Raw genomic sequence first — 143,241 nt, 5'->3', positions numbered from 1 at the left:
CTGAGCAAATGAAATTAAGAGGTAAATTTATTTTGGGGCAAAAACATTTTAAATCCATGCATAGATTTTTTTCGTAATGAACATGTCCCATTGAAATTTTTAAAGAACCCTCTCTGCATGGATTTCAAAATCACCTGGCACCAAAATATTCATCTCCCTTAATTCCCTTTTCCAAGAGTTTTTTAGGGTACCCTTGCTCTCAGCCTCATCTCACAGGAAGGAAAGCTGGGGTGCTTACAGAGAAAGAAACCCTGCTCAGAGTTCCAAAGGCAGGAAGTGACGACTCTGGCGAGGGTGATCTGGGCTGGCTGATTGGAGCCTGTGTCTGCACTGACCACTGCCCCCACTCTGCTCCTGCACGTGGAGTGTTGTTAAGCCAACTTTGGGACTGTCGCCCTACAGGCCCACGTGGAGCAGGCGTGAGCACACCAGCTGCTGGCACTTCAGGGAAGGTGGGAGGGTGCACACGCACCGGTAGGAAGTTGGAGCCCACAGTCATGCAGGGACTCACCCTTGGGCGCTACAGCCTGGGACATGAGAGTCCTTAGCAGTGGCTCACCCATGAGGCCTCCGCTGGTCCTGGGGGGCTCTGAGTTCTGCTGAGGCTGATCTCCTGGCTCTTAGGTATCCATCTTCTCCCTGTGTGTGCAGGGAGAAGTGTCCTCTTCTTGTCAGATGCTCATCCAATCTGATCAAAGCTTGTCTCAGTGACATCATTTAACCTTGCTCATCTCTGTAAAGATCCTGTCTCCAAATCCCAGACTCCAGAGCTTGACACTTCCACAATCTGGCCCATCGTGGTGAAAGTGACATCACGGCGTGTGCAAGGTGTGAGAGGATATGACAGTCTGCAGCTTCTCTGACAGGTGTAGCTGTGGATCAGCACACTGCTGGCATCTGCAGTGCGGGGAACAAACCATGCCAGAGCTCATAGCTTAAAGCACAATTTTTTCACTCTTGTACAGTGACCTGACAGCTCTGCCTTGGTTAGGGGCCAGGGTGGCAGGGAGAGTTATCACACAGCTGGCAATAAGAGGAGTCTCTCTGGCTGCCTGTCAGGGACTTTGGTTCTCAGCTCCATGCTGGGCGAGAAGCTGTTTGAGCTTCCTGGCAGCATGGTGGCTGGGCACCAAGACTCAGCACTCTCAGAGGACAGGCAGCACAAGTGTGTGTGAGCCTCTGAATCACACTGGCCGATGTCCCAGGGGGTATGGCTACTCCCCCACAGGGGGCCAGCACAGCCACTGTGCCACAGTGTCAAGCCCCTGTGACTGGTGGCAGTGCTTCCAAGGTGGCAGCAGAATCTGATTTGCAGTTGGCAGTGACTTGCATTTTGAAGTGCCAAGCAATGAGTAGAGTGAGAGGAGGGCAGAGGAGGGCAGGGGAGGTTGGAGAGAACAGAGTGACGATGTAAAACTCAGAATGACAGAGTGCTGTGTTTTACCGGGCACTTGCTGTGTGCCGTGCTCCATTCTGATAGCTGGCCATGCTCCATTCTTAAACCTGGCCAGAGCTCAGCCATGCACTTCTGACTTGTACCCCCATTTAGGGCTCAGTGCATGGCAGACCCAAGAGGACTGTGCTGTCTGACCTTAAAGCCATCACCGCTAACCATTGCCCTCACCACCTCCCACAGCCATGTGATGGGCTGATTCACATGCCAGCACCCTAACTCCCAGACCTCAGGACGTGACCCTATTAGGAAACAGGGTTGGTGCAGACATATTCAGTTAGCATGAGGTCAGGCTGATGGAGGTTTTACTCCGGGGAAGCCCTGGAAGCTGCAGGTGAGCCTGGCAGCTTCCTGCTCACTGCTGGCACCTCGCTCCCAGCCTTCTAGCCTCCAGACACTAACCTTCTGCAGTTCCAGGTGCCCAGGACTTGGTCCCATGGGAGCATGATGAAGGAGACTGGCCAGAGTGAATGGTTGTGGTTGCATTGGGAAGCAACCCAGCATGGTGCTTAGTGCCTGGGCAGCTTCCTGCTGTTACAGTCAGAGGGACCAGTGTGGGAAAGTGTCAGCCCAGGAGCCAGCACTGTGGTGCAGATGGTAAGCCACAGCCTCCAAAGCCAGTATCCCATGTGAGCACTGGATCGTGTCCCAACTTCTCCATTTTCATTCCAGCTCCTTGCTAATGCACCTGGGACAGCAGCAGAAGATGACCCGAGTGCTAGGGCTCAGCCATTTGGGGAGTGAACCAGCAGAGGGAAGAGCTCTTTCTGTATGTCTCTCTATATAATTTTTGCTCCCAATAAGTAAATATTTTCCTTTAAAAAAAATCCCAGAGTTAGAAACAACGCATGCATCCTGTGACAGGCGAAAAGGCAAACTGGCACATCCAGGTAGTAAATCAGTGCTAAGAACAGATGAACTATCGAGCCATGAAAAGGCTTGGAGAAACCTTGACTACTAAATGAATGGAGCCAGATTCCAACTTTATGACATTATGGAAAATGCAAAACAGTGGACACAGGAGAAAGATCACCGGAAGCCAGGGCCTGAGGGGGATGTGCTTAGATGGAGCACAGCAGTTAGGGCCATGAGACCAGTCTGTGTGGCCACACGTGTCCTCACACACCCGTGCAGTCAGGCACGCCCGATACCATGAACGAGCCCCAACCACAGACCCGGCAGCACTGACTCCGGGAAGTGCTGGCAGAAAGCATACAGAGACTCATTGCAACTCCTTCAATGTCACTTCCACCCTAAAGCCACTCTAAAAAAATAAGACCTGTGTAGGTTTTCTCTTAGATAGATATTAAAAAAAATCATGAAAAGGAAAATTAGGGTGATTATTTTAAAAAGCAACAGAAGGTGCCAGCATCGTGGCGTGGTGGGTTATGCTGCTGCCTACAGTGCCAGCATCCCTTATGACTCCAGCTAGAGTCCTGGCTGTTCTACTTCTGAACCAGCTCCTTTCTAACTGGGAAGGCAGCCGAGGATGGCCCAAGCGCTTGGGCCCCTGCCACCCACATGGGAGTTCTAGATGGAGTTCCAGGCTCCTGGCTTTGGCCTGGGCCAGCTCCAGCCATTGCAGTCATTGTAGCCATTTGGGGAGTGAATCAGCAGATAAAAGATCTGTGTGTGTGTGTGTGTGTGTGTGTGTGTGTGTGCCTCCCTCCCTATCTCTGTCACTCAGCCCTTCAAATAGATAAATAAATCTTCAAAAAGTAAAATAAATGGAGATATATATATATATATATAAATCAGTAACTCACCACAGGGAACAATTCAAAGAATAGCATGTGGCTACTCCTAAGGAAAGCACCCCACAGTTGGCCAACTGGTAGCAGGAAGCACAAAGTGTATGAGTCTCTCCTCTGGAGTCCTTTCTGAAGGAGATAAAGCACATCCCCCAGACAGCTCCCAGGAGCCCGGTGTGCGGCACGCAGTGAGTACTTAACCGCATGCTGGGCCCAGTGTGCCTAATACACAGAAAGGCACAGGCACTGCTCACCCAGGCTCCCAGCCTCCGCCAAGCCAGGAGGGCTTCCTGGAGGAGGTAATCGCTAAACTAACTTTGGAAGGCAAGCAGGAATTCATCAGGGAACAGGCAGGTGGCATCAAGGGCCTGGCTGGCCAGATGGGGTGGGCTGCAGTGAAACAAGCATGTTTCCTTGAGGCTCTGCAGTGCGGCCATACCCTGTACAGGGTCACCTTCCAAGACAGAACTCTGATCCCAAAGGCATCCTTAGGAAACGCTGCACCTGTGACCCCATGACAAACTAGGCTGGCTCAGCTCATCCTTGGAATCAGACCCCGACCCCCACTCCTACCCCCCCCCCCCTTAACCAAGGTGGCGATGTTCAGAAGTGAGGTCCAAGCCCTAGGAATCAAACTGCATGCCCTGTGGCTACAGACAGATAGGCGGGAAACATGCAGGGTACAAACTCAAATCCCAGTGAGCTCGTACCCCATGCCCATCAGAAAAGGTGGGGGAGACCACCCCCTCCACACCTCTGACGAGGTTGCAGAGCCACTGGACGACCCTCAGGGAACAGTCATACTGCCGCGGGTGCTGGGGTCGGGGTATTTCCAGGGAGGTGAACCACACACACCTATCCTGTGACCCAGAAATGCCACCCCTGGGGCCATTCTCAACAGAAATAGATAGCACAGGTTTATCAAGAGATGCTCCATGAGGATTCCTCCTTATGCTCGCGGTGTGCCCAAACTGTCTTAGAGGGAGAAAGAGACGTGCAATGATGATTTCATCCTGGAGAGAGACATGCGAACAAGGAGGAAAACCAGAAAAGAGGAGCCCATGGTGGGAAGGCGAGAGAGGGGTCAGACTGGGGCTGTTTCTGAGCTTAGTGCGGTGGGGGCACAGAGAGAAGACAGTGCCTCAGCATCTGGGTAGGCTGTGAGAGTTGGCTGTGGGCAGGTCTGCAGGAGGAGGGCCCAGCAGAGGAAATCCACACAAAGGGCCTGAAGCAGGTGTTGGCAGCCCAGCCAGGAAGCCCGGGCGGGGCTGGGAGTCAACAACATAAGGAAAGGTGGGAACACCTTGAGAAAAGCAGGAGGGAAGAGTGCCTGCTCACAGGTCCACCTCCTCAAGACAGGAGGTGGCTGAAGCAGGGCTGGCTCCTGTCCCCGCAGCTGCATCAGCACACACCACCTCTTCATGTGTCACGAGGCGCCGCTGCTCTGGGTCTCAGACGGGCAGTTAGGTGGGGGAACAATGCCCCGCCCACATGGTTCCCTATAAGTTCTGTGGCCTTAGGACCAGCTTCAACCTACAGAGAGTCCCTGTGGGTAGCAAAAGGAGCCCTCAGCCAGCCTCCCCCAAGCCCTGAGAGCCCCTTCCCTCCCCAGGGGTTCCACAGGCAGCAAGTACCTGGAAGGTCAGAATTTGGCTCTGTGATGGCAATGTGCACATGCTCCAGGTACACAGCGGACATGCTGGGTGCAGAGGGGGAAATGCTAGCTGCGGAGGGCAGGACAGAGTATGGTCAGAGGCTGGGTGGCTGGGAAAGACACTGCAGGAACAGCAGAGGGGGTGTCCCATCACTCGCCATTTACTCTCTGCTTGCCAGGCAACCGGCTAGCCACCTGATGGTTCCCTTCTCTGCCCACAGTGTGCAGCGCTGGGGACCGCTTATATGTGGCTCTTTCCCCTTTCATCATCTTCCTGTTCCCACCTTCTACCTTGGCCTGAACCCTTCACCCCGACACCCTCGCTTCGCTGCCTCTGGCAAGCAGGCGCACGCGCGCGCGCACACACACACACCCACACACACAGCCCTCTCTGACCCTCTCTGACCGGCTCTCTACTTAAAACTTCTCGGTCTCTCAGTGTCCCGCGCCCCGCCCCCGCCTGGCTCCCCAGGGCCTGCTCCGCCTCCACCTGCCCCTCGCTGTATGCGCTGTATGTAGCGCCGCCGCGCAAGCCCAGCTAATGCGTTTCGCATGGCGCGTCAGTCAAACGCGCTTCTAATGTCCTTAAAGCACGCAGAAAATTGCATCCTTATGAAAAAGAAAGGGGGGAAAAAGCAAATTGCTTGGTGGAGGCGGAGCTGCAGAGGTGCTGGGGCAGCACTGCTCGGATGTGAGTTCGGAGGGGCTGAGCGGCCGCGGCCGGGAGGCATCTCCATGGCTTCCCGGGCCGCTGGGCTACAGCCTGGACGGCTCCTCCGAGCTCCTCCGGGCAGACCGGGGCCGGGCGGCGCGGTCGACCTCTCAGCACTAAACCCACCTCCTTCGCAGCTGCCTCGGGCACTGGGCACTTGGCAGTACCGCTGCCACTTCCTCCTGGGCACTCAAGTCTTAGTTTAGGGTCGTTTCCCAACGACCCTAGCTAAAGTCTGCACCACAGTTTGTCACCTACTGCTTGTTCTATGTGACGTATGCCATCCCTGAAATTGTACCGTGGGGGGCCCTGTGCAGTGGTCTAGCAGCTAAAATCTTCGCTTTGAACGCATGAGAGAGCCCATATGGGCACCCGTTCTAATCCCAGACGCCCCGCTTCCCATCCAGCTCCCTGCTTGTGGCCTGGGAACGGAGTAGAGGACAGTCCAAAGCCTTGGGACCCTGCATCCGCGTGGGAGACCCGGTGGAGGAAGCTCCTGGCTTCAGATCAGCTCAGCTCCGACCGTTGCAGTCCCTTGGGGAGTGAATCAACGGATGGAAGATCTTCCTCTCTGTCTCTCCTCCTGTCTGTACATCTGCCTTTCCAATAAAAATAAATAAATCTTTTTTTTAAATTGTACAGTGGGGTTAGCAGTGGCTTCTTCACCGCTGCACATCACTTAGCCCCACTCCCCATCCACAGCTGCTGGCTGGGAGTCTGAACAACCAGACTGGGCCCTAGCAGGTACTTAATAAGTACTCAGTGCTTAGTAAGTACTCAGTGAGTAACAATCATTCCTGGAGAGCCAGGCTTTGGACGCCCCACCCCGGATGTTGAAGCTGCCAAGTGAGGGTTAGCATAGATCACTGACAGTGGAGTGCTGCCACCTGCGTGTTCCTCAAGAAGTTGGCTGCCTTCTCTGAACTCTACATTCACCTGCAAAATGGGAGTAGGGGGCATGGAGCACTGAGCTGTCCCTGGGTTCACAATGCTTGCTAAATGAATGGAGGGCTCCTGGGAAAGTGTGATAAACATCGTAGTGGCCGCAGGACACAGAGCACAGGTACAAAGTTCCTGCCTGAGACAGTGAGACAGAAAAAAGTTCCGTGTTGCCAGTGAAGCGCTGCTTCTACATCACTGGGAGTTTCTGTTTAATAGGTACTCAATTCTTGCTGAAGCTCATTAGGACATGGCTTTTTGTAATCACTCCTCGTTATTTTGACAAAAACAAAGAACACCAATCAGTTGGAGTTTCTCTACCATTTCCTTGCAGTTTCCCTTCCTCAAGCTCTGAGCTACCTCTCAGCCTACTACGATTTCCCACTACGCAGCTGCAGTCTCAGCAGTGAGCAGATAAGCTGTTCACCCCTCACGAATTCCCGAAACGTGTGGGAGATTCCTCCAGGGCCTTCCCCCTGGGCTCCAGCCAGCAGGGATTGCCGGAGAGGCAGGGGCCACTGCTGTGCATTCCTGCCTCGGACGACCTCTTCCACAGGCACCTGCCCCCCAGCACTTGGAACCCCTCACTCCACATTCAATTGCCATAAACATCCAGACTTAAGGCCTCGGTGAGTGTTTGGTACAGCAGTTGAGGCACCACTCAGGACACCCCTGCATCCCATACTCAAGTGTCAAGTTCGACTCTTTGTTCTGTGTGCCTGGAGCTGTTACCTAGCAGATAAAGCCAGCACCTGCAATGCCACTGTTCCAGTCCTGGCAGCTGCACCTCTGATCCAGCTCCCTGCTACTGTGTCTGGAAAAAGCAGCAGAGGATGGTCCAGGTGTTTGAGTCCCTGCATTGCGTGGGAGACTGTGAAGAAGCTCCTGGCTCCTGGCTTCTGCCTGGCGCAGCCCTGGCTGCTGAACCTGAGGATAGAAGAGCTCTGTCGGTTTCTCCTCCTCTCTCTACAGCTCTGTCTTGCAAATAAATAAAGCATGAATCTGTTTTTTAAAAAAGAAATGAAAAATCTCACACATACATTTTTAAAATTTCACCCCATTTCCCACTCGAGCTTCCTGCTAATGTACACCCGGAAGGCGTATCTAATGGCTCAAGTGCTCAGGGGTCTGCAATCCCACCTAGGATTGTGTTTTTGCTTCCTGGTCAAGTCCTGCAGATGGCAAAGCGCTACCTCTCAAACAGATAGAATAAATCACAAAAATTATTAAAAACAAGTTTAAAAGAATAAAGTGGAAGGGATAGAGTAACATTATGTGAGAACCAGGATAATTTCAGCTTTCCAAATCACCTAGGTGAGCCCCTCAACCCCCTCTTAAGGAGTTGGGGAGGCCAGGAGAGAAGGCTCTGCCCTTGCAGGGGCTCCAGGGACAGAGCAGAGACTGGCCAGCCTGGGACAGGAAGCCTCGAGTAGCGAGACTGCTCCCAGCACGAGAGATGGCCCTGAGAACGGCCCACTGGAGCGGGAGACCGCTTTGCCCAAGCTCCGGGCAGCTGGAGCCAGAGCAGCGATGTTTGAGAACTTCGCTCCCAGTGCGGAGCTAGCTGGGTATGGCGAGGGGGCTGCTTTCCCAGGAAACCGGGACCCGGACAGGTCTTGAGGAGACAGAAGCACCAGCACCGACATCCGTGGGACCGCTCCTCTGTGGACGTGGCAGCTACGGTGAGAACAAGATCCGCGTTGGCCTGAACTCCATCTCTTCTGCGCTATCCCTTCTTGGGTTATGAACGACCCTGGAGTGTGGGAACGAAATGAGGCAGCTGGCGTCGGGAAAAGCCAGGAGGCACCCACTTTTTGTTCCGATCTTGGCGTTCCCAGCGTGGCCGCTCGGCAGTGGCGCTCACAGCCAGCCGGCCGGGTTCCGGACCCGGGAAGGAAGACTCGGCTACAGGAGCAGAGCAGGGGAATACAGTCCGCATTTCTCCTCTCCCGACTGACATGTTTCCGTTAGTCACTTTCCAGGACAGGGAAAAAGAATAAACCCGAGTAACCTTTATTTTAAAAGAAAGTGGGGCTCCTCTACAGGGGCGCCTCCATTCCGGTCAATGCCTGGGCGGTGCGGGAGGACTGCGTGGATCCAGTGGTCAGCCAGAGGCTGGCGCCCTCCGCGGACCCCTACCCAACTTCGTAGGGCCCCCTCCGAGTCCCGAGACTTCTAGCTGGAGGCCCGCCGGAAACCCTGGCGCTACCCTTTGGAATTCTGCGAGTCCAGCCGGATCGACCACGACAAGGTCAGGGTCAGGGTCCCACAAACCAGGGCCGCGACCCCTCCATTCCCCGCCGGCTCTCCCAAAGCTTTCTTTCCTCTCCCAGCCACCTAGAAGGCAGCCCACGGAGCGCAAGCTTCACGCTTGGTGGGAGGGCGGCCTCGGGGCTAATCCCCATCCCTCCGTGCCCCACCCTTCCCTTCCGGAGGGTCCCGCCGGGGCCGAGAGCGCCCCCTCCCCCAGGACCACCGATCTCGCGAGACGCCCGAGCCCGTCCCTTCCCGGAGCCGCGGGTCCCCGGGCTCCGCTGCGCGCAGCTTCGGCCGAGCGCGCCGCCTCCGACTTTCGTTTCCCGGGACCTTCGGGGAGGAGATGGAACTTGTGCGGCTTGGAGGGAAAGGGGACGCTGGAACCTGAGCGAGGGCATTTTCCCTTCCCCAAGCCCCAGGCCTGGAGCTCGGGGTGCGGTCAGTGCTGGCAGTCAGAAGGGGCCCCAGCGCTGGGCCGGGTGGCACGCTGGCCTCTCCTGGGAGCCCACGACCAGGCGCACGGCTGGGCAGACCGCGTCTCTTTGGCGGGATAGGAGGAGGTCCTTTACCTGGAGTTGTGGCTTTGAGGGCTTCGGTCCTCCTGCGAGGTCGGCCGGCCATCCGGTGGTCGTCACCTCTGCGCCTTCGCTCCTCCCGGGAGCGGCCCGGAGCTCCTGTCGGGTCCCCGGGAGGCCGCGCCGCAGCCACCGCGCAGCCGGCTCCTCCCTCGCCTCGGGCCAGTCTGCTGTTGCAGTGGTCGCGTCCCCGGTTCCGACGGAGCACAGCCGCAGTGGCTGTGACAAAAAGCCCCACCCCTCCCCTCCCATAGAATCCAGTTCCCTAGGTTGGAGGCCCTGCTTCCCCACTCACACCCCCTGCTGACCTCTGTGTGGGAGTTTCAGCGCCTGATTCCCCACTGTGGCTGCAATGCAGGGACCTGACTTGGTGTTCTCCCATGCTCCCTCCTCTCACCCTTTAGGACTTTAGGTCTTCCTAGGAAGACCCCTGAGTCGCTCCAGTAAGGGCGGCATCAGCATAACCCACATACACACGGTAAACAATTGGCTAAGGTCGCATTGTTCCACTGTAGTCAAAGCCGTGGACCTGGCAGGGTCTACTGCCAGCCAGATCAAAACCCTTTCCGGGCTCCTCTTCCGGCTACACTCCCCTCCCAGGAGCACGGACTCATCCCCCAGGCCTCCCAAAGGACAGAACCAAGAAGTAAGGGGCTTTTCTGCTTTTTGGAAAGGACAGGAGGGAAGGCAGCCCTGCTAGTGACCTGATGCAGAAAACTTACTGGGTTGAACCAACCTAGAGGTAACTCCGGTTCTGGAAGGAGTTAGCGGATGCAGTCACAAACTCACAATTCCATCCTTCTTGCAGGTGGCCAGGATTGGGAAGGGAGAGCCCTCCCGGGTGTAAGGAACTGGCCTGGGCGCTGTTTGCAGGGCTGAATTAAGAGCCCTGAACTAGCAAACGTTAGTTTCCCAGGAATGGGGCAAGACTGAGGCTCTGCATAAAGTTCATGCTTTCTCTCTCTCTCTCTCTCTCTCTCTCTCTCTCTCTCTCTCTCTCTCTCTCTCTCGTCCCTCACTCCCTCCCTCCCTTCTTTCTCTTCCTTCCCCAGGCCAGAAATGCAGGGGGATGGAGATAGGGGGAAAGGAAGCTGTGTCACCCTAATTGGGGACCATATGAAGTTGCTTTTAGAAACACCAGCCAGCCACTGAGAGAGGAGGTGCCTGACCCTCCCCTGGGTTTGGAGCCTAGAAGCACCCAGCTTCCTGTCCTGGGCCACTGGGAACTCTGCCTAGCCAGGTTGCATTATTCTGAGCTCTAACCAGCAAAGCTTCCACCTCTCTCTTCCCCATCCCACCCTTCCCGCAGGAAAGGCCAGGACGGCACCCCACGTGGGAGCTCCAAGCCCAGTCTAGCAGAGCCAAAAGTCATCTTGTTGGTGAGCAGGGGCGCCTCTGGTAACAAGCTGCCCAAGCAACAGCTCACCTGGGCCAGGTGTCTCTTACTCCAGGACAACAAAAATGGGCAACCTCTGGGAAGCTGCAGCACGTGGACTGGCAGCCCTGTGTCCTTGGCTTCCTGGCTGGCCTCCTCCTACAGGGAGGATCCGGCCATCTCACAGACCTCACAGTGGGCACACCAGGCCTCAGGAGGCTGACCACGCTGCACAACTGAGGCCGCTTCGACCCCGTCACCAACTGCTTTCCTAGAGTACCACTGGCTCCTGCTGTTTGGGACGCCCCGGATGCAGCCAGACTGTTGCCTTCCGCGTACCCCCCCCCCCGCTGGGATGAAAGTTTTAGCCCTTCAGGCACAAAATGTAAATGCCTCCCGCGGTGCCTTAAGCACCCAAGTCCTTTGCCCGCCCAGCCTAGCAAGGGTGCAGCCCGCGACGCCTTACTCGAGGTAGCCAGTGAAAAGGGAGTTTTAGAAACGGTCGTAGGCTCACTTCTTAACCTCTCCGCTTCCCCCAACCCCCCACGCGGATTTAGTAGCCGCTTTACCAAGCCCCACTGTGTCATAAAATATTTTATTGGAAAAAAAAAAAGTCACTGTCTTCGCCAGAGGTGGGTAGGGGCCCCAGCGATTGCGGGGACCCGGCCTCGAGGCCGAGTAGTCCTGGTGCCGTGTCCGGCGAGGGGGCCTGCGCCCGGCCGCCGAGTCCCCGACGCGAGGAAGCGGGTGTGTGCCTGGCAGCGCCCAGACCCGGAGCGCCGGTCCGAGGCGGGGTGGGGGTGTGGGCGAGGAGCTGGGCGTGAGTGCGCGTGTAACGCCCGGCGCCGCGGGACTGCAGAGCCGACGGGCAGCTGCCACCGCGCTGGAGGCCAGTTTCCCAGGCCTCCAGGAGAACACTGGGGCCTGGGGTTACTTTGCAGGGTCTGAGTCCTTGCTGGTTCGGCCCCTAATTGTCTTCTTTCAAAGAAATAAGGAAACGTTTAGAAAGCAAACGGCATGGACGGAGAAGGACCAGCTCGTGGTTTCCCACGGGCTGCCCGGCCGGGAGCGGTGCGTGAGTCCCAGGCCCCGCAGCCGTTGCCACGCTCAGGCCTCACGGTTCCGGTCGCTGGCCTCTCCCGGAGCGTCTGCCGGCTTCTCTGCTTCCTTGGCGCGCTCCTGCTCCGTGAGCTGTTCGCTCGTAGGAATCGAGTTCTTCTTGGGTCGTCCCTTGGGTTTGGTGGGGGACTCCAGGCCGCCACCCTGTAGCACCTGCCAGAGAGAGGGTCAGCCATTCTGGTGAGGCACGACGCGCAACGGAGACCAGGTGTCCTGAGGCCGGTTTGGAGCCACAGGGTCCAGCAAAGCCACACACGGCGGGGAAAGTGCACCCCCCAAGGTCCCACCGGGGGAGGAAGGAGATGGGGTGGAGGAAGGGAGTGGCTCACGGCTGCCAGGAGGCCAGGGAATGCAGAGAGACAAGAAAGAATGCTGGCTCTGCTAGAATGCCAACAGGGATCTAGGGGCCGGCTTGGCCTCCGTGGGCGCTAAGCACGGAGGGAGTCGGAAGGCTAACGCGGAGCAGGGAAGAGTGATGGAGGAGCTGCGTGGCCTGGAACACTAGGAGAGCCGCCATCAGGGACACTCACTATCTTCTTCCATTTCATCCTTCGATTCTGGTACCACGTTTTCACCTGCAACTGGCTCAGGCCCAGCGACTCGGCCAGATCTATTCTGAAAAGAGCAGGGCACACCCTCAGCAGTGCAGGGTCTCCATCTGCCATCCCCACCCGCGTAGCTAGGCCCCTCACTACCTGTCCGGTGTGGAGAGGTACTTCTGCTTCTCGAAGCGCTTCTCCAGGCCCATCAGCTGCAGCTCGGTGAACACAGTGCGGCTGCGGCGCCCTTTCTTGGCTTTGGTGCCCGGCTCCCCTGGCCCGGCCGCCTCTAGCTTTCCGCGGAGCTGCAGTTCCAGCGGCAGGTGCGGCGCACCCCCGGCGCCGGGCAAACCAGGCCCGGCGGCCAGCAGCGCCGAGCCCAGCCCGGAGCAGCCCAGCGGCGCCAGCGGGAACTTGAACACTGCCGCTTGTTCCGCCTTCAGCACCGCTGCAGGGAGACAGAGTAGGGCATCCGGTGAGTTCGGGCCGCGCTTCTCCAAGTCCGGGGCGCGCCTCCAAGCACCTCTAGGGTGCTCCTACTTGGCCAACGACACCCGGAGCAAAACCTCCGGGGGTCTGGGGAGTGAAAAGCTGCGCCCCAGGTGGAGCGACTCTCCTCTACGCCGCCTGCCCCACCCGGGGCTCTGCCCAGGTGAGCCCAAGCTCTGGCCGCCTCAGATTTCAGAGTTCCCCAAGGACAAATTCGAAGCTGCGAGGCGAGCAGACGCCAGCGCGTCCTCAGTGGAAACGGGAAAGCAAGCAAAAACCGCAGCGAGTTAGAACGGAGACGCGTGCTGCGACCCGCTCGACAGGGTTGCGCTCGGGGAAAGAACACGAAGAAGCGCGCACGCTGGCCCTGCTGCCCCTGGCGCGACAGCCACGCGGCGGCGGGGCGTCGTCTGGGGCGCGGCTGGCAGCTTCCCGGAAATTCCAAGGCACCCCGCGAGCCCGGAAATTGTTGTTCTTCTTTTGTCTGTTCAGACTTTTCCCTGTGAAGACGTTTCCACGTTCCGTTAGTCCTAAAAACTATTTCATTTTTGCCCGCTTCAAACGAATTACTAGTAGCACAGCTCAGGGGTGCAACTGTGCTGAGGCGCTGCGTCCCAGACGGGCTCACAACACACTAACCGGCCCTCGGGCCCGGAGCGGGCGAGCTCTGACCGGGTTGGATATGCTTAAAAAGGCGGCTCCGGGCTGGGAGTCCCTTCCTCCCAGGAAGGCATCCACTGCGGAGAGTACCCCAGCCCTGCCTCAGCAGGAGCCAGAGGCAGAAGCCTGTGAACTTGGAGAGGGGTGACGGGGGTAAAGCGGTCCTTAGGGTATGGTGAGCCAAATTTCTCCGCAGAGAGAAACCCACTGCCGATCAGATGGACAGCGAGCCCGGGCAATGTAAGCAGAGGTTGGGGCGCTGCTGGAGAGGCCCTTCTACTGAAGGCCAATCGGACAGAGGCAGGAGAGGTCTGCAAAAGAGTTTCTGCGGAGGCCGGGCCGACCTGGAAGCGGAAGGGCCAACAGGGCGGTCGCTCATGGCCAGGCCTCTTGCCCCCTGGAAAGGCCCGGGCAGGTCGCGCTGAAGCTGGAGCTGTGTCGGTCGCCCGTAGCGGCGCACCGGGTTCTGGGAGGCTCTGGCTGGCCTAGGCCAGTGTCAGCACCCAGCGTTCGGAGACCTGGGCCTCTTCTTCCCCAGAGGTCACTCCTGGCCAGCTGTCTATGGCGAAGCCCGGGAGCCTGCGGCCTGAGGTCACTGTGGTCAACAGGGTGGTCGTGCAGCAGGATCGAGGATACCCGCCCGTTCCCCAGGGCGGCCCTCCCCCACACTGGAAGCCCGAGGTCGGTCTGGAAGAAGAGACTCCCCCGTCCCCCCTAAGCCGGCCAGGGCTGCGGGCGGCACGAGGCCTGGTCACGCCGCTGTCGCCTGCACCCTCTTTCCCGGCTGGAGCGCGCAGAAGCGGGTCCCGGGGGAGGGGGCACTGCGCGCCCAGAGAGACATCCCCGGGCGGCGCCAGGCGGGAGGGCAGAGGGGGGGGATCCTAAGGCTCCTGGCGGCGCGGCACGTCCCTCCCGCCCAGCCACCCGCGCCCCGCGGCCGCTGCACGTACCCAGGTGACTGTGGAAGGGCCGTGCCGCCAGCAGCGCCTGCACGCCGAACTTGAGCAGCTCGCCGGCGGCGGCAGCGGCGGCGGGCGCGGCGCCCTTGGGCCCCGGCGGCTCTGTCAGTATCTCTTCGATCATAAAGCTGCGATAGCGGTGCGGCCGGTGGTCTGCGCAGCCCTCGGGCGGGCCGAAGCGCGCGGCGCCGGACTCCCCCGGCCGCTGCATCCCGGCGCCCGGGGCTCGGCGGCGGCTCGGCTCGGGCGCGGGGCCCGCGCGGGGCTCTAGGCCGGCCCGCAGCTCCCGGCGGCGCGCGGGCGCCGGCTCATGCCCCCTCCCCCGCCGGCCGGCCGGGCGGAGACGCAGGGCGCGGGAGGGGCGCGCGCGGGGCTCGGCCGCTCCGACCCGGGACTGCGTCCCCGCCCCGCTCCGCCGAGCCTCTAGCCCGGCCGGCCCCGCGTCACCGCCCCGCCCCGCCTGGCCCGCCCCGCCCCGCGCCGCCGCCCCCCACCCCTAGGCCGAGCCGGAGGGAGGAACCCGCGAGAGAGAGAGGGAGGAGGGATGGAGGGAGGGAGGGGGCTGCGAGAGAGTGGCCGGCCGACCGAGAACCGGAGAGGCTGCGGCGCGCGAGCCCAGGAAAAGACAGCCAGACAGGTCGGGAGAGAGCCCGGGAGACGTGACACCGAGGGATCGCGAGCGAGGTGAGAGAGGGGTCACAGCGTGTTCGAGGCAGCTGTACGGACGCCGCAAGCCGCGTGCAGACGGGTGCTGAGAGAGGTGCGAGAGGCAGCAGGCCGTGACGTGCCCGAGGGCACAGAGGCGGGCAGGCCGAGGGAGGGGACAGCAAAGAGAGGGGACAGCCTGAAAGGCGAGCGGCCCGAGGCGAAGGCGGCGCAGCTCAGCTGGGAAAGAGGTGGCGGCGCACAAATCTCCCGCCTGGGCGAAGGGAATGCCCGCCCAGCAGGGGGTACAGAGGCGGGTGGGGGTGCAGCCCCCAGGTGTCCACGTGTGCAGCCCGCTCCACCCCTGCCTCAGTTTACCGGGCTCACCTAATTTCTGCACTGGGAGGAAAACATTCTCTAGCAGGAATTTGCTTAAATTGCAAACGCAAATGATACAGGAACCCAAACTCGTTGGCAGTCCCCAAGGTGCTGTGGTCTAGCTAAAGTCAGCTTGCTTAGAGGAAGGGATGGGGTGAGGAGAGAGTGCAGCTCTGTCCCCCCCTAGCTTTGGAGGCTTGGGGGAGGGCAGGGTGGCTTGACGGGTAGGCAGTGGGCAGAGCTGGGGTTCTGAGCCCGGGGACCTGGCTCCCACCTTCCTTAGGTCCTCTGGTCTTGGTTAGGAGGGTCTGGACAGTGGGGTGGACCCTGCACTAGGCTTCTGTCTTCAGTCCTTAGCAAGCTGGGGCTCTGGACTAGTACTGAAGCTTCTGCAAACTCCAGGAGTGTGTGAAGAGAGTTTGTGGGAGAGAAAAAGAGATCTCACAAGGATAGAAGTGTGTGTGTGTGTGTGTGTGTGTGTGTGTGTGTGTGTGTGTGTGTGTGTTGGGAAGGCATAAAACCCAGCTCCTCCGAGCAAACAGGATGAGATGTCCTCGGAGGCTGGGAAGGGACACCTGCCTACCCCTCCCAGTCCCATCCACAGGCCAAACTGCAGTACCATGACCACCACTCTTTCCTACAAAGATTTCCGGATGGGGCCCTATGTCCCTGCCCCTCCCTAACATTGAGCACTTTGCCCAGCTCCAGGGACTGGCTCCTGCCCCCAGACCCTGTAGGAACTTTGGGGCTTTAGGAGGCAGCCCAAGCTGTTTTGCCACTGATGGTTGGGACGGCGGAGCACACACTGGAGGCACAGATCGGCTGCCTCTCCAGTGCGGTGCCACCAAACTTTCTCAGTGTCCTCTTCGGGAGCCAAGGAAGGCGATCTTGGTGGCTTGTTTGCTTCTGGCCTCTGGGGCCGAATTCTGGGAGTTGAGGCTCTTGAGAAAGCTTCACTGAAGCAGCAGCTCAGCTTAGCGCAGGATGGGGGTGGGAGGGACCTAGGACTGAGCCCACCTCTGCTGGTCCCCAGGGACTGTACCTTCCACCCAGCCAGTGTTTGCCTCTGGCCAGAGTAGACCTCACTCCCAGATGAGAGAACCATCCACTTCCTTCCTCAGGGGAAAATTGGGGCCACCAGAGGAAGGGTCTAGCTCAGAGCAGGAATGGCTTCCTGCAGCTCCCTGGATACAACAGCATCAAACCCTTTCTCAGGGCCTCTTCTCTTCCCCACTTCGCTTCCTCTGCCATCCCCACTTCTAGCTTTGCCTAGCAAGCACCGCGCCCCCACACACACACACTCCCTCTTTCCTCCCAGCTGTCACCACTTCCCAGGGGCATAGCCTGGGGGAGGGTTCTCCAAAGGTGGACCCAACCACCTCTCCATCCCCTCCTCTCTCCTTATTTGGGCTTAGACAGACTCCCCCATACTTGAGCTAGCTCTAGTGGGTCCAGTGGGAGACAAGTGAGCTAGGATCACTAGGAAGGCCCTGCTCCAGGGGCCTTGCTGTCCCCTCCCATCTCCCATGCACCACCTGGTGTCACTGTCCTGAACCTAATTTTGACACCAGCTGGCCTTCCGGAGTTAGGCCCTCCATCAGGGGAGGATGGAAGGGCATTTTTGGGAAGAAGACCCCAATTCTACATTTGGGGGAGCAAGAAGATGAGCACCACCAGCCCCCACCCTCTCCCACAGGTGCACCCCCAACTCCCTGGACACCGGCCAAGGCATCTATTTCCTGCGGGCCCCTAGCCAGGCCTGCGGCGGGGCGCCCGGTGGGGTGAAGGCGGCAAGCGCTGAGGCAGGGGCGCCCTGCGGGAAAGAGCTGCGAGAGGCAGATCCGGGTTCCGACTCTCCCCTAAGTGACCCCTTGTTCTCTAGAGCGCTAACTGTGCCGCGGAACCCCCATAGCAAACCCGCAGATTAAACCCCTTTTAGGCGAAAAACACACAAAACGCAAAGCGAGGCCTCCTCCGCGTCGCCAGCTGGAGAAGGGATCACAGGGCACCTGAGAGTCCCGCTTCCACGGGAGCACACAGAAGCCCAGAAGAGAGAAGCCCCCACCCCGGGGTGCAGCCCCAGAGCCGGACGCCCGAACCCACGGGGGGCCTCCCGCCACCACTGCGAAAATCCCGGAAACCGTCCTCCAGCCGGGCAGTGGAAAAGGTGACCTCAGCGCCCAGGGCCCGCCGCGCTCGGGGCAGTCGGGGACCAGGGGCTCCGCCAGCGAGGGGTCCTCAGCACCCCCACCCCTGTGACGCAGGAGAGGGGCCCTCAAAGCACTAAACCAGTGGATTTCCTCGGACCCACAGCTAAGGGAAAGGCGGGGAGGAAGGGATCGCCCCCAAACCGAGCCCCCACCAGGGAACGAGTGTGTGGCTTCAGCATCCACCGAGCCCAGAGTCTCCTGAACGGGCTTCTAGATCCTCCCGGCGCGCACACGGGTCCCCGAAGCTTTGCAGAGATGGAGCAGCTGAGCCCAGAAAGGGCCGCCCTGGGGCAACGTCAGCCGCCAGCACCGGGGGACAGGGAGGCGAGATCGGGCGAGAGCCCAGGACCGCAGACATCTTTGCTTTCTCGGCGTCTCCCCCTCCCTCTTGGCTGGATCTTCCTCGACTGAACGAAGTTGGAGCTGGGGATGGAGGGAGGATCGCTTCTACAAGGGCCAGCTCATCCCAGGTGCAGTCACCCCCTAGTTCCCGGAGGGGCCTTGGCGCGCCTAGGGGACCTGGCGGCCTCCAACAGCCCTCTTCTCGCCTCTCGGCTCCCAGTTGCTCCTTCGTCCCCTCGGTCCCGCGGCTCAGAGCCGAGCCTCTCCCCGGAGACGCCGAGACTAGAGCTCATTCCTCATCTTTTGCCTCCCTAAGCCCGCCATTCTGATTGCGCCCCAGCTCCGGATCCGCTGGCTAGGCAGGGTGGCCGTAGAGGCGACGTTAGACTGGGGGGTGGGAGAGTCAGCCCGTGGCAGGTGGAAGCCACCAGGCCCGGGTCAGGAACGCAGGTTCACGCTGCTGGGTGCGCTCTGCGCCAGATCGGGAGGGAGGCTGGCGGCAATGGATGCTCCAGCCGTCAACACTTAGTATCTTAGGCGCATCAGCTGAATCAGTCCTCAGGGTCACGGGCCACCGTCTCTTGGGGCCCATCGAGTGACTTTTTCGTTGGAGAAGCCGGTCGTAGAAGCTCGTGGTGGAAATATCGAAGCCACGCGTTAACTTTCGTTTTGTCTCAAACCCTCAGGATCGCGGAGTCCCGCCGGGGTGGGTGACGGCGCCTTTAGGCACAGGTTCCTCCTCCGGGAGCAATTCACAGGTTTGCTTCTGTAGAATTGGTTGTTTTTGTTTTCTGGCTATTGTTGATGTTGATGCGCGCTTTCCCCTGGTAATGTGAATTCTTAAAGATGAACCGGTGCTCCATGCAGCCGAGGTCCTTGGTGGCAGTAGGACCCCAAGCGATTGTTTCGGACACGCGGCCACGGCGCTCTCCAGCTTCCACGGAGGGTCCCGCTTCGGTTTCAACTACCGCGAGCCTGCCCCGGCGACCCTCTGAGCGGCGACTTTGGATCTCAAAAGGTTCCCACGAATTTGCACCTCACTCCCCGAGGCCGCCGATGGGTCCTGTGGCACGGAGGGTTGCAAGGCCCGGTGCCGGGTAGTCAGGGCAGCCCCGCGAGGGCTCCGTCCGATGGCTGCAGCACAACTCCTTCCACGAGCCGCCCTGCGCCCGGGGCTGCAGGAGAGTGGCCGCAGTCGGGGCTCGAAGCCCACCAGGGCCTGTGTTGACGGCCACAGCGTTGCCCCCGGCCCCGGTGAAGGCAGGTGTCAGAGCGCCCGGCGCCAACGTCCAGGAGCCCCTGCCTGGGCTCCGCTGTAAAGGAGAGGTCGCCAGAAACTCGCACCAACAGGGCACAAAGGATCCCGCCTGTGCTGCTTGCTTTTTTCGTTTGCTTTCTTCGCTGCTTCATCCGTCCCCTCCCTCTTTATTCCCGGCTTCCTTCCTTGGCGGGTTGCCTCTCCTTCTTTCTGTTTCTTCCCCTCAGAGGGGGAGCTAAATCGCACCCCCTAGCCTCATAATGAGGGTGGGGTTTCCCTCATCAGCCTCCCCCACCCCATCTCACCTTCAAGTGTCAGAAACTCTGATTTCACATTAAAAGATAGATCGATTTGTTTATTTGAAGGGCAGAGTTAGAGCGAGAGCGAGAGAGAGAAAGAGAGAGCTGCTATTTGCTGTTTTACTCTTCTAAATGGCCCCAAGGGACAGGGTTGGGACAGACTTGGAACTCCATCCAGGTCTCCCACTGGGTGCAGGGACCCAAGTAAGCACCTGGACTATCTTGTGCTGGGTTCCCAAGCGCCCATCATGGAGTTGGATCAGGAGTGCAGCCAGGACTCAAATTGGCACCCATGTGGAGTGCTGGTATTGCAAGTGGCACTTTAACTCGCTATGCCACAGCACTGGCCCCAATTTACAATTTAAAAATATTTGTTTTACTTATATTTGAAGGGCAGACTGACACAGAGAGAGAGAGGAGCTACAGAGCTGGGAAATCTGTCAGCTGGTTCACTCTCCAAAGTGACCATAACAGGCAGATTTGGACCAGCTAGAAGCCAGGAACCTGGACCGCCACCCTGGTTTCCCACATGGGTGCAGGGACCCCAGCATTTAGGCTGTCTTCTGCTGCTTTCCTAGGTGTATCAGCAAAAATCTGGGTGGGAATGGGTAGAGTGGGGAACTCCATCCGGCCCTGGATATGGGGTGCCTGGCTCAATGCCTGTAAACACACAGCTCCTGTGGTTAGAATGAGTGGGGAGGGGGCTGGCTCTGCAGTCCGTGTACAGGGAGCCAGCTTGGAGGGGCCAGAATGGCCTTGTTGTAGGACGACTTGTACCCTGGCACCTCCAGGGGGTTCACAATGAACAGGACTCACCCGTACAGCAGTCCTGGATATTGGACAGGACTGGGGGCAGGGGGACGGTGGCCATTGGCTCCTCCCACAGCGGCACTCCCATTAGGTGCCTCCGAATGAATGCAAACAGTTGGCTTCTTTTAAGGGTGTTGGTTTTGTGGCCCAGAAATGCCAGGCCAGGACCAGCATCTTGCCTGCTGCCAGCCCCAGCTGATTGGGTAGCGAACAGCACAGGACAGGACCTCCATGGATTCTGAGCCTCCAGGGAACCCTCTTCCGCCAAGAATCCTCTCCAGAGCCAGCTTGCCAGTGTCGAAATGCTGGGAACAGATCACAGGGATCTCCCGGGGAGCCCGTGGCCTTCCCCACTCCTCGTGCTGAGTAAGCCTCAGTTTCCTTGAGGGACAAAACAGGAGGGAGTGTTTGGATGCCTCCTTTGCCTGTATCAGGGACTAGGACCTGGTCAAGGGCCAGAGGAGCGGGTGCTTCAGGATCTGTAGGGAATACGCTGCTGCAGCGTGCAAGTAACCCTGGTAACAGGGAACTGAGTTCCAATCCTACTTCAGTTCTGGGTACAAAACTTTGAATTTGATAGACTTATCATGTGTTACAAAATATTATTATTTTGACTTTTTATCGCCTGCCGCTCTGATTTTTGTTTTACTCCATCCTCTACGTCGCAATGATTAAAATGTCTTCTGCCACTAATACTGCATGCAGGCCAGTCATCATCACACTTAATCATGCCCCGACTGTCTTTGAAGTGTTTCTCCCAGCCTTGCTTCCCAGCTGCGTGCGCACACCCCATCATGGCAGCCCTAACAGACTGCTGGGACTTGGACCGGCAGCCACAGGCAAGGGCAAAGGCCACTGTTGGTGATATTTTCTGCTTTCCCAGTCATATCTTTTCCCATCTTTCCATTCCATCTAAACTCTCTCCAACTGTTGAAATATGGACAGACAAGGGGCGGTGGCCCTGACTTTCTGGTAGTTTCCCAAGCCCTGAGTCTTTGCAGCTGCCAAGTGACAGATCTTGCAATGTATTTGTGAAGGAAGCGAATACGACAGGGGAAAAAAAAAAAGTCTTATAAATGCAATGCTTGCCTAAAGTGTTTCCAGGAAATCTAACTCATTGCAGAGCGCGTCGCCCCACCAGGCGTCTTCTGAGGCTCTTCCGCCCTCTGCTGGTCGCCTTCAATGCTAGGTTGGTTGGGAACAGTTCTCTGGCAAAGGAAAGGATCCTAAGATTGCACTGCCAGTGGGAACCTGCAAAAGCCAACCTGGTTGAGGCAAAGTGATGGTTCCTAAGGGTTGGGGAGTGGGATATTCTGGCCAAAGGATGCAAACTTGTAGCCATATTAGGAGCAAATTCTGGGATCTGCACACAGCATGACCAACCTGGTTGCTGGCACAGAGAGGTAGCTGTCTGCTAAAGCTACCACCTGTGAGCAGAGGTTTGAGTCCTGGTTGCTCTGCTTCTCATCCAGCTTTCTTCTGATGTGCCTGGGAGCAGCAGAGGGTTGTATAAGTCCTTGGATCCCTGCACCCTTGCGGGAGACCTGGATATAGCTTCTGGCTTCTGGTTTCTGCCTGATTTAGCACTGACCATGGCAGAAATTTGAAGAGTGAACTAGTGGATGGAAAACCTCCCCCACCACACATCTCTTCTTTTCTCTATATATAAATTAAAACTTTCAAATAAATAAATAAATCTTTAAAATATTGTGTACTTGAAATCTAATAAAGGAGATCTGATATATTTTCATTACAAAAAAGCAATAACTGTGATAAATATGCTGATTAACTTCACAGTATGTACAAAGCCAACACATCACCCAGGGCACCTTGAACACACGTCACTTTTGTCAGTTATAACTCAACGCAACAGAGGGTGGGATAGGTGGGCAGGAAGGAAACCAAGCCAGCATCGTCTCTCCCTCTTGGTGTGCAAGACACCTACTGGATGCTGAGCATGCAAAGACAAAGGCGTGCTGAGTGCCTGATGAGCACACTGTGCAGAGGGCCAGGCCAGCACACAGGAGGCCGTGGGCATGGCAGGATGTCGGCTGCCTTCCACGGCACATGACTGCCCAGGCCCCGGTGGGTCACAAGCTCCCACATGCACCTGCAGGCAGCTCTGAGCTCTCAACTCAGGGGTTGCCATCAGGTTGGTATGAAGTGTCTGGAAACTTTGCAGTCAGCCACATTGGTCCTGCAGAAACAGCAATGGCCCGAGCTCCAGGCCCATATGCTTTTTTTTCCCTAAGGCTCATTGGATGCTTGCTGGGCATGGTGCCAAGAAGGGGCATTTCCCGGTACAGTCTCAGGTTCTAGTGTGTATGCTCCAGGTGAGCAGAACTTTAGCCACTGACTGAGGAGCAGGTGTGGGGTGCTGAGTCCCCTTACAAGATCCCATTCAGTCTCGTGTGTATCAGCCAGTCTTGGAAGCTGACATTCTTACACTTTTTTACTCTCTTGCATTTACAAGCAGGAGAACCGATACATGGAGGGCGATCTCCTTTGCCCAGGTGGCAGAGCTGGCGTTTGAGCCAGAGCCCGCTCTACAAGTGCGCATGTGGCCTTTTCAAGGGTCCTCATCTCCCTCCAGCTCTGTTGGCTGTGAGGTTGAGACCCATAGCTCTACGTGCCCAAAGCTGCTGGTCACATGCCCACAGACGTGCCACCCATGCTGTCTCCAGCTCTGGATTCATCATTCTCTGCCTTAGCTAACCCCGCAGATGGACCTTGCTGACAGCCGAGCAAGGAGGGCCCTGTGGGCAGCCCCGTTCCTAACACAGCACACAGCAGGCAGCACCTCTCCACATTAGGACAGGACCTGAGGGGTGGGGCCCCTCCCTCAGTGACACCCGTGATCTGTGCTGGGAAGGGCGCTCCCTGACTGTGCAGTGCCCAGCCCACACAGCTGCAGCTGAATGTCTGCCAGTTTTATTTCCTCCTGTCCTCAGAGGGTGACAGGTGGAAAAGGCTGTTATTCCCTTAGATACAATCAGACAGCTCCGAGGGGGGAGTGAAAGTCACGACCTAGAAGTCACACCCCCAGTCTTTTTAAAGATTGATTTATTTATTGGAAAGTCAGAGATACAGAGAGGAGGAGAAATAGAGAGGAAGATCTGTTGTCCGAAGATCTTCTGGCCGATGCTATGCCGATCTGAAGCCAGGATCCAGGAACTTCTTCCGGGTATCCCATGCGGGTGCAGGGTCCCAAAGCTTTGGGCCGTCCTCGACTGCTTTCCCAGGCCACAAGCAGGGAGCTGGATGGGAAGTGGAATCGCTGGGATTAGAACCGGGCTGCCCTTATGGGATCCCGGTGCGTTCAAGGCGAGGACTTTAGCCTCTAGGCCATGCCGCTGGGCCCGGTCAGAAACTTTATAATAAGTTTTCTGAATTCTGTGCCCCCACCTTTTAAATAAACTGGAAAAAAGGAAAGAAGGAAGGAAGGAAGGAAGGGAGGGAGGGAGGGAGGGAGGGTGGGTGGAAGGAAAGAAAGAAAGAAAAGAAAAGAAAAGGAAGAAAAGAAAGAAAGAAAAAGTTAGGGCATGGCTCAGTAGCCTGGTAGCCAAAGTCCTCATCTTGGATGTACTGGGATCCCATATGGGTCCAGTTCTAATCCTGGCTGTTTCATTTACCATCCAGCTCCCTGCTTGTGGCCTGGGAAAACAGTAGAGGACCAAAACCTTGGGACCCTGTACCTGCATGGGAGACCCTGAAGAGGCTCTTGGCTTCAGATCAGCTCTGGCTGTTGCAGCAGAATATCTTCCTCTCTGTATCTTCTTCTCTCTGTATATTTGGCTTTCCAATAAAAATAAATAAATTTTTTGAAAAGGAAAAGGTTAAACCAACTGTGATAATCATATAATGTAACATTGCTTAGCAATTAGAACGAATGAAGTGAATGCATAGATCACGGCTTAAAAAATGAAGGCAGAAAGTGAAATAGTTCAATTCTATGACTCAAAATATGTTAAAGAATGTGTAACTAGTCTGTTGCCATAGAAATTAAAAATTCATTTTTCTGCAGATTAAGAGACAGAGATTGATTAGAAAGAGGCAGCTTAAAAGGAATACTCCAGGGTGCCGAAAATGCTTTCCACCTTGTTTTCAATGATAATCACGGTTTTACAATTACCAGAAAAACTCAATAAGCTGAATTTTCACACACACACACAAAATCTGCTGTTTGTCTCAAACTCCTTCAAGTTCTACGTGAGCCTTTCCAAGAGGATAAACGGTATATTGCAACAGTGGAGGAGAATATATCTCACCTTTCCACTTCCTGGTAAAAATCCACCTTAATTAGAACCCCCTGGCTTGCTCTTCTACATATGTGTTATGGATGGGAGTAAAATTTGTCCTTCAAAGTTGTGGCTAGGTCAAGCATGGTGAGCGGAATTCTGAGGGCGCCCCCTGGTGTCCAATCCTGGAATAACACCTGTTTGAAAGGGGTGGGAGCAGATTGGTGTTTTAAGGGACAGCGGACTGTTACCTTATGTAGCTAAAGGGATTTGGTAAATATAACCAAGTCCACAATTGACTGACTCCAAGTTTACCAAAAAGGAGATTATCCTGCACCTGACCAACTGAACAAGTCCTTTAAGAGGGATCAGGGTAACAGATGTTCTCAAGTCCCAGACACATTGTGTGTGGCTGGTGATGGGATCCCAAGAGCAAGGAAGGGAGCTTGGGAGAGGATCTGTTCTCAACCCTGCCAGCACCTTGGCTGCTGTCCTGTGGCCCTGAGCAGAGTCCTACTAAGCCATGCCAGGCTCTGACCCAAGAAGCCAGGAGATAATAGCAGTGTGTTTTGGGAGGTGGCTATTTTAGTGCATCAGGTTAAGCCGCCACTTACCATGCATGCTTCCTATATTAATGCCCTGTTTCCCATCCAGCTTTGTTGCCAATGCATCCATCCTGGGAGGCCACCCTTCTCCCCCAGTATAAGCATGAGGGGTGTGCCCCAGCTTGGCTGGCAGGTCCCAAGGAGGCTCTCAGAGGGCCCTTGACATTAAGATCCTGGTTGCTTGCCAGGAAGATGTCACCTGGTGGCCAGGACCATTCTATCAGCCAGGAGAGGCCTTGGTCACTGCTCTAACCTTCCCTGCCCTCTCATTCCTCCCAAGTTCAAGGAAAGATGGGGTGCTAAGGGTGAACCCGCCTGGCCAGTCCCTACACTGGCAGTTGGGCTTCCGTGGACATACTGCTTATTAATGCTGGACACAGTGGGAGAATCACCCTCTTTCTGATTATGGGAAGTTCCATGTCTTGAGTTGGTGGTGTGATATTGTGCTCGCCGTCTAGCTGTTCTGTCTCAGTAGTCAGGTCAGGCCTCAACTTTGGAGCAGGCTGGATGGTCATGTCTGGAGGCTAAAGGCACCACACAGGACGTAGGCAGCTGCAGCTTTACAGTGAGTCACTTTTGCTAAGGGATCTTCTTCTTATTAGTTTAGCAACCAGATCGCTTAAATACATTTATAAGGACAACATTGTCATTTAAAGAAAAAGTGCAGCAATGTATGAGGAAGTGGCAGCAACAAAGAGGAGGTTGTGAATCAAATGTACCTGCTTAACGACCGTGGGTACTTTTCTCTGTGTGCCTCAGTCTCTTCCGTTGAGAAATGAGGTTACTATTAGCACTTATGCCAGAGAGTGCTGGTGAAGTGAGGCCTGTCTGGTGCATATTTACACAGATAGGCAGCTCCCTCACCCCTTCCTCCATCCCAGTCATCCCAGCCAGGACCTGGAGTCTCCCTGATGCTGGCTGAAGGCCTTCTTCCAGGATGCTCCGATCAGCGCTGAGCCCCAGGTCTTGCTCTGTCTGTTCCTGCCAGTGGGAAGTTGTGGTTGCCCTGGTAACAACCTTTCTCAGTTGGTGGAGTGAGAATGAATGAATAAAGTGTCTGCAACATCCAGGAGGGCTTTACCCCCTTGTGGTTCCCTGATGAGCTTGGGTACAGGCCTGCAGTATGTTCTGCAAGTCAGAGAGTGGACCTTCAGTCTCCACCATAGTTCACCGACTTCGTCAGCCTCTGAAGGTGGCTGGAGCCAGAGGCCAGCAGACGTTGCTGCCACCAAGGCGCAGGTGCCAAGAACACAGTCAGTCCTGGAGTGTGGTTCATGTCAGCCAGCACCAAAGTGAACCAGGGCCCCTGGCTGTGCCCGCACAGCCAGACTGGGCACAGCCTGACCTCCCAGGGGGATATGGGATGGCTTCCAAGACCTCCCTGAGTCTGCAGGAGCTGCACGTGACACTTGGGAACTATGTAGGATGGAATGCAGCAAGGGAATAAGACTGGCAATACCCAGAAGAGGCTGGTGGTGACAGAAGCTTCTTGGCTGATGCAGGGTCGGTCCTAATAAACCCAGCAGTGGAAAATACATGGAATCCCTGGGGCTTTCCACCCTTTCAGGCTCCACAGCAAGCCTCGGTGGTACTTCAAGGGCTCCCCTTGTAACTGTGAGGTGACCTGAAGCCAGGCTCATTGCTGTGGCCCAGTGTAGCCAGGATTGGACCCCACAATGCAAGCTGGCAAAGAGCAGATTCACAGCTCAAACTGGAGGGATTGCTGAGGCTTCATGAAGGAGACGTGTCCAGCACAGGTAAGCCTGGCCTTGCCCACCAAGGCTCTTGGGACTCTTGGGCTTGGGAAAGTAGGGGAGCCCTGCTTTGCTCCCCACTTCCTGCACAACCAGTGCCCATGGACACCACTCTCCTCCCAGTCCTGTCTCAGATGCGGTGAGAGCTGTCACTGATGGGAGAGGTGTGGTGGGACCATGAAGTCTCCAGGTACCTTATTTCTGGGTTTAGTTTGTGTCTCTGTCACTAGTTCTTTCGCTTTCTTGAAAATAAGGCCTGCCTATGCTCAACTCCACTGCAGCGTGAAGAAGTTTCTGGGGAGCAAGGAAGAAGTCCCGATAGATGAAAAGCCAGCAAAGAGGCTTGGAGAACAGACCTGGCCCCACTTGCTGCTGGAGAGGACCACAGACAAGCAGCCCAGATCAACAGCATGCATCTTGTCCAGCTCTGGATGCCCAAGGCTGGAGATCCAGATCCTGCCTCATCCCTTCTGGCTGTTGGTGCTGCCGACAGCCCTTGGGTCTCGGTGGCTTGCAGCCCCATCATCTCACTGTCCCAAGACTGGCCTCCCTTGGCTCTGTGCACATTTGCCAGTCTTTACAAGGATGCCGTCATCTCGCTGATTATGCCTGACCTCATCTCACCCCCTGCACATCCACAAGGATCTTATTTCCAAATGAAGCCACAGTCACAAGTTTGGGGTAGGACTCCCACTTATCTTTTTTGGGGGGGAGGAGGGCAGAATTCACCCACAGCTTTGTGCAAGTTAGATAAAGGCATCGCCTGCTGCAACAGCCACAGTTGCAGTGACTCTGAGCTACCCACTGTCCCTTCTACCTCCCGAGCTGGGTATCCTTGTGCAGTGAGCAACCCATACCATCACAAGCTCTGGCTCTGTTCTGGAGTCTCTCCATGTAATTCTTCCTGGTGTAAAAAAAAGTCTAGGCTGGGATTGCAACTTGAGCTTGAGTTGGCAAGTGTTGCAAAACCCAGAGCAAAGTTTCTCCCTGTGGTGGCCCAAGGTCAGGGCAGAGGCAGGTTCTGGGGTGGCAAAGTCCATTAGGGGTATGTTTTCTGCTCCAAATGTAAAAACATTCACTGAACTGACTCAGCGCTGGCTTGCTTTTTATTCTCACCATGCATCTATTATTCTAAACAACGTCAATCCTAAAGCACTCCCTTCCAATCTGTTGCTGGTGTGGATGCTAAACAATGGCCATGAGTTACCACCACGTTCTGCAGTGTGTATGGAACCCTCCAGTTGGCACGCAGTCATGATCTGCTCATTGGCACCAGTTTCTTCACCAAGACATTCAGAGAACCTGGAAGGATTCAGTACCCTAAGCACTGTCTGTCGTACGCCAGCTGCCCAGGGTCAGTCTGCCCTGGATTCTGGGTGACCTCTGAGGGCACAGAGGCTGCAGCAGCACCTGCAGTCCTGGCAGCTTCTTGAGAGATTGCTGAGAGCCCTCCTCTGTGTGTGAATGTTCCAACGGTGTCCAACATGAGCATCTTGAATGAGGTGGTGCTGAGCAGATCCAGATGGCCTTTAGCAACACACAAGTGTCAGTGTTAACCTCCTAACTTAACTACTTAGCCTGCGATGCCTCAGTGAGGAACTGGGGTAAAGGGTGCCGAGCACCCCATTCTGCTATCTCTGCAGCTTCCTGTACATCTACCACTCCTTTAAAATAGGAAGATCGCCCAAATACTCACTGGAAAAGAATAATCCCCCCAAAACAAACAGGGAGACTGTACAAGATGTGAATGCAAATTTACTTTGTATATGAAATATTTTACTGCATCTGAATCTTTTTTTTTCTTAAAAGGGTTTATTTTTTTTTATTGGAAAGGCAGATATACAGAGAAAAGGAGGGACAGGAAGATCTTCCATCCACTGGTTCATTCCTCAAGTGGCTGCAAGGGCCAGAGCTGAGTTAATCTGAAGCCAGGAGCCTCCTCTGGGTCTCCTACGCAGGTGCAGGGTCCCAAAGTTTTGGGCCATGCTCTACTGCTTTCTGAGGCCACAATTAGGGTGCTGGATGGAAAGTGGAGCAGCCAGGACACGAACTGGCATCCATATGAGATCCTGACGCATGCAAAGCAAGGTCTTCAACCACTAGGTTATTGCGCTGAGTCCTTGAATATCTTTGGGGTTGGCACTTGTTACTAAACCAAAACAGATATGAAAGTTGAATGCTTTCTCTCTTGAAAAAGTACATGAAAGCAATGTAACCCATTAGGCCTTTTTTTCTTTGTTCCTTATAATCTAATAATTCTACTTATTTGCTAGTAAAATTGCTAGTAAAACTGGTATGGAGTTTGGTAAAGGGTCACTCTCTGAGTGCCTTTCTTGTCATTATCTTGATAACATGTGTCATAAAATGGTTGTTATTATTGAAAATAATTTTGCTGTGCCGTGGAGAGGGTGGAACATTTATCCACTCTGGCTATTCCAGGCCTCCCACGTGGGTGCAGGGGCCCAAGCACTTGAGCCATTCTCTGCTATCTTCCCAGGCTCATTAGCAAAGACCTGGGTCAGAAGTGGAGTAGCCAGGGCTCAAACTGGTATGCATATAGGATACTGTCTTCATGGATAATGGCTTACCCTACTGTACCACAAAACCAGTACCTATTTTTAGCCGTTTTGGGTTACCTCCACACTGTCAGGAGACTGTCAGAATGAGACTGAATGCTTTGTGTGCCCCTGCCTCGGGAGGGGAGTGCTGCCATACTGTGCAAAGTGAGCCGGAGGACTGGCTGAAGCCTGCCAGTCTCAGGGACAGCATTTCATCTGCATGAGGAAGTGAGAAAGCTTGCTAAGTATTGAACTAAAACATTCATTTTGGCAAACGTTTTTGAAATCCATGTATAGTCTTTTTCACAATATGCTTTTCACGAACTTTTAGAAGGTCCCTCACATATTGTTTCTGCTTTTGAGAGGTGTCCTAGATAATGGTTTCTCTTTTGAGGGCAGAGTTACAGAGAGTGAGAGAGAGAGAGAGAGAGAAGGAAAAGGGGAGCGAGGGAGAGAGGAAGAGGTGCTATATTTACTGGCTCATTCCCAAAGGCCAGGAGTTAGGAGCATGTTTTTCACAACAAAGCAAATAACTCGCCATGTTTCAACTACTGAGTTACTATTTACTGAATTCAACTAATTATTGAGTTGAATTCCTTTTTATAAAATTACTTTTTTTTTTTTGAGAGGCAGAGATACGGAGATAGAATAAGCTCTCCCCTAAATACATACAATAGTGGTGGAGGTTGGGGCGGGGACCAGGCTGAGGCCAAAGCTAGAACCAGGAAACACGATTCAGGACTCCCAGGTGAGCGGCAGGAACCTGAAGTCTCAGCCTTCACCATTGCCTCCGGAGTCTGTATTGTCGAGAAATCAGAACCAGGAGCCAAAACTTTATACCAAATCCAAGCGTGCCAATATGAGATGTGAATATCTGAACCATCAGCTGCCCTTCTGTGCTACACCTGTCCCTTACCACCTGAACCCTTCTGGTTTACATATGTCTAAGACTTCTAAAGTGCCCACACTTCTTGTTTATCAGTTCCACACAACATCGTGTCATCAGTAGAGTGAGCCAATGTGTCATTTTGTGGGGCATCCAGATCATCGGGACAGGAAGTGGAAGAACAGACGCAGCCCTGGTATGAGTATGGGACAAAGGTCTGCAGCCAGGCCAAAGGTCACACACCAAGTGTCAGACATAGTGATAATTTTCCTCAGTGAAAATTCTACATCCTGCAGCCCCCGCATGATTACGTTTACAGCAGCCTCCAGCCATCCTTCACAATCCAGTTGGCGTCTGCGCAGGCTAACTGATGTGTTAGACGGCAGATGTTCTAGCTCTTGTTACTTCGGTTTCTCCGAGGTTTGATGGTGGCATTAATTTCTGCAGTCTCCTCATCCTCCAGGGGATACACCCAGCTTGTGGCTTATTACACCGGCAGTAAACGGAAGCTCCAGGGACCCCACAACTTAGCCTTCACGGTTTAAGTCAGAAAGCCAATGTGTATCTACTCCCATTATACAGATAACTGGGAAACAACCCTAGGGAAGGTCCGGGGACATCTAGACTCTCTGTGATCCTTCTCCACACTGTAAGCCTCTGCTTTCATTTGCTGCCCACAGTGGTGTTATTCCTGGGAATCCTCGCCACTGCAGAGCCAGTTTCCAGGCCTCCCTGAAAGGTCTGGCTGTTTCTTCTCCTCCAGTGTGCAGTGGTAAATGGCCACAGGCCCCATTGGAGAAGGCTTAGAGGTGAACGTGCCATACTACTGTGGGATCCAAGTCTCCCATCTAATCAAGAGAATTGGGGTTCCGAGTTGACTTAGATTTGGATACTAGATCAGACGCCAGGACTCTCCATGGTGGTACCTTAAGTTGGGTTCTTGCCTGCTATAGATTTTTTTTCCTTTTCTATAAACCAGATAAAACTTTCACTGGTTTACCCATCTTGTTTATTCCCAGGCACACCAAGATCAATTAGCCACCATCAATGAGATTTCAATCATTGACACGTCTTTTCTGTCTTTTATGATAAATATATCCACTTTACTTTTGATGGTTTGAGACAGAGAGCCTGTTTCAATAGCTATTCAATAGCTGTATCTGGTCCACACAGAGGAGCCCCACTGAGTTTGTCAAAGTTCAGAGACTCGTAATACTCATGTTGTACCCAGCATCTTAGTGAAAACTGTATCTTCTGGGCTCTCCCAAAGGGCAGTTGGTGGATTGGGGACGAACAGATGTGCAAGTCGGAGTTGACAAATTCAATCCAATATTTCTATTTCTATCTCTTTAAGTTGTTGGACTCCTCCTTTGTATCATGCCAGATGAACTCTTTCATCTCAGCCTCATTAGCTGTAGGTCACTGTTAAGATTACATTTCAGTCAAGCTGAAACTTTCAGAGAAGTTGTAAAGAGTCATCTCCGGTAATTGGATTAAATCCAAACTCCAGTAAGCAGACTCTGAATTCAACAAAATCTGTTATGTTGTTTTCATGACCTAATACCCTTAAAATCAGTTCCCACACATGCTCGCCATGTTCTGTTGACACACATTTGCGAAGTTGTGTGTGTGCCTTGTGTTTGAGCTGGATCCTCCTGGGTCGTGGTGTGTACCTGTTTCCAGAGGTTTTGTTGAGATTTGACCTCACTTGAAAATCAATAGGGATTAGCTGTGGTAGATTTTGAACATGGTTACTGTTCTCCCTCTTTTTTGTTTGTTTGTTTGTTTTTGAAGGAAGTGAAGCTTTCACAGGGTTTTTAAGCTATCTCCTTGGAATCAGAAATAAGGACCCTTCCACAAGGGGAGACACAGAATAATTTGAGAGATCGGCATTGTCCATTTCATCTGGGTCTAACAAGATTTCTCCACTATAAGTTTTACAATCCCATTCCTCCTTGATCCCTACCTTAAAATCACATGACTTGGCAAGACTGTGAATGTAGTTGTGCTTATAATTCAACAGCTTGTTCAACTGAATGCTTCTCCACAGTATTGGTCTTCTGTCTATAACCAATGAGAGACACTGCGACTATCATGGAAGCTCTCTACTTGTCAAAGATTCTTAAGCTTCTCATTTTCTCCCTGTGTTCACGTGTTCCCATAAGAATTAATCCCACACCTCATCCCTTAGAATAATAGAGTAAATATCATTATTATTACAATGGTCAAGTGCAGCAGCGCTTGACTTCCATTCAATTACTGTGTTGCTGCAAATACTGTGATTGATATTCCCAGTTTGGAATCTAGCAAGAGACAAAACCCATAAAGTAACTATAAAAAGGAAACTATGGTATAAAGAATGATTAAACTGTGACTACAGGAGTAGATTTAAAAATGCAAAGAAAGCTCTTGAGAATAGCTCAGAGCTAGATAGATAAATTGTGGTCCAGGAAAATGAGACATTATATGACCAGGTATGAGGCAAGCAGCCCCTCACTGTGTGTAGGTGGTTGGTGTCAGGACACCAAAACCTATAAATGCTCAAGTCTTTAATATAAAATGGCATCGTATTTGCACGTAAACTATATATATTGTCCCGTATGCTTTAAATCATTTCTAGATTACTTATAATACTGAGTACAATGTAGATACATGTTGTACTATACTGTTCAGGGGAATAGTGGCAAAAAGGTCCATACATGTTTAATAAAGATGTAACTTTTTCAAATATTTTTGACCCATAGTTGGTTGAATCCATGGACACAGATCCCTTGCATATGGAGGGCCAACTGTGTATTGAAGGGAAAAACAAAGTTGGAGGAGACCCTCTCTTTCAACGAGGGGTTTGGATATTGTCAGAAATGCGGTCAGACCACTGAGTAGCTCAAGATTTTGCCAGATTGTCCTACTAGAGCTGATCAACAGGTAATGGGAAAGCACACCTTGAGCTTGATTGCTCACAGATAGGACTACACACAGCCATCGGTACACACTGTCCATTTGGGAAAACTACGGCAAAATGGCCATTGGATCTGACGCATGGCGGCAGGTTGCTTAGAGTCCATGCATTCCACAGGGGCAGAGTGTCTCTGGATGTTTCCAGAAGTTATGGTATCAGCAGAAAAAAAAGTGGAACTAGGGTGAGGAGTCATGTTAGAGAAACCCAAGAAGCTTTCTGGGGTGATGATATGGTGACACGGATGTGCATTTTTGAAATTTCATACAGTTCTTCACTAAAATGAATCCATATTAATCACACAAATTGTGTCTTAGTAAATTCTAATCTTAATGGAACACTATGGCCTCTTAATGACAGTACAACTATTCAGAGTTCAAACTCCTTGACACTGAAGGTTTGAGTCTCCGCTGGGTTCAGTCATGCAGCCAGCTGAGGTAGTAAGTGATGGCAGAGAACATGGAAAATGGAGAAGAAAAAAATGCAAATATTGACTACAGCTGCAAGACCAATTGTATAAATTAATACTGTCAAAATCTGTATTTTTCTTATTTTTCTGATTATGTATGTGTGAGCTATTTTCCTTCCTTTTCTTCCTTACTTTCATTAAACAGTCATAGTAATGATTTTCCATTATTTTTGGGTCTACAGAAATTCCATCTGGAAAATAAATTAGTATTATCTAGACATGTCTATGTTGTTTTCCCTTTTGGGGTGGAGAATTAGAGTACCTCACTTCCCATAGTATCATTGCATCACGTTAAAGCACTCTGAAATTCTTATTTATAATTTTAAATACAGTCAGTGTGGTGTATAATGAGGCCAAGATGCTGAAAGAGGAGACTGAATGAGCTGATGGATTTAAGGAATATAAATTCCACTCTTGTTTTTAATAATAAGCAGTCACATATAAGATTCCAACTTTCAGACTTCAAAGAAGGTCCAAACAGACAGCTTAGAATGAGAAAACTACAAAAGACAACTCCAGGAATGGGCATGTGGTGCAATGGTTATGATTCTCTCGGGTTGCTCACATCCCCTGTCAACAAAGCCCCTGGGTTCATGACTGGTGTGGCTTCTGATTCCAGCTTCCTTCTGACATTCACGCCAAGAGGCAATGGGGGAAGGCCCAAGTACATGGACCTCCTGACTTCCGCCTAGTCCATTCCTGGCTGCTGCAGGCATATGGGGAGTGAACTAGTGAATGGAAGAGCTCTCTCCTTCTCAACCAGCTTTTTGATTTTCAAATAAATAACAAGCACTTGGATATGCGATGCTTGCATCATAAATGGTACCTTAACCCATTGTGCCACAACATTGGACCCAAGCAACATATAATTTTAAAACATGTACTTATAAATCCTCCTTCCCCAACAAACTCCAATCCAACACCACAGAAAATATTGCACTGGGCTTGGTGCAGTGGTCTAGCGGCTAAGATCCTCAACTGCATGCGCTGGGATCTCATATGGGCACTGGTTTTAATCCCTGCAGCTCCACTTCCCATCCAACTCCATGCTTGTAACCTAGGAAAGCAGTGGAGGACAGCCCAAAGCCTTGGGACCCTGCACTCGCATGGGAGACCCAGAAGAAACTCCTGGCTCCTGGCTTCAGATTGGCTCGGCTTGTCGGTTGTGGACACTTTGGGAGTGAATCAGTGGATGGAAGATCTTCCTCTCCGTCTCTCCTCCTCTCTGTGTATCTGGCTTTCCAATAAAAATAAATAAATCTTTAAATAAAAAAGAAAAAAAGTACTGCACTGTTTCATTTTTTGTTATTGGTTTTATTTTTGGCAGAGAGTTAGTGTGTAATGGAGCCTTTTAACCTTTTTTATCTGACTGTCCGAGGGTGATCCCTTACTGGAAACGAGACTGAATGGGACAATCAGGACTTTCACTCAGTGATCATCTTCCCTCCACTGTGTGAATGGAGGGAAGCAGGGAGCATGAGCTCCTATACGTGCTGAAGTAAGGAAGAGGCCTTCCTCCCTGGAGTGCAATGAGGGCCAAGAAGGAAGCTGGATTTCCAATCCCACTCAGCAGTACCGAGCTGGTGCCTTCCTTCCCCCACCAGTTCAGTGTCAGAAGAGGCCTGGTAAGATAGAATTTAAAGATAGACCAAGATCCCGTAACAGAATACTCAACATATTCAGAATATACTAGAAAATCACTAGTTAAGCCAAGAATCAAGCTGGTGCTGTGGCTCCTCAAGCTAATCCTCCACTTGTTGGTGCCAGCATCCCATTCAGTGCAAGTTCTCATCCTGCCTGCCCGTTTGTGGCCTGGGAAGGCAGTGGAGGATGGCTCAGTCCACAGGCCCCTGCACTTATGTGGGAGACTCAAAAGAAGCTGTAGCTTCTAGCTTCAGATAGGTTCAGCTCTGACTGATTTGGGAGAGAAACAGCAGGCAGTCTTTCTCTGTCTCTCCTTTCTATAAATCTGCCTTTTAAATAAAAGTAAATAAATCTTTTTAAAAAAGAAATCTCAGTTTGAATTAGCAAAGACAATCAACGAAAGCCAACACTGAGAGGATACAGAGATTGGAATCATCTTGGGAGGATTTTAAAGCAGCCATGATAAAAATGCTTTGATGAGCAAATCTGTACACAGTTCTGCAAACAACAAAAAATACAACATTTCAGTAAAGACATATAAAGAATAAAGAAGAATCAAATGGAAAATGTAGGACTAAAGAATACAGACGAAAACTCACTGGAAAATCTCAGTAAAGAAATGGGAAACAGAGTAAAGAAGGACTATACTATTGTAATAATATAGGATAAATCAGTGCGGGAGCAGGAGGGACTTTGGGAGCACGTAAGGGAAATCCTAGAGCCCATGGAATTGTATCATTAAAAAAAAATTCAGTGCAATTGAAGTTAGAAAGAGGTTGGGGGAAAAAATGACCAGAGAGTTCTCAGAAACAAAAACAAAATCCAGCAGTGTCATCAAGTTGCAAAAAGAGGGAAGAAGGTGAGACCAAAAAACAAAACAAAACAAATTACAGCAGCTTAAACGTCACCAATTTAACACAAAACAAACAGATCCAAAAACTGACCAACCGTGAACAGGACAAGTACAATGGAAACTATGCCGAGGCACATCGCAGTGAAAAGCCTGAAGACCAAGGTGAAGCAGAACAATCTTCATATGCGTAAGAGAGAAGTTACATGTATTGGGAGTTGCGCAAGTGACAGCAGAAGATCTGAAGGGAACAGGGACAGCATGTGTCCAGTGCTGAAAGTGTCTGTGTCATCTCAACTTAGTGAAAATGTCCCTTCAGAAAGAGGGACACCCTCATCTGAAGTGAAACTTAGGAGAATTGGTCAATAGCAGATCTACCCCAAACAATGTTCTTGTGATGGAAAAGACATCAGGAAAGAAAGAATTTTGGAACATCAAGAGGACCGGAAATCTGAAAAAGAATAGGGAAATGCAATAAGAATAAAAAATTAAACCCAAAAAACATGTTTTGGGCCCTACTGGGCACTATTATTATTTTTATGGGTTAATAAATTAAAGCTGTACAGATCATCTTATCTCACGCTGTCATGTTTGACTCCATGGGGAAGTCAGTTTCACTGATCGGAAGTAACTGACAGTTAGGCCCTTCTATTGCTGCCCATGCACGTCCATAAGGAAGGGACAAATGATGATGCTGTGTTTGCCCAGTCAGGACACTGTGGCTGTTTAACTCAAGTTACTGGGCAGACAGTACCTCTCATACCTACAATGCTAGAGGTGATGTTTTTGGCAAACAGGCAAGACTTGGCATTGTCCAAGTTCGTTTCACTTCTTTTAATCTTTCCTGAATTCCATGCCAGTGTTGGACTAACAGTGTATACTAGCAAACTCTTTCATTATGTATTCATACATTGTTGTTAACTGTCAGTGAGTTCTAGATCTTATGTAAGCTTTGCTAGAAGAATAGTATTCTTGTTACTTACATTAGCAGTGCCTCTTCTATAAATGAATAGATTAATCCAGTATTTGTGGTTTAGGAGTTTGCTTGAATGTGTGAAATTAAATTCCTTTTTTATTGTTGAGCTTCAACACTTTCTTCATTGATGGCTGCTTTTAGGCCAACCATGGGTACTAAGTAACTTACTCCGATTAAGGCTGTGCCCTTACTCTAAGAGCTGTCCCCTTCAGATTAGCATTTATGTCTACATTAGGATTACAGTATTCTGTCATCTAACCTGGATAACCAGCTATATCGCCAGGCTCCTCTGGCTTTCACCTCTGTCTGCAGGTCTTCCCACTATTTTGCTGCAAAGATGAGTTCATCCTTACAACCGCCTGTCTGGTAGGTAGATTATTTGGTTTCCGGACCCTTGACTGAACTTCTTTTTGCCAAGTCTATTCTGGTCAACTCATTATGCAAAAAGTAAGAAGGCTGATCTTCACTTTTCTGTGCTAGAAACAGATCTTTAGCTTTCCCATACAGTACTTTCTCTGTAGTTCCTGGGGTAAGTTTCTATCTCCTAGACTTTTATCAAGGTAAATGGTTTGTTAAATGTATGCTTGTGGTTATATGAGGGTGTGAGAAGGGGGATAGGGTTAGCCCAGAGGGGTCATGGTACATGAAATCTTCTGGGTGTAGGCCAAGTGTTTTAATTAAGTGACACCCTGAATTTTCCATGCACACATTGTAGTATGCTTACCTTGTTACCACTTATCTAACATTTGTTAGTATGTGGGATTGAGGAGGGTGGCAGGAAGTGTGTGTGTACTTCATGGTCTTGTTCAATTAAGTTCTCTATTCTTAAGTTACTACTAAATCCACCTTTTGTCTTTCATTTCATAAAAGCTTTTGGAATGTTCTTGGATGAGGCCATGTCACCCATTGCTTTCCACCCTGTAGGCTACACCTTGACCTAACTTTCTGTAATGATGTTTGTGCTTCCTGTTGTTCTTTTTTAGGGTTTGGTGAAAATGGCAGTATATAGGCTGAATTGACAGAGGGCACTAAGGTTAGTTGGGGTTTATCGATTATAGAACAGGCTCTGCAGGGGTGATATAATGCAGCACCAAGTCCTTTGAGTTTCAAATTTCTGCTAGTGCTACTGTAGTGGACAATTTTGTTGTATGCGTTATCCAGATTTATGGCTGAGCATATTGGGACATTTAATCCAGTTTGGGTCTCAGCTTTTGTGTGTTCAGAATAATTAAAGTCACTTTCATTGTTTACTTTATTATAGCCATAGCTTTCTAGAGCTTAGTTAATATTTAACTATTTTTTAGATTTACCCTAAAATGCTTTTTATACTGAAGATTTATTAACTTGGTATAATTGTATGATCACTATGGCTAGCATAAAATGTACCAACTCTGATTAATAGAATTTTTTCATTTTTATTGGAAAGGCAGATATACAGACAGGAAGATCTTCCATCCGGTGATTCACTCCCTCAACAGGGTCCCAAAGCTTTGGGCCCCTCTACTGCTTTCCCGGGCCACAGGAAGGGAGCTGGATGGGAAGCGGGGCTGCCAGGATTAGAACCGGTGCCCATATGGAACTGGTGCCCATATGGGATCCCAGGCATGCAAGGCGAGGACCTTAACCACTACGCCATCACGCCAGGCCCTGATTAATAGAGTTTTAACCTAGTCAAACCTTTGTTTATTGCTTAGTTTTTGTCACTGCTGTATTCCTTAGGGGTGTGGCTAAGCAAGAGCTATTGGGAAGTGTGCCACATGCCTGCTCCTTCTAACTGGTAACTGATACAAACGGCATTCTCATGGGTTTGGGGATCCTTACATGTGCAAGTGTGCTGTAAGTTAACAAAAAGGCCAGGGCCAAACCTACATGTTTATGGAGTTGTAAAAAGTCATCTAGGGAGAATAATTGTCCGGGTAGCCTGGTAAGGTCTGCAGAAAATAGAACTAGTGTTAAGAGTGGAGCGATCGGGAGAAGGAAGCCTAATTGTGTAATAGGGGTGAAATGGAACTTGGTCTGTGTCAGAAATAATGTCTCCCATGCCCTGTGTTCTGTGCATTCACCTGGGGCTTAAGACTTCACTCTCTGGGTTGAGGAAGGGGAGAAACCCTGCAAGGAGCTCAGATTCTCTTGTCCACAGGCTTGCATGTGGCTAATTCAGTGAAAACATCAATGTCTTTTCTCAGAGTGGAGCTTTCACCCCCATTTTCTATTCTGAGCGTACCCTGTCCTCCAACTCCCAGCCACAGGGCCCGGAACATCAGGAAACCATTCTGTTCTCATGATTCAATGCCTTTCATCTGACTGTTTCACAGAGCTCTCCCAGCATGAATTAGGTAATAAATTAATCAACAAGGCTGTTGGTTAACTGGCTGTCATTTCTGGACGCACTTCTGGAAATGTCAGGCAATCTATTTTTTTTTTTTTCAGAGTTTAAAAGATTCCTTCTTCAGCTGGGGAATAGCAGCTGGGCTACACAGGAAGGTTTCCTGCTGGGCCAGATCAGAGTGAAAAGGAGAAGGGAAGAGCAGGTTTGGCGACTGTTTCTGCGCTGTCATGATGTAGAGGGTGCACCTTCTACTTAGCAGCTTTTGGTGGGTGGAGGGGAAAGTACGATGCACTACACGTCTGAAGACCAAGGTCATTATCTCTCACCCAGCTTTGGCATGAACCAGCTCCTGACCTTGGATTTTAATTCCCCAAATCTCACTAATGAAGTGGACATAGATCTTTTGAAAATTATCAAGTAGGGCCCAGCACTGTGGCCTAGCAGCTAAAGTCCTCGCCTTGAACAAGCCAGGATCCCATATGGGCACTGGTTCTAATCCCGGCAGCCCAGCTTCCCATCCAGCTCCCTGCTTGTGGCCTGGGAAGGCAGTCGAGGATGGCCCAAGGCTTTGGGACCCTGCACCTTGTACTCACATGGGAGACCTGGAAAAAGGTCCTGGCTCCTGGCTTCAGATCTGCGCAGCACCAGCTATTGCGGCCACTTGGGGAGTGAATCATCGGACAGATCTTCCTCTCTGTCTCTCCCTCTCTCTGTATATCTGACTTTGCGATAAAAAATAAAATAAATCATTTTAAAAAAACAATGAAGTAAATATGTGTTTAATCTATACATTTGATGTAAATCAGCTGATCTAGTCTTTTGAAAAGAGTGAAAATATTTTGTGACAGTACTCTGTAAATTGTTAAGTGGGATTATATAGTTATTTCCATAGGATGGGCATATTTAGCTCAGGTTGGGGTCCAGAGGATGGGGTGGGAAAAAGGTTTCTTGGAAGCAGTAACCACTACACTGAATCAGCTGAAAAGGAAAGAGGGAAAATTTTGGGTTGAAAGAGCAGCACGGCACAGCAGAGGTGAGAGGGGGTTTGGCACATCTGATCAAGTACCTGTGCTTTGCTCAGCTGGGTTTAAGAATTGAAAGGCATTAAAGTAGGGACAGGGAACTAGGGTGAGGTCGTGAAAGTATTTTGGAGGAGTCTGCACTTTTGAAAGGTGTGGGAGACAATAAAAGCATTTGAAGAGTGACAGGATCTGATTTCTATTTGGAAAGTTCCCTTTGAACAGAGTGGGAGGTAGACTGGAAGCAGACGCAGTAACCCTGTCAGATTCTAGGTCGGGGCAGTGGAGAACACCATGTGAATGCGCGTGGTCTAAGGAGGAGGACTCTGCAAGAAGGAAGGCCAATAAGCAGGGAGGAAATGAAAGGGCTAGAGATGACTCCTCAGCTTCTGACTGGGGCAAATGGATCAAAAGAAGCAAAAAGCAAACTGAGCTCCAAACACTCTTTAAACGTTACATTATGAGGCCCTTGAGGGATAAGAAGTAGCAGTGTAGTAGGGTTCTAGCGCACATGAGAGAGGATCTGGGACAGTCAACTTAAGATGACTGAAACACAGTATTATGCTATTGCAGTCACTGACCCAGCTGGTGTGAAAGATACTCTAGATAGAATTGTTTTTCAAACTGAACGCTTATTCTGCAAGAGTTCTACAAATAAATGCAAACAGGAAACCCCAGTATATGCAACATTGTATGCAGGGTCTTTTCCTAGTTTAAACCTTCACTTTACATGGATTATGGTGTGACAATCCTTTGGTTCATAATGGTCTAGCTTAAGAACGCTACTAGATAAGCTTTTCCAGGATGGAGACTCCTTAGTGATGTGTCTGGGGGGTCACACAACACTTGAAGTCAAGAATTTCCCCCTATATCCAACCTACATCTCTTTTGTCTACTAAGCAAATTATTTCTGGCTCCAGACTTCAATGGAAACAGGTTAATTTTTTGATTATGCGATGCTGCTTTAAATTGCTGATTTGGTTATTCCAGACATATGGCTGAAAAGAAAATACACAATTTTTAAGATGTTTTCAGACTGCATGTGTTGATTTCGCTCCTCTCCTGCCAGACTGGGCGTCTTGTTCCTGGAAGGCCTGGGATGTATTCTCCATGTCTGTTTCTCTCAGATTGTGAGTTAGCAGAGAATAAACAGCAGGTTCATTTTCCTCAGTTACATCATGAAGTAGGTATTGCTATATCCATCTTACCATTTCCATTTGAGGTGATAGTTCATGGAGAAGAAAGATGACTAGTAAGGCGATTTAAAAAAAACTGTGCTTTTTTTTGTAAGTTTTTTTGGAAGATTTATTTCTTTTACGTAGAATCAGGGATTCAGAAAGACACAGGGAGAGAGAGAGAGAGGTCTTCCACCCACTGGTTCACTTCCCAAAATGGCCACAACAGCGGGAGCTGAGCCAATCTCAAACTGGGATCCAGTAGCTTTCTCGGTATCCAATGTGGGTGCAGGCACCCAAGCACTTGGGCCACCCCCCACTGCTTTCCCAGGCTACTAGCAGGGAGCTGGATCATGAGTGAAGCACCCGGGACTAAAGCCAGCACTCATTTATGGGATGTTAATGCCACCATGCCAACTGTAGAGCTGGAGTTTTACAAGGCTAACCAGGTTTCTTTATTTTTAAATGAAACTATGTCAACTTAGTAATATTGTCGCCAGGATAACACAATCAGGAACACAAGAAAAAGGAAATTTATTTTGTTGGAGTATGCCTTTCAGACCGTGATTTATTACTGATTTTAAAAATCATACCATCCTCATTATCATCTCTGTCACCACTTTCATCACCACCATCACTATACTGAAGTATTACGTTGAACAACACAAAATATCTGCTCGGTCTTGATGTCATTATTGTCACTTAGAGATTTCCCCAGTTAGCTGAGAGATCCTATAGAGAGAGGTAGATAAGCAATAGTATCCCTCTTAACAAGTTGGCACCCAGTGGGATAGTTATTTTCTTGAAAAGTCAGATATACAGAGAGGAAAGACAGAAAGGAAGATCTTCCATCCGCTGATTCACTTCTCAAGTGGCTGCAATGGCCGGAGCTGAAATGATCCAGAGCCAGGAACCCAGAGCCTCTTCTGGATCTCCCATACTGCAGCACTGTGATTGTGTTTCTGCTTGGTACAAAACACTCTTTTTTTTTTTTGTCAATCTTTACATAGTTAATTTGGGCAAAAAGGGTCAAGGGCTAGAGGAAAGTGGGTAAGACTATTATTTCCATATTGTTTCCTTCATATATCTGAGGTAGAGGGGGATATTGAGGGAGAAGCCCCACCCGGTTTCCCACCCACCCCAAGTCCCGCATGTGGGGCATGCTCCGAGATACTCGTTGAAGTGGTTTCAATAGGTCACCAGTTTTGAAATTGCTGCCAATCTTGCCTCTCCAAACACGATGAGGTTGTTGAAAAATCCATTAATTGACATTGTCCATCATAGCATCTCTATTTGCCCGGTATTTTGTTGCCAACCTATAGCTGAGGTGGTTGAATAACTTGTTCCATCTTCTGTCCCTTCATGGTTTGGGTTCTGAGTCTGGCATTTCAATTGGGGAGATCACCAAAGAAACTTCGTCTGAGGTGTTCCCAGGCCAGATACTTGTATGCACCAGCAAGCACAGGGCCCAGCACAGTCCATCACCCGGTCAGCTGGTAGTTGCAATTGCTGGGTTGGTTCTGTTTTCAGCCCCGCCTTCTACTGGAACCAATGGGTGTTGCAGTCCAGCCTGGTTCTGCACAGCACATACTCGGTCTTCACCGAAACCAGTGGGAGCTGCATCCTGATGAGAGCGGCCCACAATAACCCCCACCAGGTCCACCCCCTACCCTGGTTTGCCAATATGTGTGGCAGACCAGTCCAATCTGTCCCACATCCCCCCTGGCTCTCGTACTTGGCAAATGGCATTGAAGCTTGGATCCATCTAACCAGCTCAACAGTCAAGCCTTCACGGGTATGGTTGAGTGCCTCTCTGTCTAGCTACCCCAGCCCCTGTCCTAGTTCTCGTGCCCTCCCGTGGGAGTGGTAACCCAAGAGGGGGGAACCCACTATTTCCCTCCCAGGTCTCTCACTCCCGGATTGTGCACTTTCCAGGTGGTTCTGCAGTTTAACTTGACAGGATTAGCCCCCAGTGCCAGTTTCTGCCAGCTGATGCTGCGGCTATGCCCAAACAGCCCTCTCCCATTCTAATTGTAGGTTGCACCCATAGGAACAATCCACCCATCCTGGTTTTTCCCTAATCTAGTCCACATGAGGCGCACAGGTGTTGTAGCCCTGCTTAGTCTGGTCTGCCCCCATCCCAGTCCATGCTCTCCAGTGTGAGTAGCTGTCCAGCAGGGGAACCACCCCTTATTCCCCCGCTGGCTCTGTCCCTTCCCTTCCTGTTTCTCACATGTGCTGGATGGGCACTGCAGTCACATCCGGCACAGTCAACCTCCTCCTGGCATTCTGTAGTGTGGACTGGTTTTTATCGCAACCAAACCTGGCTCGACCCTTACTCTGTTCTGGTGCTTGGATTTGCCAGTGATGACGTTAACTGATTAGCCTGGTCTGCCCCCAATCCATGCCTAATGTATGCCAGTGGGAAACTTCTTGTGGCCTGCTCTGGGCTGTTTCCATTCATGCTTCTTGCACTTACCCGTGGGGTCTGTGTCCTGCCAGAGGAATTGCCCAGGCTCCTCCATCAGAACCTCTCCCAGTGCCGGATTTTGCGCATGCCAGTGGGTCCATGAGCCAGCCCTACTCAGTTCCTGACTAGCTTTTGACCCAAGCTGGTTCTTGTTGTTGGATATTTCAGCCATGGCTCGTCCAGTCCATTCCCACATACGGCTCACACATGGTTCAGTAGGGGTTGCGACCTAGCCTAGTCCGTCCCACGTCTATCCTGGTCCTCCAGGAGCACCAGACAGTGCTGGGGTCTGGTCCAGCCTGGTGCGTCCAGGCCCAGTCCACACTTGTGCCAAAGGAGATTTCACTGTTACCTGATCAGAACGCAGCCCCCATTTCAGCTCACGTGCTCCTTGGCGGTAGCCTTAATCCAGTTAGTGTGTCTACTGGACAAGACCCGTGCCAAAGCTTTAGTATGAACTGGTATTTGGTGGTCAGCATTGCTAAGTGGTAACACATTCTTTAAAGGAAGAGTAACTGTCATTGGGAAACTTTAGGATGTATTCACCTTGCAGAAACACATCGGGTTCAACGTGGAGCCACATAAGCAGCAATTCAAACCACCAAAATCCTAGAGCTCCCCTGCCGGGCGGCCAGCAAACAGAGCCTGGCACCAAATGGCGCCCTGGCTGCCCAAACCCAGCTCACCATGTGCCCATGATGGCAGGCGTATGGGATCCGGGCATGAGACGCCCTGTCCCGGGACCCACCTGCTGCCGAGAGGCGACGGGAGGTGTGCAAAACACTCTTGATCATTGGGAGTAGCATGTGAGAGCACAGGAAGGCTGTGTGGTCATGGGAAAGGAATATATTCAATGTTATTGATTTAATAATCTTAACTAAAGAATGAGTAAATAACAAATCGGAGAGCCAGTGGCAGACTCTGGTGCCCATTATGTTGAGTGCAAGGAACCCTGTTTGCAAAGCCTTTCTCTAGCTTCACTGTGAATGTTCCCCATGACCTCAGGTACAGCTTCTAGCCGTGCATGCAGAGAGACAATGACATGACTGGAGGGTCTAAAGGGGTAGACAGACGTGCCTTCTAGCCAGTAACAGCATCATTGTTGGTTGGGGTGGGGAGAGCGGACTGTCAGGTAACGTCATTCTGCCTTCTCCTTTCCTAGTCCATACAACTTTGTGGTCGCTTTCCAAAAAACAAACATGCCCCACTGGTCTTTTCCCAGTAGTCCTTGTGGCCAAAGAACACTGTCTCCCCACCCTTTGGTGGGCTCCGGGCCTGCTGGCAGGAAATCCCCCTGAGATTTAGGATCTGCCAGTTATAATCGGTACCATCTGTTAGTCTTTCTGCACATGCTACACACAAGAAGCTATCCTAAAAGCTCTCGAGAGGTCGTCAGCCAATCGAAGCCATTATGACAATTAATACTATTACATTTGTATTGTAAAGTAATTAATTATTTAAATAATTTAAATAAATTGTTTTTTTCCAAGACTAATGTGCTTGAAGATGCATTATTCTCTTTCTCATCAAAAGGCTGCTTTAACAATGTTACAGGGATAGGCACTTGGCACAGTGGTTTCAGTCACCCAAACCCCATATCAGAGTATCTGACTGAGTCCTAGCTACTCTGCTTTCAATCCAGCTTCCTGCTGATGAACACTCTGGGGGGCAGCAGATGATGGCTCATGTATGTAAGAGACCTGGATTGCAGGTTCCTAGTTTTTCAGCCTGGCCTGGCTGCAGCTGTTGTGGGCATTTGGGGGAGTGAAGCAATGTATGGGATGGATCTCTGTTACCTCTTTGCTTTTCTTTTAAGGTTTATTTTATATGAGAGAGAGAGAGAGTCTTCCAGCTGTACAGCTGCAACATCCAGGACTGGGCCGGGAAGTCAGAAGCTTCCTCTGGCTCTCTCCATGTGCGTGCATGGGCCCAAGGACTTCAGCCACCTTTTGCTGTTTTCCCAGCTGCCTCGGCAGGGACCTGGGTCAGATGTAGTGCAGCCAGGACTCGTGTATGGGATACTGCTGCTGCGTGCAATGGTTTAACCTATTATACCATAACACCGGCCCCTCTGCTCTTCAAATAAAATGAAAATAAATATTTTAAAAAGAATCCTAGGATCATCTGAGCTAGAAAGGACCTTCAAGATCACATCCAATTCTCTTTAGTATAAAATTAAGACCTGAAAAACTAAAACATTTGTCTCAAGTCCTAAGATGTAGCAAGGTGTATTAGACTTTTCTACTGTTGCAGAACAAACTACCACAAAGTCAATAACTTAAAAATAATACCAATTATTAGCTCACAGTCCTGCAGCCTCCAGGTCCAACACAGCACGGCTGGGTCCCCTCCTCAGCATCTCACTAGAACCACCATCTCTGCAGTTGGGCAAACTGCTACATTTCACTGAGCCTGTGTTGATTCATCTATAGCACCAGGATAATAAACGCCTGAAGGGTTTTTGTAGGGGTGAGAAGGTGGATATGAACGTGCTTTTAAGATACAGCAAGGTATGCACCACTAAATTCTAAGCTTCTTCCAGTTAGAGGCAATGTCTCTTTGGATATGACAAAGATCGGGGGCTGTTTCCCCTGCTGGGTGAGACTTGACTCTCAGTCACACTAAGACAGACAGAACACCAAGAAATGGCAGAGAGAGACTTGCAAAAAGCCATTTTAAACTTCTATTTGCCATTTATTTTCTGTCCAAGATAATCTCAGGCCATATTCAGATATGGCTTCATTGCTTCTAGCTTTAGGCTGAAGGTGGGATTTCTGCAAGTGACAGGCATGCGTCATCATGTAGAGTCAGAAGCTGGGCCTCATATAATGACTCAGTTGGCAAATCCTCTGGCTGGAAGTGCTAGGATCCCACATGGGTGCCAGTTTGTGTCAGCTGCTCTGCTTCCCATCCAGCTCCCTGCTTGTGACCTAGGAAAGCAGCACAGGACGGCTCTAAGGCTTGGGACCCTACAACCATGTGGGGGACCTGGAAGAAGCTCCTGGCTCCTGGCTTTGGATCAGCTCAGCTCCAGCTGTTGTGGCCATTTGGTGAGTGTATCAATGGATGAAAAATCTTTCTCTCTGTCTCTCCTTCTCTCTGTAAAGTCTGTGTTTTTTTAAAATAAAAACAAATCTTTTTTTTAAAAACGACTGTTCTACAGAGTACAGTAAGGCACTACAGAGATGCCCAGGGCAGTGTTTCAGCAAGAGACTGTTCATTGCTTTCTGCTTCTGAATACCCCCTTAGAGTATAAATTATAGTTATGAGAGCACCTAGCTCTCCTTTAGAACACCGAGGGTCCAGATCCTCTATCGTCTAAAAGTCAGGTAACACCAGCGTCTCAGAAGTCTCATTCTTTGTTTCTTACAATGTGGTTCAGTGTCTGAGAAGGGATCTAAATTTGATATAACTCACATAAGAATGGTAATTAAAGTGTATTAACCCCATCTCCCCCATAAGCACTAGGGATCATTATGTGATGGTTTTCTTCAAGTCTTTCCTGCTAAATACATAGAACGAAGCACAGAGCCTGGCATGTAACAGATACTGCACAAAGCACGCGATGAATAACTTCTTTTAAAGGCAGTGAACTGGAACCCAGTTCTCTCTCCTCACTGCCCATTCTTTTTAGGATAGTATAGTTTCCTGCTATTGGCCTGGTAGCTGCCTTCTCAACAGTTACTAAGGCTCTGGCCAAACTTGACATGCCAGTCCAACATGCGTAGACATTCCCAGCCTGTCTGTCAGGCTGACACCATCTCTAGAAACAGCCATGTGGACAAAAAGTGAGTAATGTTCTGACCCTCTGCTGTCTTTCTTCTCTGGCAAGTGGAGCTGGAGGAATTCGTGGAGGTTAATGAGCTCTCCAGCACATGTGGTTTTACACAATCAGTGGGTCTGAATCTCATCTATTTTAGAAAATAAACAGCCACATAAAATGCCTCTGCTGTGCACATTCCACTTAGTGATTAGAGTTCTTGTGCCGCCATGATTTGTGCACCTTTCTGAGGCTATACAGGAATCCTGGAAGATGACAGAGTTGGGCTTTGTTGTCACAGCTGCAAAACTTAATTGGTCCACTCTCCTTAAGATTTTTTCTTTTTTTTTTTTGAAAGGCAGAGAGGGAGAGAGATGGGGAGGGAGAAAAGGAATCATCCATCTGCTGGTTTACTCCCAAGATGATTCAGCATAGCAGGGAGGTAGAAAGGAGAGTAGTAGTTAGGACTCCAACTGGCACTTCAGTAGGAGATGCGGACATCCCACGCAGTGGCTTATTGGCTTCTCCAAAATTCCCGCCCTTTCTTCACCTTCTGATTGGGCAACCGATTCCTTTTATTTCTCTGAGACTGGTTTTTTCCCATATAGAGTGGAAACACCAAAAATTAGACTTTGTAGAGCTACCAAGAAGATTAAATGAACATAGTATGTGAAGTGACTAACACAGAATAGATATGCAACAAATAGATAGCTAACTAAAGTCATTAGTGTGTAACAAAACTCTCACTTGGATTATCTATACATCCCCTTCTTCAAACTGGAAATCAGACATTCACTAAGCGCTATGCTGGTCATGGTGCTGGATGATGGGGGTTGGACAGTTGGGAGCAAAGAGAAGGAAATGAATATAGATCAGGAGCTCACAGGCCATCACAGGCAAATGAGTCGCAGCATTTGAATTTGATGTCTGCTTCCATTATTTTTGTAATTTCATACAGTCACCTTTTAAGAAATACCAGGCTTGGAGCTGGTGCCATGGTTCAATTGGCTAGTCTTCCACCTTCAAGCACCAGTGCATGTGCCGGCTGCTCCACTTCCATTACAGCCTGTGGCCCAAAGCCTTGAGACCCTGCACCAACATGGGAGACCAGGAAGAGGTTCCTGGCTCCTGGCTTTCAGTTGGCTCAGCTCTGACAACTGTGGATATTTGGGGAGTGGAACAGTGGATGAAAGATCTTTCTGTCTCTCCTTTTCCCTGCAAAATCTGCTTTTCTAATCAAAACAAATACAACTTAAAAAAAAAAAAGAAACATCAGGTTCACAGATGTCCCCTGTCATTCTGGTTACCAGAATCTTTTTCTGAACTTCACGGGAGAAGGGTGGACCCCACAGACTTGCCTTACACACCAGCCAGGCCAGAGCCTCCTCCTACTGCCTGACTCTGTATTTCGTTGCCCATTGGTGCTAATTGATGACTCAACCTTGTCATCAGCAGCATAATGTCCTGGCCCAAATAGTATTACTTTAAAGATTTATTTTTATTATTTTTTCATTGGAAAGGCGGATATACAGAGAGGAGAGACAGAGAGGAAGATCTTCCGTCCGATGATTCACTCCCCAAGTGAGCGTAACGGGCCGATACTATGCCAATCCGAAGCCAGGAGCCTCTTCCGGGTCTCCCACGCGGGTGCAGGGTCCCAAAGCTCTGGGCCGTCCTTGACCGCCTTCCCAGGCCACAGGCAGGGAGCTGGAAGGGAAGCGGGGCTGCCGGGATTAGAACCGGCGCCCATATGGGATCCCGGGCGTGCAAGGCGAGGACCTTAACCACTTGCGCCACCGCGCCGGGCCCAATAGTATTACTTTAAAAGATTATTTTTATTTGAAAGGCAGAGGCAGAGTCACAGAGAGAAGGATAGAGATAAGGAGTGAGGGAGAGAGGGAGAGAGGACGAGAGGGAGAGAGGGAGAGAAAGAGAATGAATGAGAATATTCCATCTATTGGTTTACTCCCCAAATGGCTACAAAAGGCTGGAGCTGAGCTGCTCAGCAGGTAGGAGCCAAGAGAGTTCTGGGTCTCCCACATGGGTGCATTGGCCCAAGGATTTCAGTCATCCTCCAATGCTTTCCAAGGCCATAAGGAGCGAGTTAGATCGGAAATGGAGCAGCCAGGACACAAACCAGTGCCTATATGGCAATGCCAGCATCACAGGTGGAGGTTTAACCTACTAAGCCACAGTGTCGGCCTACAAATACCATTACTGTTAAAAGTAATTGTGTTGTTGAAGGATCATCTTGAATTCCTAATTCAGGGCTTTGTTTAGTCATTAGTCCTCCAAGTTGATCATGCTAACCTTATTTCCTGTTGTCAGTTTCATTACCAAATCCTCTCATATATTATTACAGTGTGACACATTTCTATAACATTTTAGGAACAGGCAGACACTCCTGTGGGGAAAAAGTATTTAGAGAATGGCAAGATGAACAAGAGTTTCCACAGTGTTGGCTTGGACTCTGTTTTCTAAAAACATGCAGCATCAAATTACTCATTACAAAATATAGCTCATCCCAGCTGTAGGCAATGGTCTAAATTGTACTGTACCTAGCCAAGTGTTACACTTCTCAGAGAAAAGCATCTAATAGCTGGCGGGCATCCAGGACTGGTTAACTAATGTGCCAGTATAGTCACCCTTCCTTCCTTTCCTCCTTCCCTTCCTTTCCTTCCTTCCTTCCCTCCCTCCCTTCCTTCCTTCCTTTTCTTTTTTCTTTTCTTTCTTTCTCTTCCTTCCTTCTCCTCCTCCTCCTTCTTCTTCTTCTTTTTTCTAAGATGTGTACAGGGCAGATACCAGCAAGCCAACAGACAGGGTCAGGAGACAGGTGCACAACAACCTGGGACCTGGGTAGGCAAGCAGGGCTCCAGGCTGGCATCACACACCATCAGAGGACTGGGCTTGTGGGGGCGGGGCTGTGGATTGCACAGGGAAGCATGTCTGGAAATGTGTGGAAGGGAGGACTGCTGAGGGAGAATGTGACAGGTGAGCAAGGACTTCTAGGGGCCTTCCAACAATGAGGCTACTATACTTGCAGGTAAATGAGGGGACTGAGACCAGGCGGTTTAGAGGAAGGAAACCAGAGGGCCTTTGGGGGCCAAACCAATATACTCACCCACCTGGGAGACCTGAGCTGAGATTGCCAGTATCAACCACTGCCTCGTGGTACACACTAAAGCCATGACTGAGCTGCCTACCTGGCAGGACTGGACCACAGTATCTATTAGTGAGTGTTGGGGCAAGGGTGAACCATATTAGGTTGGGCCATGACACTACCCAGCTCATGGGCTCACCCCTGTGGGAATGCCATACCCACTGGCTTGTTCAAGTGCTGGAGATAGTGATGGGCTGAGCTAGGCATGATCATGGAACTCACCAACACTCAGGGGCACTGAGATTGGGAACAAGCTGGGCTGGTCCAGGCTACAGCACACACAGGCACACCCATGAACATCCACCAGTGCACACAAAGGCCAACTCTGGGGGAGCAGACTCCGAGTAAGGACCTAGCACCTGCTGGCATGTGTGAGATCTGGGCCTGGGAGTAGGCCTGTTAGGGGAACTTGGGAAACTCTCCTGGTGGGCTGTAGCTCCTGCTGATGAGCATTTGAGTTAGGGCTGGGTGTTGGTTAGGCCAAGCAGGGCTGCTTCACCTGTTAGCAGGTGTATGGCTTGGCTCTGTAGAGGGTAGACTGGGTAGGGCCAAGCCAAACCATAACACATTGGCATGTGTGGGAGCCAGGGTGGGGTGTGGGCCATGCTGAGCTAGGCTAGGCTATCACACCTACTGATTTGCATGAAAACCAGGGGTAGGGGTAGACTGGACAGGGCTAGACTGTAGCATCTGATGGCAAAGGCCAAGCTGGGTGCCTGATGGGTTATGCCAGGCTAGGTCAGAGCAACCACTGGTATGTGCAAAATCTGTGGCTGGGAACCAGTTTGGTTGGGGAGCTAAGGGGACATCCCTGCTGGGCTTTGGTTCCCAGTGGCAAGCGTGACAGCTGGAATGGGGAAGGGAAGGGAACTGGGCCAGACATGACTGCAGCATCCCTCCGCATGGGTGTGGACTGAGTCTGGAGCATGCTGGACTGGGCTAGGCTCTAGCACCTGTAGGTGCCTGTAAGAGCTAGGTAGGACAGACTAGGTTCTGCACCTGCTGAACAACATGAGAGTTGGGTCTGGGGGTGGCTGGGCTGTAGCACCCAACCGTAAGAGCTGAAATGGATGTGGATCAGTTGGGCAAGACCACTGTTCCTTCCAGGACAGGAGCTAGGCCAAGTCAGGTTGGGCCAAGTACCCACAAGTGATCACGAGAGCTGTGACTGGGAAGTGATCTGATAGAGGGGGTCAGAGAACTTCTGTCAGGATGCAATCCCTACAAGTGAGCACAAGAATCAAGGCTGGGAATAGCCCAGGCAAGGCCATGTAACAGTACTCACTGGCACACATGTGGGTCAGGTCTGGGAGCAGCCCAGACTGGGCCAGTTCATAACACCCACTGGCAGATGTGAGAACTAGGACAGGGTGCAGGATAGGCCAGGCTGGGCCATAACACTAACCAGTTCACATTAGGGCCGGGAATGGAGACTGGCTGGGATGGGATAGACTGCAGCATCCACCAGCTTGAACTGAAACTGGGATCGGGCTGGGCTGAGCCAGGTTGCAGCACCTGCTAGTGGATCCTGAGGTGAGGCTAAGCATGCCAAGTCTGGGTTGCAGCTCCCACCAGCACACATAAGAATTGGGATGAGGGCAAGCTCAGTAGGGGAGATGTGGGGGCTCCCCTGCTGGGGCACTGCTCCGGCTGGTGAGCATGAGCTAGGGCCTGGGGCAGACCAGGCTGAGTAGGGCTATAATACCTGTTGGCCTGCATGTGAGCTGGCTTAAGGGGGAGAGCCAGACTGGGCTAAGCGACCATATCTACCGGTGGGTGCATGAGCCAGAGTAAGTGCAGGCTGTTGGGGCTTTGCCACAGCATCAGCTGGCAAGTGCTGGGACTGGGGAGCAAATCCTGTCAAGCTAGAGTGCAGAACCACCTGGAAAGTACAAGATTCAGGACTGGGAGTGGGCCCAAGAGGGAAACTGTGGGCATCTCTCTGATGGGCTGCATCTCCCACTGATGAGCATGACAACCAGTGTTGGGGGCAGACTTGGCTAGATAGGAAGTTGCACCCACCAGCATGAGTATGGGCTGGATAGTGGGGCTGGTTGGGTGGAGCTAGGTTCCAATGCTCATTGATGTGTAGGAGAGCTGAATATGATGTGGACAGATTGTACCAGTCTGCTGCACATAGCAGCATGCACAGGAACCAGTTGACTATGCTGCAGTTCTACTGGTATATGTGAAGGCAAAGTGTGGAGGGAAGAGTTAGGCTGGACCTCAGCATCCATTGGTTTGCCTATGAGATGGGGCTAGGGACAGAACAGACCAGGTGACTACAACCACCGTGTGTGTGTGTAGGCTGATGTGAGTGATGGACTGAGCCAGACCTTACACTGGCTGGCACACACAGGAGGCAGGTTTGGGTGACCTCTGGCAAGGTTTCTTTGGGGATCGCCCCCAGCTGGTCTTTGGACTCAGAATTCCAACCACAGTGAAAATCACACGATGTGTGGTCTGTTGAGTGAATGTGTCAGAACTGGGTCTCCATGATTGCTGAGGCCTGTGCAGTGGCAGATGCTCAAAGTGGACATGACAACCGGTTCATAGTGCCCTGGAGGGCAGAACAAATTTGACAACTCTCCCAGACAAGTATCTGGGTAAATCAAGTCTCTAAGGTGGACTGTGTCAGCCAGTGGACCTTGGGAGGATTGCCTCACCCTTGGAGCAACGAAATCAACAGCATCTCAGAACTATCAAAACTTTTGGTCAGCATCTTCAGAACATGCTCTACACTGAGGATCCTCGATGACATTGGGTGACCGTCCCCAATTCCTGGGAATTGATGTAACATTTCCTGTTCTCCTTACTTTCCCCAAATACCAGAAGAAAAAAGGAGATTGGAGGCAGTTGTCTCATTCACTTTCTCCCACTCCTTGATCCTCTGCACCCTAATTGGTGGTTCACATGGGCATGTATCCTTTCTTTTTCTTTTTAAGGTTTGTTTATTTTTCCTGGAAAGGCAAATATACAGAGAGGAGGAGATACAGAGAGAAAGATCTTCCTTCTGCTGGTTCACTCCCCAAGTGGCCACAATGGATGGAGCTGAACTGATCCACAGCCAGGAGCAAGGAGCCTCTTCTGGGTCTCCCATGTGGGTGCAGAGTCCCAAGGCTGTGGGCTGTCCTTGACTGCTTTCCCAGGTCACAGGCAGGGAGCTGGATGGGAAGTGGAGCTGCCGATATTAGAACCAGTACCCATATAGGATCCTGGCGCATGCAAGGTGAGGACTTTAACTGCTAGGCTACTGAACCAGACCATCCCTTTCAACTATATAAACATCATCAAAACGAAAATGAATTTGTTATTTTAAAAAATGGTTCTAGGGTCCTGTGTTGTGCTGTAGCAGGTAAAGCTGCAACCTGCAACACTGACAGCCCATATGGGCACAGGTTCATGTCATGGCTGCTCCATTTCCAATCCAGTTCTGTGCTTTGGCCCCTGCCAGCCATGTGGAAGCTATGGATAAAGCTATTGGCTTTGGCCTTGTTCAGCACTAGCTACTGCAGCCACCTGGGGAGTGAGCTAGAGGAGCAAAGCCCTGTTTCTCCTCCTATCTCTTTCTCTACACATCTGTCATATAAATAAATTTATTAAAAAGAAAATAGCTTTAGAGGGCCTGGCATGATGGCTCAATTGGCTAATCCTCCTTCTGCATTTGGGCACCAATTTGTGTCCCTGTTGCTCTACTTTCCATCCAGCTCCCTGCTTGTGGCTTGGGAAAGCAACAGAGGATGGCCCAAAGCCTTGGGACCCTGCACCCACATGCAGCTCCTGGCTCCTGGCTTTGGATCAGCTTATCCCTGGCTGCTGGGCCATTTAGGAGTGAATCAGCAGATGGAGGATCTTTCTGTCTCTTCTTTCTGTAAATCTGCCTTTCCAATTAAATTTTATTTTTCTTGAAAAAAGAGCAATTCACTGCTGACAGTCAACAAGGAAATGCGATCTCAGTGTAGAACTGCAAGATGAGGGTTACCAATTATCTGTGGGTACTTGAGTATGGTTCTTATCCTAAGCAAGCCTCTGAAAAGATTGCAGTCTGGAGCCAAGAACCAATGAGACTTATGATCTACAGAAATTGTAGCAACAAATATGTGTGTCTCAATCCATTAAGTTTGTAGTCATTTGCTATACGAGGGTATCAGATGTTTTAACTAAAAGTAGATTATTAGGTAGCATGATATGTTCTCATTAAAATATTTCAACAAAGTCATAATGATGCTTCAGATATGATAAATCACTATGTGCATCACCTTTTTTTAAAATTTATTATTTGAAAGGCAGCGTGATACAGTGAGGGAGAAGGTGAGAAAGATCTTCCATTTGCTGGTTCACTTTCCTAGTAGTTGCAGCAATTCACCAGGCCAAAGCCAGGGGCTTGGAGCTCCATTCGTTTCCCATGTGGGTTGCAAGGAATCATGTACGTGGGGTCAGCAGGGAGCTGAATTGCAAGCAAAGCATCTGGGACTAGAACTGGAGTTCCATTGTGGGATGGCAATGTCTCAAGTTTAACCTGCTATGCCAAGTCAGTGGTCCTTTTCCTGCTTGAGATGTTTTTTAAAATATACATATTTTAAAATTAAATTGATCTCCTTTTTAAAAGTTTTATTTGAAAGGCAGAGCAATAAAGTGAGAAAGTCAGACAAGAGAGAGAGAACTTTCATCCTCTGACTCCCTAAACACCTGACTTAGCCAGGGCTGGGCCAGGCTAACGGCAGGAGCCCGGCGCTTCATGCAGATCTCCCACGTGGATGTTAGACAGCCAAGCACTTGAACTATCACCTGTTGCCTCCCAGATGCACATTAGCAGGAAGCCGAGTTAGGAAGCAGGGATTTGGGCCCAGGTATTCCAGTATGGGATGCAGGCATCTCATTACTGTTTTAACTGCTATGACATGATGTCTGCCCTTAGCACCCCCATTTTTAAAGGAATTTCTGTTAAAAAGCATTTTAAAATTTGGAATCAGAGTTTATCTGTGTTGGTATTATGATGACACAAAAGTTTTAAGCACTGAGAAATTTTGAAAACCAGAGTTCATTGACAACATAAAGCAATCACTCTTCCTCCTACTGAGGAATATGGCTATGGAGTTAAAACTGCAAGAAATTTAAAAAAATTATTTTTTGAGGTTTTTCAAAAGATCATCTACTTATTTCAAAGCACAACGCAAAAGTGTAGTTTTATAAACTACACATTAAATCTTGTATCTTATCCAAGGAGGCCAAATAAGTATGGATGAAAATAAAGCTGGCTGGGGACAAGGCAGGGGAGTCTGGTGGGGTCTGCGTCACCTGGCCAGGTCCTTGGGCCCACTTGCAATGGGAGTTCCTATTACAGATAAGTGAGCCAAGACGTTCTGTTTCTTGGTGGGCCTTTCTTTCACCCACCAATTCTGCTCTGTGGGGGCTTTCCTTGTAATAACCGGAGGCAGCTAAGACACCAGGGAGTTTTGACCGAATGGACAAGGAGGAACAAAAAGAGAAGAGCAGTCCGTGGGCCAGGGAAGATGACAGGAGGGGCCAGCGCCGCCCTTAGACTCCCCTCATTCTTTGTCACTCATCTCCAGGTTTCTTCTCACTGCAACCCCTGTTCTCACCGCAGGGACCGCCGCTGTCCCCTTAGGCCTACACCTGGTCACCACCCCGTAACGCGCCCGCCCGTCCTAGGCCACGGCCTGCGCCGTGCCTCATGGCCCACGCGGTCCTGCTTCCGTCCTCACGGGGTTCCTCACAGGCTGGCGGCGCCGACCCTCCGAACCAGCGATGTCCGCTGCCCGGTCTCCCCAAGCTCGCAGCCTGCCTGCCGCTCGGCCATCCGCGCCTGTTCCAGAACCCCGGGAGCCGCCGGCTACGCCGCGGGCCGACTCGCGTCTCTGTTGGCTGACGAGATTCACGTGACGCCTTGGGTGTCCGCCATTGGCTGGCGCGGCGCCGGAGGGACGTGCTAGCGCGGGTCCGGGGAGGCCGGCGGGCGGCGCGGAGGGTCTGGGCAGGCGCCGAGGGAGGACGTGGTGCGCGGCCGGGTCGGGACCGTGCTTCTCTAGGGCGGGCGGGGACTGCCGGCTTCGGGCGGCCGGCTTCGGGCGTGTGGGAACGGCGGCGTCCGGTGCCCGCGCCCGGCCCGCCCTGGCCGCCCGCGCCCGCCTTCCCAGGACAGAGGAGAAGGACTGGAGTCCCGCGGAGCCGCCTGCGCGAGGGACCCGCAGTCTGGAGCAGGATAAAAGAGGTTCGGAACCCGTACGCTGTTTAGCTACCTGCGAAGCACGGCTCGCAGTGATTTCTGCCTGGTTGTTGAATGACGCGTGCTTGGAGGCGCATCCTGGAGGGGCGTGGGCTTTAGCGCCGAGGCCTTGGGTTTGGGGGTCGCTGAGGGCCAGGCTGGGAGTGAGGTGCTGGGGGAAGTTGGGGAGAGAGCCCCTCTCAGCTCCCGATGATGTGATGTGAACAGCTCTATTTTTGGATATTGGCAAATAATTGAAAAGAAGAAGAAGAAGAAGAAAAAAGGCTGAGGAAGCAGAAAGTGTTTATGAGCTGGTTCTAGACTGCTAGTTTGTGACCTCTGATTTTAGACCTAATTCTGCAGCTAGATTAGTTACATGACTCTGGCTAAGTGAGCCACTTTGGTTGGAGTTACGTGTTCTCAACACGAGTGGTATTGTTCATATTCTTGGAGGGACAGAAAGAGTTTAGATACTGAAATGGCTTGTGGCCTTCCGAAGAGCTACGGAGCGTGAACACAGACCCGGTGTGAGGGCACTTGAAGAGTCAGTGGAAACTTGATTTAACACATGGTTATTTTGATGCAAAAATTTTGCAATCCACATGAAGTTTTTCATAATAGACATTTTTGATGAATTTTTGTGAAGGTCTCTTGTGTATTCGTGGCATTTTTCTGAGGACAGCAGATTAGGAGCGAAAATGTGTTAAATTTTTGAGAGGGAGAAAAATTTTTTAGAAATGTGAAACTCCGCTGTTAGGGCATTAGATAAGCAGATTTTCCTGTTTGAGTTTTCTGTGTTAGGATATTATAAAACACTAACATTCGTAGACTGTGACCTCGAAGAACAGAGTTTATCATATGAAAACTTGCTACTACTACCAGCTATCACACACACACATAATTTTATTTGATATTCACAACAGAATGTCATTCCATTTTTTTCATGAGGAGCCAAGTTGAGAGGGTTTGGGTGACTTGCCACAATCAACTGTTGAAATGGAACAACTGGATTTGAATGTAAATCTGGCTCCACCACTCACTCCTTTTGTCTCCTAATCACCAACCTGTATCCAAAATTCGCGTATACAAGAATCCTGTCTTGGGGCCCTTTTCAGAAAGATTATCCAGCCCTCACTTTCAGAAATTAGGTTTCAGAGATTTGGGCTGGACCCAAGCATCTGCATGTTAACCACTTCCTTGGGTGGGTCCGAATTTGGTGATCCTGGGACCAATTTGAGAGTAGCCACTCCCTAGTCAAGTTCCCAGCCCATCCTCAGATCTTCATGGCTTGGTAGAAGATCCTTGGTGGAGGGCAGCCAGGGCTTATGAACTTGCACTGTTTAACGGATATGATTTTGAAGATGTCCGACAGTTTGTGTTTTATTATGTGAGTTTCCTGCAGTGCTAACCTGAGCCTCCCAAAAAAACAGGCAAAGGACATGTAATTCAAAGGTACTAAACTAAATTTAAGCAAAACAGTTTAAAAAATCATGTTTCTCCATAACCTAACAGTGGTTTTCATGTTGCTAGAAATGTTGACTATCCTTCTCTTCCTCTCTTTTTTTGTATTTATTTTTTTTTAAAGATTTGTTTATCTTTATTGGAAAGTTAGATATACAGCGGAGAAACAGAAGATCTTCTATCTGCCGATTCACTCCACAGTGGCCACAACAGCCAGAGCTGTGTCAGTCTGTATCCAGAAGCCCAGAGCCTCTCTAGGGTCTCCTACGCAGGTGCAGGGTCCCAAGGCTTTGTGCCATCCTCTACTGCTTTTCCAGGCCACAAGCAGGGAGCTGGAAGGGAAACAGGACTACTGGGATTAGAGCCAGCACCCATATGGGATGCTGGTGTGTGCAAGGCGAGGACTTTAGCTACTAGGTTACTGTGCTAGGCCCATCTCTCTTTCTTTCTTCCTGTGTTACAATCTATTTATTTTTTATTAGAAAGGCTGATTTATGCAGAGGAGAGAGAGAAATATCTTCCATCTGCTTGGTTTGCTCCCCAAATGGCTGCAATGGCCAGAGCTGAGCTGACCCAAAGCCTAGAGTCGGGAACTTCTTCTGGGTCTCCCCATGTGGGTATAGTGTCCCACATAGGGTCATCTGTTTACCTAGGACACAGCAGGAAGCTTGATGGGAAGTGGAGCAGCTGGGCTACAAACTGGCACCCATATGGGATCCTGGCCCTGATAGAAGGAGGATTAATCAATTGAGCCTTTGCATTGGGTCCAGGTGGAATATCTCTTATCTGAAATGCTTGGGATAAGAAGTGATTCCAGGCTTGATCTAGTGGCTCAATGGGCTAATCCTTCCTGTTCAAGCTTGGGGAATCCCATATGGGTGCCAGTTTGTGCTTCTGCTGCTCCACTTCCTATTCAGCTCCTTGTTTATGGCCTGGGAAAACAGTAGAGGACAGCCCAAAGCCTTCAGAGCCTGCATGGTTGTTGTTGGAGGCTCCTGGTTCCTGACTTTGGATCTGCTCAGTTCCTGCTGTTGGTACCACTTGGGGAGTGAGCCAGCAGATGGAAGATCTTTCCCTTTGTTTCTTTTTATTTCTGTAAATCTGTCTTTCCAATAGAAATGTCTTAAAAATGTTTCTGATTTTGAGTGTTGGAATATTTGCAAAAGCATATTGAGATATGTTGGCTATAAACTGGGTGAAAACAGGAAGTTTAATAGTTTTTCATATACATTTATGCTTGTAGCCTGAAGATAATTTTATAATATGTCAGTGCACACGAGTTTTGACTGAACTACATAGGGTCGTGTATGGAATTTCCAGCTCGTGGCATGGTGTCAGGGCTCAAGAAGTTTTGGATTTTCGGTTTTGTGTTACGGATGCCTAGCAAGTGCTGCAGATTGTTCAAGTACACAACATTCAGGAAATTCCTCAAAGACCTGAGATTGAAATCTGCAATTCAAATAAATATACAACATTTAGAACATTCTTAGAAGACATGAGATTGAACTCTGCAATTCCTAGTGGAAATCTGAAAATCATTCAGATGGTAAACTAAATCACACTCTCGTAAAGACACATTGCATTCTTTTGCCAAACCAAAGCTGCTCCCCAAACTGGAACTTTTTCGTTCTGAACTTGGCAGGTGCAAAGATATATACCGTGCAGTGTTTCTTCAGAATCTTTTCTAGTCACGTGTTGTTTCCCATATCTCTGCAACCTCAACAAGAGATGCATTGGCTTAAATTGCCTGTGTATTTGCTGTTTCAAAAAGATCCGTTGAATAATAAATAATAAACTCTTATAATAATATAATAATAACATATAATATATAATATAATCAAATAAGATATATAATGAATAAATAATATAACAAATAATAAGCTCTTATAATAATGCATAATAAACTCTTCTGCGCAAGTCTTAATTGGATCATTCAGTACATTTAGTATATTTCTGCTGAAATAGTAGGGTTTTCTTTTTCTCATTCCTGTGGAGGCAACACAAGGTAGAGGAGCTGAAGTAGGTTTTCATTTAAGGCAGAATCTGTGTTTTCCTCACATATCCAACACTTTGTGGTCGCCTGGCATGTGGTCTGTGGTCCGGTCTGTCCTTTTCTCACCCAGGACGTAGGGAAAGTGCCTCCAAGATCATGACGTCAGAGAGCCAGCACATGGGAAGCCTTAGAGTGTTAAGCACAGTGATTTTTCCGTTAAAATTGGTTCTCTTGCACTAGAGCAAATTTGTAGATTATAATCCCTCATTAGTAGCCAGGAGTATTTTCACTTCCAATAAAGATGGCACTTTAGGATGAATATTGCTTATGAAAAAAGTCAATAACAAACCATCAGTGTAGAAAAAAACTGCTGAGAAAACTCAGGGCACAGTGAGTAGTTCAACATGTTTTGCTCTGTGAGCACAATCATCCAGTTGTTAATTAAGCCAAGATTTATGGACACTTATTGTGTCCCAGGCTCTATGGGAGATACAGATGATGTAACAGTGAAAAAAGACAAGGAACTTGACCTCAAAGAAATTACGTAGAAGCTAGTCAGTAGATACAACAGGTGGTTATAGGTGGTGATAAATGCTTGGCCAGCATAAGTAAAAACAAGAACAATAAATAAGACATGCATGTCTGATTTTAAATGTATGGGACAAAATATTAGAAAATTCTCTGAAACTTTTCCCAGTTGAGATTGTGCATAGTTTGCATCTCAGCAAGATGGAGGATTTAAGTAACTGAGAACATAGTTAAAGATTTCTTGCAACTAATTGACCCAGTGTTGATTTCTGATAAAGCTCTGGCTTAGCCTCTAAGGTTTTGTAAAATTATTTATTTATTTATTTATTTTAGGGATTATTCCCTTTGCTAGCAATTAGTTATGAATTCATGGTTTGTTAGAAAATTCCTTTCAAAACATCTTTCTCAGTGGTCTCTTACAGTTTTGAAATTTGATTGGAAACTAAAAAAAAAAAACTAAAAAAATAATAAATTTTATTGGAAGCTAACAGTTTGTAATTGTATATTTCACGGGATGCAAGGAATGCTATGATTGGTGAATAGGGTGTGGAATAATTAAAGTGACATCCATCACTTGGAATACGGGTGTGTTTGTGTGTGTGGTGGGAACATTTGGATATCATCCACCGCCTTTCCAGGCTTTTGAGCAGAGAGCTGGATCAGAAGCCAAGCTACCAGGACTCATGATGGGCACTCCACGTGGGATACCAGTGGGGCGACAGCAGCATCCCGCTGCACCACAGCACCCCCCTGGAGACCTACTCGTAGCAGTTTTGCAGTGTGTAATGCCCTACTATTAACTGTGTCACTGTCCTATATTCCTCTTAAGACTGTGCCATTTGACCATCATTTCTCCATGTCCCTCAACACCCAGCCTCTGGAACTGCAGTACTGCTCTCTGCTTCCATGTGTTTGAGTGTTTTATGTTGTCTCAAACTGCAGAATTTCCTTAAGGTTGAAGAGTATTCCGTATTTTTATATACCACTTTTTTTCTTAACTGTTCAATTGTTGAGGTAAAAGGTGGGTTGATGCTGTAGCCTCACTGTTGGAAATAGTGCTGTAGTGAATGTGGGAGTGTAAACATCTCTTTGACAAATCCGTTTCAAATATTTTAGCCCTGGCCTTGTGGAGTAGCAAGCTAAGCCTCTGCCTGTGGTGCCGGCATCTTGCATGGGCACCAGTTTGAGATCCAGCTGCTCACTTCTGATCCAGCCCCCTGCTAATGCACCTGAGAAAACGGAAAAATGTGGTTCAACATGTTGGTGTAGCTTCGGCCACTGCACCGATGTAGGAGACCTGGAAGAAGCTCCAGGCTCCCAGCTTTGGGCAGTTTCAGCTGTGGCCTTTGCAGCAGTTTGGGGAATGAACCAAAGTATTGAAGATCTCTTTAGGTGCCTCTACTTGTCTCTCTTTAAGTCTTTCAAGTAAAAATAAAGAAATCTTTAAACGAAAATAAATCTTTTGACTAAATGCTCAGAAATGGAATTGCCAGGTTATATATTTCAAAAGTGTTTTGCACAGAAATAAACATTTTTGTAGTTATTATTGAGAGAATTCTCCCATCCACGGTCTACTCTTCCTAGGCCCTCAGGGGGCTGTGCAGAAGCCAGGATCCAGGAATTCAGGCAAGGCAGCCCACATGAGTAGCAGAGACCCGATTTCTTGAGGCATCACCCATTGCCTTCCCTGCTGCTGTTAGCAGGACGCTGGAGTCAGCCAGAGCCAGGACTCACACTCAGACGCTTCTGGTTAGGGGGCCCGGGTGTCCCAACAGGCATCCGAGTGTCTGCTTCTCTGTTAATCTTTGATTTGCTTTTTCCACAAAAGTTTTGAAACACTTTCAAAATAGAACTCTGCTTTGTAGTTTTTTGACGCCCCCTCCGTACTATTTTCCATACCTAGGAGTGCAGAAGAGCTGCTTTTCTCCTCATTACTGATAACGAATCTCCTAACAGGTCTGGGTGATATCCCTTTATGATTTTAGTTTGTTTACTCCATGATTAGTGATTTTTGAGCACCTTTTCCTGTACCTCTTGGCCATTTGCATCTCTTATTTAGAAAAATTTCTGTTCAAGTCCTTTGCCTATTTTATAATTGGATTTATTGGGGGCTTTTGCTATTGAGTTGTGTGATTTCCTGATGTGTTTTGGTTATGGCTCCCTTTTCTTTTTTGTAAAGATTTATTTATTTTTTGGAAAGTCAGATTTAGAGAAAGGCAGAGAAAGAGAGAGGAAGATCTTCCATCTGCTGGTTCACTTCCCAAGTGGTCACAGTGGCTGAGCTGAGCCAATCTGAAGTCAGGAGCCAGGAGCTTCTTTCGAGTCTCCCATGTGAGTGCAGGGTCCCAAAGCTTTGGGCCATCCTACTGCTTTCCCAGGCCACAAGCAGGGAGCTGGATGGGAAGTGGAGCAGCAAGGACATGAATCGGTGCCCATATAGGATTCTGCTGTGTGCAAGGCAAGGATTTAGCCCCTTAACTACTGTGCCAGACACTTGGTTGTTGTTCCATTAACAAATATTTGGAGCTATAGAAGTTGATGGAAAATGTATACCTTGATATAGCTGTGCATAGATGGAGTTCAAAACTGTTTGAACCCAAATAAATTCACCTTTGAATTGTGTTTTTTTTTCCATGAACTTTGAAAGTGCCCTCGTATATGGTTTACTGACATGCGCTGTCGCTCTGTATCTTAGCTTTTCACTTTGTTTGCTTTGTTCTGCAGCGCTGTTGAAGGTTCTACCTTTGTTGCCTGTGCTTTTAGTGTCCTAACCCAAAATTCATTGTCAAGACCACTGTACGATTTCTTCGTTTTAGGAGTACTCAGTTCTTACAGTTAAGTCTTTATTTTGAGCTCATTTTTCTAATAATGTAAGATAAGGGGATCCAAGGGTTTTTTTTTTTTTTTACTTTTTTGTTTTCTCATTTGAATATCTACTTTATAAACACCATATATTGAAGAGATCATCCTTTCACCTGTATGTGTTCTTGGTGCCCTTGTCAGTTATTAGTTTATCAAATATGCACGTGTTTATTTAGGTTGCTTTTTTGTTATGGTTTAAACCTTCCATTCGTACCCTTAGTAGTTAACTTTATGCTTTTAGTCCATAACCTTTTGAGCATTGCATTCTGCTGTGAGACTGTGACATAGCCTGATTCTGGCTGCCACAAAAGCACGTATCTTTTTTTTTTTAAGATTTATTTATTTTTATTGCAGTCAGATATGTATATACAGAGAGGAGGAAAGACAGAGAGGAAGATCTTCTGTCTGATGATTCACTCCCCAAGTGACCACAACAGCTAGAGTTGAGCCAATCTGAAGCCAGGAGTCAGGAGCTCTTCCAGCTCTCCCATGCGAGTGCAGGATCCCAAGGCTTTGGACCGTTCTCTACTGCTTTCCTAGGCCACAAGCAGGAAGCTGGATGGGAAGCTGGGCCGTCGGGATTAGAACCGGTGACCATATGGGATCCCGGCTTGTTCAAGGCAAGGACTTTAGCCGCTAGGCTGCTGCACCGGGCCCCAAAAGCACCTTTCTTTCTGTTCTTCCTGTGTGGAACTGAATGAGGGTCAGTCTCTGTGTCAGACTCCCTATGTGGCTGCTGTAGAGTTTACACCACAGGGCCATTCAAAAAGCCGACAGAATTACTTGAGGGATAGAAAGCCTAATTTTTGGATGCGCAAGGGTCAATTCTATGCGTTAGAGTTCAAACAACACCACGAATCTGCCTACATCTAGTTACTTGTGGCATTTTACCCTTCAGAAGAAGTTGCCATGCCCCGTGTGTGAACCTGGGACATTCTCTGACCAAAAACTGTCGAACACTTCCCCTGAGTCAGGCATTGTGGTGATGTGAGTGGATTTGCTACAGGATTCTCTGGAAACTCCTGGTGAAGAAGGGCTGGATAGCCTTAGCTACTCATGCAAACGTGACTTTACAAACTCAGGCTTGATACTGCTTTTATACATCCTAAAGATTGGCTTGACTCCAGATAAAAAGGAAGTTTGCATTTTCTCCATACTCTTAAGTCTTACATTATATGGATTAAAATCCCTGTTATTCAATGTTGTGATTGTTTCTATTTTATTGTTTCCCAGGTAGTTTGCAGAGTAATACAGTCATTTTTTGAAGTAACTTTTTTTTCTTCTAAAGGTAGTAAGTTTTGAGTGTAAAATTTAGGAAATAATGATAATGCAAAAAGGCAGAAAAACAACCTATAGTCTACCCTGCTAATATCTGTCATATAATATCTGCTAATATTTGTCAGTCTTTTATCTGTGTTACACATATGAAAGTTCATGAGATGGGATCAAAATGTGGATTTATTTTGGTGTGAAAGTTTTTAAATCCAGATATAATTTTTTCATAATATGCATTCTCTTGAGCTTTTTTTGAACTCATCTTTATACATCTTCTGTAAAAATGCTATCATATTCTTTTCCTCTTTTCTGTAGTTTTACATTTTTATCTAAGCATGTGGTAAATAAATATGCTTTGCACTCACATTTCTGTTTCTTCTTTTTTTGTTGTTGCTATATTTTTATTTTGAATTTTTGATTTTTGTGGTATAATTTCGTATAGACTGGGATTCCCCACCCCCTGCAAACTCCCACCCCTCAACAGATATTATAGTCCTTCTCATAAGAAGTCATAATTCCATCAGTCTCTTAATGTGCCCTGATATTGCTGGTACAGACCACGTCAGGCAGTCCAGCATCCCATTGTCTACACATTTCCAGCAGTTTTATTGGGAGTCCATCTTTTGTTTGGAAGCAAGGATGCATGTTGCATTATACCCTCACATTTGGATATGGTAGACCCCAGTAGCCCATCACTATACATTTCCATAAATGAGAAGCCATAAAACAAGGTCAACAACTGATATGAGTTAGAACAACAGCAACAACAACAACAACAACATTCTGTTTCTTCTTTTTTTTTTTTTAAAGAGTTATTTATTGGAAAGTCAGATATACAGAGAGGAAGATCTTCCCTCCGATGATTCACTCCCCAAGTGACTACAGCGGCCGATGCTATGCCGATTTGAAGCCAGGATCCAGGAACTTCTTCCGGGTCTCCCACACGGGTGCAGGGTCCCAAGGCTTTGGGCCATCCTCGACTGCTTTCCCAGGCCACAATCAGGGAGCTGGATGGGAAGTGGAACTGCCAGGATTAGAGCTGGTGCCCATATGGGATCCCAGCACATTCAAGGCGAGGACTTTAGCCGCTAGTCCATGCCGCCAGGCCCCATTCTGTTTCTTCTTAAGCAGATGTTTTTATTGCTAGAATTTAGACCAAGAGAAATCCTGTTAATAAATTACCGTACAATATAAATTCAGAACCCAAACTCTTGACCCAGGAACAAAAACCACTTCTGTGTTTTTCTTTTTAAGTTATGTTTCGCCCCCAGCCTCACCAACACCCCCCACTGGAATCTTACCCCCACCACCCTCACCCTCCACCCCTCCTTACCACCAACCCCAACCTCACCTTGGCACAGAGGTTGTATTGAAGGGGTATTGTAGAAAGATTTATCTAGTCAGACTTGTAGTTAGCACTTGAAATTCTCTTCTCTTCAGCACTTGAAGGTGGAGGATTAGCTTGTTGAGCAATGGCATCCATCCCAGGTATGCCCTTATGTTTCATGCATTATATGCTGTATATTGGTTTCAGTAGGGTGGACCTTGCAGTGTTGGATATTTGGGGAAGTGATCTTGACACACAGTAATTCCTTACTTTGTGCCAGACATTTAGCCCATCTCAGCCTGTTACAGACTTCTTCAATCCGCAGTCTATCACTTAGGTCTTACTGAATAGATATGATTCCTTTTCCTTACAGCAGTCCTTTACGTATTTGTAGTTTTTCATAGTTTCTGGCATAGTTACATTTTAAGAGCCAGAGACTCTTGTTGACCCTTGTGTTTAACTGCAAGCCTCTCATAGTGCTTGGTACCTAGTAAGGATTCAAACTTTTAAAGGGGGGATTAAAAAGTTCGCGGTAAAATGGAATGAAAATAAATGGAATGAATAAAATGGAATGAAAATGGGATGAAACTAAACTCCCCATGAGTTTTAAAAACAAATTACTTCCCATTTTATTTGAAAGAGAGGTGGGAAAAGATTCAGATTACATCCCTGGTGAACATGTGAGCCAGGGCTTGACTACTCTGAAACCAGGAGCAGAGAACTTAGTCTGGGTCTTCCATGTAAGTGGCAAGCACCCAAGTACATAAACCATCACCTGCTGTCTCCTTGAGTTTGTATAAGCAGTACATGGAGGTAAAGCTTGAACTTGGGCTGAAGGATGCAAGTGGGATGCAAGGCATCTTTTTTTTTTTTTTAAGATTATTTTATTGGAAAGTTGGATATACAGAGAGGAGGAGAGACAGAGAGGAAGATCTTCCGTCTGATGATTCACTCCCCAAGTGACTACAGCGGCCGATGCTATGCCAATCCGAAGCCAGGATCAAGGAACTTGTTCCGGGTCTCCCACTTGGGTACAGGGTCACAAGGCTTTGGGCCATCCTCGACTGCCTTCCCAGGCCACAAGCAGGGAGCTGGATGGGAAGCAGGGCCACCGGATCTCGGCGCATTCAAGGCAAGGACGTTAGCCACTAGGCCACACCGCCGGGCCCACCATTTCTTCATTTATAAATTTTATTTTTAATATTTTTTACATAGTTGAGAGGGATATGTGCCCAAGTAGGCCTCTAATTAGGGTGGGGAGGGTCAGGTATGTTGGTAGGATACAGTTTCAGTCATTTTTTTCCTCCCGTGTCCTCGGGGGAGGAGAGGCCGAAGCCTCCACTCCCTTCTGTCAAGCTACATTAGCCTTCAGGTATGGGGGTCAGTTCTTTGATGATGCCCTAGAGACCCTGTTGTGGTGGCAGAGTGGTCTGAAGGCGTTACTTGAAGTGATCTCAATAGCCTTGAGACATTGTCGATTTCATTGCTCCACTATTGAGAAAATCTTTCCAAGGTTACTGGTTGACAAAGTCCACCTTAGTGCATCCATAGAACCAGGAATGTTCTGCAAAGCTTGGCCATGAGAATCATCCCTGGCTCCCATGCTCCCCAGTGGAGCCCAGCAGCGGAATCCCCAGAGTTCCCCTACCAGACATGTTCCCAGCCCTGGATCTTGCATGTTCTAGCAGGTGCTTTGAGGCAGCCTCATATGCGTCACCTGTAGGCTCAGCTCTTGCTGGTAGGTATTGCAGCCCAGCTCAGTCCTGACTCTTGTGTATGCCACTGAGTGCTAAGGCCTGGCCCAGCCTGGCCCGCCCCTAGACTCAGCCCACACAAACACTCATGAGTGCTGCAGCCTTGCCTTGCCGGGCCTGCCCCAAGTTCTGGCTCTCGTGCTTCCCAGAGGGAAGCTGTTGGGGAGTTCTCCAAGTTCTCCTACCAGGTCTGCTCCAAGGCCCAGATCTCAAGTGTGCGAGCGGGGGTAGTAGCCATGCTTGGCATGGTCTGCCCTCAGTCCCAGCCCTTGCATGCACCAGCAGCCCAGCCCCACCCGGCCTTCTCCCCTCCCCAATCCCAGCCTCCGCAAGTGTCAGACGGTTTCCTGTCGTTGAGTGCTGTGGCCCAGCCTGGCTCGACCTGTTGTCACCCAGGGCTCTACAGAAACCAGCGGGTGCTGCAGTCCCACAGAGGAGAGCATACAATGCCTCTACAGAATCTGCCCCTCCGATTCGGTTCTCTCATGTTCTGGTGGGTGCTGCCACCCTCTGCTCTGACATTCATGGGTGCTGCAGCCAAGTCCAGCCAGACATATCCCCCTCAACCCCAGCTTTTCAGAGTGCTGTGGCAGTGGGTGATGCTATTCAGCTCAGCCCAGTTCTCCCATATGAGCAGGTACCTTGACCTGACCCTGATAAGCCCTCTATGTTTCCCCTGTGAAATCACTCCGTCTCAGCTCCCTCGCCTACCAGTGAGTGCAGTGCCCAGGTCTGTGGAATACCCCTGAAGTCATTCCTCCCCTGTCAGACATGCCCTTAGCTGTTCCCACTCCAGCAAGTTCCCTAGAGTCCTTCCCCGGGCGGTCTGCCGTGCCCCCACCTGGGGGCCGGGCTGATGTGTCCCAGTCAGAGTTCCCAGCCTTGCCACTTATTTATTTAAAGAATAAGCAGCTATGCTGAGATACTGGTATAGGAAGTTTGGCATTAACCAGGCCCCGAATGCCTGCCAGCTATGAGCTGTTTTTCTCCAGCAGAGTAGCCTCAGTACAAGGCAAGCTAGGCAGTTGCCTGCAGGTGGGATCTGTGTTCCTTTGCAGCACTGTTCCTACAGGTTCAGTTTCTTTTCTAGGTGTACCTGAGTAGCTTTTGGATGTCTGTACCCTTCAGAGAATTCGTCTCTTCCTATCCAGATTATCAGTTTTGAATATGGCTTTGTTTGTAGTATTCTTTTATTTTTGATGCCCTCCAGATTAGTGATGATCATTTCTAATATTCCCAGTGTTGGAAATTTTGGTTCCTCTGTTTTTTTTTTTTCCTTCTTTCCTTCTGATTCCTTTAGGCTTAATTTAATGTTTTGTTTAATCTAGCTTGTTGAAATGGAAGCTTACATTACTGATTTTAGATTTTTTTCTTTTCTAAACTTTGACTTAATAGTATAAATTTCTCTGTAAGCATTACTCTTGTTTTATCTCCTACATTTTGATTTTGCATTTGGGAATTTTTAAATTTATATTTTATCTTATCTTTATTGGAAAGTATGATATACAAAGAAAAGGAGAGACAGAGAGCAAGATCTTCCGTCCGTTGACTCACTCCTAAAATGGCCACAACAGCTGGAGCCAAGCCAATCCGAAGCGAGGTGCCAGGAGCTTCTTCTGGGTCTCCCAAACGGGTGAAGGTCCCAAGGCTTTGGCGCATCCTCTGTTGCTTTTCCAGGTCACAAGCAGGGAGCTGGATGGGAAGTGGGGTGGCCGGGATTAGAACTGGCACCCACATGGGATCCTGGCATGTGCAAGGCAAGGACTTTGGCCACTAGGCTACTGAGCTGGGACCAGGAATTATTTTTAGTTGTAGTAAAATATGCATATTTTGCCATCTTGGGGCCAGTGCTTAGCCTAGTAGTCGAGATACCAGTTAAGATGCCGCATCCCATGCTGAAGTGCCTGGCTGTAATCCTGCTGCAGCTTCTGTTGCCAGCCCTACTGTCTGGATTCTGAGGGACAAGTGAGGGTGTCCTGCCAGTATTGAACACCTGAAGCACACCAGGCTCCTGGCTTTGTCTTGGCCATTTTCACCTAATGTTGACGTTTGAGGAGTAAACCAGTGGCGGGACCTCGATGTTCTCTGCCTTCTCTCTCTCTTTCAAATAAATTTTAAAGAAAAAAAATAATTATTTTGGTGCACAATGTTTTCAAATCATTGCATAGGTTGTGTGTGTAGGGGTGTGTGTGTGTGTGTGTGTGTATTACACATTTTACATGGCAGTCTCTTGTATGCATGAGTTTTGAGGGTTTTTTTAAATACCAAAATCAATTTACCTCTTAATTCCATTTTTTGCAAATTGAATTTTTTTTAAATGCAGAGTTATAGGGAAAGAAGGAGAAATGGAGAGAGAGAGAGATCTCATCCCCCAGTTCACTCCCCAAATGATCACAATGGCTAGAGTTGGGCCCGTCCAAAGCTGGGATCCAGGAGCTTCTTCCAGAGCTCCCACATGAGAACAAGGATCCAACCACTTGGGCCATCCACTTTTGTTTTCCTTCAGAGCATTTGCATTGAGCTGGTTGGGAAGTGGAGCAGCTGGGACACAGACAAGCACCCATATGGGATCTGGTGCACGGTAGGCAAGTATTTAGCCAGTTGAGCCGCTGCACTGGGCCCAGCATATATTTTTAAATGATGAAATCGGCAGGGCTTCTGCTGAAATGTTGTTTTGCCCTGATCTGCAGCTGGTCTCCTGAGAGCCTTGAAGCTTTCCCTAAGGTGTGTTTAAAGTGTGAGATCACAGAAGCCCATGAAAATTAGAAGTGAAGTGGGAGAACTAGTGTGATTTTAGGGTGGCACCGAATTCTGTCTTTGAGGACTAATGTGGCTAAATGCTGCAGAGATCTGAGAAAGGAAAAGGCATTTTTTTTTAAAAGATTTATTTTTATTATTTTCTCATTGGAAAGGCGGATATACAGAGAGGAGAGACAGAGAGGAAGATCTTCCGTCCGATGATTCACTCCCCAAGTGAGCGCAACGGGCCGATACTATGCCGATCCGAAGCCAGGAGCCTCTTCCGGGTCTCCCACAGGGGTGCAGGTTCCCAAAGCCTTGGGCCATCCTCGACTGCTTTCCCAGGCCACAGGCAGGGAGCTGGAAGGGAAGCGGGGCTGCCGGGATTAGAACCTGTGCCCATATGGGATCCCGGGCGTGCAAGGCGAGGACCTTTAACCACTTGCGCCACTGCGCCGGGCCCGGAAAAGGCATTTTTAAAACAGTGGCTGACTACCTGGGAGGGAATATTAGAAAAGAGATTTCATAAAGTTGTCACCCCTTGAAGGTTGCAGATTCAGAAATGAAGACTTTTCCGTTTGAAGGAGCTCTGCTTCAGTTTTGTTTAATAAGGGATCAATAGATTGCTTTAATTCTTTAAGGACAGAATACAACCAATGCATAAAAAGCTAAGTTTTTTTAAAAAAAAATAATATTTGAACCATTTAGACCTAGTAAATCCTCACTTAGCCTACATGGATAAAATATGTAATTGGCATCTGAGAAGGCACCCTAAGGAAGAGAAAATTTAGGGCTGAGTGTTGAAGTTTTTTCATCATGTATATTTGGCTAAAGAAAAAAGATCCACCCTTCAAGGAATTAGAAAGAACACAGCTGTCGGCTGAAAAATGAGTAAGAAGTTAGGGATATACATGTGATCAGGAAAATGCCCAGCACGATGCTCTTCTGGACATGTGGAAGGTTCCCACATGGTTATAAACTCGTAGGAATAACCCCGAGACAGCTAAAGTACGTGACTCTTTCTACTTAAACTGATGAAAAGGTCAAAGTTTAAAGCGAGTAAGTGGTAGGTGATTGTGTTGGCCCTGCAGCTGCCTCTACGGAATGTCCATTCCTGTTTCCATCCAACAGATACCGAGTACCTACTAGTGTCAAGCACTGTTTTAGGGTTTGGAACTGTGACTGGTAAAGCAGTCAAAAGAAAAAGACTCTCTGGACTCTTTTTACAGTACAGTGGGGGAGCCAGACAAGTAGCAGAACAAATAAGTAAATTAAAGGAAGCATTTGATGTGCTTTCCTTATATTCTACAGAGAAAGGTGAAATGAGGGGTTGTTTGCATTTTAGTTGGCTGGCATGGAGGGTTTTGAAGAGCAGAGTGACAGCAGTAGCTGACATCACAAGATCACTCTGGCTGCCATAGTGAGAGTAGAACAAGGCATTGTGGCACCTCTAAAATGACCCTGCGGGGTGGACTCTGAATCCCAGACGTCAGTAAATGTCACTGCTCTACTGAACATGTGTTTAGGTTTTCTAATCCTGCATTTGGAACATCTGTATCCCTATTTCCATTGGGAGTATAGAGGCTAAAACACACACAGGGGCTGTCTTCTTGAGTTTGTTCCTTGGGGCAGCAGAGAATGAAGGATCAGCAGCTCACCCACACAAAGCGAAAGACATGTCCCAGCTGCTTCACTTCCCATCCGGATCCTTACTTACGACCTGGGAAAGTGGCAGAGGATGACCCAAAGCCTTAGGACTCTTCACCCACGTGGGAGACCTGGAGGGGGCTCTTGACTCCTGGTCCCTAACTTCAGATTGTCTCAGCTCTGGCTGTTGTAACCATTTGGAACATAAGCTGAGCAGATGGAAAATTTTTCCTTCTCTCTGTAAATCTGCCTTTCCAATAAAAATGAAACCTAGAGAAAATGACCTGGAATGAAAATTCATAATACAGATTATTTTTTGGGTTGCACATACATTATCTGAAAATCTGAATTCCAAAACATTGCAAAATATGAAAATTTTTGAGAATGTACGTGATTCCACAGGTAGAAAATCATGAGCTGTTTCGTGTACAGACTTTTATTAAAACTGTTATATCAAGTTACCTTTAGACTATATGTATAAGGGGTTTTTTTTATTTAAATGAAGTTTAGACTTCAGTCCCAACCTCAGGATGTCTCATTATTTATTTGCAAATAAACCAAAAGCACTTCTGGTCTTAAGCATTTAGGATGAGAAATACTGGACCTTACTTCTCCAGACTGAGCCAGTTTTGAGAGTGGAATTTGCATTTCTGCAAGCACTGGAGTAATCCTGGTGCATTCCAAAGTCAGTGTGGGAGCTGGGAGAGTCTGGGAAGGATTACGCCACTCTGACCTCCCAGGCATTGCTTATTGCAGCTCTCCACAAATTCTCTCCAAAAAATACACATGGAGATTTTGGCAGAACACCATGTGTCTGGAAAATGGAAGGGAATGCAGTGACCTCAGAATGCTCCGGTTTGTCTCAGAACCCAGGCTCTCGTGTGAAACGACTTGCTTATGAAGTAGAACGTTATGCTGAAGTCCTGCTTCGTGACTGCTGCTCTTAGCCGTGTGAGTAATAGTTCATCGCTGCACTGACGTTTTCAGCATTAGGTACTAATTAGCCAACGTGTGACTAATTCTAAACAACTGAGTCATTTTGGGGGCTTCTGGGGATAAAAACAAACTGTATGATAGAGTGGGCAAAAGATCTATCGTTGGCAACAGGAAATGAAAGGACACGATGTGTAATCGTGCAGTGAAGTGGGAGGATTCCTAGCCACACCATTCTCTTCTGACTCAACAGCCAGGCATATAAAATCAGTGTGGTTGTGAAGGCTGGTGATGTTTTCCTCACTCCTCCTGAGAAGCTCAACTACTGCTGTGAGGACAACGGGGCAGGCAGGGGCTGGAAGCCTTTGTACATTCTTTTAAACAGAAGAGGAAGATGAAGTCATTGCCGACTAAGACCGGAAAGAAACCAAAAATTATGCCTAATACTGGTTTGCCAATGAAAACAGCAAGCATTTATTGGGTACCTATCTGTCAGACAGTGTGCTGGAAGTATCAACACACACACACGCATACACACATTCTCTCGTTCTCTTCCTCTCCTTTTGTACTAGAAACACACATATTCATCCTCACAACAACCCAAGAAAGTAGATACTGAAATAATCATTTTACAAAAGAAAAAAGAAGAAACTGAATTTCGGAACAGTTTCAATAGCTGACAGTAAACAAAATCAAGATTTCACAGAGAGCTTCTGGGTCTAAAATACAGTTCACATGCTTTGTCTATAACTGGATCAGCAGTTGAATATGATCTATGTAAGTGAATGTTTTATACCAAGGCAGTACACAATGGGTTTTCCTGGACTTCAGTTATTTAAAGATAATCAGGAGGTATTCATACTTCCTACCAAGATGAAATAAGACCAAACTTACCCTTCCACCTTACACAACTGGAAAATTGGGCTACCTCTTTAAAAATAGACTTTGGAAGTCAGGATCTCCATCTCAGAAGAGAAATGAGCATGTTGAGTCTGCAGTTGTGCCAGTTGTCTGCCTGGGGGCAGTTTTCAGGCCTCTGTGCAGAACAGGGGCTTGGCAGGGCTCACCTGAGCGGAGCAGGGCTCAGTGCTGTCAGGGCAGTTGTAATGTGCACAGTAGGGTCTTGGCAAGAAGCGAGAAACAGCCAATGTTCCAAGGTGTGAAGCAGATGCCCGCAGCTTTCCTACTGATCTGTGCAAACTGAAGCCTGGAAAAGACACAGAAGAGGAGTCAACAGAACTGTTTCAGGTCTTCCAGAAGGCTGGTGGTACTTCATGCTCCCACCAACCTCACTGGAATGACCTCACGATGCCCAGTGCAGCAGGGGGAGTCCTTAGGAAGCAATATGGGTTGCTTTGGAGCTGCCCTAACACAGCTTGAAAAGCAGGTCTGAGAAAGATCCAACAGACTCCAAAAAACTATTCCACTAAGACAAGAAAAGGAAGACCGCAGTGGGGAGCTGCGGAGTAAGTAGTGTGGCTTTCCTAGAATAGAAGGGATTAAGTAAGGTAAGAGGAGCAAAGAATTGCTCATGTTCAGGCAAGAGCGAAGCTGAGGCAAGTAGACTTTGAGATGAAGGCATGTGACTGGCAGGCACAAGCGAGTGGCAAGGGGGAGGAGCTGTGGTGTGCTCCTGAGGACTACACACAGTTAGAGCTGGTACCCTGCAGAGAGAGAGAGCCCACTTGGTGTTACAGTGTACACACTTGGGAAGGTCCTGAAATCCTTTGTTTACTAGGCTACATGTTTTATTATGTCTTTGGAAATTGGCAATTTAACATGTCGTTCAATTCAGGCAATGAGACCACTAAAAAAGTTCCTGTTCGGCTGTTTCCCCCAGGTTAGAATCACTTTTTCATTAAAAGAGTGTGTTCATGCTGTTTAATGTAAACAGTATGGAAATTCACAATTGTAGCAAATTTATAAATAAACTTAATTTTTCTATTTTCAAAGATTAAATTTTATAGTTCTTTTAGGAAATGTGGGGCATTCTTTGAAGTGGACATCCATCAGAATGGGCAGGACATCCATCAGAATGGGCAGGACATCCATCAGAATGGATAGGAACCTTGGCAGAATCTGAGAGTGGGCAAAGCAAGGATATATGATTTAATGGAGAGAATCAGACTGGGCTTACAAGGGAATGGGGCCCAGTTCTTCCTGTCATTTCTGCTTCCCCTCCCTCTCCTACTTCCCCAGGACAAAGGTAGTCAGCCTAGGCAGAAGAGGAACTTTCCCTTAGGATATTTTCCTTAGGCGAAGACTGTGAAGGTTTTATTGCCCAGTGTTATCAGGTGGAGTAACCAGTTAGTTGCTGGTCAGAGAAGGAGGTCTTGGGAGCTTTCCTTGGTGAGGACAGGGGAGGCCAAGACTGTTGTAGCATGACGTACTGCACTGCTTCCAAAGTGTGCTTCCAAGGCTCTTAAATTACTCTGAAGAAATTTTTCTTTTCCTTCCCTTTCCTACCCAAGAGCTGATTTCTGACTTCCTACCTAACATTCGCCCTGCACCAAGAGAAGTTACCCAACATCTTTTTCTTAACTTTTTATAGATATATTTTCATTAGAAAATCAATGGCTTGAGATGAGCTGATCCAAAGCTGGGAGAGAGGAGCAGCTGGGATTCGAACCAGTGTCAATATGGGATGCTGGCATCAAAGGCAAAAGCTTAGCCTACTTCACCATGTTGCCAGCCCCAGTTACCCACAATGTTATGAGGATAGAATGGATAAAAGGCCTCAATTTCTATTTCTTTTTCCAGCTGGCAAATAGTCACAGAGCTGCTCATGGATATTCTCTTGCTATTTGGTGTACGGTGTTTGAGGGTAGCCTTGGAGAAAGACTGTCCCGCTTGGTTCAGAGGGCTGGTCATATTGTCAGATGGACAGCCTGGAAGCCCTGGATCACAACCATCTGGAGTTATATGATTGTATACTTTTTATTTTGTTAGAGATAAAACAATCAAGGACATTAAAGCACATGACCTAAAGAGAAGCAAAAGGAATATGGAAGCTGTATGGCCAAGGAAGCCATCCAGTTCCTGTCTGGATGCTTGTTCAGGTGTCCCAGCCTTGTTTGGCCTGGTTTTGCAGTTTTATGGCCTTGTCCTAGAAAGTATGAACAGAGGGGCTGATGCTGTGCTGTAGCAGGTAAAACAACCGCCCGCATCCCTCACATCCCACATGGGTGCTGGTTCAAGTCTCTGTTGCTTTGCTTCCAATCTAGCTTCCTGCTACTGTGCCTGAAAAGCAGTGGAAGATGGCCCAAGTGCTTGACCATTGTACTCACATGGGAGACCTGAAAGAAACTCCTGGCTCCTGGCTATGGACCAGCCCTCCTATGGGTATTGTGGCCCATTTGGGGAGTGAACGAGTAGATGGAAGATCTCTCTGTCACCTTTCCTCTAACTTTATCTTTCAAATAAATAAATAAATCTTCCAGAAAACCTTTTAAAATGAAAAAAGAATGTATGAATGTGATTTTATAAATGCTTAGTTTGGCCTCAAAACATTTCTGGAGCAGATGCCCCCTTGTGTAGCAGTTAGCATGTTTAGGAACTGCCTGGTTTAAAGGACTAGATTTAGCAATCCTGTTGTGGGGGCCTTAGTCATGGCAGATTTTCATGGGTTTTTGTTTTTGTTTCTCCCAAAAGGAGAGTTTTGAGGGGAAGGTTGTTTGGGCTCATCGTTGAGTCTGATGTGGGCACTTTGCTGTTTTCCTATACCTAGGACCTTAATAACGTGTTAGGAAATGCCAGGGCATCTTAAGGTTGCAGAAATGGGAATTGACTGCATGGCCTGTGGCCTGTCTGGGTCTGCTCTTCTCTTCCAAGGGGTGAGGATAAGCTTAATATAGCTTTCTGGTAGACAAGCTGTGCTTCCTACCCCCATATAGCTACATTGTGCTAAGAAGTTAAGGGTGTTAGTTAAGCACAAGACAAGTTTTGAACTGGGGAACAGATTAATAGTAAATGTTCTGCATTCTGGATTATTTTACACACCTATCAAGAGGCAGGCTGTTTAAGTCATCTGTGAGGGCCTGCCCAAATTAGGTATAGGGCTTTCTAAGATAGCTGGTACTCCAAACTCTTTTTTTTTTTTTTAACTCACCTAAAAGCAAATAGGAATTCACAGGAAGTTGGGGGTGGCTAGACATAATAATTTCATTGGCTTTAAGGCCTGGCCAGGTGCATATGAGGTCCAGCCTTATCTGTTGCCTCACATGGGGTGAAGAGACTTTACAAGGGAGGTGTGATCCTTCTTAAGGCGGTACTCTATTGATTCCTGGCTGAGTTAAGAGGCAGGTTGGAAAGTGGACCGTCTTTAAGTCTGTAACTATTACAGTTTATCCACCTGCAATGAAGAGAACAGTTACCACCTTAGGTTAGGAAACATTAGGGCCCAGTGTGGTAGCTTAGCCGCTAAAGTCCTTGCCTTGAATGCACCAGGATCCCATATGGGCGCCTGTTCTAATCCCGGTGGCCTCACTGCCCATCCAGCTCCCTACTTGTGGCCTGGGAAAGCAGTTGAGGACAGCTCAAAGCCTTGGAACCCTACACCCGCGTGGGAGACCTGGAAGAAGCTCTAGGCTCCTGGCTTCAGATTGGCTCAGTTCTGGCCATTGTAGCCACTCGGGGGAGTGAATCATTGGATGGAAGATCTTCCTCTCTGTCTTTCCTCCTCTCTGTATATCTAACTTTGCAATGAAAATAAGTAAGCCTTTAAAAAAAGAATAGGAAACATTAAATTGGGATTTATGTCTTGAGTTGGAGACAAGTTTTCTTATTGTCACTTTGCAGTCAGAGAAGATAAAGGTAAGGGGTGAGCATTTAGGGCAGCGATTAACATGTCCTTGGAACTGCCCACATCCCACCCATATCCAAATTTCTGAGTTGGCTTCTTCACTTTGCTCCTGATTCTAGCTATGCTAATTGCAACCTGTGAGGCAGTGGTGACAGCTCAAGCAGTTGAGTCCCTACCACCCATGCAGGAGACCCAGGTTGAATTTCTGGTTCCAGAATATGACTTGGTCCCACCCTGGCTGTTGCAGACATTTGAAAAGTGAACCAGTTTATGGGAATTCTACCCTTTCTGCCTTTCAGGTAAAAATTGATTTCTTAAAAATGCCTAGGAATTAAGCTAACTAAATATGTGAAAGACCTCTATGATGAAAACTATAAAACATTAAAAAAGGAAATAGAAGAAGACCTTGAAAAATGGAGAACCTTACCATATTCCTGGATTGGGAGTATCAGTATGGACCAATATGGTCAAAATAACCATATTACTGATTCAGTGCAATCCCAATCAAAATCCCAACAACATTCTTCTCAGAAATGGAAGAGATGATACAAAAAAAAAAAGTTCATCTGGAATCACAAAAGACCATGAATAGCCAAAGCTATCTTGGAAAATAGAAACCAGGCTGGAGGAATCACAATTCCAGACCTCAAGACATACTACAGAGCAGTGGTTATCAAAACAGTCTGGTACTGGTACTGAAACAGAGAAGAAGATCAGTGGAACAGAATAGAAACACCAGAAGGGAGCCCACACAGGTATAGTCAACTCAGCTTTGACAAGAAAACTGAAAACAATTCAGGCAAAAATCCTGGACTATTCAACAAGTGCTGTTGGGACAACTGGATAGCAGCTTGCAGAATTCAGAAGCAAGACTCACACCTGTCACATTATAAGAAAATTAGCTCTAAATGGACCAAGGACCTAAATTTACACCCAGAAACCATCAAACTACTAAAGGAAAACATAGGAAACACACTCCAAGGTCTAAGAACAGGGAAAGACTTCTTAGAAAAGATGCCAAAAGCACAGTCAAACAAAGCCAAAATGAACAAATGGGACTACATCAAACTAAAAAGCTCCTGTACAGCAAGGGAAACAATTACATAAGTGAAGAAGCAACCAACAGAATGGGAGAAAATTTTTGTACACTACACAAGTGATAGGGGACTAATATATAGGATTTATAAAGAACTTCAGAAACTCAGGGACAGCAAAAAACAAACAAAACAAACAAAAACCAAAAAACACAACCCTGTAACAAAATGGGCAAAGGAAATGAACTGACATTTTTCAAAAGAACAGATTCAAATGGCTAATAGACATATGAGAAGATGCTCAGGCTCCCTAGCCAAGAGAGAGATACAAACGAAAACCACATTGAGATACCACCTAGCTCCAGTGAGACTGGCCTATATTCAGAACTCAACTAACAACACCTGCTGGCAGGGATGTGGGGAGAAAGGCACCCTCCTTCGCTGCTGGTGGGAGTGTAGGCTAGTACAACCACTGTGGAAATCAGTATGGAGAGTGCTTGGAAAATTGCAAATAAAACTGCCATATGACCCAGCTATCCCACTTCTAGGAATATACCCAATAGAAATGAAATCTGCATATGAGAAGGGGATGTGTAATCCTATATTTGCAGCAGCACAATCCACAATAGCAAAGACATGGAAACAATCTAGATGTGTGTCCAAGGAAGAGTGGTTAAAGAAGCTGTGGTACATCTACTCCATGGAATATTATTCAGCTATTAAAAAGAATGAAATTGTACCTTTTACAACCAGATGGTCCCAACTAGAGACCATCACGCTCAGTGAAATGAGTCAATCACAAAAGAACAAATACCGTATGTTCTGTTTTATATAAGGAAACCAACATGGAAAGTGTAACTCCAATAATCCAATCCATACTGTTTTTTGGTCATTTGCTTTTTTGGCTGTATCCCATGTGTTTTGATATTTTTTTATTTCAGTTTTATTCCAAACAATTCCTTTCTCTTGTCGAATTCATCACTGGCTCATGGATTACATGGTGGCATCATTTTTCCCAAGAGACTCTTGTGTTTCCTTTTTGTCACTCATGTGTTGGTTACTCAGTGGCCCGTTTTTTCATGGTGCTGTAATTTGTTGTTGTTGTTGTCGTCGCTGTTCTAACTCATACAAGTTGTTTACCTGGTTTCATGGCTTCTCAATTATGGAAATGTATAGTGATGGAGAACTGGGGTGTATCATACACAGATGTGGGGGAATGAATAATGGAACTTGCATCCCTGCATCTAGATGAAAGAAGGATTCCCAATGAAACTGTTGGGCATGTGTAGACAATGGGATGCTGGACTGTCTGACATTGTCTGTACCAACAATGTCGGGGTACACTTAAATAAGAGACTGACAGAATTATGATTCCTTATGAAGGACTACACTATTGTAGTAAAATGGGGAGACTCTGTAGGGGTGGGAGTTTCAGGAGGACTCAGCCTATATGAAATTGTACCACATAATTCAGAATTCAAAATAAAATACATTTTAAAAAATTGATTTTTCAAAAAGTTAAAATCTTATTACAATGAAAAAAGTTAAGACTGCTAGACAGTACAGTATTACCATAATTAACATGATTAATAAAATTTGCCACATATATGGTGAGAAATTGATATATATGATGTTGACTATGATGATAAGGAATTGACATATGTATAGAAAGAAGCTAATGTCCCAATAGGAAAGAAAGATGAAGCTCTATAGCAGTTTGTTAACAGAAAATTCATTAAAAAAAAAACCTGAAAAACTACTATTTGATTTAAGAAATGCAAACTAAAACAATGAGATCATTCTGTTAAGAATGTTTAAAAAGCTTAGCATTAATGAGGTTGAGACAGAAGATTAACCTTTTAGTATCTTAAAAGTTGTTAACTAGCTACAGGATTAGGGCATACAGGGTTAGTATTGAGAATAGCAGTTTTGCAAACTGGTCAGGATCTCTGAGCAACAATACACACCTCCCAGAGTGATTCTCTGAGAGCAAACAGATTGGGTAAAGCAAAACACACAGTGTAAACCTTGGTACAAGTGCACAATCAATTGAAAAGATCCTGCAAAATTACTTAAAGTAAATAAAAAAGGCCTGTTCCAAAGCCACATCTTTGCACACTCTTGGTACACCAAAGGAAACAAACAAACAAAAAACAACCAAGCACCTCCTGCCACTTCCCTGTTACAGGGCTCAGACTGGTATCAGGCTTCTTGTTGGTATTGTTGCTTGCTGGGACACTACAGAGTGTGTCCTAAAAAATTGTTCCATGGTTAGGGCTTTTAACCTGTAATTCTATAGGTAGCCAAATTATCAACTAAGTATGTGGATAAAATAGAGATTTAAAAATAATTTATTTTTATTTGAAAAGCAGATTTACAGGGAGGAGAGACTGATCTTCTATCCTCTGGATTCATTCTCGAAGTGGCCACAACGTCCAGAGCTGAGATGTTGGAAGCCCTCATATGGGTGCAGGAGCCCAAAGCTTGAGCCACCCTCTGCTGCTTTCCCAGGCCATAGGGAGATAGCTGGAGTGGAAGTGGAATAGCCAGGACGTGAACCGGGGCTTACATGAAACGCTGATACCACAGCCTACTACGCTGTGAGATGTTTTTTTAAAGGGGCAGGCATTGGCATAGCAGTTAAGATGCTGATTGGGAAACCCAAATCCCATATAATAATGCCTACAGACCAGCTCTCAATTCCAGTTTCCTGTGTGTATCCTGGGAAACAGCAGTTGATGGGGGAACTGACTGGAGCCCTGCCTCAGTTCCTAGACCTGGATGGAGTTCCCAGCTTCAGCTGTTGCTGGTCAGTGGACCAGCAGCGGGGAGGTTTCTGTCTCTCTTCTCTTCCTTTCCGCATTGCAAATGCATTAAATAATTCCTTAAAAATTCTTTTAAAAATGAAAAGATTTTGGGCCCGGTGCGGTAGCTGAATGGCTAAAGTCCTCACTTTACAAGCGCACCGGGATCCCATTTGGACACGTCCAATCCTAATCCCGGATGCCCCACTTCCCATACAGCTCCCTGCTTGTGGCCTGAGAAAGCAGTCGAGGATGGGCCAAAGCCTTGGGATCCTAAACCCACGTGGGAGACCTGTAAGAACTCCTGGCTCCTGGCTTCGAATCAGCTGAGCTCAGCCATTGCAGTCAGTTGGGGAGTGAATCAACGGTCAAAGATCTTTCTCTGTCTCTCTTCCTCTGTATATCTGACTTTCTGATAAAAAATAAAATCTTAAAAAAATTAATATTTTAAGTTGTCTTCCATTCAGTCTTTAAGGAAAAAATTACTTGAGAGTAAATCGCAGATCTGGAACAGAATCCAAGCAAAGGTAATCCCCACACAGGGCTACAGTTAAATGAAAATTGGGGCGGGGCCAGGCCTGGCACATGGCATATCAGGCTAATCCTAATCCTGCAGCAACTCATCCCATAGTTTATATCCTATTGCTCCACTTCCCATCCAGCTTCCTGCTTGTGCCCTAGGAAAGCAAAAGAGCATGGCTCAAGTCCTTGGAACCGTGCACCCACATGGGAGACCCGAAGCAAGCTCCTGGCTCCTGTCTTCCAACATCCCAGTTCTGGCTGTTGTGGCCATTTAGGGGCATGAACCAGTGGATGGAAGATGTCTGTCTCCCTCTGTTTATCTCTCCCTTTATAAATTCATACACGGAATGAAGGGGACATGATCAACAGCATTAGAGCTATGGGAGGAAGGAAGCTTTTTCTGTGTGGGCAGAAATTGGAGGAGTGGGTGGAAATTACAGAGTGACAGTATTATAAAGAGCCTCCCAGCTACCATGCCTGTGTGTGCATCTCGTTGTGGTCATTCACACAGAATTTGATTTCTAGGAGACGAATTCTTATGTTAGTCCTCAGTTATTAATATTTGTATTCTTTGTAACCCATAAGGGTACAGTTACTTCGACACTTTAAGGGAAAAAAAAGATTTGTTGGAAAAGCAGTTACAGAGAGAGGGAGGGGACATCTGCTGGTGTACTCCACAGATGGCTGCAGTGGCCGAGGGTGAGCCAGCTTAAACCCAGGAGCCAATGGCTTAATCCAAGTCTCCCACATGGGTCCAGGGGCCAAAAACCTTGGTAGGGAGCCAGTACTCTCATTGGTTCCCACATAGGATTTTGGCATCATGGGCAACAGCTTACCACTGTACCAAAATTCAGTACTTTTTTAGTAGTTGTGTTTTTCGTGATCTTCAGGGCTTTGGGATAAATAAGAACTGAGTTAAGACTAAGGACTGCATTCCAATGATCTGTTTAGTTCAACAGATACGTTGTGAGCCTCTCTAATACAGACTGCTCCTTCTCTGGAAACAAGGAGACAAGCAGCCATGACTCCTCACCTCAGGACCCCATCATCTGCGAGGGAGACAGGGGAAAGCCCACACACAAAGTGGTGTTGGTGTTAGCTCACTGGCACCAAGTTGTCACCAGCATGGTGTATCATCTTGCACAAGTACCTCTTCTGGGCCATGGTTCATAACCCCTCATCTACCCCAGAACCAAAGGGAATGGCGTTTGGTCTGGTGGCTGAGATGTCCATTAAGACTCACGTGTACTAAGTACACTGCTGGACTCCAGCTTCCCGCTGGTGGGCATGCTCTGGGGGAGCCCTGTGATGGCTCACGTGGCTAAGTCCTTGCCACTTCATATGGGAGCCTTGAATTGCATTCAGACTCCCAGATTCAGCCCCAGCTATTGGCAGTTGAGGGTGTATATGGAGGAGTGAGGAAGTGGAACTCTGTTACTCTACTTCTGAAATTATATTTTAAAAAAAGTTTGTGAAATAACCAGGGCTAGAATTCCAGCTGCTCCAAAATTCCAGGACTCTAATTGCTGTATGTAGAACATTATTTTTGAATTCCACTTTCCACAAACTTTTAAAAATTGTTCTCATATGATGATAATTTTTCGCTCATCAAAATATCTTTGGGAGGCTTGGCGCAGTAGCCTAGTGGCTAAAGTCCTTGCCTTGCACGTGCCGGGATCCCATATGTGTGCCGGATCCTGTCCCATCAGCCCCCCTTCCCATTCAGCTCACTGCTGCTGGCCTGGGAGGGCAGTCGAGGATGACCCAAAGCTTTGGGACCCTGCACCCACATGGGAGACCCAGAGGAGGCTCTGGTTTCTGGCTTCAGATCAGCTCAGCTCCAACTATTGTGGCCACTTGGGGAGTAAACCAATGGGCAGAAGATCTTTCTCTGCCTCTTCTCTCTGTGTATCTGACTTTCCAATAAAAATAAATAAATCTAAATGTATATGTGTAATGTTTTGAGAGAACAGTCCAGACTTAGGAAAGTCATAACGTGAGAATGTTTGATGTTTGCTAATGAGTTTCCTTGAACAGCTTGTTTCATCAGTGTCTGCTCGATGCCTTTTTATCATATTCCTTTGAAAGGCTAGGCACATCATAAAGGTTTGCATTAATTTGTCATACTCAATTTGTGACAATATTAATATTGCAGAAAGCATTATTTTAAATGTATTATAGATCACTGCTGTGATTTAATTTCCGTATTTATTTTGAAAAACAGCTTCCTCAAATAGGGCTTTAGATTCATATTGGTACCCTTAGATCTACATTTAGGGTAGATGAGAAAAGCTTAATAAAATTTTATTTTATAAGGAATTTTAGTGAACTTACATTCTGGAAGAATTAGATTTGTGATTTTTTTTCTGACAAATGAAAAGATATTCCAAGAAAAATATTAATTAGAGCTGAATTGAATTACCACTGCTCATTTAATTGGTATAAGGTGCTTCAGCATATTTTTAGAGCCTTTAAAAAGTTAAAATCATGGGCCTAGCATGGTAGCCTAGTTCCTGAAGTCCTTGCTTTACACTCCCAGGATCCTATATGGGCGCCAGTTCTAATCCTGGCAACCCCGCTTTCACCCAGCGCCATGCGTGTGGCCTGAGAAAGCAGTAGGGGACAGTCCAAAGCCTTGGGACCCTGCACCCACATGGGAGACCTGGAAGAAGCTCCTGGTTCCTGGCTTCAAATTGAAGCAGCTCTGGCCACTGCAGCCACCTGGGGAGTGAATCAACAGATGGAAGACCTTCTTCTCTGTCTTTCCTCCTCTTTGTGTATCTGACTTTGCAATAAAAATAAAATAAATCTTTAAAAAATAAAATAAATGACTTTGCAAAGAGCTATGCTACGTTTATTAGGAAAGAAATCTTTAGAAATTGTGTAACTTTTTCCTGTGTCACGATGAACTCCATAAAAATTTTTGGATTATATGGTTGCGTTTATTAAAACAATTTTTTATAGTTTTGTGAAGTTTCACAACCTAATTTTTCATTATTTTCCTTGGTACTTACATTGAGTTGCAGTTAGTCTGTCAGTAACTACCGATTGAATTGCACATTTGTTTTCCTGGAAACTCAGAAATGTTGGCATCAACTTTATTAGAAGTCTGTTATACAATTGCATAGTAGCAAACAGCTGAACTGTAAAGAGGTGGCGTCAGCTGCTACCCTAGCATGCAGTGTGCCCAGGTACCCACTGATCTCACTCTCATGTCTACAATAACTGCTCCTGAGCCTAGTTCCTCCTGAAGCTGCATGCCCACTCAGGTGGGCAGCCCTCCTCGCGCCAGCCTGACTTGCGACTTTCAGCGCTCACTAGCGTTATTTATGTTGCCCTCTTGTCTTTAAATACATAGGAGAGAGTGTCTTATTTTCTCTGTACTGTCCTGGCTATCCCACTTATGCGAGTCATATGTTAATGGAAAGTGAAAACGTTTGCAGTTCAAAAACAAGAAATGAATCATGTATTTAACCCGATATTCAAAAGGACATTCCAATGTATAACCTGTAAAAATTGTTAGTAAGATAGCTTGTGTATTTTTTTTGTTCTAAATCTTCGGAATTTTCTTATACAGCACATCGCGGCCTGCCCCAGCCACATAAGCTAGTTACTGTAGTAGACAGACAGCAGAGATCTAGCCTCTTGTGAGTCGTTAGTGAAGAACACCCCACGGCAAACCTTAGAATAACTATTTTTTTTTCCCAACAGGCTGCCATGGCTGCAGGAGTCTTAGCTCCAGATGAACAACCGTATTCCACACTGGCGAATCACAGTGGATATGCTATGAACATGGAAGGTAACATCTCTAAATGCATTCTTCAGAACAGAATTTTTGTTTATTCGAAAAACTGTTTATTCGAGTGTCAGAGAAAGAAGAAGAGAGAAAGCACTCTTTGATTCCCTGGTTCACTTCCCAGATGCTGCCACAGCCAGGTCTGGACCAGGTCCATCCTGGAGACTGGTTTCTGCTGCTTGAGTGACACGGGCCTGCTTCCACTGCCTCTCAGGTGCATTAGAAGGAGGCTGGATTGCAGGAGGAGCAGCTGCCACTTCATGCTTAACCCACTGCAGTGCAATACAGAACTCCTTGAATGCATTTTCTGTCCCTCTAAGGAACTCGTGCTTTACATCAGTAGCTACATGAAAACACATGGAAGAAAAATCTTTGTTCATATTGGCATCTCAAGTTGCAGGTGCTACTTGCAGTCCTGTTTATTTCTGCATTCTTGTTTTGACCTGTTTTCAAAATTGTGGGCATTTGTCCTGGTAATTAAGATGCTCGCATCCCGTGACACAGTAGCTGGGTTTATGTCCTGGCCTCGGCTCCTGACCCCAGCTTCCTGCTAATGAAGACCCCCGGGGGTGGGGTGTCCCAGCAGCGATGGCTCTGGTGGTTGGGATTCTGGCAGCCACACAGGTGAGATTTCTATTTGGTTCCCAAGTTCTGGCTCTGGCTTCTGCACAGCCCTGGCCTTTGCAGTATTTGAGAAATGAACCAGCAGATGGAGCTCTCTCATTTTCTGTCTCTCCTCAAATAAACAAGATTTTTAAATTTAAAAAAGAACAACAACAGGGCCCAGCGACGTGGCCTAGCAGCTAAAGTCCTCACCTTGAGCGCGCCGGGATCCCATATGGGCACAGGTTCTAATCCCGGCCGCCCCACTTCCCATCCAGCTCCCTGCTTGTGGCCTGGGAAAGCAGTTGAGGATGGCCCAAAGCTTTGGGACCCTGCACCCTCGTGGGAGACTTGGGGGAAGAGGCTCCTGGCTCCCAGCTTCAGATCAGCGCAGCACCAGTCGTTGCGCTCACTTGGGGAGTGAATCATCGGACGGAAGATCTTCCTCTCTGTCTCTCCTCCTCTCTGTATATCTGACTTTGTAATGAAAATAAATAAATCTTTAAAAACAACAACAACAACAAACAGAAAACACCTGAATAACAACGTTTTCCTTTTCAGAAGAAATGCTGCAGAAGTGCTTGTCTCCTGCGTGATCATCTGACACTGAGATGGAGTGTGTATTTCTGCCATCGAACACCTACTTAGGAATCAGCCTTTCATTTCTTTCTCTAAATCACCGGCAAGTGTCACTTAGCACATTCAGAAGCCTTGTGCTGCTACTTTTCCTCTCGCTATTCTCCCCACAGTGTTTTGATTTTTCTGTGGCACCTGAGACAAGGAAGCATGCCGTAGCTTGAACTCTGCTGCCACACTTGTCCCGCGTTCTTTCTGTTGCAGTTCTGAGCTGAGTACCACGCAGATTCCCCCTGGGTGGTGCCGGCCTTGCTGCCACAGGCAGCGCTTGACAGTAAAAGTGTTGAATTCTTTTTCTTAGCAGTGTTCCCTACAATACTTTGTAACGTCCTGGTTCACTTTTGTCCTACTGTGTAGGGAACTTTGAAGAATTTCTTGCCCGTATGGATCACGGGCACCAGGAAGTGTGAGGGGTTAAGGGTCTGGCAGGAGGAATTGGAGCTTAGCACTGAGAGTGCTCAGTTCTGTCAGCTGTGTTCTTTTTTCATTTTATAACATCATTTCATAGGCTCTGATGTTCCCCCATGCCTTCCCCCCATGGTGGATTGTACCACCTTATTGCAGTATTACAGTTCAAATCCAGTCTTGTTTCTTTCAGTGCAAGCATGTGCCATGCATAGAGTCCAGCATCTTATTGTCCAGATCAATTCAACAGTTTCTTGGGGAGACCATCTCTGGTCTAAAGGCAGAGCTGGCAGAATATCGTTCCGACCAATTAAAAGCCATAAGATAACATGAACAACAGTTTACATTATGGAGTTAACTGGCATGATATTGAGTGACTGATATGTTAGAAAATGCAAGTTCTTAACCACATCCTGTGACTACTTCATTAACATTTTAATTTTAGTTTGTATACAACTGGCTTCTATCTACCTGAAAATGGCTATAGGGTACTATTCAGCTATCACATGTCTATTTTCATTTTAGTATTTACCAGTTTATTGTGTTGAAATATACTTTTTACTGAACTTGGCAGATTTTAGGATAGTCTAAACTGGCTTATAACTCAAAGGCTTATGTCAACAATTGAGGTGCAGATCAGTTTTAGGAAGGATGTGCAGAGAAATCCTCCATACTCTAGTTAGGAGTTATTAATTTTCGTGTCCTACCTAGTAAGGTATGTGTGAGTCCCCACTGATCGTTTCCTGTCTAGTTCTAAGCTTTCCTTGTTGTTCTCTATTCTAATTTTTTGTTCTTGTTTGTTTTGTTTTGGGGGGGGCGCCCGGGATGACCCTGATGGTCATTGCAAGAGAGGGTGGGGATCCAGAGTTGGAAATAAGTAAGGACCAGAGAAAGTTCCTCTTCCTGGTCTCGGAGGGAGTTTATTGTTCTTCTGTTTTTGCAGACTCCTGGCTGTTGTTCCGGTGACATTGGGCCCTGTGAGGAGGGATTTGGACTTCTTCCATCCCATGTGGGAGATTCAAATGGGAGTGGATGACCTTGGAGTACTCGGCCTCCAAAGGCACTCCAATTCCCTGTGGTCTCTTTGGCAGTTGGGATGTAGTCCTTGGTGAGGATCTGGGAGTCTCCAGGGTTGGAATACAAGCCTCCTCCTGTCCTCCTGCTCCACTCTGGGGTCCCCGCCCCTACCCTATGCATATGACCTCCTGTTAAGAGGTTGTCAGGATCACTCCTGTTACCCCCCCATGTCTTTATGGTTTTACCATTGTCTAATGCTATTCGAGGCTGTTGTCTATAAGTTACCTGTTATGTTCTTGATAGGTTATGCTTTACATCTGCCTCACACATTCTAGGGAGATGGAAGATTTCTCTGCTCTCCCGCCCCGTTACCGAGAAGCAAAATTGTATTAGGTTTTACAGTTCTTTGATGTAGATCATGAGCAGTCTGCCTCACATTGATTGCTGATTCATTGATTACATCACAATATGTTGTTGCATGAGATATAGGTTGTTAGAGGTTGAAGTAATACTACATTTCACAGGTACCATTTTTCAGATTGACAGCATTTCAACTTAAATTAAGGCAAACATGTGGTGTTCTGACTGGGCTCTGACCTCCCCAGCAGAGGGAGCCCTCTGTCTTCAGCAATTCACAATTCTCCATCTGTCTGCTGTGTGTGACTCTAGAATGTAAACACTACTGACAACTATCGTTTGTGGACACTTGTGCGTGCCAGCTGTAGTCTCTTGGTCTTAGAGAGAAGTGCTTCTAGAACAAATCCAATAATGGTGTCTGCTTGCTGCTTCCCTTGTAGGATCAGGTTAATTTTTCCCCTATGGAACACTCCAGTCAACAAGATAACAATCAGACAAATATTTTCCTTCTTCTACCTCCAGTACTGAAGACCTCGCCCATCTAAACTGTGCAGTGTCCCCTGGTTCCAGAGGTTTCCTATACCTTTTCAAATGCTCTCAGGAAGGGTGTACCACTTCACTTCTGAGCCCCGTAGATAAGCTGATGTTTTTACCTTTTCAAACACTATTAATTAAAACTTTTATTGTGGAATAACTACAGCTAATTTTAAAATAGGAAAATCTGGAAAAATAAAATTTATCTTGTATCTAATTTTCTTAAAATACATTTCATCGGGCCCAGCGGCGTGGCCTAGCTGCTAAAGTCCTCACCTTAAATGCACACCTGGGATCCCATATGGGTGCTGGTTCTAATCCTGGTCGCTCCACTTCCCATCCAGCTCCCTACTTGTGGCCTGGGAAAGCAGTCGAGGAAGGCCCAAGGCTTTGGGACACTACACTCGCGTGGGAGACCTGGAAAAGGTTCCTGGTTCCCGGCTTTGGATTGGCACAGCACCGGCCGTTGCAGTCCCTTGGGGAGTGAATCATCAGACAGAAGATCTTCTTCTCTGTCTCTCCTCCTCTCTGTATATCTAACTTTGTAATGAAAATAAAGAAATCTTTTTTAAAAATACATTTCATCTATAAAGATAGTCATGCTTTAGATTTGAGCATAGAAAATATTTTTAAATGTTGACTGATGGGGAAATTTAGTTTAAAGTACATAAATAAAATGTTTTTAAAGGAAAATAGGAAATTCATCAAGAACTAGTTGTAGAGACACAGCTGGATTTAAATCTTCGTTCTGGTTTCAAAAAGCACTTATAATGGGAAATTTCAAACATTACTGAAGCATAAAGATTTCATGTATATGTCATTCTACAGGAACACCCCATTGATCTGCTGTAATGTCTTCAGTAATGGGGTTCCTCACTCACTCCCCCACATTCACATTTTAAAGCAAATTCAAGGTTTTGGTTTGTTTTTTTAAGTGGTTGCATCATCATTATCATCATTTTATTATTAATTATTTTTAATATCTGAACAGTGTTCAAACTGCTGATTGTCTCATAGATGTGTACATGTGTGTTTATGGTATTTTTGCGTCAGAAGGTTCCTGGAGTGGGTGGCACTTTAGCATAGCTGCCTGGGCTGCCATCTGCAGTGCTGGACATCTCATCCTGCACCTGGCTGCTCTGCTTCGGATCCAGCTGCCCTTTAGTGAACCTGAGAAGGCGGCAGAGGGTGACCCATGTCTGTGGGCTCCTGAAGCCCTGGGGGGGGGGGGCCCTGGGTGAAGCTCCTAGCTTCATCTTGGCCTAACCTCAGCCATTGCAGCCACTGGGGAATGAATCAGAGAATGAAAGACACCTCCCCTCTCAATCCCACTTTCTCTCTGAAGCTTTGTTTTTCGAACATCTTTATGTATGAAGTGGATGCAGAAGAGGCCTGGACACCATACGTAGTTGCCGTACAGCTTACATTGCTTTCAAGCATGAATTGCCCTTCTCTTCCTCAGTCTGTTTGCAGATTTGGGTGCTTTGCCTTGCGTGGTTTGCAATGATGTGTTTTACTGACATGTGCCCCCTGTAAGTTGGTAGGCAGATGTAGAGTCTAATTCTAGTCAGACTTGCTTTTTTTTTTAATTGGCAAAGGTATTTTGTGAATGATGCCGTATTGCCCCACCAGGATGCCATGTTTCCTAGCCGTCTCAATTTTTGTGATGATGGTTTTGGAATTTACAGGAAAATTAGAAAATGCACATTGAGCCAGACTCCCAATCAAGATTTTTTTTTATTGGAAAAGAAGATTTATAGAGAGGAGAAACAGAGAGAAAGATCACCCACCTGCTGACTCACTCCCTAAGTGGCTACAATGGCTGCAGCTGAGCCAGTCCCAAAGCCAGGAGTCTCTAGTGGGTCTCCCATGTGGATGCAGGGTCCCAAGGCTTTGGGCCGTACTCGACTGCTTTCCCAGGCCACAGGCAGGGAGCTGGATGGGAAGCGGGGCTGCCGGGATTAGAACCTGTGCCCATATGGGATCCCAGGCGTGTAAGGCGAGGACCTTAACCACTGTGCCATCGCACCGGGCCCAAGGAGTATTTTCTTCTCACTTGTTCAATCAGTGATTTGTCCAGTGTGGATTGCTGTTTTACTCAATGGAAGGTAATTTTTTGCTGTTGTTTGATTTGATGTTTTGTATGTTTGGCTGGTAAGAACCCTTTCTGACTGTGGTGTCCTTTTGGTATAGCACCCAGTTCTTGGACTCCTCACTTTCTAACATAGCCAACTCGTCCACCTCATCTTGTTCTCCCTTATTCCCAAACTGAAATGAGCCTTATCTCCAAGGAGATCTGATTTCTTTTTAATGGGAAAGCAAATGATCTTCAAGAACCAAAATTTAGGCTTGCTCAATTCAACTGGGTTGTCACATTCTGAGTCTGCTCAGGGAACAAATCTAGGGAATACACTGCTGCTCCTGTAGTTCTGGGTTTCAGAGCAATTCCGACTTTGAGTTTTTTAGGTATACTTAACCAGTAAGGTCTATGCAGATGCTACAAAATCCAGAAAAGTATGAAGTCTCAAACACTTGTGACGTGTAACACTTCAGGTAAGGGTTCCCAGTGGATGAATCATCTCTCTCACTCTCTCTGTCTCTAATTGTGCCTCTCAAATTAAGTAAATAAATTAATAGGAAATGTGAACATGAACTCAGGGTTTTCTTTTTAAATGTATTTATTTATTCAAAAGGCATTATTACAGAGAGAGAAATAGATGAAAACCTCTGCCATCCACTTCCGAAAGGGTTGACGTGGCCAAGGCTGGGTCAGGCTGAAGCTGGCAGGCTGGCGCTCTGTCTGTGACTCTCGTGTGGCTCAGAGTAGTTGGGCCATGTCCCAAGAGCATCAGCAGGGAGCTGGATTGGAAGTGAAACAGCCAGAACTTGAACCCGGGCCGACACTGGGTGCCAACATAGCAGCTAGAGGTATAAACTGAAGGACCACAGTGCTGGCTGCAAGCTCAGGGTTCTCAGTGTAAGCTGACTGAAAAACAAATATACATGCAAAGTGAATCCATATGCATAGGCTGGGAATCCGTATGTGAGATGACTCGAAACGTAACAGTCCAGTAGAACTGAGCACACCTAAATCTTAGTTCTTTTTTTTTTTTAATTTATTTATTTTCATTGGACAGGCAGATTTACAGAGAAAAGGAGATATATAGAGAAGGACTTTTTTGGTAAAGATTTATTTTACTTTTATTCAAACACAGAAAGGGGAGAGATCGAGAGGAAGATCTTCCTTCTGTGAATTCACTCCCCAAGTGGCTGCAATGGCCGGAGCTGCTCCAATTCAAAGCCTGGAGCCAGGAACTTCTTCTGGGTCTCCCACGCAGTTGCAGGGTCCCAAATGCTTTGGCCTATCCTTGACTACTTTCCCAGGCCACAAGCAGGGAGCTGGATGGGAAGTGGAGCTGCCGGGATTAGAACTGGTGCTCATGTGGGATCCTGGCTCATGCAAGGCAAGAACTTAAGGTGCTAGGCTACCACGCCAGGCCCCAAGAAAGATCTTTCATCTGCTGGTTTACTTTTCAAATGGCTGCAGTGGCTGGAACTGTGCTGATCCAAAGGCAGGAGCCAGGAGCTTCCTCCTGGTCTCCTATGAGGGTTCAGGGTCCCAAGGCTTTGGGCTGTCCTCTGCTGCTTTTCTAGGTCACAGGCAGGGAGCTGGCTGGGAAATGAGACAGCTGAGACATGAACCAGCACCCACATGTGGTTCCGGTTGTATGCAAGGTGAGGATTTAGCCACTGAATCACTGTGCTGGGCAATAAACCTTGGTTCTTAAGTACCACTGTTCTCCCGTTTAAAAATCCAATCTCTTTTGGAGAAAGGGCTGATTTTAGAGGAAATAGAGAGAACAAGATGAGGTACAAGATCTGGCTGTGGTTTTAATTTGCATTTCTTTGATTGTTGATCATAATGGCTTTTCATAGACTTATTTGCCATGAAAATGTCTGTATTTTCTTTTTATATTTTTGTGCAAATCTTTTTTCCATTTTTAAATTAAATTTCTTTTTTTTTTACTATTGAATTTTAGGAGTCTTTTATAAAGTTTGTATATTACTTCTTAAGAAAAAGATTTGTTTGCTTTTTTTTTTTTTGGCAAAATCAAATATATAGAGAGAAGGAGAAACAGAGAGGAAGATCTTCCTTTCGATGATTCACTCCCCAAGTGACTGCAGTGGCAGGAGCAGAGCTGATCTGAAACCAGGAGCCAGGAACTTCCTCCATGTCTCCCATGCAGGGTGCAGGGTCCCAAGGCTTTGGGCCATCCTCGACTGCTCTCCCAGGCCACTAACAGGGAGTTGGATGGGAGGTGGGCTGCTGGGATTAGAACAGGCGCCCATATGGGATCCTGGCGTGTTCAAGGCAAGGACTCTAGCCACTAGGCCACCGTGCCGTGCCCTGTAAATTAGTTCTTTTTCTGATGTGTGGTATACAAATACTTTCTGTCAGCTTGTAGTTTTTCTGCACATATTCTTTGTGTATGAGCTTTTCTGAGAGTTTTTAATTTTCCTGAGGTTTAATGCACCATTTGTAGATTGTACTTTAAGTATCATGCCTTAAGAATTTCACATGTCCCAGGGTGAGGGGTGTCATAGTTTCTTCTCTTTTCTCTCACTGATCTGTGTATGTCTGCCCCTCCACCAGTACCCCCAAGATGATTAGTGTAGTTGTATAGCAGGCGTTAGTAGAGAAATGATTCCTGTCACTCAATTCTTTCTCAACAGGATTTTAGCTGGGACCTTTACATTTTCTTTTTTAATTTGAAAGACAAATTGACTAAGGGAAATAGAGACAAAAAGATTGTTCTTCATCTGCTGGTTCACTCCCCAAATGGTCGCTCCAGGAATGGCTGATCCAGTCTGAAGCCAGGAGTCAGAAACTTCATCTGGGTCTTCCTCGTGAGTGGCAGGGATCCAAGTATTGGGACCGTTTTCCACCGCTTCCCCAGACACATTTGTAGGGAGATGTACTGGAGGCAGGGTAGCTGGGCCTCTGACTCAGTGCTCTGGTGTGGAATGCTGGTGTTGGAAGTGGCAGCCTCACCTACTGCACCACGATGCCAGCCCTTTTTATTTATAGTACTGTGCAGACTGTTTCATTCCTCTTGGTTGATTTTCAGCTCAAGGAATTGGTCTATTTCTTCTGTTTTGCCAAATTTGTAAGTGTAAATCTGTTCAAACTTCAATATTTTGATAATAAAGTAATGTTAACCTGTTTCATCCCTAACATTAGTGATCTATCTTTTTTAAAATCATTTTTTCCAGTATTGTTAGAAGTTTATTAGGTTTGTTGTTTTCTTTTTCATCAAGCCATCTTTTTTATTTAACTGCCTTTCTCTGTCATTTTTTGTGTTTTAATTTCACTGATTTGTATTCTTATTCTTTTCATTTTTCTGTTATTTTTCTATCTTACTTAGGTTGGAGCTTAGATGATTGGTTTGAGGGCTTTCCTCTTCTGTAATGTAAGCACAGAAGCCTGAAGTGCTATGTGTTTCATGCACTTGCTTGCTTTTCTAGCTTCCCACGTGTTTTAGTCAGACTCGTGTTCTGATTCACCTGTACGGGTTTCGAGACTTCCTCTTCCACTCAGGGTTACTGACAGGTTTGGTATTTAATGAACAAGCCTCCGGAGGTTTTTCCTCTTGTCCTTCTGCTACTGATCTCTCTTTTGATTCTTTTACTGTCAGAGCACATGCTCATGCTAGTTCTTTCAGAAACAATGCCAAGACACATTTTAATTAAAGGCCTTATTGCGTGAACCCAACGTTTTAACTCCATTTTGACGACTGTTTTTTCTCAAATTGGAATTTTCCTAGATGTTGGTAAAGCAGATGATTTCCACTGTATTCCCTATATTTTTAGATCCTGTTTTTTCTTACTTAGCAGCTGAAGAACCAGGTGAATGTCTGTGCTCACCTTCCCCCACATCCTGACAGCGCCCCAACAAAAGCTGCGGAGGTGCGACTTCTCCTTCCCTCGCCCTTGTCAACAGTGAAAGTGGGGCGCTGCCTTACGCTCTCTTGAACCAGGTTGGTTCCCTGAAAAAGACCACGATGTGGGCCCCTGACAGCTGAGAAGGGGAGAAAGGTTGACTCCTGCCTCTTTGTTCCTGCATTGCATGGCTGAAACTCACTTCCTGATTCAGGTGAAGAGCACAGGAAGACATAGTGCCAGTTGTCTCTCTCTGCACCACCTCTTTCCCACTAGACTCCATTCACATCAGGGGTGTGAGTAGGGGGGATATAGCCTGTTGTGCTTCGTTGATGGCAGGTAGGTGTGGAAGCTGCACTCCGCTGGGCTGCTCTGCCACTGAGGACGTGTGGGGGAGCTGATTGCCCTCTAGCCTGCTTCACGCGCTGTGCTGTTGAACCTCATTGCTGCCAACTGGATGTGGATATGTGTGCCCCTCCTGGCTCTAAGACCAAAGTCTGGGAAGCAGAGTGTTTACCAGTCAGGAACTGTATTGCCACGTGTAGTTTTTTTTTTTTTTTTTTTAAAGTTATTGTTCGGAAGACACAGGTACAGAGTAGCCAGGACTACTGGAGCCACCACGCTGACTCTAGTTCAGTCTTCCTGATGCTGGATAGAGAAGGTTCTGGTTCCTCTCCACTCCTTTCCTACCCTCCACCTGATATGCACACCAGGCGCTCTGAAAAGTAAGAAGGCATGATGTTGACTAGCCATGCTTCACACCACCTTGTTGAGACCTGTGGCTGCCAGGAGATGGCGGAGGCTCTACTGGCTATTTGATGTATTTATTAAGGAAAGGAGAGCACAAAAGAAGGAGAGTATATATTTCATATATACATATACATATTGGTGATATAGTTCATGATCCTCCTACTTAAAATATATAACTCACTATTTTTAACAGTATTTATAGAATTAGGCAAGCAACTCCATACTCTATTTTATTTGATTTGGAAGACTTAAGTCTCCCATCCACTGGGTCGCTCCTCAAATGCCCTCAACAGCCTGAAGCTAGGCCAGGCTAAAGCCAGAAGCCAAGAGCACTTTCCAGGTGTCCCCTGTGGGTGGCCGGGAGTCACCTGCCCGAGCCATTACCTCCTGTCTCCCTGGATGCACATTTCAGGCAACTATAATCAGGAGCAAAGGATCCAGAACTCAGAAACAGGCACTCCGAAGCAGGGTGTGGATGTCCTAAGCAGCGCTTCAACCACTGTGCCAAGTGTGGTAATTATCACCCCTGAAAGCCTCTGTGTGCGCTCCTCTCCCCTGCAGTCCTAGAGTCAGTGATCTACTTTGTCTCCAAAGTGTTCCTGTAGCTAGACAGTTCACGTGAAGTGAGTCATACCATAGGTGCTGTTTCTAGCTTCTTTAACTCACCATAATCTTACTGGATGTTACCGAGGGACAGAGAGAGGGGCGGGGGAATCTTTCATCCACTAATTCATTCCAAACGACCACAGTGGCTGGGACTGGGTCAAGCAAAAGCCAGGTGCTTTGAACTCCCTCTGGTTCTCCTACATGATTAAAAGGGGCCTAAGTACCTGCGCCATCTTCTACTGCTTTTCTTGATGCATTGTTAGGAAGCTAAGTCAAAAGTGTGAAAGCTGGATCCTGAATTGATGCTCATGTGGGATGCCAGCATTGCTTGGCTCACTGCACTGCAACAACAGACCGAGCTCAGCTTAAGACAAGGTTCACTCATGTTGTAGTGTGAGTCAGTGCTTTTTAGGATAGAATTTTTCTATTACATGGATATTCCCTATTTTAAGTGTGTTTATCAATTGATGGATATTTGGATAGCTTCCCCTGTTGAATTCTCACACATAATGTTGCTATGAAAAATTTCCCCAATTGTTGTATGGCTATAAGTTTAATTTTTCTTGTAGAACAGAAGATTAGGTTGTGTGGTAACTCTAATTTTTTTCTTTTTTATTATTATTTTATTTTGATAATCTTTACATAGTTGATTAGGGCACAAATGATCAAGTGCTACAGGAAAGTGGGTAAAACCATTGTTTCCACATTTTCTCTCTCTCTCCCTCTCTTTTTCCCCTGTATCTGGGGTAAGGGGGTAGATAAAGGAAGAAGCCCCACCCAGCCTCCCACCCATCCCAGGTCCCTGATGTGGAGCATGTTACAAGGGCACTGCTCAGGTGGTTCTGACAGTTCAACAGATCTGAATTACTGCCAGTCTCCCCATTCCAAGCATGATGAAATCTCTTCAGAATCCACTGGCTGACACAGTCCACCTTAGAATCTTCATTTCTCCAGATTTTCAATGCCAACACATAGCTGGTGTAGTTGATTGATTTGTTCTGTCCTCTGTTGTGGTACCAGGTGTCCTCTGCAGGTTCTGATGGATCGCCATATCCTCTGTGTGCACCTGAATATGCTGTCCACTGCTCCTTCTGAGCCTCTGAAGAGGCTCAGCTTTGACACTTGCACTCCATGGTCAGACCATGGAACCTGCAATTCTCTTCATGGTTGGGGTTCTGAGTTCAGCAGTTCAGTTGTAGGGATCCCCAAAGAAACTTTGTGTGAGGTGATGCCAGACCTGATTCTTGTGTGTGTATGCCAGTACAGGGTTTGGCACAGTCCATTGCCCCAATCAGCTTATGCACATGCTGGTGGTTGCAATTGCTGGGTCATTTGTGTTCTGTACAAACCAATGGGTGTTGCAGTCCAACCCTGTCCTGCCCACCAAACATTCAGCCCTCATGCAAATGCAAACCAGTGGGAGCTGCAACCTAGTCAGAGTAATCCACAGTAACCACCACCAATTTTTTTTTTGTGGAATTGCCAGACTTCTCTAAAGTGGCTACATAATTCTACATTCCTAGCAGCAGTGTGTAAGGACTGCCATTTTTTTCTGTACTTGCCCACATTTGTTATTATCTGATCTGATTATAACCATTTAGTGCTGTAAAGTGGTATCTCCCTGTAGTTTTAATATGCTTTTCTCTAGTAACTAGTGATGTTGAACATCTTTTCATCAGCCGTTTTTTCATCTCTGTTTGAAAAAATGCCCATCCAGGTAGCTTGCCCATTTAAGATATTAATGAGCTATAATTAACATACCATAAAATTCATCCTTTTGTTAGTCAATGGTTTTTGGTATTATACACACAACTGTGTAATTCTCACCTTGCTAAATCCAGAATGCTATTCTTTCTTCTTTTTCTTTTTAAGATTTGTCTTTATTGAAAAGGCAGATATACAGAGAGAAGGAGAGATTTCACATCTGCTGGCTCTCCAAATGGCCACAACAGCCAGAATTCAGCTGATTCGAAGCCAGGAGCTTCTTCTGGGTCTCCCATGCAGGTGCAGGGTCCCAAGGCTTTGGGCCACACTCTACTGCTTTCCCAGACCACAGGCAAGGGAGCTGGATGGGAAGTGGAGCAGCCAGGACATGAACTGGCATCCATATGGGATCCCGGTGGTTGCAAAGTGAGGATTCAGCAACTAGGATACTGTACTGGCTCAACAAAATGCTATTCTAATTAGTAATCATTTTCCCTTCAACCCTCTCCCTAGTCCTTAGCAATCACTAATCTGCTCTCTTTGCCTCTGAATTTGCCTATTCAGGACATTTAATATAAATAGGATAATACTACATATGGCCCTTGGGGTCTACCTTGTTTTACTTGGCATAATATTATAATTATTTTAAGGCTTAAGGTTCGTCTGTGTTTATTTATTTATTTAAGTTTTTTTTTTTTTATTTGAAAGGCAAAGAGAGGTAGAGAACTGGCTTTCATCTGCTGGTTTTACTCCTAAGTGGTCACAAAGGCTGATCCAGGATGAAGCTTTGAACGTGGATCTCCCTCTCTCCTGGGTGGAGGGGCACAAGTATTGGAGCCTTATTTCGCTAGTTTCTTAGGTGCATCAGCTGGGACTCAAACTTACAAGATGTGATTTAACCTGTACCACAGCACCAGAGATGCATCAGTAATGTATCTATTTTGTGGCCAAATAATATCCAGTGTATGAATATATACCACATTTTGAATAACTTTTTGGATTGGTCAGTTTAGCCAGGACTGAGCCTGACTGAAGACAGGAACCAGAAGCTTCATCCAAGTCCTCCTCACGGACAGCGAGGGCCCAAATCCTCAGGCCGTCTTCCATGGCTTCTCCTAGGCCTGATACTAGCATGGAGCCAGAGAAGCTAGGACTGCTGCTGGAGCCCATGTGAGATGCTGGCGGTGGTTGGCCTGCAGTGTTGGCCTCTGTACACATGTTTAGGAGTACAATTGCTAGATCATTTTGTGCTCAGCATGTTTAAGAAACTGCCAATCCAGTGGTTTTGATTTTGTACTTCCCTAAGTACTAGTGTTATTGAATATCTTTTGTGTCTGATAGCCATTTATACATGCTCTTGAAAGATACGTGTATTCAAATATTTGCCCATTTTAAAATTGGACTGTTTGAGTTGTAGGAGTTTTCTGTATACTCTAAATACAAATTTATTGTACTAACCTTCTTGGTTGCTCTTCCTAGTTTTCTAAATTTGTTCTTGTAACTTTGAGTCATCTGTATCACTTCCTTGGTTATTGAGATGACTCCACTGTCACACACCTCTCTTACATTTGCTGTCACATAGATTACCATTTATGTGTTAGAAGCCCAACAGTACTGTGGCAAGCATATTGCTTTCTATAGGCCTTTAAAAACTACATTTTAAAAAAGGAAAAGAATTATACATTTATATTGCTTTATTTATAATATCCTGTGCTATGATTTGCCACTGTCTTTTCCTTTTTTTCATGTGAATTCGTCACACCAAACATGTCTCTACCCTAAGCCGCCATCTTGCCTCTCTCTCATGTGAATTCAAATTATCATCTTAAGAAACTTTCAACCTAATAGACTTCCCTTCAGTATTATAATGTGAATCCACTAGAAATGAATTTTTTTCAAGGTAGAAATTTTTGAAGGATAATCTTACTGGATTTAGACTTCCTGGTTGACAGTATTTGTTTTCAGCGCTTTGTATATCTCTCTGCTTTTTGGCCTCCATTATTCTGAAGAAAAATCAACTATTAATCTTACTGAGTTCCTTTGTGCATGAGGAATCATTTTTATCTTTGTCTGTGGTGTGTCTGGTGTAAGCCTCTCTTTTGTTTCTTCTAATTGGAGTTTAAATCATAGATACGTAGATTAATGTTTCTCATCATATTTGGGACATTGTAAGCCATTTTGTTCTTTCTTTACTCTGCTGGTATGTTCGTTACATGTGTGTTGGTATGCTTAGTGATAGCATACGTATCTCAGAGTTTATGCTCATTTGTCATCATTCTTTATTCTCTCTGTTCTTGAATGCATACATTCTATTATTCTATCCCATTTCTCTAATCCTTTCTCTACCATGCAAAATTGCTGTTTTTCAACGTGTCAATTCAATGTTTCATTGCTTTTCTACTTTTCAACTTCAGAATTTCCATTTTCTTCCTTATAATTCTTTTTTAGTAATCTGTATCCATTGAGACCTTTATATCACAGCTTCCACTGCTAGTTTTAACACATTTGTAATGGCTGCTTTGGATAACTTGATATAGTGGATGTCTGGTCTCTTTCACAGGTGGTTACCACTGGCGCTGTCTTTCCTGCATGTGTATCACACTTTCCTGCTTCTTTCCATGTCTTATAATGTTTTGTTGAAAATAGTGTTTCAGGCCAGTGTTGTGATGCAGTAGGTTAAGCCACCATCTATGATACCAGCAACCCATATTGGAATACTGATTTGAGTCCCAGCTACTCCACTTCAAATCCAGCTCGCTGCTGATGTGTCTGGGAAAGCAGCAGATGATCCAAATGCTTGGGTCTTTATCAGTCTTGTGGGAGACTTGGTTGCAGTTCTAGGCAATGGATGCAGTTCTCATCATCCTGAGATGTCTTTCACTAATCTGTCTGAAAAATCTGTCTCCTTCAGTTTTCAGCACGGCAGCTGTTTCGTTCTGCCAACTGCCTGCTGGTCTCTATTGTACTTAATAAAGGCCTGTGCCATCTGTTGCTCCCAGTCTGATCCAGTTAAGATCGGACAGTAATGGTATTTGAGGTCACTCAGAGATTTGTTCTTACTCCCTGAGAGTATTTCTTCATTGTGTTTTGCTGGTTCCATCTGGGAAGCCAGCTAATCCGCAGGTTGCCTTGTCATCACTGTTATGAAGCTACCAGAATCCTCTCAATTGCTTAACACTAACACCTCTATTGTTTTTGATGGCATCTTTAGGCTTGGGTTTCCCCTACTGTGTTTTTGAGTTTGAGGGGCAGAGATAAGTTTGTTTGTTTGTTTGTTTGAAGATTTATTTATTTTTATTGGAAAGGCTAATTCACTGTGCAAGTGGCTGCAACAGCCGGAGCTCAGCTGATCTGAAGCCAGGAGCTTCTTTTGGGTCTCCCATGTGGGTTTAGGGTCCCAAGGCTTTGGGCTGTCCTCAACTGCTTTCCCAGACCACCCTTAATTCTGCTTCTGATTCTAAGAGTTTCCTGTTAATGTGCACCCAGGAAGCCGTAGGTAATAGCTCACATGTTTGGTTTCTGCCACTTGTGTGAGAGGCCTGCATTGAATTCCCAGCTTTGGCCTGGCCCAGATGCAGCCACTGCAAGCACTTAGGGGTTACACCAGTGGAAGAGATCACTCTCACACCTGTTTTTGCCCTTGTCCTCACCCTCATCCTCACCCTCACCCTTTCCTTCCTGCCGTTTAAGTACATTCCCTCCCCCAACACCCCCCCCCGAAAAATTTAGTTCAAATAAGGAACATTCTTGGAGAAATTCTACCAAATTTTTGGAAACTTTTAAGTAAAAAAAAAAAATGCTTTAATTTTTACTTTCAGTGGGAGAAGCTAGAACCAATATGTGTAGAGAAATGGATTTTGACTCAACATTAGGAATCAAGTTGAGCTGTCCAACGGTGACATATCTAATTGCTTTGAGAGAAGTGAGCCTCCTGTGACTAAAGTAACATGAAACCAAGAAACCATGATTACAACCAAGTTCCAGAACTGCTTTCTCGTAGGCTTCAGAATTGCAGCAGTAGGCCCTACCTTCCATTGAATACGTGGGTCCATTGTGTGTGTGTATCTGAATAGACAGTAATAGCCCTTTCTGGAGTCATGAATATAGAAAGAAATTACCCATTTGTGATATTCCATGTCTGCTTAGGAATTCTTTATTTGGACAACTCAGTTATACCAATGAAAAGCAGAAATGAAAGCAGAAATGTGAATTACGTTCAGGTGGACAGACTTGCTGTGTTTATGGTACTTATTATGAATGGGTGATCTTATGTCTTCAGTAAGTGATGTTTCATTTGGATTCTTAAATATTAACTTGAATTTGGTTCTGTTTTATTGTTTATCTTGGAAACTGGCCAGTGGGATGCAGGTATTTTACCACCAGGTCAAACATCCATTGCTGCTCTTATTTATTTATTTATTCAAAGATAAGGCTTCTGTTTTCTTCTTCTTGATGAATTTGAATAAAAATAATATTACTTCTAAGAGCATTAACAGTTCATCTTTGGTAGTTTGTAATTCATTGCAAAGTTAAACTTTTTAGTTGACTTATAAGTGGTGTAACATGTTTTTGTACAGATGTGTTGAAACTGCATGTGGGTATTTATAACTAACCAATTGACACACAGCATTAATAAAAAACACTTTTTTGAAGTGAATAGCTTAAAATACCAGTGTGGAACAAGTATAAAATCTTTCATTCTAACCAAGAATTAGAAAATAATTCCTTAACAGATTTTTTTTTTGGAGGTAGGGAGGTCAGCATGCAATAAATGTATGCTTAGCAGGCAGCAAATGATGGAAGTGGCAAGATTTTCGTGGGTAAAGAAATAGATTTGCACAGAATTCACCAGCATTGTCATCCTTTTATCCCTGTTTTAATGCTCTTTTCCTCTCTGACACCAGCAGACACCTGTGTTATGATGCTCGCAGTGTTCCTTCTGTCCAGTTCTTTATGCTGGGTTTTTTAAAACATGCAGATTCAACTAAATGAAAACATGATCTTTGAAAATTAATTATGTTCACTAGTCATAGCAAGCTTAGTAATTTACTGAAGTAGAAATGTAAAAAAGACCATAGCCCTTAAAATGGTTAAAATCTTTTCATTTTTTTAAAGATTTATTTCTTTATTATTAGAAAGTCAGATATACAGAGAGGAGGAGAGACAGAGAGGAAGATTTTCCATATGTTGATTTAGCCTCCAAGTGGTTGCAATGGCCAGAGCCGAACCAATCCTAAGCCGGAAACCAGGAACCTCTTTCGGGTCTCCCATGCGTTAAAGGGTCCCAAGGCTTTAGACTGTCTTCTGCTGATTTCCCAGCCCACAAGCAGGGAGCTGAATGGGAAGTGGGGCTGCCAGGATTAGAACTGGTGCCGATATGGGATCCTGGTGCGTGAAAGGTGAGGACCTGAGCCACTAAGCTAGGCTACCACCCTCATTTGTGTTTGTTTTGTTTTGTTTTAAAGCTTTTGTTTATTTAAAAAGCAGATAGAGTTGTTCATCACTGGTTTGTTCCCCAAATTACTACAGCAGCGAGTTGGCTTTGTTGAAGCCAGCAGCCAGGAAGGAGCTCAGTGCTGTTCTGCATGGTTGGATCCTCTGCCACTGCCTTATCAGGAATGTTATCTGGGAAGCTCAGCAGCAGAGTAGCTGGGACCTGAATCGGTACTCTGATATGGACAGCCAGTGTAGGAAGAAGCAGCTTAGCCTACTTCATCCAGTGCTGGCCTCCAGTGTCTTATTCAATAAAAAGATTAATAGTAGTCTAAGTGTTCACAGCTAAGAAATGAGTAGGTAAATTAGGATATGTTAGCTTCTGGTGGGCTAATTGTTGTTCTTCTATTAAATGGAAATCATGAAAAGACAAAAGAGAATGGGAAAAATACTGATGGGAAAAAGGAAGATTCTACTTGCAATTTGATTACCAATGTGTAAAAAGTTCCTAAGGATATGGACAAGGACAAGAGGGGGAAATCAGTCAAGATTTGGTTGGGACCGAAGTCACATTTTCCTATTGTAAAGCTTTTTAATGGCACAAATAAAAACCAGCTTTAAAAAACTTAATTGTAGGTGTGGGTGTTTGACGTCATGGTTACTAAGACACTGATTAAGACTTCTGTCCCAAGTCGGGTTCCCAGCTCCAGCTTTTGATTCCAGCTTTCTGTAAATGCACACCCCTGGTGACAGCAGTGGTGGCTCAAATAGCTAGACTCTGGCCATGCTTACAGGAGACCTGGCTACCAGCCTCAGCCATTGTGATTGTCTGGGCAGTAAACCAGAATCCTGACTCTGCCCCTGTCTTCGTTATTAATGAATTAATTTAGCATGGTTGCCCTATGATTTAGGCATTTAGGCAACATTAATTTTGGAGGAGCCCTTCAGCCATGGGGAGTGGGAGGACTCTGTGCCTTTCGTGCCCAGAGGTGGACAAAGTCCTACCTTATCATGTGCTAGCCAGATTTGAGGTGTATATCTCACACATTCCTGTTTGTGCTGGACACCATTTCCTTATCCCTGACACAAGGTGGCTGACTTCATAAAAACTGTGTCACCTCATTTCTGTATTTATTTAAGGTTAGCCTAATTCTCAAGATTTCACATCAGAAACCCTTCTCAGGTAGTTTGCAGACCACCCCTTCTTAGGTTGGTCCAAATGCATCTTACCTGTCAGCACAGGGCGGAGTTGTTTAGAACTCTGCTCTGTGACATCCTTACGTGTCAGTTCTGTGGACATCACTCGTAACCAGTGCCTTCTTGTTCCTGCTTCAACTGCCTCGGTCTCCTGTGGAGCTAGCTGCTGTCATCCTTTGCGTGGGCTGCTTTGTGAATGGGTCCTGGCATCAGCTCGAGCACTGTCCGTGGCAGTCCACCCATATGGCCCCAGTCCTTGTCAGGCCACTGCAGGGGCGTCCCATCTTTGTGTCTCCAGGCGTGTCCAGGCACCACCCTCTCGGAGGTGCAGAGATATGCCTGGGAAGCTGAGACTCCCATCACCGCACAGCAACAGGTAGTGTCCTAGTTGGAGTGTTTAGGGACCTTGCCATCAGGTGCCACCATGCTTTCCTCACCACAGACCTCTGTCAACTACCTTTCCCATGGAACCCTTCAAGTCTTGCCAGCCTGGCCTAGAATATTGCTCAAAGGATTCCTGCAGGCAGGAAAGCTTTCTGGATTGGTGACATTAAGAAAAAACGGGGGGAAAAAAAAGCAAATAGACACTTCCTCCATTGCTGTATACCCAACATCAAGGACATGGTATTTCAGAGTAGAGGAGGAATTTGTGCACCCACTTGGACTTCTGTGTTTTTGCCTTATTTGACAAGAGTATACATTGTTGGGGATATGGAGGTGGCATTTTAAAAAGCTTGCTTTGTAGCATTAGTAATTGTTAAAGCAGTGAAGAGCTTTATCTATGGCAGCACTTTGTTTCCATCCACACACAACTAAAATACAGTTTGTGTAGAGGAGTGAGTGAGCGCGGGCGCAGCCTGACATTAACCAGGGAGGAGGCGGACAATGAGTGCATTGGTGCTTGCTGCAGTTTCTGTTTTCTTTATATCCTTTATACTCAATTTGCAAACTCCCCCTCATCCAGTTCCTTTAAAAATGTGATACTCAGTGCATTTTCTTCCTATTCTTTTGCCAAGCCGTTATGGAAGCTGCTGCTTGCCTCAGAGCAAGAAAAGGCAGGAAACTGTGCTGGAGTTTTGGAGAGACTGGTTGCCCCTGCTTATTCATACTCATAACTAGTGGCTATCACCTGACAGAGTCAGGAAGCGGAGTTCGTGTTCTGAAGGTGATAACACAGACTCAGATGTCTTCTGATAATAGGTCACCTACAAATCCCTTCATTTTACCCAAGTACTTCTTCAGTTGTTCCAGCAAGAAAATATATGGAGCTTTTGTTTATGAAAACAAATGATCTTTTCCAATTGTTTTAGGGTATTCAGCTTATCCCACTTTATTAGATTTAACTTTTTGTCCACTCTTTTCCAGAAAGGAGTAGAAAGAATCTTTTCAAACTATCTGTAGAATAGCTTTGAAAGAAACAATAAAATGTAAGCCTGTTACTAGGTGTATAAAAAAAGAAAAAGGACAGTGATTGTGTCATGAAAACATTTGTCTTCTTAATTCATTGTATTATTTTGGAGGTAATTCTTTGAGTATCAAAACTCTTAAGTATGGTTGAGAAACAACAAATTAGTCAAGATTTGAGATTAATCTACTTAATATGCATGCTACTTGTTCCTATATTTGAACAATTTGTCCAAAACACAATCCATGAGTGTAGGATTTTGCTTGTTCCCATCTAAATGGGAATCAGTACTTTCTTTGTTTGTCACTATGGAAACGAGTCAGCCTATCCTGAATGGCTCTTAGATCATACAGAGCGATGCCCGTGTCTCCACATGCTTCCTCGCTCAGCAGCTGGAGCTGACTTCTCCCTGCCTGCGGCTCTTGTCTCCGTGGAGCCAGCGCCATGCAGGTGCAGGATGCGCCCCGGCGGCCCTCCGCCGTGCACTTCCTCAGTGCCTTTTTACAGGGTCGCCGCCACTCCACCTCGGACCCCGTTGTGCGACTGCAGCAGGCCCGGAGGGGCTCTGGCTCTGCTACGAAGCTGCTCTCCTCCTCCTCTCTGCAGGTGATGGTGGCTGTGTCTTCAGTCAGCCGTGCTGAAGGGAACCCAACTTTGCCGGAAAGAAAAAGTAAAGCTCTGTTTCTTCTTTTACCTTGTCACATCTGTATGTTTATAAGTCTAAGGGAATTGGACCGGGCTGTGGTAATTTTTTTTTAATTGACAGGTGATTCTCTTATACTTTTTACTCTGTTATACTGAGAATTTTATTGGATATGTAAAATGAGATAAAATGTAATCAAAACTCTCATCCTTTTCTACAAGATCTCTTTTACAGTTTTAATCTTCCTTGCTGCCAGTATAATATAGATTTTCTAATATTAATTGATAACACACGTAGGCAAAAAGGAACGTGTTTTTGATTAGATTCAATGAAGGGAACTTACTGCTGGTTCATCACCTGCAATCCTGAGATAAGATGGAAGCTGTTTCCCATGTTACCATTCTGTTTTGAGAGTGGAATCTGGAATCTTCCCTTCCTTGTATGTTCTAGGAAATTCAGGACGCCCAACACCAAAGTACACGAGAGTAGGAGAGCGTTTGCGGCATGTCATCCCTGGACATATGGCATGTTCCATGGCGTGCGGCGGCAGGGCTTGCAAGTATGAGAACCCATCCCGCTGGAGCGAGCAGGAGCAAGCCATCAAGGGGGTTTACTCATCCTGGTGAGTGAGTGGTGCTGTGGGGCACATGTGAGCTGGAGGGAGAGTGTGGAAAAAGCCAGACAGGTCTTGAAGACACGGGGCCGTCCTCCATCCTTGACATCGTCCCAGACCAGCCATGTGGTCCTGGACTTCTAAGCCCTGTTTTTCTTGTATGTAAAATGGACATAACCAAACCAAATTAAACCACTAAGTAAATGAAATTGTATGTGTAAGTATCTTAAATGTATAATTAAATAGCGCTAAAATTTTTGAAATTGTTTGAGTAATGAAGGCATTGTGATAAAAGTTAAAGAAAAGTGTGAGATATATTAGGAGTCTTTCAATGTCATTCAGGTATGCTTTAGTCTTACTTCTATATCATTCCTACGTTCTGTATCAAAGAGCATGTCTTTACACATGATGCTTCAGTTTGCCTTTGTACAAGTTGCCAGCTTTTGTTGGAAATGTTTATTAGTTGATCTGACTTGACACTTGTACTGTTTCATATTGGACTTGCTGGATACATCTGAAGTGGGATAGTCTTGGATCTACCATCATTGTTACTCTTCACAGGTCATGTTCTGGTCTTTACTGTTACACCAATGTTATAAAGAAGCAAATGTTATTCCTGAGACATAGTTAGGTAAATTTCTAATCATGTTTTTCAAGGTCACATTAATACATTTGCTTTATTGTTGACCAAACCATATGAGTCTTTTTTGTTGCTTTTACCTCAGCTGCTTTCGTATTATATCCCTCCTCATCTTAGCATAAGTACTGTTGTTCAGTTTTGGGGTCCCAAGCCCTTCAGGTCAGGCCATGTTGAATTTGATGAGAGGCAAGGCATCTTTTACAGTTTGCCATGCTAATCTGATGTCCCTGTTGTTCCCTCTGAGTCGTGTAACTCACAACTTCCCTAGACTACCGTATGTTTCTTTCTCCAGGTCACTGATGGAAAACCTGAACAAAATAGTGAGTTCCAGGAAAACTAATTTGCTGATTTTCTGGAAAGCAGGATCAGCAGTATTTGCAGCACTTTGCCTTACATTGTGTAAAATTCTCACATCCTCCTGGAAGGCAGCAGTATTCTCCCCATTTAATCCCTGCAGTAACTGAGACCCAGGAGTTGAGAAGTGTACCCAGTTGGCCTCTTCATTTGATCACTGCCAGCAGATGACTAATACAGGCTATTACCTTTGCCACCAGATGAGCTTTCTTTTCTTTTTTTTTATATTTGTTTATTTTTGTTGGAAAGGTAGTTTTACAGAAAGAGAAAGAGCTTCTGTCTGCTGATTCACTCCCCAAGTGCCCACAGTGACCAGAGCTGAACTGATCCAAAGCCAGGAGCCAGAAGCTTCTTCCAGGTTTCCCACGTGAGGGCAGGATGCCAAGACTCTGGGCCATCCTCAATTGCTTCCGCAGGCCACAAGCAGGGAGCTGGATTGCAAATAAAGCATCTAGGATATAAGCCAACACCCATATGGGATCCTAATGCTTGTGAGATGAGGGATTTAGGCACTAGATCATTGGACCAAGCTCTCTTTTCTTTTTAAAGGTTTATTTTTATTGATCTGAAAGACAGAGTTACACATGGAGGAAAGGCAGAGAAAGAAAGGCCTTCCATCTGCTGGTTCATTCCTCAAGTGGCTGGGCTGGGCCAAGACGAAGCCAGGAACCAAGAAGTTCACCCTGGTCTCCCAAGTGGGTGGCAGGGATCCAAGTGCTAGGGCCGTCTTCCACCGCTTTCCCAGGTTTGCCATCGTTGTTCCTATGGAGCGCCAGCATCTCAAGTGGCAGCTTGACACACTGCGCACAACAGCAGCCCCGCAATTGAGCCTCCTAAACCATGGTGTTTGCCAGGTTCCCTTGAGAGTTGGTAAATAGTTTAACATCCTGAACTCTTTTCCAGAGACAGAGGAAGCTGGGGGATGTTGTTACAGAATTGCTGAAATCCTAGAAAAATAATTTTTCAATGCCTATAGCTAGAGCAGCCTAGGTTCTGTGCATCTCACCAGACCCTCCCCCTACAGGGTCACTGACAGCATCCTAGCCATGGCCCGGCCGTCCTCTGAGCTCCTCGAGAAGTATCAGATCATCGAGCAGTTCCTCAGGTGAGTGCTTGTCCCCGCACACTGTAGGGGGAAAGTCGCATGCTGCCTCTTTCATTGCTTTTGCCTCCAAGTGGAAAAGTGCTTTCATTTTGACGCTACTTATTTCAACTAGGATGTTACGGTTTTGAGAATAATCAGTAACGGTTAGTAGTACCCAAAATGATTTATTTTTTAGCACCCAGGATAATTAATTGCTCTTTTTCTTTTAAGCCATGGCATAAAAACCATCATCAACTTGCAGCGCCCAGGAGAGCATGCGAGCTGCGGGAACTCTCTGGAGCAAGAAAGCGGCTTCACATACCTTCCAGAAGCCTTCATGGAGGCTGGCAGTAAGCTCCTTCCCATCTTCTCTGAGAATTACCGAGGAAGCACTCAGAGAACGTTGCCTGCCTAGCTCTCTAAGGTTTTAAACACTCACTAAAGATGAGCTACCTTTGCCTCTAAGTAATGCTACCATTATTTGGCATTTCTGTGTCAAATACAAGGTTCCTCTTTTCCTGGAAGACCGTTGTTGAAGAGATCCTAGGGTAGCAGTGGCCCACACTGAGCTGTTGCTTGCAGTTTACCGGGTGCTGTTCTCTTGCTTAGTCTGTGGAGCAGTTAGTGACATATGTGGTTACTTCTGTTTCACACACAGGGCCACGGAGGCTTAGAGAGATGCTGACTCGCCAGAGCTCACACTTAGAGATGGCAATCAGGATTATGCATGTTGTGCTTTTGCTGCCTCCCAAAGCACCTGAGGAATCTTGTGACAACCCCAGGATCTTCTTAGTCACAAGATCTTTGGAAATGTCTGTTGTTCAAACCAGACAAGAAAGGATGAGCGCAACTCTTGGAACATTTTTTGAAGATTGATTGGTTGATTGATTTGAAAGTCAGTTACAGAAAGAGAGGGAAAGATGAGAGAGAGAGATCTCTGCCTGTTCAGTCCCCAGATGGCTGCATCAGCCAAGGCTGGACCAGATGAGAGCCAGGAGCTTCCTCTGGGTCTGCCACATGACTGCAGGGACGCAAGGCCTTGAACCAGCTTCCATTGCTTTCCCAGGAGTACTAGCAGGGAGCTGGATTGGAGAGGGAGCAACCAGCACTCATGCTGATTCTTACACAAGATACTGGCAGCTCTACCCTTTGTGCCACAATGCTAGTCCTCTTGGAATTTGTTATTAAGAAACTTGCATCGAGATTTTTTTTTAAGTTTTATTTATTTACTTAAAAGGCAGAGTTACGTGTATAGAGAGATCTTCCATCCACTGGTTCATTCCCCAATTGTAAAAGCCAGGCTTGGAGCATAGTTGGGCAAAGTCAGAGCTAGGAGCTTCATCCAGCTCTCCCATATAGATACAGGAACGCAAGCACTTGGCCATCTTCTGCTGTTTTCTCAGGTGCATTAGCAGAAAGTTGGATCAGAAATGGGGCAGCCAAAAGTTGATCTGGTACTCATTTGGGATGATAGCGTCGCAAGTGTCAGCTAAATCCTTTGCACACCACATAGCTTTCTTTAAAAAAAGGAAAAAAGTAGGAAGTTCTATAAATACTGTTGCTAGCCATTTATTAGTCATCCAGACACATTTCCATGCTTAGAAGACAGCATATGTTTTCCCACCTTGGCCAAGTAATTTCAGTGTGGATCATTGATTCCTTATTAATTTCTAAGTCTATGTTTTCCATGATTCTTTCTGGCTTAGTTTCAACAGGAAGTGTCTAAAATAGCATAGAATGCTGTTTGTAAGAAATATTAACCAAGCCTGGTGCAGTAGCCTAGTGACTAAAGTCCTCGCCTTGCATACACCCGGAACCCATGTGGACACCGGTTTGTGTCCCAGCTGCCTCACTTCCCATCCAGCTCCTTGCTTGTAGCCTGGGAAAGCGGTTGAGGACGGCCCAAAGCCTTGGGACCCTGCACCCACATGGGAGACCCACAAGAGGCTCCTGGCTTTAGATCGGCTCAGCTCTGGCTACTTGGGGAGTGAAGGGAAGCCCTTTCTCCTTCTCTCTGTAAATCTGTCTTTCCAATGAAAATAAGCAAATATTTAAAAATATATATTAAACATAAACTTAATAGAAATTAGTTACTTATTTTGTTAGTCCTATAGATCCAGTGAGATCTGTGTACCTTTTAGCTTTGTCCCTTCCATGAATTCACTTACTTTTCCCAAATATCTTTGCCTCAAGTGTGTTTCCTGTGTGTTCATTGCTTTCCTTTTTTTTTTCTTATGTTTTCATTGCCTAGTTTATTTCTACAATTTTGGATGGAAAGATTACGGTGTAGCTTCTCTTACCACCATCTTAGACATGGTGAAGGTGATGACATTTGCCTTACAGGAAGGGAAAGTAGCCATCCACTGTCACGCTGGGCTTGGTCGAACAGGTAAATACTAGGAACTGGATTTACTAGTTTGTGGGTATATTTGAACATACAATGAATAAGGTTTCTTAATACTGAAGACCAGGGCTTTTTAGAATCCTTCAAAAGCTTGGAGTCAAATAGAAGGAGTAAATATATTTGAAGTATCTTAAACAGGTAGCTACAGTAACCATATGTTTGTGAAAGTATCTTTTGTTCATTTTACGACATCATTTAATAGGCACTGGGGTCTCCCCTCCCCCTCCATAAGTTCCCTTCCCTCCCCACCCTTCTCCCCTCCAGTCTTACAATGGATGTCTTTTGTTTTTCATGAATTTTCAAAAGTCCATCATGCTGTCACTGAGGTGTCTCCCAACAATGCAGGAGTGAGTCCATACTTGTACAGCATGCATGAGGACTTACTTCTCTGTTTCCAACTATGAACATAGCAATTTCCACTGCACTTCAGTTATGCACCCCCTTGAGTACAGTCTGCCATGGGGAGAGGAAAAACAAAGTAAAAGAAAAAAAATAGTGAAAGTATTTTTTAACAAGTTAGAACTGAAAACTATCATGGGTTTCTAAAACTAGCCAAATTACCTATTTTCTTATCTTATTGTTTAAAAAGGGGAGTCAGCCCCTCTATTTATTTATTTATTTATTTATTTATGAAAAATGCCCAAAAAGTTTTATCGGAAAGCCAGAAATGACATTCAGAGCTCTCTGTTTCAATCGTTGTTGTGTAATGACAGCATATGGGATTAAAAGAAAAACAACAAAAGATATATATCATTCAGATTTACTTCAAACTATTGGAAGAGTGAGTTCATTATCTAAACTGTGCAGAATGAGATTTTACGGAGTGCACAATTTCCTTTTCTCTGGATAAAACAGGGTGCTATGTAAAAGAATTTTAGCATAAGCCTTATGTCTAAGGGGGAAACAAAAATAAGCAAATAATAGAAGGACAGATTAAATTGAATTCATGCAGGGACATGGGTACGTGAAATAACCTGGTTATGTGGAAGTCGTAACGAAATTGATCAAGCAGTAAAGGTATGGTTCAGGAGCTGCACAGAGGCAGAGGATTGTGCAGTGTCCTCTATATCAGAGACTCTTTTAGGATGTCTCAGATAAGATCCGCCATGTTGAGAATGCGTGCATACTCCTAAGTGCAAGCACACGTACATAGAAACAGATTGAGTCATTGGAGAGCATCCCATGGCCGCATGAGCCCCAGCAAGCCCTGGAATAAACATACAGTTCCATTTCTATAAAGGTATACACATCCAGAGCTGGAATTTAAGCATTGTTAACATTCATGAGAACTGTTACAGCTTACTGAATATTCATATCTATCACAGGATTAGTCTCATACATGTGTATATTTATGTATAATATAACTAAATATAACTGTACTTTGTCTTTTATAACTTAACTGTTCCTTCAGATTTCTTAGTTCATCTCGTACTTGATTTTCTGTGGATGAGCCTTAAGTCTCCAGGGCCTCTGAAAAATACCAAAGATTGAGTTTGATAAAGAATATCACACATACACAGGCAGCAGTGTTTAAAAAAAATGCTTAGTACAAAGTGAGAGAAAAAAATCCAGATACAAAAGTAAAAATACTGTCTCACAAACTTTTACTTTCATACTTATTACATTAATTTGCATGCATGCAGAAAATTAAGTGATTTGTAATATATGGCAACTATGCTAATCTAACTTATATCCTGGTGATTAATTCTTTAAATCTCATAGCTGAAATTAACATTAAGCAAAATGCTGTTTGCTAATATTTTCATGGTGTTTTATTATTTATATGCTTAAAATGTCTTCAGCTTTATTATTTCAATTATCTAAACCCAGAAAATCTTGGATATTTTTGAAATAAATGTGGCATTTTGATTTCTCAAAATAAATTATAAACAAAGTTCCAGCTAGCTCAAATCCAGCTAAATGGGAATTTTTGTACTAATCGAGAGGTCATCCCTTCATAGAAGAAAGTCACAAAAAATGTCACATTAAAGTGATGTACACAGCACACACTTGGAATACCTAGGAATGTTAGTAACTGTGATATTTGATTAGGGTAGGCCAGCGTATTGCTGATTCCAGGGTAACACAGACACAAATCTAAACACCTGAGAGATGAGTAACTGAGACAGCACATTCTAGCAGAATCAAATATAGAATTGCAAACAGGAACATTTTAAATCTATACTCAGTGCCTCATTTTAATGCATTAGTATGTATATTTGAAGATTCATCTGTATTTATTTGAAAAGAACAGTTACAGGGAGGCAAAGAGATAGAGACCTTCTATCCATGGGTTCCAAATTCACTCCCCCAAGTGGCTGCAGCAGTAGGAACTGGTGAGACTGAAACTGAGAGCCAGGAACATCCTCTGGCTCTCCCACATGAGTGCAGAGGCACAAAACGTGGGCTATCCCCTGCTGCTCTGCCAGCTGCATGAGCAGGGAGCTGGACTGTAAGTGGAGCAGCCAGGATTTGAACCAGCATTTACAGGGGATGCCAATGTCACTGGTGGCAGCCTTACCTACTGTGGAACTATGCCAACCCTGCATTCATATATTTTAAATGACTTCTCTTAGCCAAAATAATAATGAAAATAGCAGCCATTATTACACATATTATGTTTGGAACACCTTACATTTTTAATCTTTTCAAATCTTCAGCAACTGAATGAGTAGAAGAAACTTAAATTTGCCAAATTTAGGAGGTGGCAACACCACGATTTAAACCCAACACTATCTAACTCCAAAGCTCAAATGCTTTTTTTTACTTTGGGAAGTGTCAGGATTTTGTTTCTGTGCCTAGAACTCTATGTAAAAATTGTTGGTTTTTACTTAAAAATTCAACAGATACTCATTACACTGCGGGTCTGGGGGCCTTAGGAATGAAATCCTCCTGTCCTGTAGGCCAGTCGGTCCAAGCACCTGCAGTTCAAGCCCGTCCTTGGTATACCTGGGCACCTGCCAAGGGGTTCTGTTTCTTGCCAGGGAGCACAGTGCTGCTCAGTATTGTGAGCTCTTAGGGTAGAGCTCGAATTTAAGTGCTTCTGGGCATTATCTGTACACAGCTCTGCAGGATGGAAGATCTGCCAGGACCTGGTAAGGAAGTACATTGTGCCAACCATGAACTGGTTGTCAGAATGTAGCAAGGTGTTCCACATCTTGCAGATCACACAGGGATCCTTTTTGATTTGCCTTTTAGTTAATTAGTAGTTGACTTTTACATTTGGATGAATTGATTTTATTTTCATTACTCATGTACTTTAATTAGGTGTTAACTCATAGGAATACATGATTACACTGTTAAGGCTGGCTTCCTTAATGTCACATGCTTAACCGCAAAGAGTTTTACATAACAGCATGGAGAAAAACACAGATTAGTATAGACACACATCTGGAAAAAGAATTATCAGGAAGAAGAGTAGGTTATGAGTGCTAACCTCAAGTGTGCCGGCCACTGATGGTGAAGTTGGCTGGGGTGGGAAGTTTCAAACATAAAGTGGATGCATAGATTGAGTAGAAATTGTCAAGAGCTGTTTAGACAGAGAAACGGTATTTGCTTTCTTCCCTATTGGAATTGGGCAGCAGGGTGGGTAGACAGATATTCGATCCCTCTGGCCATCCCTTCTCTCCTCCACAGTACTTTTCTGCTAGCTTATTTCTGTTGCAGTGGTAACTCAGCCATGGGAGTGAGTACCCCTTAAGGAAGTTCTATACAGGAAGCAAAGTATAGTCATAAATATCTGTACAAAAAGTTACAGTATTACCCATGTGTTATCGTTATAACTGTTCCTTTAGAGCTGCCTGTATTTATTTGGTTTCTTGACACATGTTCAAATTTTAAGTCATCCAAGACTGATTAATTAATAAAAATTCTTCTTCATCATTCAGGTGTTTTAATAGCATGTTATCTAGTTTTTGCAACAAGAATGACTGCCGATCAAGCAATCATATTTGTGCGAGCGAAGCGGCCCAATTCCATACAAACCCGGGGACAGTTGCTCTGTGTCCAAGAATTCACCCAGTTTCTGACCCCTCTCCGCAATATCTTCTCCTGCTGTGATCCGAAGGCACATGCCGTCACCCTAGCCCAGTATCTGATCCGCCAGCGTCATCTGCTTCATGGCTATGAGGCACGGCTTCTGAAACATGTACCAAAAATTATCCACCTAGTGTGCAAACTGTTGCTGGACCTGGCAGAGAACAGGCCAGTGGTGATGAAGGATGTGTTTGACGGACCCGGTCTGTCTGCTGATATTGAAAAGACAGTGTCGGAGATGGTTACGATGCAAGTGGATAAAGAATTGCTGAGGAACAGCAGCGCTGCGTCTGACCCATTTAGGCCCCCGGCAGGAGTAGCAGAGTTTGAGACTCAGGACACAGTTCTTTCCAATGAGCAGGAGTTTGGCCCACTCTGGAAGAGGCGGAATGTTGAGTGCCTTCAACCCCTGACATGTCTGAAAAGGCGACTCAGTTACAGTGACTCAGATTTAAAGAGGGCCGAGTCTCTCCTGGAACAAGGGGAGACCCCGTGGACGGGACCGGCCCAGGTCTTGCTCTGCCACAGCTTCAAGCAGCAAAAGGCCATTGGCCACTGTCCCGCAGCACAGTCTCCAGAGGTGGACATCAGTAAGGATGCATCCGTCCATGGTACATTTTCTTTCTGGAATCATTCCAAGTGTGGCGACATGCAAGAGCTCAGAGAGGACAGGCTGTCGCGTTGCCCCAGGAGGAGCCCTGCCAAGGAGGTGCAGCGGAGCAGAACCTTCTCTGTGGGTGTCTCAGGCTCACCTGGGCCTGGGGAGCAAGCCACACCCAGCTGTGCAGATGGCCAGAAGAATCCGAGCACTGCTCACCCACAGGTGGCCCACTGTCAGTGTGAATCTCATGGTGGCTGGGGCCTCAGCCCGGTCAAGGAGGGTAGGCCTTTCTGTAGCCCTCTAGACTGGAGCTCTGGGCCCCAGGTACAGTCCCCAGGTGGGCATGAAGCTCAGGAGAGCAAAGACCTTCCTGAAGCAGCATCAGAACTGAGTGTGGAAGCACGAAGAATACTGGCGGCAAAAGCCCTGGCTAATTTAAATGAGTTTGTAGAAAAGGAAGAAGTGAAAAGGAAGGTAGAGATGTGGCAGGTATCAGTATTTCATTTAACTGTGTATACGTGGGAGGTATTTATGTCAGCAACAATGGACTACATTTTCCAAACTCCTTTGCTGCGGAGTCTTGAGGATGTGTTTGCATGATGCCTGTCGTTTCTAACTTGAGTTTTCTCAGCTGTAGTGTGAACCTTTGCTATAGGAATGGCACATGGTGGTTTTGGGGATTCACTTAAGTGCCTGTGTACCAAAAGAGCACATGGCTTGACCCTTGACCCATTGGTGTTGGCAGCTTCTTCCTTTGTCGCCAGGTTTGTGGGGCAACCAGCTCCCAGCAGAGGACATCAGGGACTGACCTGAGAGTCATAAAATTTCATATTGCTCATGAGCATTAGTGTTGCAAAAGGTCAGGAGGAGAGAGATGCCATCTCCTCTTTCTCTCTCTCTCTCTCTCTCTTTTTCTCTCTCCCCCTCTCTCTCTGCTGCAGGCGTGCCCACCAGGCTCCAATAGCCTGATTCTTGGGATTCAGGAAAGCAAATGGGGGTGGTACACGCTCCCCTTGCACCTCAAGTTTTATGTCAGAGTAGGTGCTTGAGGCTTACCTTTTGATTTTGACATCAATCAGATTTAAACTTCAACCTTCTTTTGTTTTACATTTACTAGGAGGGCAGTCTTAAGTCAGCTACACTTGCCACCCTGGACGAGCACCGCGTCTGCAGAGCTGAGGAGCCTTATACACCTGGTTATTAAAAACGGGTGACTGGCCCAGCATCAAGCTGATGTGGAGTCCTGGCTCGAGAGTCTTGACTCGTCAGCTCATTATCTGGGAATTACTGTGACAGCTACTCCTCTGTACAGCACTGCTAGCCCAGTGTATAAACCGAGTGCTGATGTCTCTGCAGATAGAGATATTAGAAAACTAAGTGTGGAGTTTAATGCCAACTTACATGAGGGTAAACTTCTGGTACAGACTGTTCATCGGGATTATGCTATTCTGCTTCATGAAATCAAATATATTGGTTTCTTAAGAGATTTTTTTATTTCTTAGTAAACTGAAAACATCTTCCATTCCAATCAGCAGATATTTCCTGCGATTCAGGAGTTGGCAAGCAGGGCCAGTGTCATGGTACAGCAGGTGTGGGGTACCAAACTTCTCAGTTTTCTTATTTACAAACACAGTTAGTTATTTATAAAATTCTACATAGGACTCCAAAAGAGGCTTTTGATAGAAACATCACTAGCTTCCAAGCACTTTGTATTTGTGTGTGTGTGTGTATGTGTGTGTGTGTGTGTGTGTGTGTATGTGTGTGTGTGCATGCCAAAGTTTCAATCAAAAACTTTTCTTGTGATTCTGGATTAATTTATAAACATCCACTTATTATGTTCTTTTGTCAGTTGTTCTGCTTCATTGTCAGTATTTCTGTTTTATGCACCATAAGCCTGCAAAAGTAAGATTCCCTCTTTTAGGACTGGTAATCTGGTTTCTGAATGAAGTAGAGACCCTAGACTGACCGACTCCTTTCTCTGGGCTCAGCTTTAACTTCTTCCTCATTTGCCCCATCGCCTCAGGAGGCAGGTGGTGAGCTTTAATGGCGGCAAACTGGGCCAGAGAGAAGTTCTGTCTTAGCCCAGGTCCCAGCAGAAGGACCCAGATTGGGAGGAGCCCGAGGCCTCTGACTGTCGTGGGTAGTTTAAGGATTACCCGCCGTCGTCTGGGATAACTCTCTCTGTTCACCCTGTGCACCTCTTGCTTTTTAGAAAGAACTGAATTCCCGAGATGGAGCCTGGGAAAGAATATGTGGTGAGAGAGACCCTTTCATCCTGTGCAGCTTAATGTGGTCTTGGGTGGAGCAGCTGAAAGAGCCCGTGCTCACCAAGGAGGATGTGGACATGCTGGCCGAAAGCCAGGTGGAGGCCGCGGAAGCCCTCTTCTTGTTACAGAAGGTGAAGTGGCACAGCTCACCAAGGTCCTCAAAGTCAGTCTCATTCTAGAAAATCCCATTACAGGGGAGGGAGGAAAGGAAGGAGAAGGGGGACAGCCCTGTACCTACAGAACCGCACGATAGAAAATAAGAACAGAAAAAATAATAAAACTTAAGAGGAAAGCAGAAAAATAAAACAAAAGTCTTTTACAAAAGGGGGGAGTTCCTCGAATCCAACATCTAGGACTCACTCCATAGTTTCTCTAAGTGGAGAGAAGAAAATGATATCCAATGTAGACATTTAGACAATACAGAACTAAGAAGTGGAAAAACCCATAATCCTGGGCGTTTAAATATTTTTCATCTTTAATTTTATCAACATGTACATTCCATTGGTGAGAGTCATTTTAATGTGCCTCTTTATGTTTCGTAAGAACACGATGCGGCTATTTTTCCATGAAGAGCCTAGCTTTTCAGAAACGTTGACTGTAGGAGATGTGAGCTGCTCTTCCATGGACACATGCCAGAATTAGCCACTTTTCCTTCCTCTCTTGGGTCTTTGTTTCTACTCATTTACTCTGAACATATCTGTGGGAGAAGCTGTGAGGTCTGTTGGAGTGTACACGCATTTGTATTCTTAAAAAGGGGTGTGAGTCACATATACACACAAACATAGACGATCTGTATACAATAAGTACAGAACATGGAAGGAAAATAGGACTCTGGCAGTAGTGTTTGCCTTTAGGGAAGGATCCCAGGAGACAGTAGACCTAGATGGGGAGAGGAATTTCTCAGTGTAGATCTCTGCTGTTAGGAAGCAGTGTTGATTCTGAGCTATCTACTGTTGCAATATAAACATCTCTTCATTGCTTGCAGAGCTTCACAGAGTCTTCCGTTACCACACACACCCAACCTATACGTGCACACATGGGCATGCATCCATGCACATACAAAACTGTCCATTGCACACCTTTTAAGAAAAGGTTTCTCCTGCATCGAGAGTTCTTTTCATGCTTTATTTTCTCAGCAGTTACATTACAGAGCTAAAGCAAGAGCGGGTGATAAGGGAAGAGATTAGCCTCTGTTGTGATAAGGCTTGGAGAGGTAGAAGATGGTGGTGCAGGCCAAGGCAAAGTGAAGCAGCTCGTCCAAGCTAACACCACAGGTCATAGCCGATTCTGAATGGAGTGTTCTGGCACTCATGTCCTCTCTATCACATCGTGACCTCTATTGCGTCATAATTCACTCGACACTGTTACAGGCATCACTGTAATAATTACTTGGGCATAGCACATTATGCGCCCAGTGAGATTAGTGTTTCATCCTGGATGTCTATTGCTCAAAGTGATAGAATTTCTCTTTCGCTAACGTGGCCAGCTCTGGAGGTCGGGTCAGTTAACCTGTTCTGAAGCAGTCCTCGCCTAAGACCAAGTCAGAGGCTGCTTCGCTAAGCACAGCACACTGCTCCTATGAGCCAGCCGCCTCTTCCTCCCTCTGCAGTACTGACTGCTTGGTGCCCCAGTGCTTAGTGCACGTCACCAGGACGTGTTTGCGTTTACAGCCAAATTCAAGTGATCAGGCACAAATTCAGAAACAGGCACAACTGAAAAGTATGTTCAGTTTATTGTAAGCAAACTTTCGTTGTCATTTAAAGCAATCTACATTTCCAGTTGTACCTTGTGTGATACTGATACTATCTCCTTAAAGCCATTCAGATCATGTTAACACAGCAGCAAACACCTGGTAGGACTGTGGGCGGATGCTTTAGCATTTGAGATTACGAGTGCTGATCACAGGCCACTTTTCTAACTCTGTAGCTGTTTTGATATCTTGAGGCTATTCTTTAGACATCTTGTTAAAATTTTGATTTCTGCAAACATAGGGACAGCACCAGACCATCCTTTGCATCTTGCATTGCCTCGTGAACCTGAAGACGATTCCTGCGGAGGTGGAGGAAGCTTGCCTCGCCCATGCCATTAAAGCGTTTACTAAGGTGAGTCCCTTCCCCACCTGCTCCCACTGTCACAACACGAATCCTTAAGTCTGTGTAAATCAGAAACCAGAGGTCACCTTCTTCCTCCACAATGTAAAACTTGTAATTGTGCTTGCCCTTCATGGAAAAGCATTTGGCAGTTCTTGTAAGTACATAAGTTTTTGCCTATACCCTCCCTCTCCGCAAAGATTATGATCTTTAAACTTATGCTAGGAAAAGCTGAACTGTGATGTTTTTGTATTTGTTTTTGTGTTTTTTTTTAAAGGAGAACATGCAAACAACTTTTATATAGGAGAAGAGAGAAACAATTGGGTACTGAGAAATATTTCTAAATCACATTGAAAAGTATTTTTAAATCCTATGTCTGGTAGGAATTGGAGAATCTTTCCTTGTGGAGTTACGTTGTACTTAAATAAGAAGAAAACATCCCACATTGCTGCTTTGGTACTGTGTCCTGGTTGGAATCCTAAGCAAAGACCTACTTAGAAACAAGCAACGCTTCACTTTCTATGCACATTGTTTTGGCTTGCACAAGTTTTCCTGACAGTGAAAGAAGCCAAAAAAGTTTCCCTTTACCCTTGAGTTAATTCGCATGGTTTCTTTCATATAGGAGGACTACAAAAAGTTCGTAGAAAAGGGAGTGAAAGGATCGATTTATTTCAGTACCAAAAACATGGCTTTAAAATATATTAATTCTGACATAAACACCTTTTAAATATTTTCTCATTAATTCTTTAAAGTGCTCTCGTATATGCTGTGAAAATGACACTGAAGAGAGAAATCGGCTTTTGAATGACAAGCTATGTGTTGGTGTTGGTGACAACAGCAGTCCTGTGACTGCGTCTCCTGCCCTTTGCTGCTGATCTGCGTTTTAGGGCACTGAGTACTGGCTAGCCTTCCATTGTGCAGGTCACATTTCCAGACTCATTGGTCTCAAACTGAAACTTCAGAATCCATGTTGCTTGTGTTTGTAGACTGAGAGGCCACCTCCATGAAAGGAGGGCTCTTTTAAAAAAAAAAAGGAAGCAAGTCAAACCATTATTAATGTCAACAAGGAGCTTTTGCAGGTAGACAGTGTAGTGATTAAGTTAAAATAGAATTTCCTGAGGTTAAAAAAAATCTTGACATTGTCTCTGAAAGCAGCAGAAATTCTCTTCCACTTCTCTTGGTCTTTTAAAGGGACGCTAATAAAGAGGCTGATAGATCCCTTGTTCGAAATTTGTAAAAACGTGAAGAGGCTGCTCTTGATGTCAGGTCCATGCACAGGCTGGTGAGCATCAGGACTGCCAGCTCCCCCTAGCGGCAGAAGGTGCGCCTTTCTGCCTTTCCTTTGCAGTTTCTCTCCCGTTCAGTTTGGAAGGTTCCCTGGCAGTACTTCATAGAAGCAGTCACATTTCCTCCTCTTAGTCTCCCTGATTTTCAGCCTCCACCTGAGCCTCCTGACTTGTCTCATGGAACTTGGATGGGAGTGGGCGGGTTTGGAGGAACCTGATAAACACCAGGAATTCCAAACCTGCCCTACAAATGATACTTAAAGAAGTTCTCTTGACAGAGAAAAGGAATAGTGCCCTCCAAAACCGAAGGCAAATGCAAAGAACAGCCCAGTAAAATAACAACAGAAGACTAAATCAATGAGCCACCCACTGCTAAAATGACAGGACCAAATTGCCACCTATTTCTATTAACCCTGAATGTAAACAGCTTAAACTCATCAATTAAACATGATAGATTAGTAGACTGGATTAAAAAACAAAACCAACGTGTCACCTACAGGAGACACATTTCACCAACAAAGATCAGCAGAAACTATATCTCATGGATTTTAATTTTTTTGTTAGTTTCATCTCTTCAAAACACTTTCTTTGGATTAAATTCTTCAATGACTCATAAATCATAGAGTAGCATATGGGCGCTGATTCTAATTCCAGTGGCCCCGCTTCCCATCCAGCTCTCTGCTTGTGGCCTGGGAAAGCAGTTGAGGACGGCTGAATGCCTTGGAACCCTGTACCCACGTGGGGAACCCGCAGAAGGCTCCTGGCTCCTGGCTCCGGATCAGCACAGCTCTGGCCATTGTGGCTGCTTGGGGAGTGAATCAGCAGATGGAGGATTTTCTGACTTTCAAATAAAAACAAATAAATCTTTAAAAAAAAGAATAAAGTTGAATCTGACCCAGTAGCCTTTTGTCTTCTACCAGTATCCATAATAGTGGCAGGCTCACATGTTAGCTTGCAAGAAGGACAAAATTATTCTTGACTACTGCCAGCAACCTTTTCTTTATTGGTTTATCAGAGGAGAGGTTCCAGGAGGGTAGAAGCAGAGAACCCCAACCAGATCCTGGTTCTTTCCGGTGGGAACTTGCTCTGGTTCTCTGTCCTACCATCACAGGACACAGTGAGCTCGGGCATTCCCAGAGAGAGTCAGGAATCTCCACGTTACTGAGGTGTTCGTGTGTGCCAAGTATTACCTAGGCTCTGAGATACCAGTATGGATCTTAGGGAAGTTGGGATTATCATCTCTGTGTTCTGGAGGAGGAAGTTGGGGCCTAGAAAGGTTGAGTGTAAAAGGGGAGTCTGTGGCCGCAGGTGGAGAGCCAGGCTGTGTGCTCAAGGTTTGCTGGGCTGGCCTGACAGGGTCACTTGGTGTCATGCTCACAGCCACGTGCTCTGGTTCGTAAGGGACACATTCTCCCTTACACCATCCATGATTGGTCTCTGAATTAAAAGCCATGTCACACATTCACTGTTGACTTGCCTCTTGACTAGGTGTCTATGATTGTACTAAGAATCCAAGCACTAGATTTATTTTTTGTGTTTTCATGAATGAATTTGGTATTGACATAGTTGGAAGGTTTTTTTTTTTTTAAACTTATTTTTGTTGGAAAGTCAGATACACAGAGAGAAGGAGAGATAGCAAGAGGGTCTTCTGTCCGTCGATTCACTGCCCAACTGGCCACAACGTCCAAAGCTAGTCGATCCGAAGTCAGGAGCCCAGAGCATGTTCCAGGTCTCTCACGCGAGTGCAGGGTCCCAAGGCTTTGGGCCGTCCTCAACTGCTTTCCCAGGCCACAAGCAGGGAGCTGGATGGGAAGTTGGGCACTTGGGATTAGAACCGGTGTCCGTATGGGATCCCAGTGCCTGCAAGGGCAGAACTTTAGCCACTGGGCTACCATGCTGGGCCCAAGTTGGCAGTTTTAATATAGTCTTTCAGTTAAAATATTTGGAATTTATTGTGTGTATTTTTAACCAAATAATTTTAATTGTAAGCTTTACTTTTTGTTTGTTTGTTACCCCTCCCCACTTTCTTCCCAAATAGAGACTGGTTAACATTTTTGTTACAGCGTTCTAAAGATAAATTTTCTTTTTTCTTTAGGTTAATTTTGATTCTGAAAATGGACCAGTAGTTTACAACACTCTGAAAAAAATATTTAAGCACACATTGGAAGAAAGAAGAAAAATAACAAAAGACAGTGCAAAGGCTGGCTTCTATGGAAACTGAGTTTTCACTCATGCTGCGTATTTCGGAGCAGACCTGAGGGCTCAGATGACCTTTCTGTTGCACGAGAATGAGCGGAAGTGTGTGCAGCTGCTTTCTCTCGTAGCATTTGATTTTGAATGCTGTTGGTTTGTGCTGAGAATGCTCATCCCTGTTTAGAGGGATTATTTATTTAAAAATATCTTTGAGCTACATTTCTGTTTCGAAAATTTGCCACAAGTTGGTGCCACTTTGTTTTATTTATTTGACTGAATGAATATTATTAACATTTCAAGTACATAGTGTTTACATTTCTTTTTGACGTTTTTGGAAGAAGTTGTAATTCTTCTTTGCAAAATACTTACTGTCTTGCTAGAACTCTGCCTGGAGATTATACCAAATGGATGATTTTAGTAGCAACACCTCACTGAGTGTTCATCCCTCCCACCCCCAACGTAAGAATCCTGACCTAAGAAAATCACCAAGTGTCTTAAACTGTTTTATATTTGTTACTGAGAAGGCTATTGATATAACGTTTTTAAGGGGGTTTTTTTTAAGTGTTTGAAAATTTCTGATTTTTGCTTTTCTTTTTCTAACTGTGAACCAAGAGTTCCAAAGTTGCTGTTTACCAGATTGATTGGGTCGACCAGGAAGCGGTGGGGGTATTTTACTCATAGAAAGCAGAGCTGCTTTTCCGTGAGGCTTCCAGATGCCCCATCAGCCTTGGCTGCCGTCCCAAGAGCAGCTAACCAGCTAAAAGCAGACACACCAGGCTGTGCCACATCAGAGGCAGGCAGTGGGCAACATGGCTCCCAGGCGGACTTGTCTTTGTCCTCCCAGGAGCTTCACAGCCTCCCAGGAGCTTCACAGAAGGGATGCTTGTGCAAGATGGAGGTTCTGGGCCAGCACTTCATTCTGACACTGCAGTCTGCACTGGAGACTGGTGGGGCTAGAGGAATTCAGGGTCAGGCTGCTGTCTGCTGACGGGGTTTTAACCAAGAAGCCTGGTCTAGGCCCCATATTTCTAAATATATATACCCACACAGGCTAATCTCAGGGCTAGGTTGTTGGTTGCTTTCTGTTAGGAGAATATGATTTTTTTTAAGTGAATTGGACCCATTCCCATTGAATTCACACTGGTTTCCTTAAAGGCCAAACTTTAGATCAACAATTGAAGCCATACTTTTTCTTGAGTTAATATGTGGCAAGAACTGAGGCCAAGGCACAGAAAGAATCATTTTCCTAAGAAAGGGGATGTTAAGCGCAATGCTTGCAAATTAAAGAAGTTAGTACTTAAAAGATGGAATTTCAGGGGAAACAAGACTAATTTGGAACAAATGAAATTTCCCCAACTCCTACATCTCAAATTTAAACTCTGGCACATGAAAAATATTTTAGTCATTGTTGGTCTTGCTAACACTAATGACAAATGCTAAATACAGTTTCTTCCATACCATTTGCATTTTCTTAGGAAATCAAATCCAGTGAGTGTTAATGAACTGTCTTACCTGCTTCTGAACTATCTTATTTTCAAAGTGCCTAGCAAGAGGAAGGGGAGGAAGCAATTGTATTTTGTCCAGAAGTACATTATAAAAGCAGAATTGCAACTAAAAGAGATGCTTGCCCTCAGCTGAGTTAACCTGCCTTTATGTGAGCAGGCGACACCACTGCTCTTTGGAGAAGCCAAGCTGTTTTCCTGTGCATCTGAAACATTGTTTCCAATTATAAAACCATCTTGATATGACCACCTGTGCATGTCAAAAAATCTAAGAACACCAGCCCGAAAAGGGGATGTGACAAGAAAATTGGTCACGTTACATACAACCATTATAATTGTCTTAATAAAAGTGAAAAGCATAGCCCATAGCCCTGGTCTTGTGCCTCCTTACCTCGATGTTCTTGGTGTCGCTCACAAGCTGCAGACGCACACAAGATTGAGCTATAGAGTGTACTGAGGGACAGATTGAGTTGTAGGCTGAGTGGTCAGGGGGTCGAAGCCTGACTCCTGGGTCCTGACTCCTGACCCTATCTTCTGTTGCATCAGAATCACCAAAGAATCAGGAATGCAGAATGAAGAGAGAAGGGCTAGGAGGGGGCTTTGTAATATCTGAGGAAAAAAGACACCAAAGGATTGTGCACATCCTAGGAACACACTGAAGACCCCTTGGAAAAGAACAGTTGAAGAAAATCTCCAGGCCTGTAAGATTCTTGCTTTCCTATGTTAAGAGTGGGTAAATCATATGCATTAGGAGAAGTTATATTTGCAAAATTTGGCTCAGATGAAGTCAGGAAATCAAGCACTCACACATACTAAGTTCTTATCGGGGACCAGTTCATGAGCCATCTGTTTCCTCACGTAATTCTCCTGACCAGCCAAGATGTACTGTTCATATCAGCATGACAACAGATAGCACGTCTTACAGACCGCTGTGCACCCTCCCAGACGTAATTCTCCTGACCAGCCAAGATGTACTGTTCATATCAGCATGACAACAGATAGCACGTCTTACAGACCGCTGTGCACCCTCCCAGCTGCCCAGGGACTCGGCCGTGCCGTGTTGCCCGGCCTGGAGCATTCTTGGGAACTCTGGGTTTTGACTTCAGAGAATTTGCTAATACTCTTGGAGATAAATTGCTGCTGGGGGTGTAGAGCTTGCTTCATCTGTTTGCATAACTCAGAAGCTATGTTGATTTACTGAATCATAGCTTCAATCAGCTTTCCGGTTTTTTCTGAGAGTGCTTCGTCACTCTGGATTTCATAAGATAATGTAATTCAACCGAGATAACACTTCTCTATTTTCTCTCAACGGGGAAATGCTTGATGATAAGCTAAGATGTTATTTCAGACATTCTCTAGATGTCTGAAAATAGTAAGAATGTATGCTTTACATTCTTGATATAACGCTCCCAAATAACTTGGGGTATTGATTCAACATAAAAATCACTCATAAGATTTCCATTGTGGCTCCAAAGTCAATAAGCATTAATATCCTTTCAGTTCAAGTAAATTAAAAAAGGACGTTCCCTTTGATGATTTTTATTTTTTAGGAATGTGACCCAAAATAACACATTTGAAGTGCTAGGTGGTTGAGAGTCATTTACAGGTAAAGTGACAAAGGAAAAATTTCAACACAGTCCTGTTCCTCAGAAAAATTATGTTTTTTTTGTTTTGTTTTGCTTTGTTTTGTTTTTTTGGTTATGATTTTAAGCATGAGCTGATCTCCGAGTAGCACCACAATGACAATAAACTGTTTTGTAAGCAATCACAAAGGAGCCATTCAGCCGTGGAGCTCGAGGAGCCTGCGTTCTAAGCCATCCAGTCCCTGAAATGGATGTCTCAGTAAGTGTCATGGCGCCTTTCACAATGAAAACACAAGTTTTATATATCCAGTATAATTTATATCCCAAGAGAAGAGTGATAAGTCCTTGCCTTCTGGCTTTGTTGGTCAAGGTGAAGGGCATCTGTTTGGGGAAGTCAGTGTGTTTGTGGCATGCATTCCCACCACCCTGACCACTGGATTGCATTGGATTGCTTCTGCCTGTGCCCTCGAGTTCTTGACTTTAACGTTATCTTATTGCTCTTAAAAATCAGAACCTTAACTGAGCTTGCACTGTTGTACAGTAGGTTAATTCACTTCCTGCGACAGCAGTCTGAGTGCTACTCTGCTTGAGGCTGCTCTGCTTCTTAACCATCTTTCAGGTAATGAACCTGAGAAGGCAAAGTTAGTCCAAAAGCTTGGGCCTCTGCCTCCCACAGGTACCGGGATAGTTCCAGTCTCCCAGCGTTGACCCAGCCCAGATCTGGCTATTGCAGACTTATAGGGAGTGAGTCAGCAGATGAAAAATTCTCTGGAAGGGACTCTGGCTCCTGTCTTCTGGTTTAGGATTAGCTCAGTTCCTGCCATCATGCTCATGTGGAGAATAAATCAGCAGAAGGAAGATCCCACCCATTCCGGGGTCCCTGACATGGGGCACTGCTCAAGTGGTTTTGATAGCTCAACAATTCTGAATTGCTGCCAATCTCGCCCTTCCATGCACAATGAAATCTCTCCAGAATCTACTGGCTGACATAGTCCACCTTAGAATGAGTGCCAGTTCTGATCCCAGCAGCCCTGCTTCCCATCCAGCTCCCTGCTTGTGGTCTGGGAAAGCAGTCAAGGTCGGCCCAAAGCCTTGGGACTCTGCACTCATGTGGGAGACCTAGAGGGACTTCTGGCCCCTTGCTTTGGATTGGCTCAGCTCCAGCCATTGCAGCTGCTTAGGGAGTGAATCAACAAATGGAAGATCTTCCTCTGTGTCTTTCCTCCTCTCTATATCTGACATTCCAATAAAAATAAAATAAATGTTTAAAAATATATACTCTGCAAACTCACAGCACATTCCAATACAAGACGGCTTAATTGCTGAGGGTTTCCTTGCCACCCAACTTGTCTCACGTGTAAACATCAATTTTTGTTTTATGAATATAGTGATTTTCCCAGTGACCAGATTCAATGGTTCTGGCCTCCTGTTATTTTGACACTACTTTTGTACATAGAAGCTCTGAATAACCTCCGTTCATTTTTCTCTTTAAAACGTGACTTGGGTTTTTTCCCATTGCTCCTCTCCAATGGAAATCTTTAGAAAAGGCAAAAGATGTATTTGAAGAGAAACTCGTTGTTCCTGAACTTGAGTCATTCTGTACTTCGGGACTCCTTTTCTCTGTTGTGTGCTCACTCCCCAGATGGCTTACTAATAGACGCTTCTAGGTTGAAGTTAATTCCCAATGAGTACCTCAGTACCTGAGTACCAGTTCTCCAGCATCCAGGGGAAATAAACACGTGCCCAGTGTGCCTTGAATATAAATTGGGAATAGAAAGGTTAAAACAATGAAATTATGAAAAACTTTGAGTGCCTTAACCCTGGGGAGAATTATATTTTCAAAAGCATCAGGCACTGTAATAAGCATCCTCCACCAGGGGAGGCATTCGGTACAGTGTTCAAGCTGCCACTTGGACGCCCCGGCCATGTTGGAGTGCCTGGTGTAGGTCCTGAGATTTTCCACTTCCAGTTCAGCTTCCTGCTAAGGCATCTGGGAGACAGAAGTTGATGGCACAAGCATTCAATTTGTGGGAGACACAAATGGAGTTCTGGGCTTCCAGTTTTTTCCTGTGAGCAGCTGAGGGTTCATTAGCTAGGAGCTGGATTGGAAGTGGAGCCACTGGGATAAAACAATTTCTCATGTGAGGTGCCATTGGGACAGGCAGCAGCTTAATCCTCTGTGCTATAACGCCAGCTCCATGACTTGCTGTTTTTGTTTGACTGTTACGTGACTATCCGTATTGATGCATGGAGCATTGGTTCATCTGTGTTCACTGTTCAGCATTCCATTGTATGCATGTGTATTCCACAGTACATCACTTTTATTTGTAATGGACAGTTGAGCTGTTCATATTTGCATATGCCCACAGGTGCTCACACACACGAGTTCCTCCAGCTGAGATGAATTTGTGGGCTTTCTGGTGTGAAACTGCTCAATTTCCTGTGGGATGACAACGTATTTCTCAAAATGATTATACTGGTTTTCTCTCCCAGTGGCAGAAAAGGGGAGTTTCCATTACTCTACACCTTAACCCACACTTACTTATTGCCTCATTTCTTGATCTTTGCAAGATTCATTGAGTATAAGATAGTATCTCAAGGCATTATCTTCTTTAAAGTTTTACATTATTTATTATTTTCCTTATTCATTTATGCCTAAAAATTCATTCTGATGAAATACATATAACAAAATTTGCTATCTTAATTGTTCAAGTGTGCATTCGGTGGTATCGGATACATTCTTAATGTTCTGTGGCTGTCACCACCATCACTTTACATAATTTATCTGCTTGAAAGAGTGAAACTTGAGATTCCTGTTAAACGTTAGTTCCCCTGGGCCTGGTACTGTAGCGTAGCAATTAAGGTCCTTGCCTTGAATGTGCTGGGATCCCATATGGGCGTCGGTTCTAATACTGGCAGCTCCACTTCCCATCCAGCTCCCTGCTTGTGGCCTGGGAAAGCAGTTGCAGATGGCCCAGAGCTTTGGGACCCTGCACCCATGTGGGAGACCCAGAAGGAAGTTCCTGGATCCTGGCTTTGGATTGGCACAGCACTGGCCGTTGCAGTCACTTGGGGGGAGAATCATTGGACGGAAGATCTTCCTTTGTGTCTCTCCTCCTCTCTGTACATCTGCCTTTCCAATAAAAAATAAATCTTAAAAAAAAAGTTAGCTCCCCATCTGCCCTATACCTTTGCACCTGGCAACCACGATTCTACTTCAGAGAGATGCAATCACAACATTTATGTTTTTGTGACAGAATTATTACCACCATTATTTTGCTTGAAAGGCAGAGTTACAAAGAGAGAGAGAAACAAAGATTTATTTTATTTTATTTTTTATGATGTTTACATAGTTGATGAGGGTGGGAAGGGTTGAAGATTAGGGAAAAATGGGTGTGATCATTGTTTTCTTTCTGCTTCTGGGGCAAGGGGAGAAATAAGCGGAGAAGCCATACCCAGCCTCCCCACCATCCCAGTACCCAGGGATGAGGAATGGTCACCCAATATCAGCCCAGAGTCTCAATGTGATGCGTGCTCTCAGGGTTCTGCCCAAATGGTTTGGATAGTTCTGAAATGCTGTCAGTCTTGCCCATTCAAGGATGAGGGAACACTTTCAATGTCTGTTAGCTGACATAGTCAACCTTAGAGCCTCCATTGGCCCAGAAGAGGAGAAGGACCAGTTCTCATGGGCTGGCCCAAGGTCTGGGTCCAAGCAACCCGGATCCTGCTGTACCCCCTGCTGTGGGCTCATGGACCCAGCACCCACTGCCCCCAGACTGGATTGGCTCATTTCCCCTTGGCATCCACCAGTGTGTGCTGCAGCCTGGCTTGGTCTAGTCTACTCCAAGTTCCAGCTCTTGCTGGTGGGTGCTACGGCTTAGCCCTGCCCAGCTAGCCCACAGTTCTGGCCCTAATGTGAACTGGCTGTTGTTGCAGCCTGACCCAGCCCCTCCTGCACCCTCCTAGTTCTCAGATCTGCCAATGGATGTTATGAACTTGTGCAGCCTGGTCCACCCCCAGACCTGACCCACATATATGCTGGTTGGGTGCTGTAGCCTGGCCTGGTCTGTGCTGCTGCTTGCTTTGGTCCTTGCACCCAGCTACAGGGATTGTTTCCTGACAAAGGAGTTTACCAAGCTCTTCTACCAGCTCTCCTTCCAGTAGCAGATCTCTCACACCTATGGGTGTTGGCCCAGGTTGACTTAGTCCACCTATTGTCCTGGCAGGAGCAGAGTCCTTGCCCAGACACAGTTCTCACTTCGTTCAGCAGGAGCTGAGACCTAGCCCAGCACATTCTACACCCTGGCTCTCATGAGTACCAGTGGGTGCTGGAGTCTAGCTCAATCTGGCGTTTCCCAGAGCCAGTCCATACCCATGCCAAAGAAAACTGTAACCATGTCCAGTCCAGCATGCTGTCCCCATTCCAACTCTCATGTTCCCAAGTGGGAACTGTAACCCAGCTAGGGCATCCTCTTAGCTCCCCAATCAGGCCTGTTCCCAGTCACAGCCCTTGGCTGTGCCAATGGAGATTGCCGTTCCACAGGGATGAGCCCATGTGTCCCCCACAGAATCTGCCCTCAGACCTGATTCTCTCATGTGCTGGTTAGTGTCATGGCCTAACCTAACATCACCTGTCCCCTGTTTCAACTCTCACTGGTGGTTACTGTGATCTAACCCTGCCAGGTAGGCCCCCAGCCCTAGCTTTAGTATGTGCTGGTGAGTGGCGGTCAGTGATGGTCAATACTATCTACCCTAGCTCAGGTCTTCCATGTTTGCTGGTACTTTGGCCTGATCCTTAAAGGTCCTCCCGTTTCCTCCTCCAAACTGCTCAATCTCACGCCCCCGCTTACCTGTACATACAGAGGCCTTGTGTGTGAAAGTCCTCAGCAGCCATTCCTCACCTGAACATGAACGCTCAAGTCCCTGTTTGCCCCCACCTGTGCCATCCTGCAGACCTCCTGTAAGCCCACATCCACAAAACCCCCAGAGCACACTGCTGGATGACCTGGGCCGCCCGCCTATGGGCAGAGGAGGCCCCCTGCCAGGCTCGATGCAGGGGCCACCAGTGGGCAAAACAAAGATCCTCTTTCCACTGGTTCACTCCCCAGATAGCTGCAGCAGCCAGAGCTGAGCTGATCCAAAGCCAGCAACCAAGCGCTTCTTCCAGATCTCCCATTTGTCTGCGTTGCCCAAGATCTTGAGCCATCCTCTGCTGCTTTTGCAGGCCGTAATCAGGGAGCTGGATTAGAAGTGGAACAACTGGAACTTGAACCAGTGCCTATATGGGATGCTGGCACTGCAGTTGGAAGCTTAGCCTACTGTGCCATAGCACCAGCCCTTGACCTATTTTACTTGACATTATATCCTCTAAGCTCATCTATGTATGTATTGGTATATTGTTGAATTTTCTTCCTTTATTTTTTTAAGAAAAAAATATTTATTTGAAAGGCAGAGTTACTAAGAGAGCAAGACAGAAAGAAATCTCCCATCTGCTGGTTCAATCCCCAAATAAACACAATAATCTTGGGATTGGCCAGGCCAAAACCAGGAGCTAGAAATTTCTTCCAGGTCTCTCACGTGGGTACAAGGGTCCAAACACTTGCACACACTTTTGCTGCTTTCCCAAGCACATTAGCAGGGAGCTGGATCAATAATGGAACAGCACCATGGCTCAGCAGGCTAACCTGCACCGTCAAGTGCCAATATCCCATATGGACACAGGTTCTAGTCCTGGCTGCTCCACTTCTGATTTGGCTCTCTGCTTATAGCCTGGGAAAGCAGTGGAGGATGACTCAAGTTCTTGGGCCCCTGCACCCACATGAGAGACCTGGGAGAAGCTCTTGCTCCAACTATTGCAGCCATTTAGAGAGTGAACCAGCACTCTCTGCCTCTCTTTCTGCAAATCTGCCTTTCAAATAGCAAAATAAATAAATATTGAGAGGAAAAAAAGAAATGGAGTAACAGACTTGACAGGCACCCATATGTGATGGAGGCATTACCGGCAGCGCTTGACCTGATATGGCACCATGTCAGTACCATTTTCTTCCCTTTCCAGGTTAATCAATCCTCCGTTGTGTGTGTGTAGCATATGTTGCTAACGCATTCACCTGTTGATAGATATTTTGGTTACTTACGTGAATAATGCTGCTCTGAAAATAGATACACAATTATCTCTTTAAGACACTGCTTTAAATTCTTAGGGTAAAAATAAATCTTTAAAAAAAAAATTCTTAGGGTATACTGCTTGCAAGATCATATGGCAGTTTTATGCTTAATTTTTTTTTTGAGGAATTGTCATATTGTTTTCCACAGTAGCTGAATTGTTCTGCATTCCCTGTTAGCAGTACACGAGGGTTTCAGTTCCTACACATCCTTACCAATACCTATTATTATTTGTATTGTATGGTAGCTTCTTGATGAATATGAAATGTTATCTCATTGTAGTTTTAATGTAAATATCCCTAGTCATTAGCGATACTGAGCCCCTGTTCATGTACTTATTGTCCATTTGTGTATCTTCTTTGGAAAAACACCTGCTCTGCTCCTCTGCTGTTTTTGAGTCAGGATATTGGTTGCTTTGTTGTTAAGATTTAGGAGACTTCTATACAGTGTGGCTATTACCCCTTAGTAGCTCTAGGAGGGTATCTCAGGATGTACATTGGAAATGTGTATTATGAAGAACTATATATGGATTTCAAACATTTTTTGCACTAAAAGATAAGTTTATCTTTTAGTTCCACTTCTTTTCATGAACTTTTAGGGAAACTTGGATATGACAACCAAAAGTTTCTCCCATTCTTTGCATTATGTTCTTATTTGGCTAACACAGTCTTTTCTTTAAGATTTATTTATTTTAAAGGAAAAAAAAGACTTACTTATTTTTATTTGAAAGGTAGAGTTGCAGAGAGAAGGAGAGAGATCTTCCATCTGCTGGTTCATCCCCCAAATGGTTTCCAAATAACCAGTGCTGAGCTCAGAGCCAGGAACCTCTTCCAAGTCTCCTACATGGCTGCAGGGACCAAGGAAATAAGCCATTCCATGGTACTTTTCTAAGCCATTAGCAAAGAGCTGGATCAAAATGGAGCAGCCAGGATACAAACCAGTGCCCATGTGGGATGCCTGCACCACAGGGGCAAGATTAGCTTGCTATACTACTGCACTAGCCAAGATGTTGCCTTTTGATGTTCAAAATTTTACTTTCCTCGTAGTCACATTTATGTTTTTCTTCGTTTTGTAGCCAGCAGTGTGTTTCGTGTCACGTTGAAAAAACCACTGCCAATCAATCACTGTCATGAAGTCTTTGTTTTCTTCTAAGAATTTTGTTTTCATATTTGATTAATTTTGACTTAGGTAGAGTTGGAAAGACTGTATTTTGCCCATCAAGTGGTCTTAGCACTCTTGTCCAAAGTCTCTTGACTGTGTATATGAAATTGCATTTTTTTTAAAGATTTATTTTTATTATTTTTCATTGGAAAGGCAGATATACAGAGAGAGGAGAGACAGAGAGGAAGATCTTCCGTCCGATGATTCACTCCCCAAGTGAGCGCAACGGGCCGATACTATGCCGATCCGAAGCCAGGAGCCTCTTCCGGGTCTCCCACAGGGGTGCAGGGTCCCAAAGCTTTGGGCCGTTCTGGACTGCTTTCCCAGGCCACAGGCAGGGAGCTGGATGGGAAGCGGGGCTGCCGGGATTAGAACCGGCACCCATATGGGATCCCGGGCGTGCAAGGCGAGGACCTTTAACCACTTGCGCCACCGCGCCGGGTCCATGAAATTGCATTCTTAAGCTTTGCTAATCTATCCCATTGGTCTATAAAATATCTGTCTTTATGCCAGTGTTTAGAATAATTGGTTTTGTACTAAATTTTGGAATAATGAAGTATCTGTCTCCCAGCTTTGTTCTTTCTTTTCCAGACTGTCTGGACTATTGATGGTCACTTGAGGTTTCATATGGATTTCAGGATGGATTTTTGTACTTATGGAAAAAACACTGAGATTTTGATAGGGATTGTGTTGAATTTAAATCTGTATCACCTGGGGGCGGTGTTGACATTTTAACAAATTAGGTATTTCCATGAACATGGGTTGTGCATCTATTTATTTATGTCACTTTTTAAAAATTTCAATGGACCTTTGTGATTTAATTGTGGGAGACTTTCGTCACTTGTGGTTTGCCCCTTTCATGCTATTTTATGTAAAATTGTTTTCACTATTTTCCTTTCAGATTGTTTATATTAACTATGTTGAGATACAGTTGATCTTTAACGTATTGCTTATACCCTCTTACTTTGCTGGATTCACTAGCTAGTTCCAATACTGTTTCTATAAAATCTTTAAAGATTTCTATATAGAAAATCATGTTATCTATAAACAAAGATCATTTACTTTTTCCTTTCCAATGTGTTTTGTTTTCTTGCCTAATTTCTGTACCTACACATTTCCAGTGGCAAAATAGGCTTTACTTCGTGTCTTGTTCCTGACCTTACAGAAAAGACTTTCAGTATTGCACCATGCATGTTCACTGAGGGTTTTCCTTATATGGCTTTTATTTTGCTGAAGTGGTTTCCCTCTGTCCCTACTTGACTCTGTGTGTGTGTGTGTGTGTGTGTGTGTGTGTGTGTGTGTGTGTGTGTGTGTGTGTGTGCGTGCGTGTGTGTGTTGTCATGAAAGGGTATTTAATTTTTTTCAAATGCTTTTTCTGGATCAGATGATTATGTAGTTTCCTTCCATTGTCCCATAATGTGGTGTATTAAATCTATTGATTTCCCTATCTTGACCTATCCTTTCATTTCTGGTGTAAATCCTTGATGAGTTATGTTGAATAATACTTTTTAAATGCTATTCATTTTGGTTTGCCAATCTTTTATTTGTTTTGTTTTATAAACAGTCATAACAGACTGCCTGAGCAAAGAATGAGCGAAGGGAGTTCTCTAAGTACAAATGATACAAGAATATTTGTAACTTTGGGGGAAAAAGCTTTGGAATAAGTATATATAAATTAGTCTCATGCGTGGATTAAGTCATATGCAATTGGCTGAAGCAAAATTATAACATCTGATGTATTTAATGTAAATAGTGGAAATACTTAAGACGATCGTATTAAGGAGTGCATGGAAGACATTAGGGAAGTGAGTCTCTCCATTGAACTCAAAGCAATAAAACATCAATGCCAAGACTGTGCTATTCCATTTTGATATATGTAACAGCTAGAGAATTCACTAGAAAACTGTGCAAGCTTTCCTTATCAAAATGGAAAAAGTTTACATTTCATGTAAACAGGCCATAGGCTGTCTGAAAATAAAACAATTCCACAAATACTACTGATGCAAGTCCTTTCTGAGAAATCTTTTACACTAAGAATCTGAAAGCTTTGGCCTCACCTTCAAGCCAAACCCAGTACATCATTTGTTTTTTGTGTTTGTTTTTGTCTGTGCATGTGTGTGGTATGAATCATACAGAAACCTTAACTAAATATCCATGCATACATTTCAATATAAATTGATGACTGAATAATAAGTGGGAAAGATGAGAAAATGTCTGACCAGAAGAATCCCAAATTAGTTTAGGTAAATACTTCTGTCTACCCTCCTTACACTGAGGATGCACTTATTAATAACGTGTGTCCCAAGAGCAGAATTTGGAAATGAGCATGTCAGGGAGGCATGGTGGGGTACGAAGAGTACTCTACAGTGGAAACCCTGACACCACCTCAGCCAGCGGATGAAGGCTAGCACATCGTGACAAGCCACACCGATAGCTGGTATCTGTTATATGATGTCATGAGAGTGACACTTCTCCTCTGTGGTCTTTCAAAAACCCATAAGCCAGACTGAACACAGGAAAACATCGGGCAGATCCACACTGAGAGGCGTCTGCAAACCAGCTAGGAAGTGCTTCTCAAAGCTGTCAATTCGATAAGGATGAGGGGCGGGCAAGAAGAAAAAGAAAATTGCAGGCGGCTGGTGTCTGGCACAGTGGCGGGGGGGCGGGTTACTGCCCGGGACACCCGCTTCCCATGTAAGACTGACAGTTTGGACCCCAGCCCCTGTGCTTTCTACTCAGCTTCCTGTGAATGCACCCTCTGGGAGGCTTAAATGTGGGTCGGGGAGTCTCTGCCACCGCTTGGGACTTGGACTGAATTCTGGGCTTCTGGCTCCAGCCTGCCCCAGCCCAGGTTATTGCTCACAGCTGGGGAGTAAATCATCTGATCGAAGATAACTCTCTGTGTTTTTCAAATAAGAAGATGAAAGTAAATAAATAAAAATTTTAAAAAGAAAAGTAATTTATATTTTTATTTTAAAAATATTTTATATTATTTTTATTAAAATATTTTTAAAGATTGTTTACTTAGTTGAAAGACAGCTGGCAGAGAAAGAGGGGGCTCAGAGATCTTCCATCTACTAGATCATTCTCTAATGCCCACAACACCCCAGAGGAAGCCAGTCCAGATCTCCCAAGTGGGAGGCAGCGACCCAACTACTTGGAATGTCATGTGCTGCTTCCCAGGGTGAGCAACACTAGGAAGCTGGGACAGCTTGGACTCAAGCATGAAGCAACTGGGGACTTGGACCAGGTATTCTGATGTGGGATGCTGGCACTGCAAGTGATCGCTTAACCTAGTGTACCACAATGCCACCTCTCATTCAAAATTTTTAGACCGGGCGAACTCCAGCGATGCAAACTTGATGAGATCTGAAAAAAGGTTTCTAGTTATTAGCAATGTATACACGTTGCTTTTTAATTGTGACAAAAGTACCATGGTGATACAAAATGTCGACAATAAGAGAGCACGGCCAGGAGCACACAGAAATTCTCTGTGTTGTCTTTGTAACCTTTCTGTTAACCTACTGTGCTTTAAAAATTATTTTGTGAGGCCCGGCGCGATGGCGCAGTGGTTAAGGTCCTCGCCTTGCACACCCGGGATCCCATATGGGCACCGTTCTAATCCCGGCAGCTCCACTTCCCATCCAGCTCCCTGCTTGTGGCCTGGGAAAGCAGTCGAGGACAGACCAAAGCTTTGGGACCCTGCACCCATGTGGGAGACCCGGAAGAGACTCCTGGCTTCGGATCAGCATAGCATCGGCCGTTGCGCTCACTTGGGGAATGAATCATCGGACGGAAGATCTTCCTCTCTGTCTCTCCTCTCTGTATATCCGCCTTTCCAATAAACAATAATAAAAAATAAATCTTTAAAAAAATTATGTTGTGGAAATACAATTTTTTTAAATTTATTTTATTTGTAAGGCAGAGTTACAGAGAGAAAGAAAGACAGAGGTCTTCCTTCCACTGCTTCACTCACCAAGGACCACAATGACCAGAGCTGAGCCGATGCAAAGCCAGGATCCAGGAGCTTCTTCTGGGTTTCCCACGTGGGTGCAGGGTCCCAAGGCTTTGAGCAATCCTCTACTGCTTTCCCAGGACATAAGCAGGGAGTTAGATGGGAAGCGGAGCAGCTGGTACTTGAACTAGCACTCATAGGGATACCAACCCCACAGTAGGCCTAGTGTACTATACTACGGCATAGGCCCCAAGAAATACAATTTTAAGGTGTGTTATAGATTGAATATGTGTGCTCCCCCACCCCAAATTCACATATCAAGCTGCCAACCACTGTGTTTGGAAATATAGCCCCTGAAGAGGCAATAGAAGTTACCTGAGATTACAAAGGATAATCTGATAGAGCCGATGATGGTCTTACAAGAAGAGGGAGAGACGTTGGCGCTCTTCCCCACCATGAGAGGACACACCAAGAAGGTAGACATCTACAAACCCAGAAGAGAGCCCTCATCAGGACCCGTTCCTGCCAGCCTCCGGAACTGTGATGTTTATTCGCCCGATACAGCATCTGTGATTGTGCTACAGTGGGGGTGTGCGCCAGATGCTACCAGAACACCACACTTACCAAAATCTAGGACCTGAATCACATCAAACTGTGGCTAACAGGGAACGGAGAACCATGTGACGATAACACATAGCTGCCACTAAGGAGAGTCGTTCTCTGGGAAGTGCTACTGGGTTCATTCTCTTCAGTAAGCAGATTACAAGGAGAAACCAGGGAGTAGTCCACAGATTCGAAAGGATCTATCTGCCAAACAATTGTGTGATCTGGTAAGGCTCCTGATGACAATAGCAGCTTGGATGTCAATCAGCACCACAATGCTGGCTGTGGGATACAATACCAACATACAGAAATCCTACCTCAGCAAGAACAATGCAAAATTGTAGTTGAAATACAATGCCATTTACCACAGTGTCAAGAACGTAAACTATGAAGGGATGAGAAAATGTGAAAGTCCTGTTGCACTTGTTTGCTAGAGTGGCTCTAATATATTATCGCAAATTTGGTGACTTAAAACAAGGAAAGTTCGATGCAGGCATTGTGATGCTTGCATCACGAACTAGAGTGCCTGCTGGAGTCCTGGCTATTCCACTTTGCCTGGCTCCCTGCTAATGAGCCTGGCAAGGCAGCAGAAGACAGTCTGATCTCTGCCACCCATGTGGGCGACTCACATGGATGAGTCACACCAGAATTGTACCCTCTGGGTTTAGCCTGGTTCAGTACTAACAGTGTGGGCATTTGGGAAGTGAACCAGCAGATACAAGATGTCTCTGTGTGTCTATTTTTTCTACCTTTATATAAATTTTTAAAAGAACATCTGTATGGGTCTGCCACAGTAGCCTAGCGGCTAAAGTCCTCACCTTGAACATACCAGGATCCCATATGGGCGCCGTTCTAATTCTGGTGGGACCCACTTCCCTTCCAGCTCCCTGCTTGTGGCCTGGGAAAGCAGTCAAGGACAGCCCAAAGCCTTGGGATCCTGCACCCGTGTGGGAGACTCGGGAGAAGCTCCTGCCTCCTAGCTTCAGATCAGCTCAGCTCTGGCCGTTGCAGCCACTTGGGGAGTGAACTAGCAGTTGGAAGATCTTGCTTTCTGTTTCCCCTCCTCTCTGTACATCTGACTTTCCAATAAAAATAAATAAATATTTTTTAAAAAGAACATCATCCAAGATGATGTCACCTTGAAATTAAATATGTGTATCATTACCAATACATGTGCAGAGACTTCCTGCTCATCCCCCAAAAAACAGAATGGCATTTCTAAGCCCTGGGGGTTGGAAATTGGTTACATGTTTTGGGACAGCCATGATTTGATTCATTACATCTGTATCTTAAAAACTGCAAAATACTGCTGAAAGAAATTAAGCAGACCTAAGTGGAGAGACACATCTTGCCTGTGAGAGGACTCGAGGTTGTTAAAATAGAAGCTGCCCTGCCAGATTAATCCAGATAGACAATGAAACGTTAATGAAAATCCAAGCAGGTTTGTAGAAACTGACAGGTTGATTCTAAAATTCAGGCAGAAAGGCAAAAGACCCAGAAGAGCCCAAACAAGTTCAAAAAAGAGCAGGTAGAAGACTAACACTGCCTGATATCCAGAACTGTTACACAAGATATTTCAAAAAGTTAGGAGAAAATGGATAGTGTAAGAAAACTATGCCTGGATTTGAAAACAATTTTTGCACTAAAAAAATTCCTTATTCTTTAATATCTCTTTCACAGATTTTTTGAAGTGTTCTAAAACTTCAGTAACAAAAATTGAGTGACATCATCAGTGTAAGGATTGAAAATTGAGGGAATCATAATGGAACAAAAGAGAGTCTAAAAATAGATCCCTACATCTATAGACACTTGATTCTTGACGAAGATGCAGAAGCAATACAGCAGGAAAAGGACTGTCTTTTCGACAAACGGTGTCAGGAAAACTGGACATTTGTAAGCAAAAAGAACAACAACAACAAAAAATACTGTTGTGCCTATACCTTGCATTGTATTTTTACAAAAGCACAGACCTAAATATAAAATCTAGACTCTGGCTGGCATGGTGGTGTAGTAGGCTAATCCTCAGTCTGTAGTGCCGGCAACCCAAGTGGTTGATGGCTCTTGTTCCAATTTCTCACTTGTGAAGTAAGCTCCCTACTAATTACCTGGGAAAGCAGCAGAGGTTGGATCACGTGTTTGGGCCCCTCTGCCTATGCGGGAGACTCAGAGATGTGTTCTGGCTTCAGAATGGCCTAGCTCTGGCCATTGCAGCCATTTGGGGAGTGAGTCAGACGACACAAGATCTTTCTGTGTCTCTCCCTCTTTCTATGACTAACTTTCAAGTTTAAAACAATAAAAAAAAAATCTAAAACTGTAAAATCTCTAAGAGAAAATATGTGTGACCTTGGGCTAACCAGAGATTCTAGAACAGGCTAGAACAGGCCTTTTGTTCTTCAGAAGACACTGTTGAGAGAATGAAAGGAAAAAAACATAGATGTTGTGAGAATATATCTAGGAAAAGACTTGGATCCACTAACGCTCAACAATAAGAAATTTAAAAGCCT

At 46.3% G+C, this 143,241-nt stretch overlaps 2 protein-coding genes across 4 annotated transcripts; one reads left to right on the top strand and one right to left on the bottom strand.

Annotated features, from left to right (window-relative positions):
- Nucleotides 1-11,822: 11,822 nt before the first annotated feature.
- On the bottom strand, nt 11,823-14,889 carry BARX1 (BARX homeobox 1). Its single transcript, XM_040963624.1, has 4 exons — nt 14,473-14,889; nt 12,530-12,821; nt 12,365-12,449; nt 11,823-11,987 (listed from the first exon to the last, which is right to left on the bottom strand). Exons 1-4 carry the CDS (start codon nt 14,690-14,692, stop codon nt 11,823-11,825), a joined length of 762 nt encoding a protein of 253 aa, XP_040819558.1. The 5' UTR covers nt 14,693-14,889.
- Nucleotides 14,890-57,335: 42,446 nt separating this feature from the next.
- Nucleotides 57,336-127,321, top strand: PTPDC1 (protein tyrosine phosphatase domain containing 1). Of its 3 annotated transcripts, XM_040963090.1 has the most exons (10): nt 57,336-57,504; nt 86,890-86,977; nt 108,655-108,826; nt 110,836-110,916; nt 111,127-111,245; nt 113,147-113,284; nt 117,187-118,424; nt 120,148-120,333; nt 122,194-122,304; nt 125,674-127,321. In XM_040963090.1, exons 2-10 carry the CDS (start codon nt 86,896-86,898, stop codon nt 125,797-125,799), a joined length of 2,253 nt encoding a protein of 750 aa, XP_040819024.1. In that variant the 5' UTR covers nt 57,336-57,504; nt 86,890-86,895; the 3' UTR covers nt 125,800-127,321. The 3 variants fall into 3 exon arrangements, with proteins under 3 accessions (XP_040819024.1, XP_040819023.1, XP_040819022.1); XM_040963089.1 differs by lacking the exons at nt 57,336-57,504; nt 86,890-86,977 and adding an exon at nt 108,006-108,231; XM_040963088.1 differs by lacking the exons at nt 57,336-57,504; nt 86,890-86,977 and adding an exon at nt 108,006-108,235 and having other exon boundaries at nt 108,653-108,826.
- The last annotated feature ends 15,920 nt before the right edge of the window (nt 127,322-143,241 follow it).

Source organism: Ochotona curzoniae, unplaced genomic scaffold (genome assembly GCF_017591425.1).
Source record: "Ochotona curzoniae isolate NIBS_2020 unplaced genomic scaffold, NIBS_Ocur_1.0 scaffold_3208, whole genome shotgun sequence".
NCBI classification, from domain to species: Eukaryota; Metazoa; Chordata; class Mammalia; order Lagomorpha; family Ochotonidae; genus Ochotona; species Ochotona curzoniae.
The sequence above is the reverse complement of the archived record's forward strand: the minus strand, read 5'-3'. Positions and strand labels throughout refer to the sequence as shown.

Bases quoted from the DNA above. Each gene is read 5' to 3' on its own strand.
- BARX1 (XM_040963624.1), bottom strand. From the start codon at position 14,692: ATGCAGCGGCCGGGGGAGTCCGGCGCCGCGCGCTTCGGCCCGCCCGAG. The intron at 12,450-12,529 runs GTAGTGAGGGGC...TGCTCTTTTCAG, and splicing joins TACCTCTCCACACCGGACAG to AATAGATCTGGCCGAGTCGC. The intron at 11,988-12,364 runs GTGAGTGTCCCT...TCTCTCTGGCAG, and splicing joins GGATGAAATGGAAGAAGATA to GTGCTACAGGGTGGCGGCCT.
- PTPDC1 (XM_040963088.1), top strand. From the start codon at position 108,006: ATGCAGGTGCAGGATGCGCCCCGGCGGCCCTCCGCCGTGCACTTCCTC. The intron at 108,827-110,835 runs GTGAGTGAGTGG...CTCCCCCTACAG, and splicing joins AAGGGGGTTTACTCATCCTG to GGTCACTGACAGCATCCTAG. The intron at 122,305-125,673 runs GTGAGTCCCTTC...TTTTTTCTTTAG, and splicing joins CCATTAAAGCGTTTACTAAG to GTTAATTTTGATTCTGAAAA.